We start from the raw sequence: 105,000 nt of genomic DNA on the forward strand, positions 1-105,000 counted from the left end.
CGCCCCCGAGTGGCTGTGGCTCCAAACAAGTGTTTATAATAAACAACAACGTTGCATATTTTACTAAGGTGCAGCAAGGCATGCTTGGAAGTCATAAGCACTCCCAGCCAGGTTAAAAGATTTTTTAAGAAGTTAAAGCCGAGGACAGACCTGGACCAAATTCGGGCCTGGAGGCCACATGCGGCCCGTTAAGCTTTCAATCTGGCCCGCCGGACATTCCCAAATTATTTTTTTTAGATCTTCAAGATGGAAAGTGTAGCTGCCATTATGATGTGCAGTGATGTTTTCTAATGGCCGTAAGTCTTCAACATACTAAAGATTTTTAATGGTTGGAATATGCACTTTTGGATAATATACTAGTTACTATGGTAATCTAATTATTTACTATGGTTATCTAATTAGTTACTTTGGTCATCTGCGTCACAGCAGCTTAGACGAGGCACCAAGCCGTGTGACCGGGAAGCGTTACCACAGACGCGGAAGGAGATTTTCACAATAAAGTTCTAAAGCTTAGTGATGTATCAAATGTATCAGATTGTATTTATTTTTTACCCTTTGTGTTCATATTTCACTGTGTTGCATTTTTGTTGTGTTTCACTTGATTGCAAAATGTGTCTATCAAAAGGGGGTGTAACGTTCATTTGTTATATGTCACACCGCGGTGAGGGATGTCTTGTCTTGGTTTTTCTGTCTTGTGATTTACATGTTTTATTTTGAAAAGCAATTCCTCTTGTTTCAGATCACGGGCCCTTCCTCTTGTGTCACCAGTCTGACGTCTTACCTGACCCTTGATTGTTTCCACCTGTTTCCCATTATCCTCATGTTCCATTTTAGCTCATGCCTCCCCTTGTTCTGTGCCAGATGTCAGGCTTGCCCCTGACAATTTGTCTATGTTTTAGTTTTTTCCTCTGCATTTTTCTGTTTCCTGTGTTTAGTATTTCCTGTCTTTTAGTTCCTGTCAAGTGCTCTTATTTTGTCAGCTTCCTGTCTTGTTCCCTGAGTGCTGTGTTCCTCCTCAGTGTGTTTAGTATTTCCTGTCCTTAGTTCCTGTCTAGTGCTCTTATTTTGTCAGCTTCCTGTCTTTTTCCCTGAGTGCTGTGCTCCCCTTCAGCTGCGGCTGATTGGCATCTGGCCACACCTGTGCCAATCAGCCGGCTCCTATTTGTACCTACTTTGTCTTGTGTCAGTTGGTGGATCATTGTATTGTCATTTTGTATTGTCGTTGCCTCATGTCGCTCTTGTCGTGTCGTTTTGATTTCAGCTATTACCTGTCGTGCTAAATCTTGTCCTGGTCGTCGTAGCGGTAAGCTCTTTTTGTTAGCCATAGCTATTTCCAGTTTTTCTGTTTTTTATCCTCTAGCTTCCATGCTGAAGTTCCTTTTTGTTTCTTGTTAGCTTCTATGCTAAGGCCTTTTGTTTTTTTATCAATCAATCAATCAATCAATGTTTATTTATATAGCCCCAAATCACAAATGTCTCAAAGGACTGTACAAATCATTACGACTACAACATCCTCAGAAGAACCCACAAAAGGGCAAGGAAAACTCACACCCAGTGGGCAGGGAGAATTCACATTCAGTGGGACGCCAGCGACAATGCTGACTATGAGAAACCTTGGAGAGGACCTCAGATGTGGGCAACCCCCCCCCTCTAGGGGACCGAAAGCAATGGATGTCGAGCGGTCCAACATGATACTGTGAAAGTTCAATCCATAGTGGCTCCAAGACAGCAGTGAGAGTCCCGTCCACAGGAAACCATCTCAAGCGGATCAGCAGCGTAGAGATGTCCCCAACCGATACAGGCGAGCGGTCCATCCTGGGTCCCGACGAGCGGTCCATCCTGGGTCTCGACTCTGGACAGTCAGTACTTCATCCATGGTCATCGGACCGGACCCCCTCCACAAGGGAGGGGGGGACATAGGAGAAAGAAAAGAAGCGGCAGATCAACTGGTCTAAAAAGGAGGTCTATTTAAAGGCTAGAGTATACAGATGAGTTTTAAGATGAGACTTAAATGCTTCTACTGAGGTAGCATCTCGAACTGTTACCGGGAGGGCATTCCAGAGTACTGGAGCCCGAACGGAAAACGCTCTATAGCCCACAGACTTTTTTTGAGCTTTTTTATCCGCCCACGTGCGCGCTTTTGGTTTGAACCCTTTGTTTGGTTATGTCTTAATATTTATATTAAAATCATGTTTGCTCACTCCATGCCTGCCTCCATCTCTGCATCTTGGGGTTCAACAACAAATAACTGTGACACCAGATCGTCTCGAGCATTCGTGTCAGTCTAGCCTCCAACGCCTCGAGCGTTCGTGTCAGTCTAGCCTCCAAGTCCATGTTCATGTTCGTATCCATGCCTTGCCTCTTCCCACGTCTATTTCCTTGGAACAAAGAATCCCATGCTATAATTTAGAATTTCATTTTTTCTCCTCCTTAGAGCGACCTTTGTTAATCTAGCCTTTGTTCAACCAAAGTGGTGAGTTTTGATTTTTTTCTAAATACCTTTTCCTACTCAAAGTTTTTCGAGTGATTTTTTTGTTTATTTTTTTAGAGTAGAAATATTTATAGCCATTTTTGTTCTTACTCCTGTTGGAGCGTTTTATGTAAATGTTTTCATAGCAGACACAACACAAATTATAGTTCGTCTTTTTTTAGTATTTTCCTCCTTTTTAGGAGTGATTTTCGGTTTATCCCTTTTTGGAACTTTTTCCGCTGACAGTTTTGTTTATTCATTAAATGCGTATTACTCTGGCTCTGGAGGTTTAAGAGTTTTTCAAAATAAAAGCTTTAATAGAACCTCATCTCTGCATCCGAGTCCACTCCTTATTCCAAGCCTGTCAGTTTTCAATATTCAGTGTTTTATCCTTAATAGAAAAATGTAAAATTCCATTAAGTTTTCAAGGCAGTCTGCCATAACGTTTTTAGCATTGAATCAGACATTATTGTGAGGTTTTGTATTAGTGTTTATAAAAATAGAAATACTGGACCCCAGACACATTTTTTTTCTCTAAATGTGCCCCCCGAGTCAAAATAATTGCCTAGGCCCGGCCAAGGAGGTCACACATCAGAAGGCTTAGATGTATCTTGTGGTGTACCCCAAGGGTCCGTCCTGGGACCAAAATTATTTAATTTATACAAACCTTGTTTCCATATGAGTTGGGAAATTGTGTTAGATGTAAATATAAACAGAATAGTATGATTTGCAAATCATTTTCAACCCATATTCAGTTTAATATGCTACAAACACAACATATCTGATGTTCAAACTAACAATCTTTTTTTTTTTTTTCCAAATAATCATTAACTGTAGAATTTGATGCCAGCAACACGTGATAAAGACGTTGGGAAAGATGGCAATAAATACTGATAAAGTTGAGAACTACTCATCAAACACTTTTTTGGAACAACCCACAGGTGGTGCAGGCTAATTGGGAACAGGTGGGTGCAATGATTGGGTGTAAAAGCAGCTTCTATGAAATGCTAAGTAATTCACAAACAAGGATGGGGCGAGGGTAAACACTTTGTAAGCAAATTGTCGAACAGTTTTAGAAAAACATTTCTCAACAAGCTATTGCAAGGAATTTAAGGATTTTACCATCTACGGTCCGTAAATTCATCAAAAGGTTCAGAGAATCCGGAGAAATCAATGCACGTAAGCGATGGTATTACAGAACCTTGATCCCTCAGGCGGTACTGCATCAAAAACCGACATTAGTGTGTAAAGGATATCACCACATTGGCTCAGGAACACTTTATAAAACCACTGTCAGTCAATACAGGTGGTTACTACATCTGTAAGTGCAAAGCAAAACCCATTTATCAACAACACCAAGGAACGCGCTAGTTTCGCTGGGCCCGAGCTCATCTAACATGGACTGATGCAAAGTGGAAAAGTGTTCTGTGGTCTGATGAGTCCACATTTCAAATTATATTTGGAAACTGTGGACGTGGTGTCCTCCGGAACAAAGAGGAAAATAACCATCTGGATTGTTATAAGTGCAAAGTTCAAAATCCAGCGTCTGTGGTGGTATGGGGGTGCATTAGTGCCCAAGGCATGGGTAACTTACGGATCTGTGAAGGCAACATTAATGCTGAATGGTCCATACAGGTTTTGGAGCAACATATGTTGTCATCCAAGCAACGTTATCATGGACGCCCCTGCTTATTTCAGCAAGACAATGCCAAGCCACATGTTACAACAGGGTGGTGTTTGTAGTAAAAGAGTGCGCGTACTTTCCTGGGCGGCCTGCAGTCCAGACCTGTCTCCCATCGATAATGTGTGGCGGATTATGAAGCGTAAAATACGACAGCGGAGAACCCGGACTGTTGAACGACTAAAGCGCTACATAAAACAAGAATGGGAAAGAATTCCACTTTCAAAGCTTCAACAATTAGTTTCCTCAGTTTCCAAACGTATATCGAGTGTTGTTAAAAGAAAATTTGATGTAACACAGTGGTGAACATGCCCTTTCCCAACTACTTTGGCACGTGTTGCAGCCATGAAATTCTAAGTTAATTGTTATTTGCAACAAAAAATAAATGTTTTGAGTTTGAACATCAAATATCTTGTCTTTGTGGTGCGTTCAACTGAATATGGGTTGAAAAGGATTTGCAAATCATTGTAATCCGTTTATATTTACATCTAACACAATTTCCCAACTAATATGGAAACAGGGTTGGGTATATCAATGCCATTTGTAAAGCCCTCGGAAGACTTCAAGCTAATAACATTTGCCGATGACAATAGCGCACTCTGCGCGTGAGAATTACAGTCGAAATCAGCAAACCAAAATGATGGCATGATGAAAACCAGATATTGCTTGAATTGAAGTAAAACCCACTATTATTCAGGAACACAAATATTAAAACGAGTTGTTCAACCTCAGGGGTGAGTTCGGGGTTGAAGGTTTGATTGCATTTCTGATGTCTCATTTGCTGCACGGCAAAAGGGTCGTGTATCAATTTGACCTTTTTCCTCCTTTACACGGTGACTGACGCCTCAGCCAAAAATGACCTTGCTTGTTTACACAGCAGCTAGGGCGCTGGGAATTAGGTCACCCCTGCGTGTGACTTAATAAAAGCATTCCGTTAACAAGGTGCACCTTTTTTTTTTGCTTTGTTATGCCATTGCAACGTGCGTTAGTTTGCCACTCACTGTTGCATACAGACTTTGCCATTTATTGTACTGTACAGTATGTGTTGTATATCTTTACATCATATGTGCGCTCCTCTCTTTGCAGTTGTTTTTTTAATAGGTAGAGAAAGGTAACAGTTCTACATGTGCACCCCAGTGAAGGTGTTTATATGTGCACTGTGCTTGTGCGGAGCCTAGAAGCATGCATTTTTAATGTTTACTTAGCAGTTGAAGGTATACTGAACAAAATATATTGGATACATCTATCTTCAAAGACCAGTTCTCCAACATGGGAAACCTAACAATGTGTTAGGCATGATGTGTGTGTGTGTTTTTTTTGTGTTATGTGAAGACACAATCACACTGGTACAACCCGTTTTGTGCTTTAGCAGAGTTCCCCGGCTGACTTGAATTTCCTGTTTAAAGCAAAGGCTTTGCATGTACGACTGGGATTAAAAAGCCAGCTGGAGAAAGGGAATCGAGGTTTTATGGGGTGAGTCACGTAAAGAACACAGGACCGGTTGTCATGTTTCAGGTGCATCAATATTCTGACTCACTGAACTGGCAAGAATGTGACAGAAAATGTTTGTTAGGTGTTTTTTTTTGTGCTTGCTGTGCTGACTTGTCGGCGGAAAAAAAAAATTATACTGAACGATATTAACAGCTGACTGTCTCATCACATGGACTTGCATGGGTATGTGGGTCTGGGGTTCTGTACTACCCTACCACTGAAACACACGGATGACTCAGTTTCTGTGGCTATTTTGTGGTTGGTAATACCTGCCGGTCATGCAAGGATGATGCTAACTTTGGCTGAAGTGGTTTTGAGCAATGTGAAGGTGCAAACAGAACAACACTGCTGTGGACGAAAGAAAATGATTGAAAAATATCTGTAAAATAAATGTATGGGTATTGATGGGTTAAGGATATATACATATATATATATATATATATATATATATATATATATATATATATATACATATATATATATATATATATATAGATAGATAGATAGATAGATAGATAGATAGATAGATAGATATATATATACATATATATATATATATATATATATATATATATATAGATATAGATATAGATATATAGATATATATATGTAACCGGTGGTCTTTTCCTCTGCGTTGTGTGTTTTTTATGTAAGACGACCGACACCATGGGTTTCTCCACTGCACTTTACTGATAACACAGAATACAATCATCATCAAAACTTTGTGCCATCGTCGAGCCCCTCTCCCGTTATCGTAGACAAAAAGGGAAGCATAGTTACATACACAGTAAAATAAAAACATACCTGATAACACAGGATACAATCGTCATCAAAACTTTGTGCCATCGTCGAGCCCCTACACAAATATATAATAATGAACAAGAAATGAATTAAAGTTCTTAACAAGACATTTTCTGTCGTCGCATGAACGCCTACCTCTCCCGTTATCGTAGACAAAAAGGGAAGTTGGAGGGCGTGTCTAACGCATATAAAAAGATAGGTGTCACAGTAATTATTGCAGTAGGAGGGACAACGAGACAATGCTTCCATATTGACAAAACATCAAACAATATTCAGGTATTTACATGTAACTTACATATTTTGTGTATAACAATAATAAAAAATTAGAAAATAAATGATTTACAAGACGTAATTGACCCTGTTCCATATATATATATATATATATATAATATATATTTGAGATGTTTGTTAATAATCAACCGTGTTCATAAGATGTTACTACATTACATATATAATCTGAACATGTATCTATAAACATCTAAATGTACCATTGGCAGTAATATATACACACACAAAACCTGTATGTACCTTTCAGCATTAATGGTGCCTTCACAGATGTGTAAGTTACCCATGCTTTGTTCCCTAATGCACCCCCATACCATCACAGATGCTGGCTTTTGAACTTTGCATTGATAACAGTCTGGATGGTTTGCTTCCTCTTTGTTCCGGATGACACAATGTCGAATATTTCCAAAAAATATTTGAAATGTGGACTAGTCAGACCACAGAACACTTTTCCACTTTGCATCAGTCCATTTTAGATGATCTCTGGCCTAGAGAAGCCGGCAGCATTTGTGTTTCTGGATGTTGTTGATAAATGGCTTTCGCTTTGTATAGTAGAGCTTTAACTTGCTGTTACAGATGTAGCAACAAACTGTATTTAGTGACAATGGTTTTCTGAAGTGTTCCTGAGCCCATGTGGTGATATCCTTTAGAGATTGATGTCAGTTTTTTGATACAGTGCCCTCTGAGAAATCAAAGGTCACGGTCATTCAATGTTGGTTTCCGGCCATGCCGCTTACGTGGAGTGATTTCTTTAGATTCTCTGAACCTTTGATGATATTATGGACCGTAGATATTGAAATCCCTAAATTTCTTGCAATTGCACTTTGAGAAACATGGTTCTCAAACTGTTTGATTATTTTCTCACGCAGTTGTGGACAAAGGGGTGTGCCTCGCTCCATCCTTTCTTGTGAAAGACTGAGCAATTTTTGGTAAGCTTTTTTTATACCCAATCATGGCACCCACCTGTTCCCAATTAAACTGCACACCTGGAGGATGTTCCAAATAAGTGTTTGATGAGCATTCCTCAACTTTCTCAGTATTTATTGCCACCTTTCCCAACGTCTTTGTCACGTGTTGCTGGCATCAAATTCTAAAGTTAATGATTATTTGCAAAAAAAAAGATGTTTATCAGTTTGAACATCAAATATGTTGTCTTGTTGTAGCATATTCAACTGAATATGGGTTGAAAATGATTTGCAAATGATTGTATTCCGTTTATATTTACATCTAACACAATCTCCCAACTCATATGGAAAGGTTTTTTTTGTATATATATATTTATATATCAATCAATGTTTATTTATACAGCCCTAAATCACAAATGTCTCAAAGAACTGTACGAACCACTACGACTACGACATCCTCGGAAGAACCCACATAAGGGCAAGGAAAACTCACACCCAGTGGGACGCCAGTGACAATGATGACTATGAGAAACCTTGGAGAGGACCTCAAATGTGGGCAACCCCCCCCCCCCCCCTCCCCTCCCCTCTACGGGACCGAAAGCAATGGATGTCGAGCGGGTCCAACATGATACTGCGAAAGTTCAATCCATAGTGGCTCCAACACAGCCGCGAGAGTATATATATATATATATATATATATATATATATATATATATATATATATATATAATGTTTGTATAGTCGAGGTTTCAATGGTCAATACCGCGGAATATACGTTATGTCAGGAAAAAAACACAAAGGCTATTTCATCCCTACAAGCCTGTGTCACAGGTTTCCCTGCTCTTCAGGGGATTTTATTTATATATTTATATATATATATATATATATATATATAAAATCCCCTGAAAAGGAGGGAAGCCTACGAAATAGATTTACAGAGGTTGAAATTGCATCTGTTTGCTGACCCAACGTGTATATGTATATATATATTAGTAATCATAGCAGGAACTAGAGTGCAGAGTTGTTTAATGACACTTCTAAATAAGTTAAACATAATAGCTATAAGCAGCTCAGAAATAAAGGAGAATTGTAATTGTGATAAAAAGTCACATTCGAAGCTTGGCAGATCATTCTAGCGAGCTTACAACACGCTGAGCAGAGTGACAGCAGCCAAGGCAATAAACACAAATAAATGCCAGAAAAGTTTAACTACAATGAGTTTGACAGGTGAGTGATCAGACCCGCTGGCATCGATTGGTTCAACCTTAGCCTGCGGCAAACTGTTGTCTAAGCTGTATTCGTTCGAATGTATGGATATTTTAGGGACTATTTTTTTACTCTTGTGGCTAAAATGCAGGACAGTGTAAGTCCCTTGACAGCTCAAAACGTAACGCATATTTTTGTTTGTAAAAGTCAATCATTCAATCAATCAATGTTTATTTATATAGCCCCAAATCACAAATGTCTCAAAGGACTGCACAAATCATTACGACTACAACATCCTCGGAAGAACCCACAAAAGTGCAAGGAAAACTCACACCCAGTGGGCAGGGAGAATTCACATCCAGTGGGACGCCAGTGACAATGCTGACTATGAGAAACCTTGGAGAGGACCTCAGATGTGGGCAACCCCCCCCCCCCCTCTAGGGGACCGAAAGCAATGGATGTCGAGCGGGTCTAACATGATGTTGCGAAAGTTCAATCCATAGTGGCTCCAACACAGCCGCGAGAGTTCAGTCCAAAGCGGATCCAAGACAGCAGCGAGAGTCCCGTCCACAGGAGACCATCTCAAGCAGAGGCGGATCAGCAGCGTAGAGATGTCCCCAATCGATACAGGCGAGCGGTCCATCCTGGGTCCCGACGAGCGGTCCATCCTGGGTCTGGGACAGCCAGTACTTCATCCATGGTCATCGGACCGGACCCCCTCCACAAGGGAGGGGGGGACATAGGAGAAAAAAGAAAAGAAGCGGCAGATCAACTGGTCTAAAAAGGAGGTCTATTTAAAGGCTAGAGTATACAGATGAGTTTTAAGGTGAGACTTAAATGCTTCTACTGAGGTAGCATCTCGAACTGTTAGTGGGACACTTTCATTTTTCAAGGGACTGTTGGCAACCCTAGAATGAGTACCGAATTTGGTACTTTCATAGGTATGGACCAAATTTTGTAGAACCGAAGACCGTTTCACAGAGAATCAAACAATACCAATTTTCCATACTTGAGTTGCACATGATGCTGGTGTTCAAGCACATAGTGGGCAAAGGGGTATCCATAGTGGATTTCCTGTGGTATATGCTATTTTCCTGCCAACAAAGCAAGGACGCCTGATGCATAGCGTTCAAAAGCAGGCCCCACTTTTCAAGCTAGCTCAATGCTAATTTACATTGTATATGCCATATACATGCTACTGATCAGCATCGTCAATTTTACATAGGGATTTCAAAAAGTCTCACCTTCAAAAATTTAACAATGATATACGTCTGTAAGTTATAGTTTTTTAGCCCGTGCCGTGTAATTGACTGGAGACGAGTCCAAGATATGGTGTTGGAAAAGCGGATGGATTGATGGACTTCACTGGTCTAGTGGTTGACTTGCTTGACTTCTGTGCAGGCAGCGTGGGTTCAATCCCTATTCGGTTGGTTGTCCCTCTTTTCTGTGGTTGACTAAGGACCCAATATGGATAATCTGGAATGGAGATGTATTTATCCCATGAAGGACCTGATTAAGGCCATGTCTACACTGAGTCTTTTAATCCCTTGAACAAATAATTATTTAGCCTAAGCCCCGTTTCAGCCACACTAACCAGCGTTTAAGGTCCCCCTCCTCGGACCAATTTTTATACGGGTAAGTCAGGCGTGTAATTCTTGAATCTCCGGCACTTAGCTTTGTATGGACTCATTGATCATTTACAAAGTGAGTTCGAAGAAGAAGTCATGCCAGAAAGACCTCGCTCCACACAAGAAATGATGTCAGAAAGAACACGCCACACCCATCTTCATAATAAAGCGGTTTTGTAGCTCGGAGTTAACCACTAGAAATATGAAAGCGAGTCATCCAGGCATGCCCGTGTTTCTCTTTCTACGTGTACAGACGCCTGTGGAAATCACTCGTGAATACCTTAAGAGAAAGCGATTGCAGCTATTTGGGATACAACACTTTTCAGACGCCAAGAAAACTTTGTCCATTTGTCGAAGGAGAGACAACGAGAATGCGAGCTCCCGTGGATGTGATAAAAAAGATAGCGTGTGCTTTGTATTACCTGGCCGTCGATGAAAGTATATAAAGTCACTAAAAATGAATAGACAATGAAGGTGAAGGCGAAAGAGTTAGGAGTTCTGTCAAGATATCTAGTTCCCTAGATCAGTGTTTTTCAACCAATGTGTCGTGGCACACTAGTGTGCTGTGAGATAGAGTCTGGTGTCCTGTGAGAGATTATGTAATTTCACCTAACTGGGTTAAAAATATTATATGCAAACCAGTAATTATAATCAGAGTAACCCTGTAATACTCTTCCATATCTGTAGGTGGCAGCCGGTACCTAATTCAATCAATCAATGTTTATTTATATAGCCCCAAATCACAAATGTCTCAAAGGACTGCACAAATCATTAGGACTACGACATCCTCGGAAGAACCCACAAAGGGGCAAGGAAAACTCACACCCAGTGGGCAGGGAGAATTCACATCCAGTGGGACGCCAGTGACAATGCTGACTATGAGAAACCTTGGAGAGGACCTCAGATGTGGGCAACCCTACCCGCTCTAGGGGACCGAAAGCAATGGATGTCGAGCGGGTCTAACATGATACTGTGAAAGTTCAATCCATAGTGGCTCCAACACAGCCGCGAGAGTTCAGTTCAAGCGGATCCAAGACAGCAGCGAGAGGAAACCATCCCAAGCGGAGGCGGATCAGCAGCATAGAGATGTCCCCAACCGATACAGACGAGCGGTCCATCCTGGGTCCCGACGAGCGGTCCATCCTGGGTCTCGACTCTGCACAGCCAGTACTTCATCCATGGTCATCGGACCGGACCCCCTCCACAAGGGAGGGGGGGACATAGGAGAAAGAAAAGAAGCAGCAGATCAACTGGTCTAAAAAGGAAGTCTATTTAAAGGCTAGAGTATACAGATGAGTTTTAAGGTGAGACTTAAATGCTTCTACTGAGGTAGCATCTCAAACTGTTACCGGGAGGGTATTCCAGAGTACTGGAGCCCGAACGGAAAACGCTCACAAAGAAGGATAGTGTCCGCACAACTGAAATAGTCTTGATTGCTAAAAGAAAGCAGGTGCGGATTGAATAGCGCTCAAAGGAAGACATGAAACTGCTACAGGAAAATACTAAGAAAACAGGAAAAGCCACTAAAATAGGAGGGTAACACACTACACGCAGGAAAACACCCAAAAACTTCAAATAAGTCCCGGCGTGATGTGACAGGTCGTGACAGTAGTTTGAGACAAGAGGTTAGGGTTTGAATTCAGATAAAAAACTTACTAGAATTATTTTTTACCGTCAATATCGACTACTGAGTTAATCTTTTAAATATTTTCTTCCAGTGGTCTGCCTCCGCATTTTTTCAATGAAAAAAAAGGGGCCTCGGCTCCAAAAAGGTTGAAAACACTGCCCTGGATTGATTAATGTTGAATGTTCTTTATCACATTGTTTACGTGTCGAATAAAGATTTGATTAATTTATGATGGTTCAGGTGTAATTCACTACAATAGGGCACACTGGATTCCAGTTAATTGAAATACCACAACACTAGATATGTCAAGACGGGGACTTTGGTGTGATTTGTTTTCCTGTGGTGCAAAGCGACTGGATCGGACATGGCGTGAAGGTAATGACATATTTTAATTATACTATAAATAAATAAATAAATGGGTTGTACTTGTATAGCGCTTTTCTACCTTCAAGGTACTCAAAGCGCTTTGACACTACTTCCACATTTACCCGTTGACACACACATTCACACACTGATGGAGGGAGCTGCCATGCAAGGCGCTAACCAACACCCATCAGGAGCAAGGGTGGAAGTGTCTTGCTCAAGGACACAACAGACGTGACGAGGTTGGTACCAGGTTGGGATTGAACCAGGAACCATTGGGTCGCGCACGGCCTCTCTCCCACTGTGCCACACGGTCCCTATAAACAGGAAAAAACTAAAGGCGCTCACAGAGGAGGTACAAAACTTGGCTAAGAAAACAAAAACTATTACAAAACTTGCAAACTATGGCATGAATAACGAAAACTTACTTGGAACGAGAAAAGAGCATGAAAAAGAGCAGCATGGATCATCACCATGGATAACAAGGGTGGGTAGAGGGTGATGTCGCCAGGCTGACTGCCTGGCAACTACAGGCTTAAATAGAGGTGACGTGATTAACAGGTGCGCGAGTCCAAATGAATCAGGTGCGTGACATGAACTAAACCAAACTAAACATGATCACCAAGACATGACAGGATATTGTTCAAATAAGTTCAATTGAAGAACTTGCACACAAAGCAACAGATGACTACGACGTGCGCGTTTTCCGCGAATGCCAATTAGGTCGCGTTGCGCCGGCGGACGGAGCGGGGCGGGGGTCTTTTAAACGGCTGAATTGTTGTGTGTTGACACGGATAAGGTTAGGTGTGATTTACCCTGGATAACATTATCCGGCCTAGTGTAAACTTGGATTTGGACCAACAGTTGGCTTGAACTTCGGTCATAGCACCAATCAGCCGTCATCGGCGACATCATTTTTGGACCATGCAGTTCATGCCTGCCCAATTCATAACATCTACCCTGTGATAACGTTTATAGGTGACGGGAGCCGCGCTAGATTTATAGCTTTCATCCAAAGTAATTTCAGGTAACACTGGGTTTTATTAGTGCCCCTCAAAATGTAGTTATCTCCAGGGTTTTACTGCTGGAATCATTCAAACGGTTGTAAAACGCCTTAGAAGACTTTCCCTGTCTCTGGCAGCCCCCCTCACCCCCCTCAGTTCACGGGTATGACGTTTCTGAACTCCGGCGAGTAAAGTTGGGGCGGCATAGCTCTGTTGGTAGAGTGGCCGTGAGGGTTCCAGGTTCAATTCCCGCGTCCGCCATCCTACACTGCAAAAAGTCAATGTTCAAAAACAAGGGGAAAAAATACAAAAATAAGGGGTATTTTACTTGAACTAAGCAAAATGATCTGCCAATAGAAGAAGAAAATTTGGCTTGTCAAGACTTTCCAAAACAAGTCAAATTAGCTAACCTTAATGAATCCCAAAATACCTTTAAAAAAGTACATTCTCACAAATGTTTTTGTTTGGTTTTTTGGGGGGGTTTTTTTGTCCTGTCCAGCTTCTCACGCAAATCATATAATTGATGTAGATGCCCATATCGGCTGTTCAGATTTACTTTACAAAAGAGAAGTGTAGGATACTTAAATGATAAACGGGTTGTACTTGTATAGCGCTTTTCTACCTTCAAGGCACTCAAAGCGCTTTGACACTACTTCCACATTTACCCATTCACACACACATTCACACACTGATGGAGGGAGCAGCCATGCAAGGCGCCAACCAGCACCCATCAGGAGCAAGGGTGAAGTGTCTTGCTCAGGACACAACGGACGTGGTACTAGGTGGGGATCTAACCAGGGAACCTCGAGATGCGCACGGCCACTCTCCCACTGCGCCACGCCGTCCCATTCTGTCCCGATCTCTTGTTGCCTTATTTGAATTTGACTTTATTAAATGTATTTATATTATCATTTGGTGCAGCCGGGCCGGAGCAGTAGGGGATAGAAAGAGAAAAAAAGGAAGACAGAGGGGGAAATTGTGGGGATAAGAGAGGGATTAGACAGAGGGATAAAAACAACAGCAAAAACAACAATAACAACAAAAACAACAACAAAAATAGAACAACACCAGCACATACGATATGTACAAATATGATCGTAAAAGTGATAGCAAAGAAACAGTTAGTGAAATAAATAATAATATAGAAATTACAAAGGACATTTTTACAATTGTGGGGCGGTATAGCTCGGTTGGTAGAGTGGCCGTGCCAGCAACTTGAGGGTTGCAGGTTCGATTCCCGCTTCCGCCATCATAGTCACTGCCGTTGTGTCCTTGGGCAAGACACTTTACCCACATGCTCTCAGTGCCACCCTCACTGGTTTAATTGTAACTTAGATATTGGGTTTCACTATGTAAAGCGCTTTGAGTCACTAGAGAAAAGCGCTATATAAATATAATCCATAATCCATAATACAATATAACTGGAGGAATACAAATACCACTAGAAAAAGCACTATTGATTATGAGCAGTACCAATAGTTTACCTCTATTATCAACAATACAGTTGATCAAATGCAACAATACGTATACAAAATGATAACTAGAAAGATTAAAAAATAATAATAATAATAAATAAAAAAAATAAAAAGGAATACCAAAAGATGGAGGGGAGGAGAAAGAGGCAACCTATATTAATCGTGTAGATTGAAGTGAAGTGAAGTGAATTATATTTATATAGCGCTTTTCTCTAGTGACTCAAAGCGCTTTACATAGTGAAACCCAATATCTAAGTTACATTTAAACCCGTGTAGGTGGCACTGGGAGCAGGTGGGTAAAGTGTCTTTCCCAAGGACACAACGGCAGTGACTAGGATGGCGGAAGCGGGAATCGAACCTGCAACCCTCAAGTTGCTGGCACGGCTGCTCTACCAACCGAGCTATACCGCCCCACCATTGTTATAGTAACAATAGGTTAAGCTTTGTCAGTATGCCATGTGTTACCCATTCTCACTAATAACAAGTGCACTTTTCTTGATAGATAAAACAAATATGAGACATTTTTTCTCAGTATGTTGAAAAATATTCTTAAAGTTATAATTTCAGCATAGCAGTGATTAAAAATCCCTCATTGACATAAACATTAGACGTTTATAAAAATAAAAAAAAGAAGAATAGTGTCACAGTGGCTTACACTTGCATCGCATCTCATAAGCTTGACAACACACTGTGTCCAATATTTTCACAAAGATAAAATAAGTGATATTTTTGGTTCGCTTAATAGTTTAAACAAATTTACATTGTTGCAATCAATTGATAAAACATTGTCCTTTACAATTATAAAAGTTTTATTTTTTTAAATGTACTACTCTTCTAGCATGTCAGCAGACTGGGGTAGATCCTGCTGAAATCCTATGTATTGATTGAATACAGAATCATTTTGAATCGGAAAAATATCGTTTTTGAATCGAGAATCGCGTTGAATCAAAAAAATTGATTTATAATCGAATCGCGACCCCAAAAATCAATATTGAATCGAATTGTGGGACACCCAAAGATTCGCAGCCCTATTACTTAGATTTCAGTTTTTGCAGTGTAGTCACTGCCGTTGTGTCCTTGGGCAAGACACTTCACCCACCTGCTCCCAGTGCCACCCACACTGGTTTAAATGTAACTTAGACATTGGGTTTCACTATGTAAAGCGCGTTCAGTCACTAGAGAAAAACGCTATATATAAATATACCGTATTTCCTTGAATTGCCGTAGGGCATGTAGTATGCGCATGCCTTGAATTACTGCCGGGTCGAACTCGCTTCGCAAAATAATTAGCGCATGCTTAGTATTAACGCCTAGTCAAACTCGTGACGTCACAAGTGACACTTCCTCTGTCATCATTTTCAAAATGGAGGAGGCTGATTTCAATACCGTTAATTTGAAATCGCATAAAGGCAAGAAGATTAAGAGCTATTCAGTAGGATTTAAGGTCCAAGCTTACATCACACTAAAAAATTTACCACATGCCTTTGGTAAGTGCCGGAGTGAGAAAAGGTTTTAAAATAAGCGCATGCTTACTTTTACCGCATGCCTTTGGTAAGCGCAGGAGTGAGAAGAGGTTTTAAATTAATTAGCGCCCCGGCGGCAATTCAAAGAAATACGGTAAATATAATTCACTTCACTAAATTGGATGTTCAGGAATTGTTTCCGATAATACTGCCCTTTAAAGCGGGAAGGGTTTTTTTTTTTCTGTTGGTTCTTTTTTTGGTCCCCATGGTTTCACGTGCGCTTGCGTAACAGTCAATACTTCCTCCACACGTGTTGAAGCCTGCAGGCGAAGACACAAAGCATGCTGGCCATTTTCACCCTGGCAGCTTGTTTGTGTGACAAGGTGGCAACCCCAGGAGGAGGCCATGTAAATGCATTCAGGGATGCACATGTGTGTGTGTTTGTGTGTGTGTGTGTGTGTGTGTGTGTGTGTGTGTGTGTGTGTGTGTGTTCCTCTTGGAGGAAGTTGCTGCTTATCAGAGTGCGTGCACACGGGTGTGAAAAAAGGGCGCTGCCCTCTTGACTGGCTTGTGCTAATACTGCAAGAACATAGTCAACTCCAGTTGCAGACTCAGTGCAGAGTAAGATGTTTACATTTAGAAATTGCTGTTTGCGTTTGGTGTCAAGATACCAATCTCGTGTTTGATGGCGGGCTTTCGTCGTCGGTTTCTAACAATTCCCTTTTTTCTCTCTTTCAGTCCGCAGAGTTCTTCGATATGCTGGAGAGAATGCAGGTATGTAGTAATCATGCTTCTTTATTTTACTGGAGTGTTTTTATTTTGGCCTCTCACGGACTTGAAAACCATGCAAAGTGGACAAATGTTGCAGCACAATTAGGTCTTGACATTTAATTTCAAACACCTCACAATGCAAAAGGCCAGTGTTCAAAACAAGAAAAAAAATACAAAAAATCGGGGTATTTTATTTGAACTAAGTAAATTTTTCTGCAAATAGAACAAGAAAATTTGGCTTGTCAAGACTTTCCAAAACAAGTAAAATTAGCTAACCTCAATGAACCCAAAAATACCTTAAAATAAGTATATTTTCACTAATAACAAGTGCACTTTTTGTGGTAGAAAAAAAAGAGACCTTTTTGCTCAATACGTGGAAAAATATTCTTAAATTAGGTAAATGCTAGTGCAATTATCTTGACATAATGATATGCGCTCGGCGTCATGATTTTTCGTGCATGCTTGAAGTAAATAATTATTACTTTAAAAAAGTAGTTTTATACAAAGCTTTGCAACAGTTGATATTCCAGTTTCAAGCATGTTTTATTCAATATATAAGTCATAAAATCTCAGCAACAAGCTGTAATATCTTACTGAGATACTTAAGGACCAAAACCCGTAAAACGAGTAAAACACTTAACATAAAATCTGCATGGTGAGAAGAATTATCTTATCAGACAGAAAAAAAAGCAAACATCACCCATTTTTAAGATATTTAATCTTACTTAGATTTCACTTTTTGCAGTGCATGCAATGGTAAGGACAACAATAGGATGAATATTTAAATGGGTATAAAACCATTAAAAATATATTATCAATGTATTTATTTTTTTCATTCAAAGTCCAGGTAAAAAATACCAAATGTTTATTATTTTGACCCCTTAAAGGCCCATATTTTTTTTTCTTTATTTTGTTTTTTTCATTTATTTCAGGCAATGACATAAAAAAAAAAAAAATACAAGGTAAACCAGTGTTTTTCAACCACTGTGAGATAGTCTGGTGGGCCGTGGGAGATTAGCTAATTTCACCTTTTTGGGTTAAAAATATAATTTGCAAACCAGTAATTATAGTCCGCAAATGATGTGTTTTTGTTGAGTGTCGGTGCTGTCTAGAGCGCGGCAGAGTAAACGTGTAATACTCTTCCATATCAGTAGGTGGCAGCAGGTAGCTAATTGCTATGTAGATGTCGGAAACAGCGGTAGGCAGCTTGCAGGTAAAAATGTATGTAATGCTTAAATCAAAAATAAACAAAAGGTCAGTGCCCATAATAAAAGGCATTGAAGCTTAGGGAAGGCTATGCAGAACGAAACTAAAACTGAACTGGCTACAAAGTAAACAAAAACAGAATGCTGGACGACAGCAAAGACTTACAGAGGAGCAAAGACTGTGTCCACAATGTACATCCGAACATGACATGACAATCAACAATGTCCCCACAAAGAAGGATAAAAACAACTGAAATATTATTGATTGCTAAAACAAAGCAGATGCGGAAAATATCGCTCAAAGGAAGACATGAAACTACTACAGGAAAATACCAACAAAAGAGAAAAAGCCACCAAAATTGGAGCGCAAGACCAGAACTAAAACACTATACACATGAAAACACCAAAAAACTCAAAATAAGTCACGGTGTGTAGTGACAAGTGGTGACAGTACACCTACTTTGAGACAAGAGCTATAGGGATGCATGCTTGGTTATGCTTTAAAGTTATATCCAGCAATTGCTACAACAACTTTTTACTGTCTACTGAGTTCTGTTTTTTTTAATGATTTCTGCTGGTGGTGTGCCTCCGGATTTTTTCAACGCAAAAAATGTGTCTTGGCTCAAAAAAGGTTGGAAAACACTGAGGTGGAAAACACACAATATTATTCATAATATAATGCAAAAGGTAATGTACAGTATGTAAGCATGATTGTCCAGTTTTGCCTGAAAGCGAGTGTGAATACCCCAGTTCTCCATACAGTGATTAATACATTGAGTTCCACTGTTACTTTGTTCAAAGATTATAATGCAAATTTTATATAAAGTTGGCATTACCACATGTAACAATAAGTTGTATCAAAAATGTAGGAAGAATGAACAATACCAACAATGGTAATAGACAACATAGCAATAACGGTAAGGAAACATTGAGCACATGTTAACACTTTGAGACAGAGTACAACAGCAAATCAAATTAAAGACCTCATATCTATGTTTGAACCAGACCCGATGTTATAATAGTAATTTATTAAATGTTGCTGTTTTTTCTTTTTAAACAAAACATAAAATGGGTTATTTTCCATACAATAAATGTAAGCTGAACTTAAATAGACAGTTATGATCCGTCCTGACCATCTTGGATTTGTGTTTGTTTCCTCAAGTTTCTGTATTTTTTCTTGTTAGTGCTCTTATTTTTCCTTCCGCTTCCTGTTTGTTTCATTTGCAACCACTTCTCTGGTCTGACTCCCTCACCTGGCTCTGATTGGCAATCAGGACACACTTGTCCCTGGATGCTAATCACAATTCTTTATATTCCGGCACCTTAATCATTGTTTTGCTTTGCTTGCCTTTGTGCGTTCCCTCGCTGAAGTGTTTATGCTTCTTGTGCACTTCCTTGCTGCACTATGTCTTTGTTGTTTGACATTAATTGTAATTTTACCTGTGCGACTTCGAGACCAACACTGACCGCAACATGCACAGCAAAATTTGGGGATGTTCTATCAAGGGTTTTATGCTGCCAATTCCAAAACCGATCATCCATGAGCATACTTGCCAACCAATTTTCCTGGGAGACTCACGAATTTCAGTGCCCTCCCAAAAATCTCCCGGGGCAACCATTCTTTGGAATTTCTCCCGATTTCTACCTGGACAACAATATTGGGGCCGTGCCTTAAAGGCACTGCCTTTAGCGTCCTCTCTCCTAAAAAGAATACTATTGTATATGTCTCCGTTATCCACAGGTTTATCTATAACCCCATAAAGGAGCAATTTCTCATCGTGTGTTTATTCCAGCCGGCACTTTAATACACTGACACACAACATCCGGATTCCAGTCATGCATTGCTTCAAAACGACGACAAGTAGTAATGTCCAAAAACATAACAGAGACGAAGCAGAAGAACGAAGAAGAGACATGGCGATGACTATTAAGAAGAAGTATGTTTGGAAGTTCCAAAATGATTGGAAAAAAAAAATACCGTTCATCCAGGACAGCTCGAAGGGGAAGGGGTATGCTGCCTGCAAATTTTGTAGATCAGACTTTTCTATTGAACACGGTGGCCGAACGGATATACTCATTCATGAACAGACTGTTTGTATATATATATATATATATATATATATATATATATATATATATATATATATATATATATATATATATATACATACTTGACAATATACACACACCCCGCTATTTTGGTACCGGTACCGGTAGTAAAATTATTTCAGTACTTATCTATATAAAGGGGACCCCAAAAAAATTGCATTATTGGCATTATTTTAACAAAAAATATTAGGCTACATTAAACATATGTTTCTTATTGCAGTTAAGTCCTTAAGTAAAATAGTGAACAAACTAGACAACTTATCTTTTAGGAGTACGTAAACAAACAAAGGCTCCTAATTAGTCTGCTGACGTATGCAGTTAAATTTTTAAGGACAAGTGGTAGAAAATTAATTATTAATCTACTTGTTCATTTACTGTTAATATCTGCTGACTTTCTCTTTTAACCTGTTATTTCTACACTACTGTTAAAATGGAATAATCACTTATTCTTCTGTTGTTTTATACTTTACAATAGTTTCGGATGATACCACAAATTTGGGTATCAATCCGATACCAAGTCGTTACAGGATCATACATTGGTCATATCCAAAGTCCTCATCTGTCCAGGTACATATTTCCTGAGTTTATAAACATAACATATATATTTTTTTAAAACAAAAGATGTTGTGATGCCAAAAAATATCAGCGTAATTACAGTAGTATTGACTAGATACGTGCCTGTACTTGATATCATTACAGTGGATGTTATGTGTAGATCCACCAATGGCGTCTGTGTACATTTTGATGCTGATGAGCTAGGGTGTGTAGTGAAGCGTGTTTAGCTATTCCTCGTCCTGCAGTGATAATGATACATGTAAAAAACGTACTTTATTTGTCGCCATGGAGACCAGGATTAGTGATGTAGAAGTAGCTAAAACACTGCCGATGGCGGATGGACATGAGTTGCTCGCCATGTCTTAAAGCATCTCTTCCTGAGGGCGTTTCAGTGTTATAACTTTACCTTTATCGTTATTTTTTAAGCCAAAATGCATCTGTTCTCCCATTTCTGTCTGCACACTCTGTCTGCTTGTAAGTACTCCGTGATTGTGTGCCGCCGAACATGCTCGTCTGCTCGTAAACCAGCAATGTCACGTCGGGGGGTTGCGGGACCGGTACGTTTCAGAGACGGTATTGTACCAAAAATGATTCATTAGTATCACGGTACTATATTAATACAGGTATACTGTACAACCCCAGTAGGAAGCATACAAAATCCTAAAAATGAGGGGGAAAAGACTCATATATGGGTGGAAATGGAGCAAAAATTCAAGACAGGTTACCTTCCAATCCATTGTTCTAATTGTAGTCCATTTTACCAGACTTCCAAATATGTTTGTCCATATATTGTATAGATCAGTGGTTCTCCAATGGGGGTACTTGAAGGTATGCCAAGGGGTACGTGAGATTTTTAAAACATATTCTAAAAATAGCAACAATTCAAAAATCCTTTATAAATATATTTATTGAATAATACTTCAACAAAATATGAATGTAAGTTCATAAACTGTGAAAAGAAATGCCACAATGCAATATTCAGTGTTGACAGCTAGATTTTTTTGTGGACATGTTCCATAAATATTGATGTTAAAGAGTTATTTTATTGTGAAGAAATGTTTAGAATTAAGTTCATGAATCCAGAGGGACCTCTATTACAATCCCCAAAAAGGGCACTTTAAGTTGATGATTACTTTAATGCAGGGGTAGGGAACCTATGGCTCGGGAGCCAGATGTGGCTCTTTTGATGACTGCATCTGGCTCTCGGATAAATCTGAGCTGGCATTGCTTAACACGATAAGTAATGAATAAATCCACTTGTAATCCCAGTGTTAAAAATAATGTTCAAAATATAGAACATTCTCATGCATTTTTAATCCATCCATCAGTTTTCTTCTGCACCTGTTCAAGAAGTTGCGTTAATGGTAAGAAGTTATTTATTTATTATTGGTTAGTGTGGAGCTTGCCCTCCTAGGGGTTCTGCAGACCACCAAGCATCGACATGAGTGCCTGTTTCAGGGTTACAAGATTGTTTTATTTTTCTATAAGTCTCTCAGTTGCTTTCCAGCAATTGTCTTTTTCTCTTTTGTTTTCGCTCGTGCTCTGGCTCCAGCCCCAACTCCATCTCTCTTCCTGGCTGCTGCTTATAACAGAGCGACAGGTGATTAAATACAAGGCCCAGGTGGGCCATCTACGCACCTGTCGCTTATTCAGAGGCCGGTCCTGGCACACCCCAGTTCACTGCAGGCCGGCAGGCCACGCCCCCTCCACAGTTACCTTCAGAATAACAATGTTATTACAAAGAATAAGAGACCTATTATACTCTAGGAATGTTGGTCTTACTTAAAAATGCACACGTTTAGTTGTGTTCAGTGTTAAAAAAAATATTATACGGCTCTTACGGAAATACATTTTTAAATATTTGGCTTTTTGGCTCTCTCAGCCAAAAAGGTTCCCGACCCCTGCTTTAATGTGTAGAAATCTTTATTCATAATTTAATCACTTGTTTATTTTTCAACAAGTTTTTAGTTTTTTTTCATATCTTTTTTTCCGAAATAGTTCAAGAAAGACCACTACAAATGAGCAATATTTTGCACTGTTATACAATGTATTAAATCAGAAACTGATGACATAGTGCTGTATTTTACTTATGTATCTCGTTTTTTTTTCAAACAAAAATGCTTTGCTATGATTAGGGGGTACTTGAATTAAAAAAAATGTGCACAGTGGGTACATCACTGAAAAAAGGTTGAGAACCACTGGTTAGATCACCATTGCCAGTTCATTCCTCAGTTCACCATAAATTCAATATGTGAGATGTCTGATTAACATACATAAGGATGAGACAGCCATTGTAGATTCAATTAGTGGATGTCAGCCAGATGGGCTCCGTCGCTTGCTCTTATTAGATAATAAGCATGCTGGAAGCTGAGGATGGCACGACTGGCATTACTCTCAGCATGGAATTGATTTTTTTTTCCCCCCCTTTCTCTGACCTCTTTGTTCCCGCCACGGGCTTCCAAGGGCACATGCTCTGAGAAGTGTGAACACAGAAGCAGGGCCGGCAGGGGGGGTCTTTAAGAAAAAAAAAAAAAGAAAGGAGTAAAAGAGAAGAAAAGGTGGGAGGAGACGTGGAAAGCACATACAATTGTGAAGGAGAGTGGCACAAGTGGTGCAAAGGCTATCTTGAGGAGAGAGAAAATAATGTTTTGCAGGTTCTTTTGTGGTGAAGAAAATGTCTGAGGAGACCGCGAGGATGCATGAATTAGTCGCTGCAAATGTGCAAATGATGCCGGCGCGGTGTGCTAGTGGTTAGAGGGTTTGTGGGTTCGAATCTCGGTTTGGACGTCTCTTTGTGGCGTTTACGCAGCAACATACAGTATATTCGGCTGATCGGAGTTTCCAAACCATGCATAGGTGTGAATGTGAGTGGTAATGTTTGTTTATTTGTGCTGTGTGATCTGGATTGCGGCCAGTCCAGGATGCACCCCGCCTCTCGCCTGAAGTCAGCTGGGACTGGCTCCAGCACACCCGTGGCCCTAATGAGGACAAGCCGTATGGAAAGTCATAAATAAATGGATGTATATTAGGAGGTGTAACGGTACACAAACATTTCGGTGCGGTACGTACCTCGGTTTAGAGGTCACGGTTCGGTTCATTTTCAGTACAGTAAGAAAACAACAAAATATAATTTTTGGGGTTATTTATGTACCAAATTTGTAAACAATGGTTTTATCCTTTTAACATTGGGAACACTATAATAATTCCGCTCACGTTAATCAACATTAAACTGCCTCAAATTGTTGCTCGGATTAAATAAAATGATAAAACTTTTCTTCTACATATAAAAAGTGCAACATTAAACTGTTTCAAGTCAACTCATCATGTTTAGTTTATTACAGTATTTGGGAAGCCTGTAGTTGATTATTATAATGTAAATGTTATGTTTTTATTAACATGTGATAGCAGGGACCCTGCCATTCAAGGCTTTTCTGTCCGTAAAACACACACACAGACACACACACACACACCGCAAAAATGAGCTAACGTTACGCTAAAATCTAATTAGCCTTCACCTCAAGCCAGAACTGCGAGCGAGCTGAGCTGCAGTTTAAGTTTCTAGAAGGTCAACAGGCTCATAGTGATGTTAGTAGTAGTTGACTGGGCGGTGTTTAGTATCATTTGGGGAGAGTGCGCTGCCTTATGCTCACCTGCTAAACACCTACCTGCTCGACGCTGAAGCATTTACTACATGCGCTCTGAATACGCACTGCTGATTGGCTGTTACCGCTATATATGTAACCAATCAGATGGTTGTGTGGATGGGACAATGCTGGGTGCTGAGACAGAGGCAGAAGAAGCAGAGCAGCTTGTTAAGACTTTAGCTTAGAAACTTGTTCGGTGCACCCCCGTACCAAAACGGTTTGATACAAATACACGTACCGTTACACCCTTAAAATATATACATCCATCTATCCATCCATTTTCAACCGCTTGTTCCTTTTGGGGTGGCGGGGGGTGCCGGAGCCTCTCTCAGCTGCATTCGGGCGGCAATATGAATATAATAATCTGCTAAACGGATGAGGCTGGAAATAAAAAACGGAAAATAAATTATTGTAATAATACAGCTGAGATAGGCTCCAGCACCCCCGGCCACCCCGAATGTGGAAAGCGGTAGAAGATTGATGGATGGATGGATGGATGGATGGATGGATGGATGGATGGATAGTGTAAAAAATATACTAATTTAAGAAGAAAGATCATTAACAAGCTGCAAAATAAACGAGCCATTTTACTCAAGGGATAATGCGGCACTGAAGTTGTCCCTAATCAGTTCTTCCTCCAGGATTGTCCACAAGGAATGGCAAAAAGACAAAAACAAAACAATTAAGAGTCTAATAACGATAATACAGTAATGGCAACCAGAAACACTTCGACCAGGCCTTATCTCCCGATAGTAAGGAATCGTTTTACAAATCCTGAATCCAGACGGGGATCCGGATCACCCCCAAAATCTAATCAGTTGGTCTCTAATCGCTCTCTTTGTCTCTGTGGGTGGAGGCAGGTCTACTAGCATCCATATATCTTAAAAATGTGTCCGAAGTCGAACTACTTATTCATGATCACATTTCTGACATTTGCTGGAGGTTTTATTTTAAGTCCACCCATAACTTTACGAGCGATGTTCTTAACAGACGGACAAACAGACCCCGGTACTCCATAACTTCCTAATTGAGGACGCACAACTTAATTTGCCATGTCCAAATTAGTGTTTGTTTTTTACGTCTGTCGCTTTCAAACGTGTCCGAAGAGAGTTCACTCTTTCGATGGGTCTCAGCAACCGGGCGTGTTGGTTTTATAGCAATTTTTTTAAAAACGAGTGAACCCTTTTGTCGGTCAATAATTTTATTTGTCTCTGTGGGGGGAGGCAGGGCCTCTAGCATACACACGTTGTGCAAATGATTTGGAACGCCCACAAAATCTAATCACTTGTTCCTTTTAACATTTTTTGGATGTTTCCTTCCATGAATTATCTGCCCATAACTTTTTTGAGTCACGTCGCTAACCAACTAACAGAAAAAACAACCCCTGCGATCACATGACCTCACGGCAGAGGTAATAGAACTATGGGATTTCTTCAGGACATATTATTAACATGGTGTGTATTTAAAAAAAAAAAAAATGTCAGAGATACAGTAGCAGCTTTTGCGGAAACTTGCACCCCTAACAGAATAACAGAAAGTACAGTAATCACAATAAAACGTTTAATTTATGACAAAAAGCAAATGCAATCCTCTCACTGCTACCCATGAAAACATAAACAAATGTGTAAAAAAATATATACATACCATACAGTATAGATTTTTACAGCTCGCATTATGAGAAATTGACATTAGTCCTCAATATGTTAGATGCAGGGTTTCCTACAAGATTAAAAACGGAAAGAGTGTTATTTTCCCTTTTCTAAACTCATGTGTGTGTCTACATAATCTTGTCAAAACAGTTTTATGGTTAATGAGATACCAAAACCAGTTATTATATTACAATATTAAACAAATAAGCGTGTCACTTAATATTTTGCAACAATACAGTTTAAGTGTAATTTTAATATTTCTAACGGCAAAAAAATCAATACAAAAAAAAAATCAAGGCACTTTCTTCATCAGTAAAAATGCCTTGTGGCATGACTTAATGGACCTTTTTAAGCATTTTAGTCATCTGGACTTTTTCAGGGGACAAACAGTTTGTTTGTTTTAGTCAGCATCAAAGACCGAATTATAAGGATTTTATAAATGGGTAAATCGAAATATCAAGGTTTCACTGGAATATAACCAAGAAAAAGTTGCTCGACACTACAGTTTTTACAAGATGAACAGGGTAATCTATCTGTTACTATTTTTAGAAAGCCAATAGAAAGTATAATTTCAAAAGTCAAACTGGTTATGTTTACACATTAAGGAATCCGTTAGGTGGCAAATTGTCACTCCATTGTGGATGGAGTACGAAACTTGGGTCAGTGACTATGATGTGTGTCAGTCGATCTCAAGCCAGGCATTAAAAAATAGACATAAGAATGAGCAATCATCAATCATACCAAGACTTCACTTTCATCAGTTGTTTGACATTCTCGGCACCCGAGGATCTTGTGAGATGACGCTGGCTGCTGCAAGCTCATATTTAAGAAAAAAATCACTAACAGGGCGGACGCAGAGAAACACATTTTATTTCTAGAGACTCCGTACCTGCTGTCAAAACTCCCGACAGCACAGTTCCTGTCTTCACCATAAAAGACCTGTTTCATCCTGCCTGTGCTAACAAAATAAGAGTCTCAGAAAGCTAGCGTGCACAAGCTAGCAAGCTACGGAGTTTGATGCCAATGTATTTCACCCCTCCCTCAGCGACCGCTTTCTCAATTGCTTGCCCACCCGCACAGTCACTGACGTCACTCACCTGCTGCCAGACATTAAAGGGCCACACACACATATGCTACTCTCATAACAAAGTGTTTAAAAACGAGTATGCAGGTTGGACAAATGAGATGCCAAATCCAACCACTTTCATGTGGTATTGGACAGAAAGGAGGACTTTTTTTTTCCTCCATTTGAAAATGCGGACGTTATCAGCACCACTGTCTAATTCCAATCAATGCAAGTCATCAGAATCAAATACACCAACTTATATTCTTGTCTTCATGAAAGAAAGGAATCTATGTGTGTTAAACATGCTTGTATTATCATTAAACACCATTAACTTGTTAAGAAAAATGTCTCTTTCATAAATAAATAAATATAAATTATAAATAGGAATGAGGTAGATCTCCTCGACTTGGTCAATTGAAAAGTAGCTCACCTGCAGAAAAAGTGTGAGCGCCCTTGGGTTAACCTCTTAGTGCCCCAAGACCCCATAGAAGAGCCTCCACTGCCGGATGCACTTTAATGTTGTGCCCAGGACCCAAAATACACCCTTAATAAAACCCTTATCCAAACAATGTCCGATCAGTCATTCGTTCTGTGACACAGCTCGCACATTAAAGAACTTGTATTGCAAAACACCAAAATGAATCAAAATTAAATTAATCGATGCTTGGCCCCCTCAAAACAGCACAATTGTTCCATGTAATGTGCCTATTTAAAATAAAAAACCTTTAGATACAAAATATTGTATGAAAACTACACATTAAAGCAGACCTGGGCAATTTAAGGCCCGGGAGCCACATGCGGCCCGTTGAGATTTTCAATCGGACCCGCCGGACATTCTCAGATCATTTTAGATGTTTAAGATGGAAAGTGTAGCTGCCATTATCATCAATCATCAATCAATGTTTATTTATATAGCCCTAAATCACAAATGTCTCAAAGGACTGTACAAACCATTACGACTACGTTATCCTCGGAAGAACCCACAAAAGGGCAAGGAAAACTCACACCCAGTGGGCAGGGAGAATTCACATCCAGTGGGACGCCAGTGACAATGCTGACTATGAGAAACCTTGGAGAGGACCTCAGAAGTGGGCAACCCCGCCCCTCTAGGGGACCGAAAGCAATGGATGTCGAGCGGGTCTAACATGATACTGTGAAAGTTCAATCCATAGTGGCTCCAGCACAGCCGCGAGAGTTCATTTCAAGCGGATCCAAGACAGCAGCTAGAGTCCCGTCCACAGGAAACCATCCCATTATGATGTGCAGTCATGTTTTCTAATGACTGGAAGTTTTCAACTATACTAAAGATTTCAATGCTTGGAATCTGCATCATATACTAGATACTTTGGTCATCTAATTAGTTACTATGGTCATCTATTTACTGACCATGGTCATCTAATTACTTACTATGGTCACTATGAGATATCTCAGATTGTAAGTGGGGTTTTTTTCACTGTTGCATTTTGGTTGCGTTTCGGTTGATTGTAAAATATGTTGTCAATATTCTGTGTTTTATCATTCATAGTTAATATTGTAAACCCAGCATTCTTTATTTTCATGTACATTCTGGGTGTTTCATTCAATAAAAAAAAATGTCAAATTCCATTCCGTTTTTTAAGGCGGTTTATCTTAGCGTTTTTAGCTTTCAATCATTATTGTGAGTTTTTGTATTAGTGTTCCTAAAAATAGATATACCAGCCCCCATACACACTTGTTTATCTAAATCTGGCCCCCCGAGTAAAATAATTGCCCAGGCCTGCAATAGAGTGTACTACAGTATAAACTACAAACGGTCTACAGACACTTTAGATCAGAGGTGTCCTAACTTTTTCCACTCTGGGCCGCAAAGTATGCCGGGGCCCCATCCATCCATCCATTTCCTACCGCTTATTCCCTTTCGGGGTCGCGGGGGGCGCTGGCACCTATCTCGGCTACAATCGGGCGGAAGGCAGGGTACACCCTGGACAAGTCGCCACCTCATCGCAGGGCCAACACAGATAGACAGACAGCATTCACACTCACATTCACACACTAGGGACAATTTAGTGTTGCCAATCAACCTATCCCCAGGTGCATGTCTTTGGAAGTGGGAGGAAGCCGGAGTACCCGGAGGGAACCCACGCATTCACGGGGAGAACATGCAAACTCCACACAGAAAGATCCCGAGCCTGGATTTGAACCCAGGACTGCAGGAACTTCGTATTGTGAGGCAGACGCACTAACCCCTCTGCCACCGTGAAGCCCTATGCCGGGGCCGTTTTGATATTTTTCTTTTTCAAAAGCAATACAATAGTTGTTGTTTTTTTACCTTTATGGCTTTCTTTAAGTTTGGTCCCCGGTCTACAGAAGTGTCTCAGTCATAAAAATGTTAGAAATAAGTCATAAATTATTATTTTTTTCATTTAACGCTTGAATCTCGAGATCAACTTCAGGTCTGTCTGTCGTTGTAACATTTGTTTTAATTTTGTTTTTTATGTTTATGGCCTTTATGTCAAAACCCTTATTTATACGGCAAATACACAAACTATGCATCATTTTTCCTCCAAAACATTTCTAAGTGGAATATTTGACGTGAAGTAATTGAAACCCTAAATAGGTCAATAATTCATAACAATAAAAAAAAGGAAGAAGTGTTGAAAATAAGCTAAATGTGTATTTATCTTCTTTTACCTTTCAAAGCGCTTTGAGTACCTTGAAGGTAGAAAAGCGCTATACAAGTACAACCCATTTATCATTTATTTATTTACTTTTAACGCTTAAAGTCTGTAGTCTGATTTTATCATTTTTTTCATACTTTTTTGTTTGTTTGATGCCCGTTTTGTGAAAGAAAACTTTGTTTCGAACAAAATATGCAATATTATCCCCCCAAAATATTTTAAAGTGAAATTGTTCCAGTGAAGTAATTGGAGCCTTCAGCAGATCAATAACAGTCCGCATGGCAGCTTTGTGTTATTAGTGTCAACACTGCAACTTTTTCTTGTTACATGTCACTGTTTACTCTTTTATTACACTCTTTTATGTTTAAAATGTTTATTATAGTATTTTTTAGAATGGACGGGGGCCATTAACAAATTAGCTGGGGGCCACACTTTGGACTCGCCTGCTCTCGATGTTTTCATTCATTCAGATCATTGTAATCTTAAGGCAGGGGTCGGCAACCCAAAACATTGAAAGAGCCGTATTGGACAAAAAATATTTAAAAAAATTATCTGTCTGGTGCCGCAAAAAATGAAAAGCCTTATATAAGTCTTATAATGAAGGCAACACATGACATAAGTGTCTCTGGTAACTATAATAGCCTACTATCAAAATGACTATGTGTCGCAGGCTGAAGGAAATTTTTGTTGAAATGTAAGATTTATTTTACATATTTTTTACAACATTAGAAACCATTGGTAGATCAGAGGCTACTTAGAAGGTGAGATAACTCCTGGAAATTACTGGCTTTTAATGGCCAAATGTATAGATATGTGTGTCTTCTTTCAACAGATTTATTACAATCTTTGGCAAGCTAGGTAATGTTTGCTGTGGTCTGGAACAACATGGTACACAAACAAATATCTGAAATGCAACCAATATTACATAGAGATAATGTGTCATGAGACATGCAAAACTAAATTATATACAAAGAGGATACAAGTAAAGGAAATTAAATAAGCTCAAATATACCTACAAATGAGGCATAATGATGCAATATGTACATACAGCTAGCCTAAATGGCCTAATTAGCACTCCAACAATTCAATAACATCAACAAAACGCACCTTAGTGCGATCGCGCACAGCATGAAACTTTTGGTGGACAAAATGAGACAAAGAAGGAATGGAATAATTTTTTAAGTTTAAGTAGCAATGATTGTCACACACACACTAGGTGTGGCAAACTTATTCTCTGCATTTGACCCATCACCCTTGATCACCCCCTGGGAGGTGAGGGGAGCAGTGAGCAGCACATGTAAACAAACTGTTGCGTCGCAGTCCACACTATGGTGAGTTCAAGAACCCCCGAAATTAGTAGGACAAAACGATGTGCACCAAATACTCTCCTCAGTGCAGCATACACACAAACATATTAAACAGTGGGCTTTCTAACAATTGGAAGGTGTGTGTCATGTTTGTCCTCAAATAAAAAAACATTTTCCACATTGGGAAAGTCGCTTCCTCGCAGCTCCACTGTGGACACGGTACAAGAGCCAAGCGTGCAGGTTTAACAAAGTTTTAATGTTTTTCACAAGATCCTTCCAAAATGTCTTTCAGCATGTCGCGACCTTGCCGTCACTTCCAATCCTCTCTCTTGCTCTGCTCCCGGCCGCTTACTGTTAAAGACAACAGATTATTATATTAACACGTACCACTTATGAAATCCAAACACCTGCCAGCTGTGTCTCGCCGTCAGCACATTATCCGCCCTTGCCCGCTGGTCCTCAGTCCCATAGACAGCGGCGGTGACTTTTGCTCCTGCAGGCGCGCTGATCGCACATTCCCTCCACACCCATCTTTTTCCATTATCAATTTATTTATTTTTTAATGATTCTGGAGTCACTAGAGAGCCGCAGGTTGCTGACTTTAGTCTTAAGGCATTTAATTGACTCTTCAGCTAGTCTTGGAAGACATTTTAAGCGGTCAGACGAATGTATTTTTTTTTCTACATCTGACCAATCTAAATCTCTGAGCGTGAACTGATGAAACCTGCTCGGTTGATAGGCGAAACGTCACCAAATTGGCATGATAACTTGGTGGTTACGACAAACTGAACAGTCCAGTGGCGATCGATTGAATGCTCTGAACAACTACAGTAGTTTAATAAAACAATGTAATCATAATGTCCACTGTTTACTTTGAACAGTGGATTAGTGGACTTCTATGGTATCTCCCATCAAATACACCATCAGCAGCTTCTCAATATTTTCATGGATAAATAATTTGCGTTTAGAAATGTTGCTATACTTGTCTGGAGTTATCGACTCATTCTGCATGGTGCAGACTTGGATTGCCCTTATATCAATATTTTGCTACCGGTGCCAAAATGTATTTCAACACTTCAAAAGAAAGACCTGCTCGGTGGTTAGAGTGTCCGTCCTGAGACTAGAAGGTCATGAGTTCAAACCCCAAACCGAGTCATGCCAAAGACTATAAAAAATGGGACCCATTGCCTCCCTGCTTGGCACTGAGTATCAAGGGTTGGAATTGGGTGGTTGAATCATCAAATGTTTCCCAAGCGCGGCCCCCCGCTGCTGCTCACTGCTCCCCTCACCTCCCAGGGGGTGAACATGAGGATGGATCTAGTGCAAAATGATCATTTCACCACACCTAGTGTGTGTGCGACTATTGTTGGGACTTTACTTTTAAAGGGGAACACATTTTAACAAAAATTCTTAAGATGCCTTAATCCTATGGTTCTTACTGCAATTCAAAGAATATTTCTAGAAAATTTTAATTAAAAGGCATTAAACACCATCCATCCATCTTCTTCCGCTTATCCGAGGTTGGGTCGCGGGGGTAGCAGCCTAAGCAGGGAAGCCCAGACTTCCCTCTCCCCAGCCACTTTGTCCAGCTCCTCCCGGGGGATCCCGAGGTGTTCCCAGGACAGCCGGGAGATATAGTCTTCCCAACGTGTCCTGGGTCTTCCCCGTGGCCTCCTACTGGTTGGACGTGCCCTAAACACCTACCTCAGGAGGCGTTCGGGTGGCATCCTGACCAGATGCCCGAACCACCTCATCTGGCTCCTCTCGATGTGGAGGAGCAGGGGCTTTACTTTGAGTTCCTCCCGGATGGCAGAGCTTCTCACCCTATCTCTAAGGGAGAGCCCCGCCACACGGCGGAGGAAACTCATTTCGGCCGCTTGTACCCGTGATCTTATCCTTTTGGTCATGACCCAAAGCTCAGGACCATAGGTGAGGATGGGAACGTAGATCGACCAGTAAATTGAGAGCTTTGCCTTCCGGCTCAGCTACTTCTTCACCACAATGGATCGGTACAACGTTCCGATTTCTATCCCGATTTCAAATTTCTAGGCGCAGTCAAGGCGTTGAGGGGTTCCGGTTTGGTGGCCGCGGGATCAGGTCTCTGCTTTTTGCAGATGATGTGGTCCTGATAGCTTCATCTGGCCGGGATCTTCAGCTCTCACTGGATCGGTTCGCAGCCGACTATGAAGCGGCCGGAATGAGAATCAGCACCTCCAAATCCGAGTCCATGGTTCTCTCCCGGAAAAGGGTGGAGTGCCATCTCCGTGTTGGGGAAGAGACCCTGCCCCAAGTGGAGGAGTTCAAGTACCTAATATTCTTGTTCACGAGTGGGGGAAGAGTGGATCGTGAGATCGACAGGCGGATCGGTGTGGCGTCTTCAGTAATGGCATTAAACACATTGGGCTTTTTTTGTTGCAGTTCCAGAACAATTTACAACTGTATATTAGGTTAGAATAAAATAGAAAGCTTCATTGACCACTGTATATGTATGTTGCTCTATATATGTAATGCCACAACCTAGTAATGAACAATTAATTTGCGAGATATCAAATATTAAGGGGATTATTATCATTTAATTAATATAACCCACTCTTGTATTGTTTCTTTTTGGGCTGATTGGTGAATTTATATTTTAGTGTGTCCTATTTGAACCATCAATCAATCAATCAATGTTTATTTATATAGCCCCAAATCACAAATGTCTCAAAGGACTGCACAAATCATTACGACTACAACATCCTCGGAAGAACCCACAAAAGGGCAAGGAAAATTCACACCCAGTGGGCAGGGAGAATTCACATCCAGTGGGACGCCAGTGACAATGCTGACTATGAGAAACCTTGGAGAGGACCCCCCCCCACCCCCCCCCCCACCCCCCTAGGGGACCGAAAGCAATGGATGTCGAGCAGGTCTAACATGATACTGTGAAAGTTCAATCCATAGTGGCTCCAACACAGCCGCGAGAGTTCAGTTCAAGCGGATCCAAGACAACAGCGAGAGTCCCGTTCACAGGAGACCATCTCAAGCGGAGGCGGATCAGCAGCGTAGAGATGTCCCCAACCGATACAGGCGAGCGGTCCATCCTGGGTCCCGACGAGCGGTCCATCCTGGGTCTCGACTCTGGACAGCCAGTACTTCATCCATGGTCATCGGACCGAACCCCCTCCACAAGGGAGGGGGGGACATAGGAGAAAGAAAAGAAGCGGCAGATCAACTGGTCTAAAAAGGAGGTCTATTTAAAGGCTAGAGTATACAGATGAGTTTTAAGGTGAGACTTAAATGCTTCTACTGAGGTAGCATCTCGAACTGTTACCGGGAGGGCATTCCAGAGTACTGGAGCCCGAACGGAAAACGCTCTATAGCCCGCAGACTTTTTTTGGGCTCTAGGAATCACTAATAAGCCGGAGTCTCTTGAACGCAGATTTCTTGCCGGGACATATGGTACAATACAATCGGCAAGATAGGCTGGAGCTAGACCGTGTAGTATTTTATACGTAAGTAGTAAAACCTTAAAGTCACATCTTAAGTGCACAGGAAGCCAGTGCAGGTGAGCCAGTACAGGCGTAATGTGATCAAACTTTATAGCAGCCGCATTTTGTACCAACTGTAATCTTTTAATGCTAAATATGGGGAGACCCGAAAATAATACGTTACAGTAATCGAGACGAGACGTAACAAACGCATGGATAATGATCTCGGCGTCTTTAGTGGACAAAATGGAGCGAATTTTAGTGATATTACGGAGATGAAAGTAGTCAGGCAAACAGTAGTAGTTGTTTGCCTGACTGCCTCCAAACCTCAATGCTAAAACTATGAGCACATCACCGAGATATTTTGGACCCATAATTGGTGGACGAGAGCTGGTCAGGGCAGCCAAGTGATGAAAGAATCTCCCACAGCAAGAACTGTGGTCCCTCATCCATCTTCTCTGAACCTCAGCTTGCATCGATCTGCTCTCTTGAGCTCTGCCGCCTACACCTCGGCGTTGGGAACTGAGTGTTCAAAGTCCTTTTCGATGTTGTAATAGGTGGCGCTGATGAAGGTCATCTCTTCTCATTTCTTTTTATATATATATATATATATATATACATATATTTTTTTTTTTTTTTTTTCTCCCCTTTCCACATTTTCTTTGTCCTCTTTGTCTCTGTCTGAGACAGAAAATTGAATCCCTTAAGAGCACCTTTTGTGATCAGTATTCCCATTGTCGACAATGACTCCCCCAGTGACTGTAACAGCTGCTCCGTCAATATGCACAGACACTCCATCACCGACCTGCAGGATATTGAAGTTACAGCATGGCCCTCGCTGAAGTGAAGTGCATGTTGCATTTTTAGCAGTACTCAATTTAGGCTTCTCGGGACAAAATGTTACTCTCAGCATCCTGCGAGATTAGCATTATTGTGTATTTGTCTATAAGCGTGAATCTTATCATACATTTAACATAGACCACCAAAACGTTCCACTATCTTCTTTTTTAAAAATGTTATTCTGATTCCCCCTATAACAGGGGTCGGCAACCCGCGGCTCTTTAGCGCCGCCCTAGTGGCTCGCTGGAGCTTTTTCAAAAATATATTAAAAATGGAAATGAGGGGAAAAAAAACATATTTTTTGTTTTAATTTGGTTTCTGTAGGAGGACAAACATGACACAAATCCCCCCTAATTGCTATAAAGCACACTTTTTATATTAAACATGCTTCACTGATTCGATAATTTGGCGAGCGCTGTTTTGTCCTACTAATTTTGACGGTCCTTGAACTCACCCTAGTTTGTTTACATGCATTATATTCTCCGACTTTCTAAGACGTGATTTATGCCACTTCTTTTTCTGTCTCATTTTGTCCGCCAAACTTACACCGTTGTGCATGAATGCACAAAGGTGAGTTTTGTTGATGTTATTGACTTATGTGGAGTGTGCTAATCAGACATATTTGGTCACAGCATGACTGTAAGCTAATTGATGCTAACATGCTATTTAGGCTAGCTATATGTACATATTGCATCACTATGCCTCATTTGTAGCTATATTTGTGTTATGATCTGCCGCCCAGATCATACATTATTTTGGTTTTTGAGTCCTTTTGTGTTTTTTCGATTGTTTTGGACTCTTGCTGTTCCCAGGTTTTGCACTTCCTGATTTATCTGGTTACCATGGTTTTCGTATTTGTTCCACCTGCTAATTTCGGTTGACGCGCACCTGTGTTTTGATTACTGCCTGTATTTAAGCCTGCCAGCTACCTCAGTTCAGCCTGGATCTTTTGTTTGGTATAGGCAACATTCACTTGGGTATTTTCTATATCTGTACTTGTGCTAAGTTTCACCTTAGCTTCTCGTGCGCTCGGCACGTCATTTTTGGACTCTTGACTGACTGCTAAGTTTAGCGTTAGCTTACCGTGCGTAGGCAGGCGCTTTTGTTTGCCTTTTTGTACCAGTGTCATTTTATTTTTGTACATTAAATCAAGCTCTTACCTGCTATTCCTGTCTGGCTGGTCCATATTGCATCTTGGGGTGACTAAACGTGCATCACCATGCACGCTCCATGTGACAATTTGAGCTCATTTGGTTTCCTTTAAGTCCTCATAATTCAATTTATATCTAATGACACACGATTTGTATGTAATATAGCTTTGAATTTTTTGCGGTTCCAGACAGATTTTTTTTTGTATTTTTGGTCAAATATGGCTCTTTCAACATTTTGGGTTGCCGACCCCTGCCCTACAAACTACCGTATGTTTCAGACTACCTCTTAAAATCCTTTGATTTTCAACAGTGCGCATTAAATGTGTATTAATTCTGGTTGTGCATATTTTGATTGCGGTACAAGTATAACCCATGTACCATATCTAATGACAGGTGTGACCCGTAGATTGCAGTCACACATAAGAGATATTTGTGGACTGCAGGTTGACGCCTGTTCTATAAATGACGCTAGGAAGTACAGTTTAGCAAGCAAACCCAAAACGTTGAAATGCAGTCAATGTTGCATACATATAATGTGGAAAGGGCAGCACGGTGGTAGAGAGGGGTTAGTGCGTCTGCCTCACAATACGAAGGTCCTGAGTAGTCCTGGGTTCAATCCCGAGCTCGGGATCTTTCTATGTGGAGTTTGGATGTTCTCCCCTTGACTGCGTGGGTTCCCTCCGGTTACTCCGGCTTCCTCCCACTTCCAAAGACATGCACCTGGGGATAGGTTGATTGGCAACACTAAATTGTCCCTAGTGTGTGAATGTGAGTGTGAATGTTGTCTGTCTATCTGTGTTGGCCCTGCGATGAGGTGGCGACTTGTCCAGGGTGTACGCCACCTTCCGCCCGATTGTAGCTGAGATAGGCACCAGCGCCCCCCCGCGACCCCAAAAAAAGGTAATAAGCGGTAGAAAATGGATGGATGGATAATGTGTCATGAGACATGCAAAACTAAATGTTATACAAAGAAAATAAAAGAAAAGGATATCAAATGAGCTCAAATATAGCTACAAACGAGGCATAACGATGCAATATGTACAAACATCGAGTCTTAACGGCATGATAGCACTGATTAGCTTGCAGTCAGGCACTGACCAAATATGCCTAATTAGCACTCCAACAAGTCAATAACATCAACAAAAGGTACCTTTTTGCATTCACGCACAGCATAAAACATTTGGTGGACAAAATGGGAAAAAAAAAAAGGAGTGGACGCTTTTACATGTAAACAAACTGTTGCGTCACAGTCCACACTGTGGTGAGTTCAAGAACCGCCAAAATTAGTAGGACAAAACGATGTTCACCAAATACTCTCATCAGTGAAGCATACACGCAAACATATTAAACAGTGGCTTACTAATAAGTGGGAAGGTTTGTGTCATGTTTGCCCTCAAACAAAACAAAAAAAATTTATTTTGTTTTTCCCTTTTTAAAAATGTTCCAGGGACTTACTACGGTGGCACTAAAGAGCTGTGGGTAGCTGACCCCCACTTTAGGTCAATAATTGCAGCAAGATAACCCTTACATTATTAGACAAAAATACTCTTGCACTTTGGCTATGGATTTATTTTACACTGTGGTTATATACTTTGTGGAATATAGTAAAACCATTCATCTCTCAGTAATGTACATGTCTTTGTTTACAAGTTTTTTTATTTCTAGATTATAAAAATGAGTTAAATCAAGTCCCGGACTCAACGTGTACAGCAGATCAAAAGCGAAAATTGCTTGACAAGTCGACTATTACCATAACCAATAGTTGCAGCACTACTGCACAAAGTACAATTTTTCTGTCAAAATTGAACCAACAATTACTTTCAAACTGAACAAGGTGAACTTTTTCATTGAGACACATTATTTTCAGGTTTTCGCGGGCTACGTAAAATGATGAGGTGGGCCGCGATAAACTATGTGGCGAGCCAGATCTGTTTGACACCCATGTTCTAACATCTTGTCAATAACAATGTTTTGGGTTCGTTGTTTTTTTTTTTTTGTAAAAGTCTACGCTACAAGGTGTGGGAATGGTTAATAAGATAATAAAATATTGGTAACACTTTAGAATAGGGAACATATTCTAAGTAACAAAGACTTAATTTAGAGTTATTTGGACACTAGGGGAACATATAAGGGTCAGGGATACAAATAAGCGACAATGCTGAGGTTATTGAAGGAAGACTCTTCGTTGTATAATAAGGCAATGCAGAATAAGGCATTAATAAGTACTTAACAATGACTCATTAAGAGCCAATATGTTATTAATTTGCATGTTACTGTCCACATGCGTGGACAGCACCTTTTAGCTCTTATTTCCAAAAGTTTGTACACTACTGAATTGGGGTCTTATGCCATATGGACACTTATACTGCCATCTGCTGGTGTCAGAGGAGTATTACATACAATTGAATTTGGGGAAAAAAAGTGTAAAAATAAAAATTTGCATGTCACACTACACATGAAGTACCGTATTTTTCGGAGTATAAGTCGCACCTGCCGAAAATGCTTAATAAAGAAAGAGAAAAACATATATAAGTCGCACTGGAGTATAAGTCGCATTTTTGGGGGAAATGTATTTGATAAAACCCAACACCAAGAATAAACATTTGAAAGGCAATTTAAAATAAATAAAGAATAGTGAACAACAGGCTGAATAAGTGTACGTTATATGACGCATAAATAACCAAATGAAAAGGTGCCTAGTATATTAACGTAACATATTATGGTAAGAGTCATTCAAATAACTATAACATATAGAACATGCTATACGTTTACCAAACAATCTGTCACTCCTAATCGCTAAATCCCATGAAATCTTATACGTCTAGTCTCTTACGTGAATGAGCTAAATAATATTATTAATCATATTTATTAATAATTTCACATATAAGTTGCTCCTGAGTACAAGTCGCACCCCTGGCCAAACTATGAAAAAAACTGTGACTTATAGTCGGAAAAATACGGTACACGTTTGTGTACTTATGGACTAAGTGCATCATATAAAAATATTATTTTTGGTTTTTATTCTAATTAGGGTCCAATAAGCCCAAATAGAAAAGAGAAATTAAAAAAAAGCATGTAAACAAACAGCGTGGGCCTTAAGAGGTTAATGATGAATATGTTCCCCATACTAAAGTGTTTCCAAAATATATTTTCCAAAAAATATACTGATGGAGATGTTCCGAAATAATTCAGAAAAAGGCAAGACCAATCACTTTGCAAACCTAATTCCACTTATGTGTGCAAGTAAGCTGCATATGAATGGGTTTTTCATAGAAAAAAAGAACTCCTGCTGATTGGGATAAACGAGCAGGAGCTTTCAGCCATCTCCGAAGTCTTAATCAAGGTTTTTGTTTTTTTAAGAATTGACTGGTTTTTAAGAACTGACTCGTGAGAACGAGGCCCAATGTTGGCGCCGTTGCATACTGACCTTTGATTGTTGACTCATGTGCTTTCCATCCCCATGCTGCGAATGGATTTCAGGTCCCCAAAGTCGAAGAGAGCAAAAAATGGAAGGTGTGGCCGGTCAACAGAAACACGCTCACGCATCCTGGCTTTGTGTCGTGATGTCTGTGTGCCTTCGTTGTCGTCTCTTAGTGCTTCCAAATGAAATCAGTAACCTCATGATTTAATAAATGGAAGGAACTCTGACTGCAAATTTGTCCTTGCTGCCTTGCGTTTGCGCTGGCTGCTGCTCTAGTCAAAATTATTGGCAGATGGGCTTCAGCAGCGTTTAGAGGTCACGCACCTGCTGTGTCATTACACTGTGCAAACGAATACAGGTGGTGTTTTTTGTGACACCATTTTGGTCTTTTAAAAACGACCAAAAGCTGTTAAATCACATCGGACCCCATTCAGCAACCGTTCTTAAGAACAAATGTTGTTCTCAGGCCCACTTACGGAGTTTTAAAGGAGATTTTTGTATTCACCAATGTTTTCTTAGCTGGGATTTGTTCGTAGGTAAGAACAAAATCTACGAGTGCTCCAGGGCACTCTTAGGGTGGCCTAGTTGTTCTTAAGTGTGACAAGTTCCCTTACTTCTATTGTCTGTTAGATTAATATCATAGGTAGATATATAGATAGATAGATAGATAGATAGAGATAAGACATACAGACATATAGCAAAATCAGTAATATATAGGCATTTCAAAATAAAGTGTGCATGCAGGCGTACACACACTGCAAGATGGCAAGATGCCGCAGATCGTGCCCTGGGGAGGGAGCGCATATTTCACGACCATGTACGAAAATGCCGAATATTTATTTGAATGCTTTAAGCTACAGAGAGCTGTCCCCCCTTTCTTAAACTTACGTTTTAACTTTATCTATTTTCCCCGCGGGATAATAGGAATTTCTCATCTGTAGTCTGTTTGTGTTTTCTACGTGTGTTTGATGTTTGGCTTTTCCGACGGAATTGTCCCCTTATATGGGGAGTTAAGGGCGTTTACCTATGCAAATTAAGAGATATAAGACAGACAGACATATAGCAAAATCAGCAATATATAGACATTTCAAAATAAAGTGTGCATGCAGGCGTACACACACACACAGCAAGATGGCAAGATGCCGCAGATCGTGCCCTGGGGAAGGAGCGCAAATTTCACGACCATGTACGAAAATGCCGATTATTTATTTGAACGCTTTAAGCTACAGAGAGCTGTCCCCCCTTTCTTAAACTTACGTTTTAACTTTATGTATTTCCCCCGCGAGATAATAGGAACTTCTCGTCTGTAGTCTGTTTACGTTTTCTACGTGTGTCCGATGGAATTCTGCCCTTATATGGGAAGTTAAGGGCGTTTACCTATGCAAATTAATAGATATAAGACAGACAGACATATAGCAAAATCAGTAATATATAGACATTTCAAAATAAAGTGTGCATGAAGGCGTACACACACTGCAAGATGGCAAGATGCCGCAGATCGTGCCCTGGGGAGGGAGCGCATATTTCACGACCATGTACGAAAATGCCGAATATTTATTTGAACGCTTTAAGCTACAGAGAGCTGTCCCCCCTTTCTTAAACTTACGTTTGAACTTCATGTATTTCCCCCGCGAGGTAATAGGAACTTCTCGTCTGTAGTCTGTTTACGTTTTCTACGTGTGTCTGATGTTCGGCTTTTCCGACGGAATTGTGCCCTTAAATGGGGGGTTAAGGGCGTTTACCTATGCAAATTACTGAATTAAGGGTGTTCACATATGCGTATTGGGAAAATAAGGGTGTGTTTATATGGAAATTACAATAGACACACACGCACTAACATTTGGCATTCAGCAACTTAAGAACAGCAGGTGGGAACAATTTGGCCGTTTAAGAACATGTCATGAATTTAAATGGACTCCTCTTATGAAATCACTTAGGAAGAAAAATAAGAGGAAAGCTTAGGAACTTATTGTTAAAGAAAAGTTAGAAACTTATTGCTGAATGGGGCCCATTGTCCTTAGTAAAGGAAAGTGTAAACTGTCTAAATTGATGGGAAGTCAGAGCCTTTCTAAAGAGCTAAATAAAGTGTTTATGCCATGAGGTTTGCCCTGGTTCCAGGGTTGTAACAGATCCAAATCGACAAGACCTGCATCATCATTAATGGATGCCTCACTTTGATTGGTGTTTGCATATTTCAGTGTATTACATCATAAATGAACCTTTCAAGTTGTATCCCTTTTAAAGCCACTACTTGATGTGTGATTACTGTCTGTCTACGTCTCTTCACAGGATGACTACATCCCCTACCCACGGATAGAAGATGTGAGTCACCTGCGGCTACAGAGTAGTGCACACTCACCAGATGATTTATCTTCACTGTTGATCTTTTTCTTGGGCTTCTATCCCCCGTCCCGCTCTCGTCTCCAAGGTCCTGGAGAAAGGTGGACCGTACCCCCAAGTTATCTTGCCACAGTTCGGTGGCTACTGGATCGAGGACGGGGAGGCAACAGCTGGGACGCCCTCCTCTTCAGAGTCCAGTTTCTTTGAAGAAGACGAGGACGGAGGAGAGGGAATGAGCCCCGGTGAGGGACACGGCTACCGTCTGGAGTGCAACAGCACCGCCCGGGCTTACCGCAAACACTTCCTGGGCAAGGTATGCGGTTATGTAATATAGCTGAAATTAAGCGTGAAATGCGCTCCGTTATTTCTGAAAAATGTGATTTCTTGCAGGAGCACATGAACTACTACTGCACAGGCAGCAGCATAGGGAACCTCATCATGTCCCTGAAACACGAGGAGGTGGAGGGTCAAGAGTTCTTACGGATCATGCTCAGGTACACGCTTGACATGTGTGACATGTAGTATGTGGAGTGCACTATGCATATGTGGAGTGCACTATGCATTATGCATGTCTTTAAGGTGGGACATGTCAGTATAATCCATATAATTATCTTGGCAGACTTAAAAAGTTGCACTAATGCCATACAAGCAATGTATCTGTAGACCAGGGGTCACCGTAAGGACCAGATGAGTCACCCGCTGGCCTGTTCTAAAAATAGCTCAAATAGCAGCACTTACCAGTGAGCTGCCTCTATTTTCTTAATTGTATTTATTTACTAGCAAGCTCGTCTCGCTTTGCTCGACATTTTTAATAATAAGAGAGACAAAACTCTAAAATAGAATTTGAAAATCCAAGAAAATATTTTGAATACTTGGTCTTCACTTGTTTAAATAAATTCATTTATTTTTTTACTTTGCTTCTTATAACTTTCAGATCGACAATTTTAGAGAAAAAATACAACCTTAAAAATTATTTTAGGATTTTTGAACCTTTTTACCTTTTAAATTCCTTCCTCTTCTTTCCTGACAATTTAAATCAATGTTCAAGTAAATTTATTTTTCTTATTGTAAAGAATAATAAATACATTTTAATTGAATTCCTCATTTTAACTTGTGTTTTTTCGACAAAAAATATTTGTGAAATATTTCTTCAAACTTATTATGATTAAAATGAAAAAAAATATGTTCTGGCAAATCTATAAAATCTAGAGAATCAAATGTAAATCTTATTTCAAAGTCTTTTGAATTTCTTTTAAAATTTTTGCTCTGGAAAATCTAGAAGAAATAATGATTTGTCTTTATTAGAAATATAGCTTGGTCCAATTTGTTATGTATTCTAACAAAGGGCAGATTGGATTTTAACCTATTTAAAATATGTCATTAAAAATATATATTCATTGTGAGAAATCATTAAGATGATCAGTGTTTCCACAAAGATAAATATCATTAATTATTAATAATAACATATAGTTAATGGTAAATTGAGCAAATTGAGTATTTCTAGCAATTTATTTAAGTTTGTATCAAACTGGTACCCCTTCGCATTAATCAGTACCCAAGAAGTAGCTCATGGTTTCAAAAAGGTTGGTGACCCCTGCTGTAGACCATCTCAATAGTCTCACTATTATACAGTATTTCTTCCTTTGTTTTGCAATTTGTTATGTATATATGTAATTATGTTGTTTTTTTTGTTTTTTTTAACTATCTAAGATTCTTCCTAAATCAAGAAAAATTGCAGAATGGTCTTTAGGTTACTTAATTAAGTGCTGACTACAAAGAAATTGCAGTCTTTTTTTTTTTTTTTTGACTGAAAAGGAAATACTTTACCTGTTAATGTATTTCCTATAGACCAAGGGTGTTCCAATCCGATATTGATCTTGGTCCAATATCAGCATCAGTTTATATTCCATTCATCCATTTCCTACCGCTTATTCCCTTTGGGGTTCGCGGGGGGCACTGGAGCCTATCTCAGCTGCACTCGGGCGGAAGGCGGCGTACACCCTGGACAAGTCACTATCTCATCTCAGGACCAACACAGATAGACACACAACATTCACACTCACATTCACACACTAGGGCCAATTTAGTGTTGCCAATCAACTTATCCCCAGGTGCATGTCTTTGGAAGTGGGAGGAAGCCGGAATACCCGGAGGGAACCCACGCAGTCACGGGGAGAACATGCAAACTCCACACAGAAAGATCCTGAGCCCGGGTTTGAACTCAGGACTACTCAGGACCTTTGTATTATGAGGCAGGGGCACTAACCCTTCTTCCACCACGCTGCCCCCAGTTTATATTGGCCTGCATCAAAAATCTCCAATACATTTATAAAAAGTGTCTTTAAATGAGGAATGTTGCATTCTAAAACATCACATTTCTCAATATAAACAGGCATAAATAATGAAAGTTGCATATTACAGATACAAAGTATCTGCATACCGGAAAGTTAAAGTCCCAACGATTGTCACACGCACACACACTAGGTGTGGTGAAATTATCCTCTGCATTTGACCCATCCCTATGTTCACCCCCTGCGAGGTGAGGGGAGCAGTGAGCAGCAGCGGGGGCCGCGCTCGGTAAATATTTGGTGATTCAACCCCCAATTCCAACCCTTGATGTTGAGTGCCAAGCAGGGAGGCATTTTTTTTATAGTCTTGGTATGACTCGGCCGGGGTTTGAACTCATGACCTTTAAGTCTCAGGACGGTCACTCTAACCACCAGGTTACTGAGTTGGTTAAAAAGTATCCAGTTACAAACGTGTCTGTATCATTCAACATACTAAATCACAAGTTTAACTGTGGGCCATAATCCACCATCTCCTTCATATTAAGCAAATGATGTGAATCACAGCGTATTAATTATCTATCCATGTGAACTTTGTTGATGTCTATTTTATTTGTTTATAGTGTGGCAGATTGGGACAGGAGGTGAAAAAAAATGTGTTGGAAATTGTTCTGACAGGAAAAGGGGGTAGGATTCCTTAGATTCAGGCTCAAAAATATAAGGTTCTGGATCATCATTAGTCCCAAAGTAGTATTTGTTGTCTCTCACAATGTTTGCTTTGAGTCGTAGTGTTGTTGTTGAAGGAAAATGGGGAAGTTGTATGGCATACCTGTGTTATGTGTTCGGTGTAAACAGGCTGCGGCTAATTTACTACATACGTTTTAGCTCACTTAGTCTATGGTCACTGGCGAAAGGATTGAACCAAATCCTCAAAGCGAACTTTTTGGTTTAGCACCTCAGCCATCGACCCTTAGCAAATCCAAAAAGAATCTTGTAGCAATCGCTACTTTCCTGGCTAGGAGACTCAGTGTGTTAAATTGGAAGGCAACAGCGTCTCCCTGCCACACCCAGATTAAAGAAGTTCTGTATTTTCTCCTGAATCCGAACCTCGGATTCAGGAGGAACAGTGTGGTTTTCGTCCTGGTCGTGGAGCTGTGGACCAGCTCTATACTCTCCGCAGGGTCCTTGAGGGTGCATGGGAGTTTGCCCAACCAGTCTACATGTGCTTCGTGGACTTGGAGAAGGCATTCGACCGTGTCCCTCGGGAAGTCCTGTGGGGAGTGCTCAGAGAGTATGGGGTATCGGACTGACTTATTGTGGCGGTCCGCTCCCTGTACGATCAGTGCCAGAGCTTGGTCCGCATTGCCGGCAGTAAGTCGAACACATTTCCAGTGAGGGTTGGACTCCGCCAAGGCTGTCCTTTGTCACCGATTCTGTTCATAACTTTTATGGACAGAATTTCTAGGCGCAGTCAATGCGTTGAGGGGTTCCGGTTTGGTGACCGCAGGATTAGGTCTCTGCTTTTTGCAGATGATGTGGTCCTGATGGCTTCATCTGACCGGGATCTTCAGCTCTCACTGGATCGGTTCGCAGCCGAGTGTGAAGCGACCGGAATGAGAATCAGCACCTCCAAGTCCGAGTCCATGGTTCTCGCCCGGAAAAGGGTGGAATGCCATTTCCGGGTTGGGGAGGAGACCCTGCCCCAAGTGGAGGAGTTCAAGTACCTAGGAGTCTTGTTCACGAGTGGGGGAAGAGTGGATCGTGAGATCGACAGGCGGATCGGTGCGGCGTCTTCAGTAATGTGGACGTTGTACCGATCCGTTGTGGTGAAGAAGGAGCTGAGCCGGAAGGCAAAGCTCTCAATTTACCGGTCGATCTACGTTCCCATCCTCACCTATGGTCATGAGCTTTGGGTCATGACCGAAAGGATAAGATCACGGGTACAAGCGGCCGAAATGAGTTTCCTCCGCCTCACCCTATCTCCTTTAGAGATAGGGTGAGAAGCTCTGCCATCCGGGAGGAACTCAAAGTAAAGCCGCTGCTCCTTCACATCGAGAGGAGCCAGATGAGGTGGTTCGGGCATCTGGTCAGGATGCCACCCGAACGCCTCCCTAGGGAGGTGTTTAGGGCACGTCCAACCGGTAGGAGGCCACGGGGAAGACCCAGGACACGTTGGGAAGACTATGTCTCCCGGCTGGCCTGGGAACGCCTCGGGATCCCCCGGGAAGAGCTAGACGAAATGGCTGGGGAGAAGGAAGTCTGGGTTTCCCTGCTTAGGCTGTTGCCCCCGCGACCCGACCCCGGATAAGCGGAAGAAGATGGATGGATGGATGGATGTATTTTCTCAAAACTTGAGAAGGTTTGGCTGACATTGAACGGTTGTTTTGTGAAGTTTCAGGAAATGGGAGGTGCTTTTGTACGATACGTAGGAGAAACTGATCTCCAAATTAACCCTGATTGAATCACAATTGAAATGTGGGTGGTTGATGAGACTTTTGTGGGCCTGTGGGTTGCTATATCTCTCTTAAGGCCATTCAGGAATGCAGCTGTATGTGGTTTTATGTTGACTTCTGTCTGTGGTGTCTTACTTGATTTATTATTATTATAACTATTATTATCATTATCATAATTATTCCTTCCATCCATCCATTTTCTATTGCTTGTCCCTTTTGGGGTAGCAGGGCCAACACAGATAGACCGACAACATTCACACTCACATTAATTATTGTTATTATTTTTTTTTTATGATAAATATTATTTTTGTATTTTAAAACGGCACATTTGATGTATGTTTGTAAAATTGTTCCAAGGATGTGTCTAAAAAACAATAATCAAATGTATAAAAAAAAAAAAAAGGCAAACGTGATGCATAAGTGAAATTGATACGACACTATATGCCAAAAATGAGCAAAATATGTAAATCCATCCATCCATCCATTTTCTACCGCTTGTCCCTTTTGGGGTTGCGGGGAGTGCTGGAGCCTATCTCAGCTGCATTCTGTCGGAAGGCGGGGTACACCCTGGACATGTAAATATTACATGTTATTATTATAAAGTGCCTGTTACTGCAATACATGTATACTTACAACTTGTAAATAAAAACGATAATGGATGTTTGTAGATGTTTATTACAGCGCTTTATCAGCGGAATAGAACAAATCCAATCATTTCTATTGTTAGCTGACTTTTGCTAGCCTTTATTTATAATTCAGAATACATATAAAATTGATAAAAACATATGTGTTCTTGGGCTTCACGGTGGCAGAAGGGTTAGTGCGTCTGCCTCACAATACAAAGGTCCTGCAGTCCTGGGTTCAAATCCAGGCTCGGGATCTTTCTGTGTGGAGTTTGCATGTTCTCCCCGTGAATGCGTGGGTTCCCTCCGGGTACTCCGGCTTCCTCCCACTTCCAAAGACATGCACCTGGGGATAGGTTGATTGGCGACACTAAATTGGCCCTAGTGTGTGAATGTTGTCTGTCTATCTGTGTTGGCCCTGCGATGAGGTGGCGACTTGTCCAGGGTGTACCCCGCCTTCCGCCCGATTGTAGCTGAGATAGGCGCCAGCGCCCCCCGCGACCCCGAAAGGGAATAAGCGGTAGAAAATGGATGGATGGATGGTGGATATGTGTTCTTTTCTCACATAAAGATTGTGAATGATGGATTAATTTTCGAAAAGAAGAAGAGCAATTTTACTTTTAAATAAGCTCTGCTTCTTACTACTAATTTTCAGACATGTTAAAATGTGAAATTGTAAACAGATTACAGAACTGTGTGCATGTTATACAACTGTAGGCATGTTCAAAATAAACTAATACCAATAACAACAAAAAAAATACATGAATTATGGCCACGAGAACAAATTACCACCCCACTTCAACTTAGTATAATTAGTACATTCCTTTACAATAAATAGAGGTCAGTGTTTTTCATACCTCCCTTTGTTCTCTGTTTTAATTCACCCAAATCAAACCTTTTTTGCAACATCACACACTACAAAATAATAAAAGTATGAATAATTTGTGCTCATATTGGTATCAGCCCATACTCAAGATTCCGATATCAGTATCGTATCATAATTGAAATAGTTGTCACATGAAAAAGTGTTTCTAACTCGTGCACGAATGTGTAACATTTATTTCAAGATTCTGTACATACTATATATTCGGTGCTCAATAGTTTTTTCTCTCATCTTTCTGTTGCAGGTCACGGATCAAAACAATTCACGATAGGATATCCTTAGCCGGCATCAACCAGCTGCCCAGTGTACATCAGATTGCGAAAGTAAGATACATAAAAGCCATCCCTCTATACCCCAGCGCCGTTTATCATACTTACATACTGTCCATACATCAAAGTGAAAGCCGATGTGCTTTATGATGTCTTATGTTGCAGCTTCTGTGTGAAGATGCCACAGGACTGAAGTTCAGCCCGGTTCTTTACCCTCGAGTAAGTTCACTGCAAAGTCACAGAATCCAGATCACATGAGTCAGCCGTCAATGTACTGTAAACCAGGGGTGTCCAAACTTTTCCCACTGAGTGTGTATATATATTAGGGCTGCGAATCTTTGGGTGTCCCACGATTCGTTTTAATATCGATTCTTGGGGTCACGATTCGATAATATATCGATTTTTTTTATTCGATTCTCGATTCAAAAACGATATTTTTCCGATTCAAAACGATTCTGTATTCATTCAATACATAAGATTTTAGCAGGATCTACCCCAGTCTGCTGACATGCAAGCAGAATAGTAGATTGTTTTAAAAAAGCTTTTATAATTGTAAAGGACAATGTTTTATCAACTGATTGCAATAATGAAAATTTGTTTTAACTATTAAACGAACCAAAAATATGACTTATTTTATCTTTGTGAAAATATTGGACACAGTGTGTTGTCAAGCTTATGAGATTCGATGCAAGTGTAAGCCACTGTGACTCTATTGTTCTTTTATTTTTTAATTTGTATAAATGTCTAATGATAATGTCAATGAGGGATTTTTGATCACTGCTATGCTGAAATTATAACTAATATTGATACTGTTGTTGATAATATTCATTTTTGTTTCACTACTTTTGGTTTGTTCTGTGTCGTGTTTGTGTCGTCTCTCAATTGCTCTGTTTATTGCAGTTCTGAGTGTTGCTGGGTCAGCTTTGGTTTTGGAATTGGATTGCATTGTTATGGTATTGCTGTGTAGTGGTTTGTTGGATTGATAAAAAAATAAATAATAAAATAAAAAAAAATAAAAAAATCAATTTAAAAAAAAAAAGATAATCGATTCTGAATCGCAAAACGTATTCGATTCGTATTCGAATCGATTTTTTCCCACACCCCTAATATATATATATATATATATATATATGTATGTATGTATGTATGTATGTATGTGTATGTCTGTATGTATGTATGTATGTATGTATGTATGTATGTGTATGTATCTATATAATATATATTTATATATATATATATATATATATGTGTGTAGATATAATATATATACATATGTGTGTAATATAAAACAATATGTATGTCTGTATGTATATATGTGTATGTATATATATATATATATATATATATATTTGTGTGTGTATATATATATATGTATACATGTATGCATGTATATATATACATTAAAATAAATGTGTGTATACATTTTATATATAAATTGATATTTTTATTTTTTTTCTTTACCCCTCAAAAAAATATATATTTTCTCTCCCCTCAGGTTTGGTCCCAGGGACCCGGAAGTGTCTGTCAAAAAATTGTTAAAAATAAGTGACGTGTACTTTTTTTAGTTCAACACTTTCTGTCGCCAATTTCTGTCAATAATTTCTGTCAATATGTTAATTTTTTGAATTGTTTATGTTTTATACCCTTCTTGTCAAAACTTTATGGCAAAAACACAAAATAAGCATTATTTTCCCCCAAAAAGATTTTTGGAGTAGAATATTCAATGTAAAGTAATTGGAGCCTCAAATAGGTCAATAATTCATAACACCATTGATTTGAATTCATTATTATTTTTTGAAACAATGGCAGTTTTAAAAAAAATCCTGCTAAAATGTGCCACTCATAAAAATGTTGAAAATATGTCAAACATTATTATGATTATTTTTATTATTACTACTATTTCCGCTTAACTCTCCAGTTCACCTTAAGATGAGTTGTTATTATTGTTGTCCTTTTTTTTCATATATCAAACATGCAAAATATAGATGTTCCTCAAAAAATATTTTAAAAACGAATATTTGCTGTGAAATGATTAGAGATTTGAATAGGTCAAAAATTCACCTAACATTGATTTTGAATCATTATATTTTTGGAGCAATGACAGTTTTTAAGAAGGAAAAAAAGAGCCTGCTTGGCAGCTTTCTGTTATCATTCACAACATTGCAACGTTTTCTCGCCAAAGAACACCTGTTTTCCACTTTTTTTTAATAGTGTTCATATTTTGTGCTGCGGGCCATTAAAACATCAGCTGCAGGCTGCAAATGGCCCCCGGCCCACACTTTAGCCACCCATGCTGTAAATTATATATGTTTCATACTTGCACTTTATTTATCATGTCATGATTGGAATGCTTAAATATTATAATTTAGAGTCTCCATGTACTAAATTATCTGTCTGATTTCCACCTCTCACTAAATCCAGCCCCGTCATTAACTTTTCAATTATTTCCGATTTGACATACATCACAGATATTTTGTATTATATCCCTCATGAACCTTCTACCTGGCTAACACTCTGCCAATCTCAATAGCTATGTGCACATGGACACATTTAATCGTATTAAAAGCCTTACCGGAATAAAAAGGCTTCATGTAAACACCCCATTCGGAATATTTGGACCCGATCACACACGCTCGGATCAAAATTTCATTCTGATTTATGCCGAATGTCATTCGGATTGCAGCGCATTAAAACACATCTTCAGAAATTCGGGTTGTAATTATACTTACTGAGCATGTCTCTGATGTCAGCTATACTTTGGTGACAGAGGTAGGATTAAATATAAAAATCTCGCAATGAAGCGATTGTCTTGCTGTTGTCTCCCCCTATTCAAAATGTACAGAAGTAGAGGTACTTACATTATTGTTGTGTGTGTTGCTTTAAAACGAGTGTAGCAAAAACTAAATTATGTTTTGGAGTGTCGTGTGTCGATGTAACAATAAAAGAAGGGATGCGGTTGTCGTCTCAACAAACTGTTTTAGTCACGACATTACAGCTACTCCAAGTGCGAACTGTTAGCCTCAAACACAGGGAATGTTGAAACATGAAGACGTGCGGCAACTTATACATATCACAACATAAATGGCGCAGATCGGCTACAATTCAAAAAGAGGGGTGAAACAAAAGTAGTGAACAGAAGCAAATGAGGGTAACCACATTTGGAGTCCTCTCCAAGGTTTCTCATAGTCATTCTCATCGACGCCCTACTGGGTTGTGAGTTTTTCTTGCCCTTATGTGGGCGCTGAACCGTGGATGTCTTTGTGGCTTGTGCAGCCCTTTGAGACACTTGTGATTTAGGGCCATATAAATAAACATTGATTGATTGATTGATAAATGGTAAAGAACAGCTACATTTCAAAAAGTGAGGTGAAACAAAAGTAGTGAATAGAAGGAAATATTTTTAACTAAATACCGTGATAACGTCGGACAAGCAAAAATTACTGTTGTGTTTGTTGCTTTAAAACAAGACAAGCAAAAACAAAATTGTTTTGGAATGCCATATGTCAATGTAACAATAAAAGAAGGGATGTGGTTTTCGTCTCAACGAGCTGTTTTAGTCACGAAATTACAGCTACTCCAAGTGCTAACTGTTAGCCTCAAACACACACACATAATGTTGAAACATGATGATGTGCGGCAACTTATACCTATCGCAACATAAATGGCACAGAACAGCTACATTTAAAAAAGAGCAGTGAAACAAAAGTAGTGAAAAAAAGGAAAACATTTGAACTATATACCGCGATAACGTTGGACTAACAGAAATTACTGTTGTGTTTGTTGCTTTAAGAACAAGTGTAGCAAAAATAAAATTATGTTATGGAGTGTCATGTGTCGATGTAACAATAAAAGAAGGGATGCAGTTGTCGTCTCAACGAGCTGTTTTAGTCTCGAAATTACAGCTACTCCAAGTGCTAACTGCTGGCCTCAAACACATACACAGAATGTTGAAACATGACAACATATGGCAACTTATACATATCGCAACATAAATGGCACAGAACAGCTAAATTTCAAAAAGAGAGGTGAAACAAAAGTAGTGAATAAAAGAAAAATATTTTTAACTATATACCGTGATAACGTCGGACAAGCAAAAATTGCTGTTTGTTGCTTTAAAACAAGACTAGCAAAAACAAAATGATGTTTTGGAATGCCATGTGTCGATGTAACAATAAAAGAAGGGATGTGGTTGTCGTCTCAACGAGCTGTTTTAGTCACCAAATTAAAGCTACTCCAAGTGCTAACTGTTAGCATCAAACACATACACATAATGTTGAAACATGACGACGTGCGGCAACTTATACCTATCGCAACATAAATGGCACAGAACAGCTACATTTAAAAAAGAGCAGTGAAACAAAAGTAGTGAAAAAAAGGAAAACATTTGAATTATATACCGCGATAACGTTGGACTAACAGAAATTACTGTTGTGTTTGTTGCTTTAAAAACAAGTGTAGCAAAAACAAAATTATGTTATGGAGTGTCATGTGTTGATGTAACAATAAAAGAAGGGATGCAGTTGTCGTCTCAACGAGCTGTTTTAGTCTCGACATTACAGCTACTCCAAGTGCTAACTGCTGGCCTCAAACACATACACAGAATGTTGAAACATGACAACGTATGGCAACTTATACATATCGCAACATAAATGGCACAGAACAGCTAAATTTCAAAAAGAGAGGTGAAACAAAAGTAGTGAATAAAAGAAAAATATTTTTAACTATATACTGTGAAAACGTCGGACAAGCAAAAATTGCTGTTGTTTGTTGCTTTAAAACAAGACTAGGAAAAACAAAATTATGTTTTGGAATGCCATGTGTCGATGTAACAATAAAAGAAGGGATGCAGTTGTCATTTCAACGAGCTGTTTTAATCACGACATTACAGCTACACCACAGAATGATGAAACATGACGACGTGTGGCAACTTATACATATCGCAACATAAATGACACAGAACAGATAAATTTCAAAAAGAGAGGTGAAACAAAAGTAGTGAATAAAAGAAAATTTTTTTTAACTATATCACGTGATAACGTCGGACAAGCAAAAATTACTGTTGTGTTTGTTGCTTTAAAACAAGACAAGCAAAAACAAAATTGTGTTTTGGAATGCCATGTGTCGATGTAACAATAAAAGAAGGGATGTGGTTGTCGTCTCAACAAGCTGTTTTAGTCTCGAAATTACAGCTACTCCAAGTGCTAACTGTTAGCCTCAAACACACACACATAATGTTGAAACATGACGACGTGCGGCAACTTATACCTAACGCAACATAAATGGCACAGAACAGCTACATTTCAAAAAGAGCAGTGAAACAAAAGTAGTGAACAAAAGGAAAACATTTGAACTATATACCGCGATAACGTTGGACTAACAGAAATTACTGTTGTGTTTGTTGCTTTAAAAACAAGTGTAGCAAAAACAAAATTATATAATGGAGTGTCATGTGTCAATGTAACAATAAAAGAAGGGATGCAGTTGTCGTCTCAACGAGTTGTTTTAGTCACGACATTACAGCTACTCCAAGTGCTAACTGCTGGCCTCAAACACATACACAGAATGTTGAAACATGACGACATATGGCAACTTATACATATCGCAACATAAATGGCACAGAACAGCTAAATTTCAAAAAGAGAGGTGAAACAAAAGTAGTGAATAAAAGAAAAATATTTTTAACTATATACCTTGATAACGTCGGACAAGCAAAAATTACTGTTGTTTGTTGCGTTTAAACAAGACTAGCAAAAACAAAATGATGTTTTGGAATGCCATGTGTCGGTGTAACAATAAAAGAAGGGATGTGGTTTTCGTCTCAATGAGCTGTTTTAGTCACGAAATTACAGCTACTTCAAGTGCTAACTGTTAGCCTCAAACACATACACATAATGTTGAAACATGACGACCTGCGGCAACTTATGCCTATTGCAACATAAATGGCACAGAACAGCTACATTTTGAAAAAGAGCAGTGAAACAAAAGTAGTGAACAAAAGGAAAACATTTGAACTATATACCGCGATACCGTTGGACTAACAGAAATTACTGTTGTGTTTGTTGCTTTAAAAACAAGTGTAGCAAAAACAAAATTATGTTATGGAGTGTCATGTGTCGATGTAACAATAAAAGAAGGGATGCGGTTGTCATCTCAACAAGCTGTTTTAATCACGACATTACAGCTACACCACAGAATGATGACACATGACGACGTGTGGCACCTTATACATATCGCAACATAAATTGACACAGAACAGCTACATTTCAAAAAGAGTGGTAAAACAAAAGCAGTGAACAGAAGGAAAAAAAATGTAACTATATACCGTGATAACGTCGGACAAGCAAAAATTACTGTTGTGTTTTTTGTTTTAAAAACAAGACTAGCAAAAACAAAATGACGTTATGGAGTGTAATGTGTCGATGTAACAATAAAAGAAGGGATGCGGTTGTTGTCTCAACAAGCTGTTTCAGTCACGACATTACAGCTACTCCAAGTGCTAACTGCTAGCCTCACACATATACACAGATTTCTAAAAGAGAGGTAAAACAAAAGTAGTGAACAGAAGGAAAACATTTTGACTATATACCGCGATAACGTCAGACAAGCAGAAATGCACAAAGCCATGTTTGTTTACAGTGGAAGTCGACTGCTTCTTCAGCACATGCAGTGAGCAATAACATACTTTTCCGTTCATGTTATGTTCTGCGCCTGTCAAAGTTAAGTATTCCGATTTAAGATGTGATACATGAAAATGCACGTCATAATCCGATCTGTTTTTCAGGGTCACATTCTAATCCGAATGATGATCAGATTAAATACATTGTTTCCATGTACACCTGGCTAAAGAGTGCATTGTTCCAAGGGATTGATGGTGGACATGGTGGATTTGCTTAGTTCATTCCTCGGCCGCCACCTTAGGCAGGGAAACGTATCATCTGTGTTACGGTGTGCAAGAGGTTTCGACAAGATCACTGGGCTCCCTGGGGGTTTTGAGAGTTGGTCACATGTCGGCCTGACGCAACGAGAGCCAACTAAATCTACCCTGGAGACACGTTGAAGCGGACAACAACATGTTTTCTACAGCTAAACACTTGATGCATGAGGAGTAACAGTTCTTCCTGTTGCACAGGGGTCTCAGTTGATTGTAGCTTACGACGAGCACGAGGTCAACAACACCTTCAAATTCGGTGTGATCTACCAAAAATTCGGACAGGTAAGCGTTTTGCACAAGCCAGCCCAGCGCTATTCGACCTTGTTTATAAACTGAAGTGTCACTGATACTCCCCTTTTCCCTGCAGACGTCAGAGGAAGAGTTGTTTGGGAACAGCGAAGAGACTCCAGCTTTCAAGGAGTTTCTCAGCATACTCGGTGACAACATTGAACTTCATGACTTTAAAGGGTGAGATGCGATAGAAAGCACTTGAATTAAATGAGGGTAAAGTTGGAAAATAGAGAGACCATATAAAACTCAAATACCACTTTAAAGAAGTAAAGAATGACTGAAGATTAAAAGAAATTAAGAGTGGTCCGGTGAAGCAAACTTTATTGGCCATAAACAACAGAGTTTTTCGTTTAACCTTCATGTTCAAATCCTACAAGAACCTTGAATAAGTACAGTAGTCAGAGCATTGCAATAATTCTCTGTTTTCATAAGCCTCAATTTTAGGGGAATATTTCTTAGTACACTTAAATGGTCACTTGGTCCCTATGCTTTTTTTCATTAGGTCTACAAAATAGAGCCAAATAAAGTTGTAGGATACAGTTACAGTCCTACTAAAGTCCACCAGAGTGTTAAGGCCTGATGTACTAAATATTGAACATATTAAACACTGATGCAAATATAAACATTAAACGCCTGCAAAGCGATTAATCAAACTTGGAAGTGTTTCGCTGAGGCTGTTTTGTGTCTATATTTAGATGGTTTGAAAGGTACGTTCAAACAGTTAATGAGAAGGAGGTAATCGTGCTGTAAAGACGGACAACGGAGAGAGAATACTCCATCCATATGTTTGACCAGTAAGAACTAGAAATTTTAGACGTATCGTCAATCCAGCGATGCAACTTTATAGCTGCTGGATGACTCAAGGCGTACATGCCAACCCTCTTCTATTTTTTCCGGGAGACTCCCAAAATTCCGCACCTCTCCCGAAAACCTCCCAAAACAAAATTTCTCCCGAAAATCTCCCGAAATTCAGGCGGAGCTGTAGGCCACGCCCCCCCCAGCTCCATGAGAACCTGACTCAGCAATGTTGTGACCCTCTTAAACAGGACAATACTGCTATCTACTGTACATAGAATATAATAGAATGTAAATATATTCTACTTATATTCTACATTTAAGTGCAGTCAAGAAACAAGCATTAGGGAGTCTGTTCTGAATCCCACAGTAAAGAGACGTAACTTCATCACATCGCCTGGTTATTTGACCCCAACCCAATATATTATACCGTCGATGAACAAAATGAAAAAAATACGCTTACAAGTTCCAGAACGATTGGAAAAAAGAATTTCAGTTTATCCAGGAGAGTTCAAAGGGTAAGGGGTATGTTTCCCTTAAATTTTGTATAACAGACTTCTCTATTGAACACGGCGGCCGAACCGATATACTCAGCCATGAATGGTCAGCGAAGCACAAAGCGTCCGCAGCGCAGCATCGTTCACAACCCAGTATTTTGGGCCACCTCGCAAAATGGAGACCCGTTGGTGTAACTTATGCTGGGACAAAGATGTCTATGCTGATAGCTGGAAGCAACATCCCGTTCTCATTTGCGGATGTCTACAACAAATCCGTGAAGGATATGTTCCCGGATTCGGAGATAGCTCGCCAATACGCAAATGGCAGAACAAAGATTACTCAAATAGTGAAAGGTAAGTGTTGTTGTTGTTTTTTGTAACCAGCAAGCACAGTACAGTTAGTAGAACAACTGTGTTTTTGGTAGGTGCCGTCGGAAATTCAACTATTTATTTTATTTATATATATATGATAAAATAAATATATATAGCTAGAATTTACTGAAAGTCAAGTATTTCATATATATATATATATATATATATATATATATATACAGTATATATATATATATATATATATATATATATATTGCGATGAGGTGGCGACTTGTCCAGGGTGTACCCTGCCTTTCGCCCGATTGTAGCTGAGATAGGCGCCAGCGCCCCCCGTGACCCCGAAAGGGAATAAGCGGTAGAAAATGAATGGATGGATGCATGTATATGAAAGACTCGAGTTGGTGAATTATACTCCTCCCATCTTAACCACGCCCCCGCCCCAACCAAGCCCCCAACCACGCCTCCGCCCCACCCCTGACCACGATCCCCCCCACCCCCCTCCACCTCCCGAAATCGGAGGTTTTAAGGTTGGAAATTATGACTCAAGAGGGCGCATTTGCAGCCAGGAGACACTGAAACTAATTAAATAGATTAAAGTTGGTGTCTGTTGTTGTTTTTTAATGTTGTTCGTTTTCCAATATAAAATATAAAACAACTTCTTGCAACAAGCATTTTCTTGCAGCTGGATCGTTCCATTGTATTTATCCCAAACTGCATCGTCAGCGAGCTAAAACGTGTGTTCCGTTGTCCAAAAAAGTGTTGTATAAGTAATTATAGTCGTGGGCTGCATGTTCCACAACATAAGAAAACACTACAGGTTAGGCCATGATGCCATTTATGCGCAACAGCAGATGGTAGTATATGTAAAAACTCTATTTTAAGGTTGGCATTCTGCACCATTTTTACATGTGTAAATCAATTGGATAGGATAGGACAGGATAGGTCTTTATTGTCATTGCACAAGTACAACAAAACTTGCACAAGCAGCCTTAGATCACCCATAACTCGCCTAAAAACAATACTTTTTTTCAGTTGCAAACTGTTTAGCATGTGTAACAGTACTTTTACAAATTGTATTTCGCGTGTGATATTTGGGATCTTAGTAGATGAGGTCCTGAGTATCCTTGTTTCATGAGTGTTACTGAACGCAGCACACTGCTATGTAAGTTTAACAAAACAATCAATGGTAATATAGCTGTTGTGCATTCATTGTTTTAAATCACAGACCTCATTAACTTTAACAGCCAGAACGCTACAATTATTAGGAACTAATTAAAAAAAATGTACTTTTAACTTCTTTGGTAATTTACTTGGCAGTGTCGACAACGCTGAATGTTTCAAACCATGTATCGCTTGTCCATAGCCTTCTTATGTACTCACATTGAGGAAGAAAAACGATGTTGTAAAAAGACTAAAAACATTTACAATGGCCCACAATGTAGGACTAAGCACAGTGGCTAAAAATAGCACTGCAGTGCTGACCAAAAAAGTATCATGGTTTCATAAACCCGCCCACAATGGATGTGCTCCCGGGCACAAAATAGCTGTGCTTCAAGGCTTGCAATGGGGTCATCGTAAATCGAATTTCCACTTTGATCATGCAGTGTACAGGAAATAAAAAATTTTTTGCTTTAGCAACCAAACTGAAAATGCCTTTTTGTGTCATTGCAGATTTCGCGGAGGGCTAGATGTGTCCCACGGACAGACAGGGACAGAATCTGTATACACGGTTTTCAGACAGAGAGAGATCATGTTCCACGTGTCAACCAAGCTCCCTTTCACCGATGGGGACATCCAGCAGGTTGTTGGCTCTGGTCTTGACCTTGTTATTCTTACCGCATCACCTCCGCACATCAATCTGTGTGAGAAGCAATATGCTCTCCTCTGCCCTCTCAGCTTCAGAGGAAAAGGCACATAGGAAATGACATTGTGGCAGCCGTTTTCCAGGAAGAACCGACGCCTTTTGTTCCTGACATAATTGCATCCAACTTTCTGCACGCTTATGTGCTAATCCAAGCTGAGAACCCGTGTACAGAAAACACAATATACAAGGTTGATAGTACTGTCTTCTCACGTTTCTGTCTTGATTTGTGTCTCCATTAGTGTGTGATTAGATGTCCTTTTTTTTTCAACAGGTATCTGTCACTGCGAGGGAAGATGTCCCTCCTTTTGGACCCCTTCTCCCGAACCCAGCTGTCTTCAAAAAGGTGAGATAAAGGTCAATACAAACTAGTGTTGTAACAATACCAATATTTTGGTACCGGTACTAAAAATATTTTGACACTTTTTTGTACTTTTCGGTACTTTTCTAAATAAAGGGGACCGCAAAAAAATCTGCATTATTGGCTTTATTTTAACAAAAAAAATCTTAGACTACATTAAACATATGTTTCTTATGGCAGTTAATTCTATAAATAAAATAGTGAACATACAAGACAACTTGTAGTAAGTAAACAAACAAAGGCTCCTAATGAGACTGCAGACATATCTCCCGTCCAAAGGCAAAACCCAGTAACTCAATTTTGGTCAAAACTGAGCTGGTAATAATTTTGGAGTTCCTAGGTGATGTGCTTTACATTAGTGTATGCGATATTGTAATTTTTCCGTAAGTAAGCTGTTACGCGCATGGCAGGACCTAGCAACTACCACATAACCGCGTGGATACAACAGAAAAAACTAGTATCTTAAGGGACCGATCGGAGCTTCTTTGTCAGTCCCCTTATTGTCTTTAATGAGACATTTGCACGAATGGAGGCCGACGGTCAACCTGATTATGTGATATTATGGCACGAGGGGATATTTGGAAGATTGGCCCAGGACGTTGCAAGCGCCTTCATTAAATGTATTGTTCTTGATTCTTCCCCTTGCACACTCTTTTGGGCAGATAACTGTGGAGGTCAAAATAAAAACTGGACGCTGTACACGGCTCTTGCCCAATGTACAAACGCAGAATGGGGCCCAACCGAGATTGTAATAAAATATCTGGAGAAAGGGCACACCACACGTTCATCAGAGCAGATTCAATCCATGGCTCAATCGGCAAGAAAATGAAAGCTCGAGAAAACATCTATACGTTTGATGACTTTGTAGATCTTTGTAAGACAGCATCAAGATAGATTGGTTTTCCTTTGTTTTCTCAAAATCAGCTACAAGTGAGTTACTAGGTTTTGCCTTTGGACGGGAGATATGCAGTAACATATTGTATTATTTATCATTCTATTATTGTGTCAACATTATTAAGGACAAGTGCTAGAAAATGAATTATTCATCTACTTGTACATTTACTGTTAATATTTGCTTACTTTCTCGTTTAACATGTTTTATCTACACTTCTGTTAAAATGCAATAATCACTTATTCTTCTTTTGTTAGATATTTAACATTAGTTATGGATGAAACCACAAATTTGGGTATCAATCCGATACCAAGTAGTTACAGGATCATACATTGGTCATATTCAAAGTCCCCATATGTCCAGGCACATATTTTCTGAGTTTATAAACATAATATACATTTAAAAAAAAAAAAAAAAAAGAAGATATTGTGATTCCAAAAGATATTGATGTAATCAGAGTAGTATGGACTAGATACGTGCCTGTACTTGGTATCATTACAGTGGATGTTGGGTGTAGATCCACCAGTGTCGTATGTTTACATTTTGACGCCGGTGAGCTACGGCAGTGGTCCCCAACCACTGGGCCGCGGCAACCGGGCCGCAGAAGAATTTTTAATTTATTTTTATTTAAAAAAAAATTTTTTTTTTTTTATTTATTTATTTTTTTTTTTTATTAAATCAACATTTTTCATGACAAAAACGTCCCTTTTTCATGACAAAAAAAAAAAAAGCCCCCCCACCCCCTGAGCCGCGGGACAAATTATTAAGCGTTGACCGGTCCCCGGATACAAAAAGGTTGGGGACCACTGAGCTACGGTGTGTAGTGAAAAATGTTTAGCTATTCTTCATCCTGCAGGGATGATATGTGTAAGAAACGTACTTTATTTGTCGCCATGGAGACCAGGAATAGGGATTTATAAGTCGCTAATAACTGCCGACGGCGGATGGACTTTAGCCGACAGCTAGCTAGCCATGACTTAAAGCACCTCTTCCTTAGGCCGTTTCAGTGTTATAACTTCACCTTTATCATTAGTTTTTAAGCCAAAATGTGTTTTTTCTCCCTTTTCTGTCTACACACTGTGTCTGCTTGTAAGTAGTTGATTGTGTGCTACCAAACGTGCGATATATATCCGAAAATGATTCATTAGTATCGCGGTACTATACTAATATCGGTATACCGTACAACCCTAATACAAACAAAAACGTTTTTCGTGTGAATTGATTAGGGTTTGGGCTGTCTTCAACCAAGGATTCGTTACATTCTTTTTATGTATGCTAGCATATCCACCAGCATAGGAGCCCTACAAGTGTAGATCTGGTTGATTGAAACGTTTATTAGTAGATTGCACAGTACAGTATAGACCTGGGCAAATTAAGGCCCAGGGGCCACATGCGGCCCGTTAAACTTTTCAATCTGGCCCTCCGGACATTCCCAAATAACTTTTTTAACGCTTTAAGATGGAAAGTGTAGCTGCCCTTATGATGTGCACTCATGTTTTCTAATGACAGTAAGTATTGAACTATACAAAGTATTTCAATGGTTGGAATATGCGCTTATGGATGATATACCAGGTAATATGGTAATCTAATTAGTTACTATGGTCATCTACGTCACTGCAGCTCAGACAAGGCACCAAGCAGTGTGGGCGGGAAGCGTTTCCACAGACGTGGTTGGAGCTTTTCACAACAGAGTTCTAAAACTTAATCATATATCAGATACTGTGTATCAGATTGTCGGTGGCTTTATTTTGTACCCTTCGCGTTCATATTTCACTGTGTGTTGCTTTTTTGTTGCGTTTCACTTGATTGTAAAAATGTCGATCGAAAGGGGGTGTGACATTCATATTTGGTCAATATTCAGTGTTTTATCGTTCATCGAAAAAATTAAAATTCCATTCCGTTTTTTAAGGCGGTCTGTCATAAAGGTTTTAGCTGTCAATCAGACATTATTGTGAAGTTAGGGACGGCGTGGCGCAGTGGGAGAGTGGCTGTGCGCAACCCGAGGGCCCCTGGTTCAAATCCCACCTAGTACCAACCTCGTCACGTCCGTTGTGTCCTGAGCAAGACACTTCACCCTTGCTCCTGATGGGTGCTGGTTGGCGCCTTGCATGGCAGCTCCCTCCATCAGTGTGTGAATGTTTGTGTGAATGGGTAAATGTGGAAGTAGTGTCAAAGCGCTTTGAGTACCTTGAAGGTAGAAAAGCGCTATACAAATATAACCCATTTATCATTTATTTATTTAAGTTTTGTATAAGTGTTCCTAAAAATAGATATACCGGCCCCCAGACACATTTCTTCTCTCTAAATGTGGCCCCCCGAGTCAAGATAATTGCCCAGGCCTGGTACAGCACATATTCCGTACAATTGACTACTAAATGGTAACACCCGAATAAGTTGAAAAACTTATTTGGGTGTTACCACTTAGTGGTCAATTAAGTCGGGGTCCACGTTAGGTACAAATATATACTATCAGCATAATACAGTCATCACACAGGTTAATCATCAGAGTATATACATTGAATTATTTATATTATTTACAATCCATGGGGTGGGATGTGGAGAGGATGGATCCGGGGGGGTTAGGTTTGGTTGATATCAGCACTTCAGTCATCAACAATTATATCATCTGAGAAATGGACATTGAAACAGTGTAGGTCTGACTTAGTAGGATATGTCCACCGAGCAGTGAACATAGTGAGCTCAGAAAGCTTAAGAACTGTCAGAAACTAGGACTTTGTTTTTTTTCCCATGGTGCAAAGCGACTGGACTGGACAAGGCGTGAAGGTAATGACGTGATTTAATTTTACTTAAAAAAGGAACAAACAAAAAGCGCGCACAAGGCGGAGAACAAACTTGGCTAAGAAAACAAAAACTAGCACAGAGGCAGAACTATGGACATAAAAATGTAAACACTTACTGTGATTTGAAAAAAAACAAGCATGGAACAATGTCAGGGGTATCAAGAGTGTATCTAGAGTGTATCAAGAGTGTATCAAGAGTGTATCAAGAGTGTATCAAGAGTGAATCAAGGGTGAATCAAGAGTGAATCAAGGGTGATGTCGCCCGGCCGACTACCTGGTAACTATGGCTTAAATATTAGTGAAGTGATTATTGACAGGTGCGTGAGCCCAAACACATGACAGGGGAAAACTAATGGTCGTCATGGTGAAGTGAAGTGAAATTATATTTATATAGCACTTTTCTCTAGTGACTCAAAGCGCTTTACATAGTGAAACCCGATATCTAAGTTACATTTAAACCAGTGTGGTTGGCACTGGGAGCAGGTGGGTAAAGTGTCTTGCCCAAGGACACAACGGCAGTGACTAGGATGGCGGCAATGGGAATCGAACCTGCAACCCCCAATTTGCTGGCATGGCCACTACCAACCGAGCTATACCGCCCCTGGTGACAAAACAGAAACTAAAAGACTCTAAAAGCCAACAGAACATAGCCAAACAAGACATGATCAAAAGACATGACAAGAACAAGTATAGACATTTGATTATTATTTGATTATTTACAATCCAGGGAGGTGGGATATGGTGGGGGGAGGATGTTAGTCGAGGGTTGGAGTTGCCTGGAGGTGTTCTTTTAGTGCGGTTTTGAATGAGGATAGAGATGCACTTTCTTTTACACCTGTTGGGAGTGCATTCCATAGAAGGAGAATGAGTTAAGACCTTTGTTAGATTGGAATCTGGGTTTAACGTGGTTTGTGGAGCTCCCCCAGGTGTGGTTATGGCGGTCATTTACGTTATGGAAGTAGTTTGACATGTACTTAGGTATCAAGAAGGTCTACCGAATTTTATAGACTAGGCTCAGTGCAAGTTGTTTGACTCTGTCCTCCACCCTGAGCCAGCCCACTTTGGAGAAGTGGGTAGGAGTGAGGTGTGATCTGGGTTGGAGGTCTAGATGTAACCTGACTAGCTTTTTCTGGGTTGTTTGGAGTCTAGATTTTACTTTTGCAACTCCTCAAATAGGCTAAAACCTTCAGATAAACACACGCAGTAGAGATTGGATGGTTAAGTAAGGTCCTCGGATCAAACCTTCTTGCGTAGTGCTGAGAAGACAATCGACCTTGGCTACCAAGAGGAGGTTAAAGGGGAACATTATCACAATTTCAGAAGGGTTAAAACCAATAAAAATCAGTTCCCAGTGGCTTATTTTATTTTTCAAAGTTTTTCTCAAAAATTTACCCATTACGCAATATCCCGAAAAACGACTTCCAAGTGCTTGATTTTAACCGTCGTTATAGTCACCCGTCTATTGTCCTGTGACGTCACTGCGTGAAGCCAACAAAAACAAATATGACGGATAGCACAGAAAGGTATAGCATAGTAGCTCTGATTCAGACTCGGATTTCAGCGCCGTAAGCGATTCAACAGATGACGCATGTATTGAAACGGATGGTTGGAGTGTGGAGGCAGATAGCGAAAATGAAATTGAAGAAGAGCCTGAAGCTATTGAGCCATATCACGACAGACAGCGGCAACGAGGACGAATTCGGCGATCGCCTTCCAACCAACGATTGCATCTTTTGACCACTGGTGCAACTTGAATCCGTCGATTGGTAAGCGTTTGTTTGGCATTACATGTGTGTGGAGGGAAAGGCTGGATGCAAATACAGCTACAAATGAGGCATAATGATGCAATATGTACATACAGCTAGCCTAAATAGCATGTTAGCATCGATTAGCTTGCAGTCCTGCCGTGACCAAATATGTCTGATTAGCACGTAAGTCAATAACTTCAACAAAACTCACCTTTGTGATTTCTTTGACTTTATCGTTGGAAATGCATCTGCTTTGAGTGTCGCAGGATATCCACAAATTCTTGCCATTTCTGTCGTTGCATAGCTGTCGTCGGTAAAATGTGCGTCCAATTTCTTGCCACTTTCGCATCTTTTGGCCACTGGTGCAACTCAAATCCGTCCCTGTTAGTGTTGTTAAACCCTCCGACAACACACCGACGAGGCATAATGTCTCCAAAGTACGGAAAACTGTCGAAAAAACGGAAAATAACAGAGCTGATTTGACTTGCTGCGTGTAATGTGTTTGAGAAAATGGCGGATTGCTTCACGTCGTTACGTCATCGCTCCGACAGCGAACAATTGAAAAGGCGTTTACATCGCCAAATTCACCCTTTTAGAGTTCGGAAATCGGTTAAAAAAACATACGGTCTTTTTTCTGCAACATCAAGGTATATATTGACGCTTACATAGGTCTGGTGATTATGTTCCCCTTTAAAATTGTAACAAGGATTCCGTAGATCAGAGCTGGGCAAATATTTAGACTCGGGGGTCACATTGAGAGAAACAATGTGTTTAGGGGCCAATGTGTACGTGTGTATAAATGATATATACACATTTAGCAGTAAAAATCTGCTGTACAGTATGTGTGTTCGGGTGCCTCTTTTTCAGGAACACTAACACCAAAAGTCGCAATGTCCGATAGAGTTCTAAAAACGTTAGATTAGAATAAATTAGATAGTACTTTATTTATTCCGTCAGGAGAGTTCCTTCAGGAAAATTACAATTTTCAGCACAATCCCATTCAAGATCAGACAAACATTACAGGGTGACAGAACAGGATCGCTGACGGGTCTGCCGGCTTCCAGCGCCCCTTACAAAAAAGATGACATACAGGTAAACATGGGGGGGGGGAGAAAAGAATAGAAGATTAAAATAAAATAAAAAAAATAAAAAAAAAAATAAAAAAAAATAAATAAAATAAAATAAAAAAAATCGGTCTTAGCCTGGGCCCTGGAGTGGGGGTGCAGACTGAGGCCAGAAAAAAATAAAAAATAAAAAAAAATTAAAACTCATAGCCATAGTACACATCCCTCTTACATGTGTGTAAGAGGGAAACATCAAACATCAAAGAACACAGAGGACATTAAAGACATTAAAGCAGCAGATACAACCAGACACTTCTACATACAGCTATGAATAAAAAGTAAAATAAACATATACACTGTGGTGGCCTCTGCGGTGTTCCACGCCATTGTCCGCTGGGGAGGAGGGAGCATGGCCAGAGACAGGAGCAGAACCAACAAAGCAACCAAGACAGCCGACTCCACTCTCGGCCAGTGTCCAGTCCGCATGGATGAGCGAGGATACGTCCAAGGTGACTGAAGTGTTCGACACCTGCTCACCCAGTCGAGACACCGCGAAGCCTCTCCGTCCCAGCGCTCAGTGCTAGCTCCGCAGCCCTGTCCCCTCATCCGCATCTCCTCCAGTCCCTCCAAACAGACTCCGGTGTAGCAGAGACCCAGCAGTTATGACAGACCATTTCAAATAAACAAAATGGAATTGATTTTTTTTTTTTTTAACGTTGATGTTCCAGGCAATCTAATCTTCTGTGAAGGTATAGGATAGGCAAATATAAGCTTTGGCTTCAGCCTACTCCTTTTTTGGTCATTCTTCTTATTTTCTTTCTTGTGTAAATGTGCATTATTGTATACATATAACATGTACTGTAAAACTGATAATACAAAATGGTTGATTGATTTGATTGATTATATGACCGAAATAAACTTATTTCATTCATTCAATTGTGCAATTTTGTACTGAATGGGACACCCAAATTCCAACTGGCTGTAATCATCACTTTAAGGTCATTTTCGTGAGTTCAAGGATTGCCTGTGTCCTTTAAAACTGTTTTTTTTTTTACTGTTCATGCATCAGGCGGCGCTATTTCTAGCACCTTATTACGTACGGTCCACTGTGCCCTGATTCTCCAGCCTGTTTGTTAAATTGCCAAACATGCCCTCACTTATCTTGGCTCCGGACGCCGTCATTCGTCCGAGCGTGGGCTGGCCACACTCGTTTATCCCTGCTTGCCGCAACATGTTTTGCATTACGGTGATACCGCAGCGAATTAAAATTCCTGCAACCCAATTTGCGCAGAACAGCTTTTCTCACTTCTGTCGGGCATGGGGCCATAATTATTTGGGGTAATGACTGCTGTCTTTCTTTTACTCTCCAGGGTCCAGAGTTTCGTGACTTCCTGCTGACAAAGCTGATCAATGCAGAAAATGCTTGCTACAAATCTGACAAGTTTGCCAAACTAGAGGTGACACGTGCAGACACACTTTATTTACCAAACTGGCCGTTGTTGAATATGTGTATGTACGTCTCGTATCAGGGTCGAACGCGAGCTGCTCTGCTGGACAACCTGCACGATGAGCTCCACAGACAAAGTCAGGCCACTCTGGGTCTCAGCCAGGCGGAGGAGGAGGACAAGCTGGAGAACGGAGGACACGGGGGTCTACTGGAGTCATTTAAGGTGAACATTGTGTGATCTTCTCGCATTTTGACTTTTATTTTGGCGCCGGAATTATGTCGTAGGACAAGTTGCTATTACAGGATGGGTGTTTTGTGCTGTGTAGGCCAAGTAAATGTCAACAACAAATTACAGTTGGTAGAAAAGATGCTCAGGTAGGCCTGCTATGATGATGCCCTTTTGATACTAAGGCAGGGGTGTCAAACTCATTTTAGCTCAGGGGGAAAAATACGTGCACACGCGGGCCGGACTATTAAAATACATCCATCCATCCATTTTTTACCGCTTGTCCCCAGTGACGTGCGGTGAGGTTCATGGCTGGTGAGGCACGGACTTCATCACAGTCAGATTTATAAACATATCAATCCATCAATCAATGTTTATTTATATAGCCCCAAATCACAAATGTCTCAAAGGACTGCACAAATCATTACGACTACAACATCCTCGGAAGAACCCACAAAAGGGCAAGGAAAACTCACACCCAGTGGGCAGGGAGAATTCACATCCAGTGACAATGCTGACTATGAGAAACCTTGGAGAGGACCTCAGATGTGGGCAACCCACCCCCCTCTAGGGGACCGAAAGCAATGGATGTCGAGCGGGTCTAACATGATACTGTGAAAGTTCAATCCATAGTGGCTCCAACACAGCCACGAAAGTTCAGTTCAAGCGGATCCAAGACAGCAGCAAGAGTCCCGTCCACAAGAGACCATCTCAAGCGGAGGCGGATCAGCAGCGTAGAGATGTCCCCAACCGATACAGGCGAGCGGTCCATCCTGGGTCCCGACGAGCGGCCCATCCTGGGTCTCGACTCTGGACAGCCAGTACTTAATCCATGGTCATCGGACCGGACCCCCTCCACAAGAGAGGGGGGGACATAGGAGAAAGAAAAGAAGCGGCAGATCAACTGGTCTAAAAAGGAGGTCTATTTAAAGGCTAGAGTATACAGATGAGTTTTAAGGTGAGACTTAAATGCTTCTACTGAGGTAGCATCTCGAACTGTTACCGGGAGGGAATTCCAGAGTACTGGAGCCCGAACGGAAAACGCTCTATAGCCCGCAGACTTTTTTTGGGCTCTAGGAATCACTAATAAGCCGGGGTCTTTTGAACGCAGATTTCTTGCCGGGACATATGGTACAATACAATCGGCAAGATAGGCTGGAGCTAGACCGTGTAGTATTTTATACGTAAGTAGTAAAACCTTAAAGTCACATCTTAAGTGCACAGGAAGCCAGTGCAGGTGAGCCAGTACAGGCGTAATATGATCAAACTTTCTTGTTCTTGTCAAAAGTCTAGCAGCCGCATTTTGTACCAACTGTAATCTTTTAATGCTAGACATGGGGAGACCCGAAAATAATACGTTACAGTAATCGAGACGAGACGTAACAAAAAATATGAACCCTATAGAGCATAGGTGTCAAACTCTGGCCCGCGGGCCAAATTTGGCCCGCCGTGTAATTTCATTTGGCCCTTGAGGCAATATCAATTTAACTTTAGAGCTGGCCCGCCGGTGTTATACAGCGGTGCCGCTGTAACACCCCATTCACCGATTTCCCGGGAGACTCTCGAATTTCAGTGTCCCTCCCGAAAATCTCCCGGTGCAACCATTCTCCCAAATTCCACCCGGACAACAATATTGGGGGTGTGCCTTAAAGGCACTGTCTTTAGTGTCCCCTACAGCCTGTCGTCAAGTCTGTTTTTCCTCCTCACAAAGTCACGTAATATATGTGGCCTCTACACACATGTAAGTAAATGCAAGGCATACTTGATCAACAGCATACAGGTCACACTGAGGGTGGCCATATAAACAACTTTAACATTGTTACAAATATGTGCCACACTGTGAACCCACACCAAACAAGAATGACCAAATATTTCGGGAGAACATCCACACGGTAACACGACATAAACACAACAGAACAAATACCCAGAACCCCTTGCAGCACTATCTCTTTCGGACCACTACAATATACACCCCCTGCCCCCCTGACCCCGCCCACCTGAGCCCCGACATTAATTGAGCAGTAAAAAGGCCTGAATGGTTGATTTATTCATTATTTTATTTTCAAATGTATTAGCCTCTGGAAAAAGTTAATGTTAATATTTACCTCAGTAGGCTGCAAATACAAAAGAGGCATTCTATTTTTATTTAAATTTGATTTGATATGTCATTGATATTTTTTTAATTATTATTATTAATATTATTTCAAACTCAATTTTGCATGTCACTATAAAGTTACATTAGCCATGCTTGTTCAATATTCAATGAAAAACTTGTTTGGGTCCCTATTAAAAGATTCATTTGTTCAACTTCGGCCCGCGGCTTTGTTCAGTTTTAAATTTTGGCCCACCCTGTATTTGAATTTGACACCCCTGATACAGAACATGCTATACGTTGACCAAACAATCTGTCACTACTAATCGATAAATCCCATGAAATCTTATACGTCTAGTCTCTTACGTGAATGAGCTAAATAATATTATTTGATATTTTATGGTAATGTCTTAATAATTTCACACATAAGTCCCTCCTGAGTATAAGTCGCACCCCCGGCCAAACTATGAAAAAAACTGTGATTTATAGTCCGAAAAATACGGCAATCAAATATCATCCCGGGGGCCCCAGATAATTAATTCCCGGGCCAGATCCGGCCCGCAGGCCTTGACTTTGACACCCCTGTACGAAGGGAACCAGAATACATCTCTCACATCATTACATCATAACTTCCATCCCAAAATCCGTCACATGAAGTCAGACGAGGCAACAGTTGTTCCACACTCTCAATTTCCTGTTTCTAAAGTGGCTGGTGTCACTGGGGTCTTCTCTTCAAGGTTCAACTTTACTGTTGCGATGCTTTCCTGCAACAAGTGCTTGTTTGTTTCACAAAATGTTCCAGTGAGTATCGGGATTGTTTCAATGTAACCGAGCCCAACCAGTGTGTCTGCAAGTGTGTGCGTTGGTATACCCATTGTCGACCTCCCTATACACAAATCATGCGTCGTGCATACGACACTGTGATCCGTGGGGGGCCCCGTTTTGGGCTAATACGCGCATGTAAAAAAATCAATTAATGAATGACAGGGCGCTTCATATGACATTTTAGCACAGACGTGTTCATAGCCAACCTGAGAAGATAATAACCCCCCCCCAAACTCCCTCATTGATACCTGTTGGTTGCTGACTTTGTTTTGGACTAATATCACGGTGGTCTCCATTGCAACCTGCTGTGTTATTGCGACAACGCTATGTAGAACGCGGCACCAAGATTGGGGTGCAAGCGACGTCTTAGGCCAGGGGTCGGCAACCCAAAATGTTGAAAGAGCCCTATTGGACTAAAAAAACAAAAAACAAATCCGTCTGGAGCTGCAAAAATTTGAAGTCTTATAAAAGTCTTATAATAAGCGCAACACACGACGTAAGCTGATGATTTTACGTTGTCCTGAAGAATTTGGAGGTACTCCTCCTTTTTAATTGTCCCATTTACTCTCTGTAAAGCACCAGTTCCATTGGCAGCAAAACAGGCCCAGAGCATAATACTACCACCACCATGCTTGATGGTAGGTTTGCTCTTCTTGGGATTAAAGGCCTCACCATTTCTCCTCCAAACATATTGCTGGGTTTTGTGGACAAACAGCTCAATATTTGTTTCATCTGACTCGAGAACTTTCCTCCATAAGGTCTTACCATGTGATGTCATAGATGTGATATATGATAGTTTACACTAGAGAAGCTCCTGGTGTATTTAGTTAGTTTAACCATTTTGTTTTCCAATGTGAAAGAGCAGTGAATTAATTAATATACTTAAAATTCATTCTGGACCTCTGATTTCACTTTGTTGTTGTATTTTTTTGTCTATATGGATGTGAAATGGTCTTAAATTATTTTCAAGATGGTCTGAAAAAGTCTTAAATTTGACATGTTGAAACCTGCAGGGAACTTGTCTTTGACTGCAAATTTCCGGACCAAACATATGGAAAAATACAATCATCAAGATTAGATAGTTCTAAACCGTTGAACATTTTGTACGTAAGTAATAAAACCTTAAAGGGGAACATTATCACAATTTCAAAACGGTTAAAAACAATAAAAATCAGTTCCCAGTGGCTTGTTGTATTTTTTGAAGTTTTTTTCAAAGTTTTACTGGTCCCGGAATATACCTAAATAAAGCTTTAAAGTACCTTATTTTCGCTATCTTCGAAACCACTATCCATTTCCCTGTGACGTCATACAGTGCTGCCAATGTAAACAACATGGCGGTTACCACAGCAAGATATAGCGACATTAGCTCGGATTCAGACTCGGATTTCAGCGGCTTAAGCGATTCAACAGATCACGCATGTATTGAAACGGATGGTCGGAGTATGGAGACAGATAGCAAAAACGAAATTGAAGAAGACATTGAAGCTATTGAGCGAATAGCTTTTGACGCTATTCGCCCATAGCATGGGTGTACCTAATGAAGTGGCCCATGGCATGGCTGCCTTATTAGCATCGCCGGTAAAATGTGCGGACCAAACGATCAGGACTTTCGCATCTTGTGACACTGGAGCAACTTCAATCCGTTGATTGGTAAGTGTTTGTTTCGCATTAAATGTGGGTATCTAGTTTCAAATGTACATACAGCTAGCGTAAATAGCATGTTAGCATCGATTTGTGGGTTCTTCCGAGGATGTTGTAGTCGTAATGATTTGTGCAGTCCTTAGAGACATTTGTGATTTGGGGCTATATAAATAAACATTGATTGATTGATTGATTAGCATAGCATGTTAGCATCGATTAGCTGGCAGTCATGCCATGACCAAATATGTCTGATTACCACATAAGTCAACAACATCAACAAAACTCACCTTTTTGATTTTGTTGACTTAATCGTTGCAAATGCATCTGCAGGTAACCATACATCTCTGTGCCATGTCTGTCTTAGCATCGCCGGTCAAATGTGCAGACACTCTGGCACATTCAATGGGGGTCTGGCGGCAGATTTCTTGCCAGTGTTGCAACTTGAATCCCTCCCTGTTAGTGTTGTTACACCCTCCGACAACACACCGACGAGGCATGATGTCTCCAAGGTTCCAAAAAATAGTTGAAAAAACGGAAAATAACAGAGCTGAGACTCGGTGTTTGTAATGTGAAAATGAATATGGCGGGTGTGTTACCTCGGTGACGTCACATTCTGACGTCATCGCTAAAAGACCGATAAACAGAAAGGCGTTTAATTTGCCAAAATTCACCCTTTTAGAGTTCGGAAATCGGTTAAAAAAATACATGGTCTTTTTTCTGCAACATCAAGGTATATATTGACGCTTGCATAGGTTTGGTGATAATGTTCCCCTTTAAAATCGCATCTGAAGTATCCCGGGAGCCAGTGCAGGTGGGCCAGTATAGGCGTGATATGATCCAACTTTAGTCCAGAAGCCGCATTTTGATTGATTGATTGATTGATACTTTTATTAGTAGATTGCACAGTACAGTACATATTCCGTACAATTGACCACTAAATGGTAACACCCAAATAAGTTTTTCAACTTGTTTAAGTCGGGGTCCACGTTAATCAATTCATTTGTACCAAATGCAGTCTTTTAACGCTGGACATTGGGAGACCCGCAAATAATATGTTACAGTAATCAAGCAAAGACGTAACGGCGTAGTGAGAAATTAACTATAAATTAAAAATAAATTAAAACTCACCCTTACAGACAGGCTTAAAAGGTGTAAAATGCTCAAATAAATAAGTATGGTTTTGTTTGAGCTCCAAATTGCATCACTTTTGCAGTATTTGATTCTAAATGATCCATGTCACTGTTTTTTTTTTTCGTGCTTGTGTTTTTTTCATGTTTTTGTTTGACGAGCATCACTCTCCTTCACAGGCACTGTGGACCGCCGCGTTGCGATTTTCGGAGACTTTTCCAGCGGCCGCTTTTCTCATTGCTTCACTGGCTATGGCAATTTGTATTCAGCTGATGCTTGACTCAAAATGAATAAATATGTTTAACATGCTTCTGTATGACTTTTGTGTCGTTTAAAACCTTTTTAATACATGAACATAATATATTCTACTGAAATTGGTTACAAATCATCCTGTTTTACGGTGGACCATTTTTTTCATCACCAAGAAATATAAATGTTTTAGATATTTTATGCAGTATTACAACCAACTACAATAAATATCTAAAATGAACAATTCCCAACCACGGGGCCGCAGCAGGAAACGTGACCCAAAATATATGTAGTTAATGTAATAATGGATTGGACTTGCACAATATCATGTTAGACCCGCTCGACATCCATTGCTTGCGGTCCTCTCCAAGGTGTCTCATAGTAATCATTGTCACTGTCACCGACGTCCCACTGGGTGAGAGTTTTTCCTTGCCCTTATGTGGGCTCTGTACCGAGGATGTCGTTTTGGTTTGTGCAGCCCTTTGAGACACTTGTGATTTAGGGTTATATAAATAAACATTGATTGATTGATAATATATCAATTGGTTGCAAATAGTACACACTGAACCATTCAAACAGTATATATACTTTTTGTGACATTTTTCTACTGTAAAAATATTTGCCCATACTGGGAAAAAAATTGGGAAACAATGAAAATCATAACACTGTGAATTTTGTGGGGAATACTGCCATCTAGTGGTCATTACTGGCTAATAAAATGTACCTGAGATCCATGTTGACCCAGTTGGTCCAGTATATACTAGTAACCTGCACGTCTTGTTCTTGTTTTTAGAGAGCCATGCGGGTGAGAAGTCACTCAATGGAGACAATGGTGGGGTCTCACCGCCTCAGGAGCCCCGGCGGTGGAGGCGGGGTCCCGGCCAGTTTGAGTGGCGGAGCAATGCCGCAGAGCACCAGTGAATGCACAAAGAGCACCTACAATGTGAGCTTAGGGATGCATGGCAGCATGTTTGGCATTATTTCCTCAATTTGAAACCCTTTATCGTCAGCCTCCTGCGTTGTCCACCAAATCTTCGCTAAAGAGCCCCGTGAAAAGGCGATCGGGACTTTTCCCTCGTCTCCACTCCAGCATCGAGAGTCCGTCAGACAAATGCGCTCGCAGGTTGGTGACCTCTGCCCAAACACCATTTAGTTTAATTACATCAAGCTTCAAATGTGTTCTTTTCTACAGTGATCAAAAGTCCACAGATACCTGCCCCTTGTCCCAAGAAGGGAGGTCAGAGACGTCGTCCAACCCCAGCTCACCTGAGATCTGTCCTAGCAAAGAGAGGTGAGAGACCACTGATGTTTTTCCGGCAAGATGAAAAGGAATGTATAGACTGTCAATGGATATGCTTCCTTTTACAGGCCTTTCATGAAACTCAAGGACGGAGGGAACGGCCGACCGAACATCTCTCGATCGTCGTCGAGCACCAGCAGCTTCAGCAGCATTACGGGAGATACGGAAGCTTTGGAAGAATTGGAGACGGTGGGTTTCAGTACAGCAGGGGTCACCAATGCGGTGCTCGCAAGGACCAGATGAGTTGCCCGCTGGCCTGTTTTAAAAATAGCTCAAATAGCAGCACTTACCAGTGCCTCTAATTTTTAAAGTGTATTTATTTATTAGCAAGCTGGACTCGCTTTGCTCGACATTTTTAATTCTAAGAGGGACAAAACTCAAATAGAATTTGAAAATCCAAGCAAATATTTTAAAGACTTGGTGTTCACTTGTTTAAATAAATTCATAGTTTTTTTTACTATGCTTCTTATAACTTTAAGAGAGACAATTTTATAGAAAAATACAACCTTAAAAATGATTTTAGGATTTTTAAACACATATACTTTTTTACCTTTTGAATTCCTTCCTCTTCTTTCCTGACAATTTAAATCAATGTTCAAGTTCGTTTTTTTTTTTTTTTATTGTAAATAAATAAAATAATAAATATATTTTAATTGAATTCTTAAGTTTAGCTTCTGTTTTTTTTTTTGACGAAGAATATTTGTGAAATATTTCTTCAAACTTATGATTAAAATTCAAAAAAATATTCTGGAAAATCTAGAAAATCTGTAGAATCAAATTTAAATCTTATTTCAAAGTCTTTTGAATTTCTTTTAACATTTTTGTTCTGGAAAATCTAGAAGAAATAATGTCTTTGTTAGAAATTTAGCTTGGTCCAATTTGTTATATATTCTAACAAAGTGTAGATTGGATTTTAACCTATTTAAAACATGTCATCAAAAATATATATTTATTGTGAGAAATCATTAAGATGATCAGTGTTTCCACAAAGATAAATATAATTAATTATTAATAATAACGTAGAGTTAAAGATAAATTGAGCAAATTGGCTATTTCTGGCAATTCATTTAAGTGTGTATCAAACTGGTAGCCCTTCGCATTAATCAGTACCCAAGTAGTAGCTTTTAGTTTCAAAAAGGTTGGTGACCCCTGCAGTACAGCATGTGGATAAACTGGCATGATGCAAGGCTTGTGGTAGTGACCCAGGCTTTTTCTGTGTGGAGTACGAATCCAATGATAAACGCAGTGGTGGGTCGTGCGTTTCTAACCTAGTCCTTAAAGGCCTACCGAAACCCACTACTACCGACCACCCAGTCTGATAGTTTATATATCAATGATGAAATATTAACATTGCAACAAATTCCAATACGGCCTTTTTAGTTGACTAAATTGCAATTTTAAATTTCCCTCAAAGTGTCCAGCCCAATCCAAGCTATAAGTAGTCTGCTTTAATCGCATAATTACACAGTATTCTGGACATCTGTGTTGCTGAATCTTTTGCAATGTGTTCAATTAATAATGGAGAAGTCAAAGTAGAAAGATGGAGGTGGGAAGCTTTTAGCCTTTAGCCACAAAAACACAGCCGGTGTTTCCTTGTTTAAAATTCCCGAAGATGAAGCTTTACTATGGATCAGAGCGTCAACCGGCAGTTTTCGGTGAGAAAATTGTGGTAATAAGTTGCCTCTTACCGGAGACGTCAGCGGAGCTTCCGTCCTGCTGCAGCTTTGTGACCCCCTCAGAGACTCTGGCGTCAACACACCCGTGGCCACACCCCTCTGACTTTCAGGTACTATTTAATCCTACTAAAACACAAGCAACAAAATAGCAGATAAGGGATTTTCCAGAATGATCCTAGTAAATGTGTCTAAGAACATTTGAATCGCTCCCACTGCAATCGTCATTTTTTTTTAACTTTTTTTCTTTTTTTTTTCTAGTCCTTCACTCTAAATTTCCTCATCCACGAATCTTTCATCCTTGCTCAAATTAATGGGGAAATCGTCGCTTTCTCGGTCCGAATAGCTCTAGCTGCAGCTGGCTATGACCATAAACAATGTTAGGATGTGAGGAGCCCAATAACATGTGACATCACGCGCACATTGTCTGCTACTTCCGGTAAAGGCAAGCCTTTTTTATTAGCGACCAAAAGTTGCAAACTTTATCGTCAATGTTCTCTACTAAGTCCTTTCAGCAAAAATATGGCAATATCGCGAAATGATCAAGTATGACACATAGAATTGACCTGCTATCCCAGTTTAAATAAGAAAATCTCATTTCAGTAGGCCTTTAAGTGATGCTCGACTTCAATGATTACCTCTCAAAATACCATACTTTGTCGTCACATGACCATTGCTGGAGAAATACTATACAGCATGAGTGTCAAACTCTGGCCCGTGGGCCAAATCTGGCCCGCCGTGTAATTTAATTTGGCCCTTGAGGCAATATCAATTTAGCATTAGAGCTGGCCCGCCGGTGTTATACAGCGTCGGTGGCGCTGTAACACCACATTCACCGCTAATACTCATACTTGCCAACCCTTCTAATTTTCCCGGTAGACTCCCGAAGTTCAGTGCCCCTCCCGAAAATCTCCCGGGGCAACCATTCTCCCGAATTTCTACCGATTTCCACCTGGACAACTATATTGGGGGCGTGCATTTAAGGCACTTCCTTTAGTGTTCTCTACAACCTGTCATCACGTCCGCTTTTCCTCCTTACTATCAGCGTGTCACATAATATTTTTGGCATTTAAACACACACACGCACAAGTAAATGCAAGGCATACTTGGTCAACAGCCATACAGGTCACACTGAGGGTGGCCGTATAAACAACTTTAGCACTTTTACAAATATGCGCCACACTGTGAACCCACACCAAACAAGAATGACAAACACATTTCGGGTGAACATCCGCACCGTAACACAACAGAACAAATACCCAAAACCCATTGCAGCACTAACTCTTCCGGGAAACTTCCAGCAAAGTGACCAATAATTAACGTTTTATTCATGCATTTTCTCTTGCTACTTCAAGGCTTGAATGTTTGGTTCATGCATTATTGTTATTTTATTTTGTAATTTAGTATTAGCCTGTGGAAAGAACTTGATATTTAACTCAGAAGATCGCAAATAGAAAAAAAGGCATAACATTTTTATTAAAATTTTATTTGATATGCCATTGATATTTTTTTAATTATTATTATTATTATTATTTGAAACTGGATTTTGCATGTCACTAAAGTTATATAAGCCTTGCTTGTTCAATATTTAATGCAAAACTTGTTTGGGTCCCTATTAAAAGGTTAATTTGTTCAACTTTGGCCCGCGGCTTTGTTCCGTTTAAAATTTTGGCCCACTCTGTATTTGAGTTTGACACCCCTGCTATACAGGAACACATTTACAGGGCATTGAACCACATCAACAGTGTACAAAACGGGTTATTTTCTGGCGCATTTAAAAATCTATTAAAACGCATCAGCAATTAAAACATATATTGTGTGGTACTGTCAAAATTAAAATTTCAAAAAATATATTAAAATGAAAATATCAAATACTTGAACTGACAATTCGTAGCATCCATTCGACGCCGTATAAGCCAGAGGTACTCCTCATCGTCGGCTCATTCGGGTGGAAATGGCGAACATTTCCATATTTCATCGCCAGAACAGCTGAGCTAGCTTCCGGGGTTGGCCGACATCGTCTCACAAGATGTACTTTCTCTTTAAATATCCTTCTTGAAAATGGCCTGGCAAATATATATCTTCCACCTAATCACCGTTTTGTTCTCCTTCTCTGCTATCCCGGTTTGGATACGGCGCAACACTTCCTGCTTTCTGCTAAATGGAAACTTGTGATTGGATACTCACAAGCGAGTATCCAATCACAGTCTCGTTAACATCAGGTACCTCGATAGGCTACTGTCAACCACTTGTGATGTGATTGGCTATCGCAACCGTCTATCAACTCTGTGTGTTCTCAAATCCATCCGCTAACGGTCCCGATGAGTATCCAATGACAGGACACGTAAATCACACTATGTAAAAGCACTTTGAGTCACTAGAGAAAAGCACTATATAAATATAATTCACAATATAATTGTACAAAATTTAGCTGGCCCTGGGGTCAAAAAGTTTAGGAACCCCTGATATAAACCGCAAGGAAGCGTGGAAAAGCCAAAACTCCCATTAATGTTGTATCAGTCCAAAAACTCTCTGCTTTATGTAAAAAAAAATATTTTGTATTATCTTAAGTCATATTCCTTTTCCACCCTTTTCTTTTGTAGGTCGGCCATCCCTCCATGGCCTCTTCTTCTGTCTTCAGTCCTTCGATCAGCATCGACAGTCCAGTGTCAGGAACCCCCATCATCATGTGTCGCAGTCCCACAGGTCATTTTTTTGCCACTAAAAAAGTCTAAAATGTTTCCATCCTATAAGTCATGTTTCTTTTTCTTCGTCTCCAGATGGGAAAAGTAAGACATCACCGAGGTCCAGCTTGAAGTTCAAATTTGACAAAATTAGTCACTCATCCACCAACGTATGCCCTTTATTTTTTGTCTTTTTAGTACCGAATATGTATTTTATAGTGCATGGACAAAAGTACTGGGACACCTAGCTATTTCACCTAACTATCCACAATGCAAAAACAGCCAAACTCGAAACAAGCTCACATTATCTTAAAATAACTTTCTTTATTTCAAGTAATAATCTCTGCCAATTGGTTAAGCAACATTTGCTTGGCTCAAACAATTAAAACATAACCTATTTTTCTTCTGATTTTAAGACTATAATGAGTTCTAAAATAAGAAAAAGGTCTCTATTATAGCACGTTACTCTCTTCACATAGCTAGATTTGAGTAAAATGTCCTAATATTAAGCCAAATGGTGTTTTTAAATTCATAAATTGAGATAAAATGTACTTTTATGTGTCTAGTTTTAAGCAAAATATAACTAAATATTCTAGATTTAGAATAGTTCTATTTTATTATGAAAAAATATGTGCTGGTAAACTTGCAAGTTGTTCTAATGTTATGCTTGTTTTAAGCAGAAGTACAATCATTCCTAGGAATATATCAATCAATCAATCAATGTCTACTTATATAGCCCTAAATCACTAGTGTCTCAAAGGGCTGCACAAACCACAACACAAACCACTACGACATCCTCGGTAGGCCCACATCAGGGCATAAAAGACACCAATCTAAAAAGTTGACATCTCATTAATAATCAATTAATTTTTTTCTATTTTTTTTTACCATATGCTAAAGGCCAATTAAAAACAAGTTCTGGGCCAAAAATGGCCGCCAAACGCTCCTCAATATTAATTTATTTATTTATTCCTTAAAATAAATGTAATAAATAGACATATTTATATTTTTTTAGATGTGTGAGTTTGGTCCAAAATTTAGAAATTCAGATATTGTTACTAGCCAGTGTTAGCTACACTATACAACTCTACTAGCTAGCCGTCCCACTAAATATTTCTAAATTACAGTTGTTGTTAAATAAGAAATATTATAAGAAGGAAGGACACGGATGTAATTGTTTGTCACAAATTACAGATGAGGGTTAAACTAGTGATGTTTATTAGCTAATAGGGATATGTGTGTGTATGTATGTACTGTGTATACATATATTTATATATGTATATACATATACATACAGTATATATACATATGTATACATACACATACATACATATATATATATATATATATATATATATATATATATATATATATATATATACATACAGTGGGGCAAATAAGTATTTAGTCAGCCACCGATTGTGCAAGTTCTCCCACTTAAAATGATGACAGAGGTCTGTAATTTTCATCATAGGTACACTTCAACTGTGAGAGACAGAATGTGGAAAAAAAATCAAGAAATTCACATTGTAGGAATTTTAAATAATTTATTTGTAAATTACGGTGGAAAATAATTATTTGGTCAACCATTCAAAGCTCTCACTGATGGAAGGATGTTTTGGCTCAAAATGTTACGATACATGGCCCCATTCATTCTTTCCTTAACACGGATCAATCGTCCTGTCCCCTTAGCAGAAAAACAGACCTAAAGCATGATGTTTCCACCCCCATGCTTCACAGTAGGTGTGGTGTTCTTGGGATGCAACTCAGTATTCTTCTTCCTCCAAACACGACAAGTTGAGTTTATACCAAAAAGTTCTATTTTGGTTTCATCTGACCACATGACATTCTTCCAATCCTCTGCTGTATCATCCATGTATCAATTTCGGTAGAAACTCAACTCGTCGTGTTTGGAGGAAGAAGAATACTGAGTTGCATCCCAAGAACACCATAACTACTGTGAAGCATGGAGGTGGAAACATCATGCTTTGGGGCTGTTTTTCTGCTAAGGGGACAGGACGATTGATCCGTGTTAAGAAAAGAATGAATGGGGCCATGTATCGTGAGATTTTGGGCCAAAACATCCTTCCATCAGTGAGAGCTTTTAATGGTTGACCAAATACTCATTTTCCACCATAATTTACAAATAAATTATTTAAAATTCCTACAATGTGAATTCCTGGATTTTCTTGTCACATTGTCTCTCACAGTTGAAGTGTACCTATGATGAAAATTACAGACCTCTGTCATCATTTTAAGTGGGAGAACTTGCACAATCGCTGGCTGACTAAATACTTTTTTGCCCAACTGTGTATATATATATATATATATATATATATATATATATATATATATATATATATATATATATATATATATATATATATATATATATATATATATAAAATCTCCTGAAGGAATCGATAAAGTAATATCTATCTACATATAATAAAATCCTCTGAAGAGCAGATACACCTACGAAACCTGCTTATATATATATATATATATATATATATATATATATATATATTTATTTTTTATTTATTTTTTCTGTCTTGTCCCACCTTGTCCCTACAATTTCCTATTCTGTCTTCCTTTTTTTCCCCTTCTTTTTATCTGTTCTTGCTCTCGTCTGGCTGTGCCAAACCGTAAAGCAAACATTTAATAAAGTCAAAGAATACAAATACGGCCACAAAAAAACATCCTTGTCTTGTGTAAAGTAAATATGAATAGTAGATATGGCCATCTACATCAACAAAATGATTCACAGGACATATTTTATTTTTCTTAAATGTCTTTTTTTAATTTGGGACGTCCCTACAGACGCCAGCGGGCCGGATCTGTAGTTTGGGGACACCTGGGCTTTTTTTGTAAAATCCCTTTTAAAAAGAACATGTATGCTATGAAGCATGATGTTGACGTAGCTGTAACCAGTCTTCTCTCTTTCAGTCGGAGTAGCTGCATTGCAAGACTTTCGCATCAAGTCCGGATGGAGCTGTGCAAAACACAATGTCAAAAAAACACGGAATCACCATAGAACCACTTTGCTACCGCTATGGACGGGACTAAGAACGACCCCACTACCCAAAGCAGCTGACAATACTGTGAAGTCTACAGCGTAGAGAGAATAGTGGATCTTTTTGACCGTCTTTTGGCAGACAAAGCGGTCCATAGTCGGGTAAATTCTGACCTAGCTGGGCACTATTATTTATTTGCTGAATAGCAACATGAGGCTTTATAGGGACTTGTTTTGGCTTGCTCCAAATAGCAGAGTACAGTAAAGTACAGTACTGGTAACAAACAACCGGCAATTGGAAGTGGAGTCGTCCGTAGGATTTGAGTTTGCTGTGTCCTTTTGGGAACATTTTTTTTTTGTATTTCAAACCTTTATGGTTACCTCGCTAGCTGCCGCACTACTGTATGAATGCTGCTGGGATCCCGCGGACATAGCGTTTGTGTATTTGCCATGCACGGGGAAAACTACGTTGCAGTACATGCTACTCCTGCAGGGACATTTCAACTGTGTCTAATTTTAGCCAAAGCTGCTTCTTACTCTCACTATGTGATAGGAATGAAAATCTTACAACGGCCGCATTTCTTAAAAAGAGACATTTCACTTCAGTGCGGTAAACATTTCACACGCCGATACCTCCCGTTGTGGCTTGCTAGCTGTGTTTGTGCGTAATTAAGCTTTTTTTTGTTGTTGTTGTTGTTACCGTTTCCTCTAACAACTTGATGACTTGATCGAACCTTTAAAAAAACACTTCTGGTAAAAACAACATTTATTTTGTTGTTGAAGTCTCTTACGTGCACACGAAGAGTAGTTTGAAATAGTTCACCTTCAGAATTAAAAAAAGATATCCAGCTATATCGCAGACGTGACCAAACACTTTCTTCGAAAGCGGGTTCATTTTCTATTTTTCTGCCAGTAATCATCGTTTTGGATGGAAAGGAAGCCGGGGACAGAAAAAAAATGTAGAGACACGCTTGAATAAATCGCATTGTCGTTATGTTTGCAGCAGCCTGAATGCCTCGCAGCCTTTTCACTTTTAATAAACTTAATTTATTTTTTTTTGGGCATTGTACAAAAGAAAAAAAAAACAACTGAAAGGTACTTAGGTAAATTAGGTTAAGAAATATATGAATTTCAAAGCCGTCTAAATATGTAAATGTATATTTCGTTATGTATTGTGCTGCTGGAAATTTATTCGACAAATAAAATGTTGTATTTTGTGTCAGTTTTGCAGTTCTCGTTTTTCTTTTTCCTTTTTTATGTATAAATGTGTGATGGATGGATCATTTTTGTCACTCATGTATGCGGGTACATTTTATTAACATTAGAATGCATTTGATAAGTTAATTTAAATACAGTGAGAGGGACACGCGGTATAAACATAATTATTCAATTGTCGAGGTTTCTGTGGTTTATCCGTTATACAGTGCTCAATACCAAGGTAGAGCAGAATATAAGTTAGGTAAGGAAAAAACACGGGCTATTTCTTGCCTACAAGTCTGTTTCGCAGGTTTCCCTGCTCTTCAGGGGATTTTATTTGAAAATACAATATTTTGTAGGCTATTTCATCCCTCCAAGCCGGTTTGGCAGGTTTCCCTGCTCTTCTGAAGATTTTATTTGAAAATAAAATCCCTCAAAGAGCAGGGAAACTTGCGAAACCCGTTTGGAGGGATGAAATAGCCTCTGTGTTTTTTCCTGACCTAATGTAATTCTATTGCATGGATACACTACACACGGTGAAAAGTTTAAAGAATCTATTTCACCATATTCAAAAAATGTTGATGAATATAGTTTAAAGCTAATAAAAAGCCCAAATTCCATCTAAAATTGAAAAAAAATAATGATAAAACGTCATTGACACTAATGCCTCTCTTTGTTATTCAACATTTTTTTTTATTTGTAATCAAATAAACCATGCCAAACACATAATTATCTAAAACACACATACATTTTTTTGGAGAGGTTTTAAATGAAGATGATAAAAAAAATATTCCAAGGAATTATTGACAAGGACTGATCTATAAACTTTAAATATTTAATATACAATATGTTTGGCACTGGCTATTCCCATTCAAATAGTGAATATTTCTAAAGTCATTAGAAACCCAATGGGTTTTTTTTACCTATTGTTACCCACAATTGTACAAACCCCAAAACCAGTTAAGTTTGCTTGTTGAGTAAATTGTAAATAAAAACAGACTACAATGATTTGCCAATCTTTTTCAACCTATATTCAATTGAATAGACTGCAAAGACAAGTTACTTAACATTCGAACTGGATAACGTTGTTACTTTTTGCAAATTTTAGCTCATTTGGAATATGATGTCTTTAACATGTTTTAAAAAAGCTGGCACAAGTGTAAAAAACAATGAAAAAGTTGGGGAATGCTCATCAAACACTTATTTGGAACATCCCACATGTGAACAGGCTAATTGGGAACAGGTGGGTGCCGTGATTGGGTATGAAAGCAGCTTCCATGAAATACTCAGTCTTTCACAAACAAGGATGGGACGAGGGTCACCACATTGTGAACAAATGCGTGAGCAAATTGTCGAACAGTTTAAGAACAACATTTATCAAACTATTGCAAGGAATTTAGGGATTTCGCCATCTACGGTCCGAATTATCATCAGAAGGTTCAGATAATCTGGAGAAATCCCTGCATGTAATATTGAATGCCCGTGAACTTGGATCCCTCAGGCGGTACTGCATCAAAAACTGACATCAGTTTGTAAAGGATATCACCACATGGGCTCAGGAACACTCCAGAAAACCACTGCCGGTAACTACAGTTCGCTGGTATTAGTAGGTCAAAACGGTGCTTGCCAAATAATCATCAGTGAAGCATGTATAACATAAACAGTGGAATTTATAACAATTAAGAAGGTTTGCGTTATGTTTGTTCTCCTACAGAAAATACATTAAAACAAAAAAAAAATGTTTCTTCATCTTTTTCCATTTTCACACATTCTGAAAAAGGTCCAGTGAGCCACACGGCTGCTGACCCCCGGACTAGTATAAAATTTAAAAACAAAGTATAGTCATAATATAAACAGTTGTTTTAATGTAAGTATGAATCCATGAAATAAGGTCCAGGGTTCCCCAAGGCTCACTTTTAGGTGCCATGTGTTTTTTTCCTGTGCATTTAAAGTGCTACTGTATATAAATACAGTTTGATTGATTTGATTAAAATTATTTATTGGTAGATTTTATTTAAACAAAGAAGTTCATGTTTCCACTCGCAGAAAGGTAAGTAATATAGGTTTAAGTCCACAACCCATCTATGCACTCATCCATAAACCCAGTGCTGGAGTCTACCCCAGCTGACTTCTGGGTTCAGTACGAAACGAAGTGCTGGGTTTGGGATTCACTCCAATACCACACACATCAAACAGACTTTTCCCTCTTCCTACTCCATCCATCCATGTTTGTACCCCTATTCAGTGCCACAAGTGAGCTGGAGCCTATCCCAGCTGACTTTGACAGTATACTGCAAGCTAGATACCTAAAGATCCACCTCACAGCAAATCGGTGTTACACTTAATCTGCTTGTTATACAGTAAATGTTTACAGCTTTGTAATATCAATAAATTTGAGTACCAATAAAACAAAACAAAAATACACTATTGATGCATTTGTGCATATTAATTGCACAATCAATCAAACTTTATTTATATAGCACTTTTCATGCACAGGCAAGTGGCAACGCAAACTGCTTCACAGAAAAAAAAAAGAGATGATGAAACGTAAAATATATGTACATCCATCCATCCATTTCCTACCGCTTGTCCCTTGGAGCCTATCTCAGCTGCATTGGGGTAAAAATAAATAATACATAAATTAATTATTAAAAACATAACTTTAAGGGAATAATCATAGTGATAATTGCAATGAATTCAATAAAAAAATAAAAATAAAGATAAAAAAATATAATAAAGAATAAAATACGTTTTTTTTTTAATGAACCTTTATTAATAATATGCAAAATAAAAGCAATTAAAATAATCAAAAAAAAAGTACAGAGCAGCGCCAATAAAGCAACTACAATAAAATGATATATATATACACATACATATATATATATGTTGCGATCCGTGACTCGGATTTTCAAATATTATTGTTTATTTTTCCATCTTTGTTCTCATTCTCCGTCTGATCTGTTTATTTCCCGTTTAGTCCATCACCATGGTTACTTATTAGTTTCAGCTGTTACTCCCAGTTCCTGCACACCTGTTCACTGCTAATTACCTTACCTTTATAAGCCAGCCTCTTCTGTTTATTCTTTCTGGGACTCTAATTTGCTCACATGCAACAAGTAACGTCAGGTATGGTTTTCTCGCTAGCTCATTAGCTAAGCCACTTTGTTGTCATCTTTAGCTCACATGCTAATCATCTTTGCTTTCATTTTTTGTGCCATCGTGCCAAATCTTAGTTCTTTATATTTCCTAGCTTTCACACTAGCGTCTTTTGTTTCCCTTTTTATTAGCTCCAGTGTTTTTGTTCAGAGCTCACTTTTTGTTAATAAATTTGTTAGATCTTACCTTTGTTGTGTTCTTCGTTTGACGCATCTTCGAGGGAATCGAACCCGGTACCACGATGCCGAACCGGCGTTATATATATATATATATATATATATATATATATATATATATATATATATATATATATATATATATATATATATATATATATATATATATATATATATATATATATATATATTTAGAGATAGAAATGGTTTTGAAGTAAAGTTATAATTGTTTTTTAAAGGCACAGAAAACAGGTCGAGTATTGAGAAACTTACATTTATGAATCTAATACTTAGCCAATAGTATTAAGGGGTTGCAAAGGTAAAATTCCTTTTAAAAGTGTTTTCATACTGTTTAAATCCAAATAGCACATCTTAGAAGGAGGGTTTAAAGGCCTACTGAAATTAGATTTTCTTATTCCATTGCCATATTTTTGCTGAAAGGATTTAGTAGAGAACATCGACAATAAAGTTCGCAACTTTTGGTCGCTAATAAAAAAGCCTTGCCTTTACCGGAAGTAGCAGACTCCTCACATCCTCACATTTTTTATAATGTGAAGACCAGCAGCAAGAGCTATTCGGACCGAGAAAGCGACAATTCCTCCATTAATTTGAGCGAGGATGAAAGATTTGTGGATGAGGAAATTTAGAGTGAAGGACTAGAACAAATAAATAAATAAATTTTTAAAAAAAAGGCGGTTGCATTGGGAACGATTCAGATGTTTTTAGACAGATTTACTAGGATAATTCTGGGAAATCCCTTATCTTTCTATTGTGTTGCTAGTGTTTTAGTGAGTTAAATAGTACCTGATAGTCGGAGGGGCGTGTCCACGGGTGTGTTGACGCCAGTCTCTGAGAGAAGTCAGGAAGCTGCAGCAGGACAGAAGCTCCGCTGATCTCCGGTAAGAGGCGACGTTTTACCACAATTTTCTCACCGAAACCTGCCGGTTGACAAGTGGTCGGGAACCATGTTCGCTTGACCGCTCTGATCCATAGTAAAGCTTCACCTCCGGGCATTTTAAACACGGAAACACTGTGTGTTTGTGTGGCTAAAGGCTAAAAGCTTCCCACCTCCATCTTTCTACTTTGAATTCTCCAATATTAATTGTTGAACAAATTGCAAAAGATTCAGCAACACAGATGTCCAAAATACTGTGTAATTATGCGATGAAAAGAGACGACATTTAGCCGCAAGTGGTGCTGGGCTAGTATGTCCCCTCCAACCAATAACGTCAAAAACACGCGTCATCATTCCACGACTTTTTCAACAGGAAACTCATCGGGAAATTTAGAATTGTAATTTAGTCAACTAAAAAGGCCGTATTGGCATGTGTTGCAATGTTAATATTTCATCATTGATATATAAACTATCAGACTGTGTGGTCAGTAGTAGTGGGTTTCAGTAGGCCTTTAATATAAGCCTGATTAAAAAGAAGTCTACTCTTTTTTTTTTCTTTTTTATATATATATTTTTTTAAATATCAACGTTCTCGGAGGTCCCAAAGCAATTTTTATTCATACGTCAATCCTGTTTTCAAGATGTACAAATGTAGCAAATAAAGTTTATATGGGCTGCTGTCGAAATATCAATTTACCATCGATATAGGCATAGAACCGGTTAACATTACTTTGGTAACTAAGAGTGGCGTGTCTGGTTCGGGCGGGAGCAACGCACTTGAAATAGTTCACTTTAAACTCCGCCCAGCTCCACGTCAAAGACAGGACTCTGGTGTGCAAACGAACGCACCCTTGCCTTTTCATTGACGAACAGTCGGTGTCTGACATCAACAAAGAGCCGGTAAAATCGTACCAAGTCGCTCTCCTTCACGTCTGAGAAGAAATGGAAACCGGTAAGTTTAACGTTGCCTTTTTTCTTGTTGTTGTCCTGATTGGTGTTTCTGTGCGCCGGCGGGCTGCTGGCGTGACAGATGGAGGATGACAACTGAGGAAGCTAATCGGCTAAAGTTAGCATTCCTCCAGCTAGCTTGTCCACCTTTTAAAAAACACGGCGTCTTTGTTGCAGGCGTATTAACACCTCCGGACTCTTCAGGACAAAATAAAACATTTTTATTATGTGACGTCATTAAAAAAGCTATGAATGGCGAGGACTGTGGAGATTATAACCGCAGTGGTTTACTAGTTCATAGAACCGTAATAAAGGACACAATGACTGCACATGCTGCACTACTACTGGGAAGTGAACCAGACAACTTATGTACATGCGTGATTATTAACAAACATCTCATATGTGTATATATATATATATATATATATATATATATATATATATATATATATATATATATATATATATATATATATATATATCTTCAGTGTTAATTTTTCTCAGATTATATATGTAATGTAGTAACATGATATGTACCACACTTGATTATTAACAAACATCTCACACATATACATACATATATATATATATATATATATATATATATGCTTGATTATTAACAAGAATCTCATATATATGTATATATATATTTATGACATGTTTATTAATAATCAAGCATGTACATAGGATGTTACTACATTACATATATAATCTGAGAAAAATTAAGGCTTTGAATATTTATCCATAAACATCTAAATTTACAATTGCCATTAATAATTCAGCTTATAAATCAAGTTGTTCTGTTGATTGCATATATATATATATATATATATATGTATATATATGTGTGTGTATCAATGTTTATTTATATAGCCTTAAATCACAAGTGTCTCAAAGGGCTGCATAAACCACAACGACATCCTCGGTAGAGTCCACATAAGGGTAAGGAAAACTAAACCCAATGGGACGTCGACAATGATGATTATGAGAAACCTTGGAGAGGACCGCATGACCACATGTGGGCAGCAACACCCCCCCCCCCCCATATATATATATGTATATGAGATGTTTGTTAATAATCAAGCGTGGTAAATGAAATGCTACTGCATTACATATATAATCTGAAAAAAATTAACGCTGAATATATATATATATATATACATATATATATATATGTATATAGGCAATCAACAGAACAACTTGATTTATAAGATGATTATTGCTGCCAATGGTAAATTAAGATGTGTATAGATAGATGTGTTATAGATAGATATTCAAAGACTTATTTTTTTCTCAGATCATATATATAATGTAGTTACAATTTATGTACACCTTTGAGTATTAACACAATTCTCATATATAAATATATATTAGAGTTGGCCGTTATGGCTTTATTTTAATATCTCGATATTTTTAGGCCATATCGCGATACACAATATATATCTCGATATTTTGCCTTGGACTTGAATTAACAATTGATACATATAATCCCAGCAATATGATGATTCTACGTGTCTACATTCTTGTTCATATTCATTAATATATGCTACTTTTAAACTTTCATGCAGAGAAGGAAATCACAACTAAGTCAATTTAGGGAAACTGTATTTATTAAACAGTTATTAAGCAATGGCACAAATGTTCATGTCATTTCCAAAACAGAAAGTGAAAGATTGTCAGAGACATCTTAACTGTCAAATAAAAATGAGCTACATAATTGGAAATCAAATACTGTTCATCCTTCGCAATGTGGTAGGTTACTACGGACGTTATCAAATTATATTTTTTTGATACGGTGTTGATGTGGAAATGTTTGCCTCGGTCTTGTTGGCTTCAATCGTGATCCGTAGGCCGTTCTCTTTGAAGATTTGGCATATGCGCTTCTTAGTATTCTCGCTGCTCCTTGGCGAGGCGTGGCACACTGCCAGTCCGTCATCACGGTAAATACCAAGGTTCAGGTTGAGGCTAGCAAGCTAGCAAGCAAACCGTCAACTTCCTCTATGTCACTTTCAACCTGAGAAATAACAGCTACCAACAATTCACAAAACCCAACACAACACTCCAATACGTGCACCATGACAGCAACCACCCACCCACCACCACGAAAAGAATACCTACCGGAATTAATAAAAGGCTCTCGTTGCTGTCATCTAGCAAAGCTGAATTCGACCAAGCAACCCCCCCGTACCAGAAAGCACTTGATGAAAGCGGATACAACTTCACCCTCACCTATGAACCCACACCAGGAAACCAACCAAAAATGAGCAGAAAACAAAACAACATCATCTGGTACAACCCCCCCATTCAGCAAAAAATCTCAACCACTATCGGCCACAAGTTCCTCACTCTGATCGACAAACACTCCCCCAAAGGCAACACCCTAAGAAAAATATTCAACAAGAACAACATTAAATTGAGCTACAGCTGTATGAATAACATACAACAAATAATTTCAAACCACAACAAAGCATTTGCAAAAGGACTGCCTGCCCCCAGACTAAACGACCCTGAAACCAATAAGGAATGTAATTGCTGCAAGAAACTTGATTGCCCTCTCAACGGGGGGTGCTTACAAACATCAGTCGTTTACCAAGCAAAGGTAACACGCAAGGACATTAGCACATCCGACACGTATGTAGGATTAACCGAAGGAGCGTTTGAAGCCAAATGGAATAATCACAAGGCCTCCTTTAGAAACCAGACCTTGCGGAATTCTACAGAACTCAGCAGGCACATTTGGAACCTCGAAGACAATAATGTTGAATAGTCAATAACATGGCAAATTCTTGCATCCAGCACACCTTACAACAGTGGTAATAAAAGATGCAACCTATGCTTAAAACAGAAACTGTTTATTATATATAATCCAGACCTGTTATCCCTCAACAAGCGCAGTGAAATAGTTTCAACATGCCGCCACAAACGGAAACACCTCCTAAGTAACACATGAGCCAATCACCACGCCCCTACGCCTGCCTGTACCCACCCACTCTGTGCCCTATATAAACCATTGTATGTGAATGCTTCCAATAAAATCTCCTGATGATTGAGGGAACCCCTCATGAAACAGTTCTGTAGAGATGAAGTAGTCTTGTGATTTTTCCCCACACATACATATTGCGCTCTACAACGGTATCGAGCACTATTCTCTGGATAATCCAATCAATATATATATATATATATATATATATATATATATATATATATGTGTGTATGTATATATATATATGTGTGTATGTATGTATGTACATATATATGTATGTATATGTATATATGTATGTATATATATATGTATATATGTATTTACATATATATATGTATATATATGTATGTATATATATATATATACATACACACAGTATATACATACATTTATATATATACATATATACACATATGTACATACATATATATATATGTATGTACATATGTGTATATATGTATATATATAAATGTATGTATATACTGTGTGTATGTATATATATATATATATATAATATATGTGTGTGTGTGTGTGTATATATATATATATATATATATATACATACACTTTTGTGCGCCACTCCCCCTCAATCAAGGTTTACCTCTACGGACCAATTAGCTCCTACAGCCACTAAAGTACTGCTATAATACTACCATGCAAACTTGCCAAGTCTGTCTTCCTATTTGTAATGTATGTACTTAAATCTTAATACATTTATTGCTACGTTTTTCAGTGAAAGTATACATGTAAAGATATTAATTTTTGAGCGATATTAAGTGAAATTGAAGTGAATGACAGCTGTACTGTAAACAGTTAGTGGCACGTTTATTAACCCAGTTGGTCAACAGCACAGAAAATTAACTGTTTAAGTAATACATAATTACATAATATAAATAATATAGAAAAATTATCTTTCTATGTAAAATAAATAACATAGCTGTGCAAATAATAAAAAATGCAGCAAACTCGGATAAAAAAAAATACATTTGCAGGAACGCACTTTTTAATTCCCAGTCGACGACGTAGTGGACTGTCACACATGTACGGTTCTGGTCAGCGCTTAGTAAGTGACTTGACTTTTTGTGCGGCTATGATCTTCCTCACTTCGGCACACATTTTTGGCGGCATTTCTCATGCAAAATATGCCCTGCTTGGCAACTCAAGAACAGTTTTGATTTGGGCTTACATGGTAATAAACTCAAATTAATGTTTTTTCCAGATGCATACATTTGTCCAAGTGTGGCTAACTACAGGCATTGTGGGTTTTGTAGACGTAGTCTACATCACTAAAAGAAACATCTAAGGAAGAGAATCCCTCTGCTATCTTTCCACTAGTTTTTTTATCATATAAATCTTGAAAATTCTTCCCTCAAGCCGTGAGATTGTTGAACGCATTAAAACAATCCTCTCAATTCCCCCCCAAAATGTATTAATTTACTGGAATATAAAGACAATATAACATATATCCATAAACGTGGATGCATATGCAAAAGTGCAGTATATTTGTCTGTACAGTAATCTATTTATTATATTTGCACCTTATTGCTTTTTTAATCCTGCACTACCATGAACTAATGCAACAAAATGTTGTTTTTATCTGTACTGTAAAGTTCAAATTTGAATGACCATAAAAAAAATTCTAAAGTTCCCTCTTCGACTCTCTCGTCGTCATTTGAGATGTCTGTTGTGATTTCCCTTCCTGGTTCGATGATATAAAAATATATCGGTACATTTTCAAAACTCGATATATCGCTCAGGCCTACTACGATTGCTGTGTTGCATCCATCCATGTTTTACCGCTTGTCTTCCTTTGGGGTCGCGGGGGTGACTGGAACCTATTTGTATTGATTAAGGAAGATAATCAGCAGTCACTTGTCATGTCTAATCAGACAGTACTGATGGTTTAAAGTTATTGACCGGACATTTCCCAAATACTATTGTGACACGAGGGCCCCAGTCATACAAAAAGAGCTCAAGTGGGTAGTGTTCGGTGACGATTCCTAAAACCTTGATTTCAATTGCCGTGTGTTGTTTTGGTCAGAGAGGATACATGGATGATACAGCAGAGGATTGGGAGAATGTCATGTGGTCAGATGAAACCAAAATAGAACTTTTTGGTATAAACTCAACTCGTCGTGTATGCAGGAAGAAGAATACTGAGTTGCATCCCAAGAACACCATACCTACTGTGAAGCATGGGGGTGGAAACATCATGCTTTGGGGCTGTTTGTCTGCTAAGGGGACAGTACGATTGATCCGTGTTAATGAAAGAATGAATGGGGCCATGTATCGTGAGATTTTGAGCCAAAACCTCCTTCCATCGGTGAGAGCTTTGAATGGTTGACCAAATACTTATTTTCCACCATAATTTGCAAATAAATTATTTAAAATTCCTACAATGTGAATTCCTGTTTTTTTTTACATTCTGTCTCTCACAGTAGACGTGTACCTATGATGAAAATTACAGACCTCTGTCATAATTTTAAGTGGGAGAACTTGCACAATCAGTGGCTGACTAAATACTTTTTTGCCCAACTGTATGTAATTGCAAGCATACTGTCTTCTATACTACAAAAAGGCAGTCTAGATCTTAACAGGAGTAAAATTATGAAAAACCAACTCCTCTTTCCTGTTGGCACCTGTTTTTGTGTACGTATTTAGGATTCCCATAACTGGTACTTTAAAGGTGCCTTACTATGCAGAACCTATTTTTCTAACCTGATGGTACCTGCTTATGTATATTTGGGATTCCCGTAAGTACTGAAAATATGAAGTCAAACTGTGGAGACATTGCAGAGGTATATATAAAATAGTCTTGCCTTCCTTCATACGTTGTCCAACAAGCCGTTGGAATTTACTCTGTCCTGTGACCTTTTCTGTCTTATTTCGTCAGCAAATATCTTCATATATGGTAAAGTGTTACTCAAAGAGCTTAGTGTGAGTCCACCATTTTAGTCTGCTCTGTACTCAATGAGCTCCTTCATTTTCTTTATCTTCTTGTTGTAGGGCTCTTACATGCATATGTGACGCTCTTGCCATTTTGTAATACAAATTAGGGTATAGTTAGAACTCATATGTGTCCGTAGACTCGCTATGGAAGTGCTAAAACTACAACAACGATGGCAGGAACAATACATAGTAGAACTGGAGCCACATAAATAAGACCACCTATAAAACTGCACTTTCTGAAGAGATGATCAGAAAGCAGCTTGAAAACGGTCCGTAAAACATAATCGATGCAACATTTTTGTCAGGCTTTCCCCTGACAGTTTGTCTATGTTTTAGTTTTTTCCTCTGCATTTGTCTGTTTCTTCTGTGGTTAGTATCTCCTGCCTTTAGTTCCTGTCTAGTGGTCTTATTTTGTCATCTTCCTGTCTTGTTCCCTGAGTGCTGTGTTCCTCCTCAGCTGCGGCTGATTGGCACCTGGCCACACATGTTGCCAATCAGCCCACTCCTGTTTGTACCTGCTTTGTCTTGTGTCAGTTGCTGGATCATTGTATTGTATTGTCGTTGCCACAGATCACTCTTGTCGTGCTACCTGTCGTGTCGTTTTGTTACAGCTACTACCTGTCATGCTACATTTTGTCCTGGTCGTCGTAGCGGTAAGCTGTGTCTGTTAGCATTAGTTATTTCCAGTTTTTCTGTTTGCTATCCACTAGCTTCCATGCTAAAGTTCCTTTTTGTTTTCTAGATTCCAGTGCTAGCTCCCTTAGTTTGTTATTCCGCCCACGTGCGTGCTTTTTGTTTGTTCTTGTTCTGTTATTTAAATTAAATCATGTTTTCCCATTCAATGCCTGCCTCCTTCTCTGCATCATGGGGTTCAACAACAACAAATACCTCTGACAATTTTGACCAAAACACCACCATTATATGTTATGTAGACCACAAAGACATGTTTTAAATTTAGAAAAACATACGGTAATATATTATATGACACCTTTTTAAGTGGTGAGTGTGAGACATTTAAAGAAGACCAATAATGATTTTAATCTACATTTAAAAGACTTCCTTGTGTTCAGGATAATATTTTTTTGTAATCGTCATGTAAATTTTGCTCCACTGTCACTTTCATTAACATTTTTTTTTAGTCTGTTTGCAACATGTTGGTTTGTGCTGGCGTTCCCAGATTGCAAGTGAAATGGCAACCCTCTCTTTCAAAAAGTATTGGAATTTATCGTTTGAAAATGTACACTGTTTAAATGTATATCTTGAAGTCGTCACCACTATTTTTATTCCCCCAGACACGGTGAAAAATAAACCGCATAAATATTCTATAGATTCACCCTATAATGATTTTCGGTACACTTGCACAATCTCCAATCAATTTGGATCAATGTCATTGCATGTCACATGTCTGTGTTTAGGCACATGCCAATATTACCTTTCTTTTGTGTTTTCTCATAGCCTGAAGCTCTGGTTAAGCATTTGACTTTGTCGAAATAAGTATGACCACTTCGCTGTGACATCACGACATAGCCAGACAGCAAAACCCTGCAAACTCAATGCAAGCTCACGCTAAAACCTTAAATTTTATGCTTTGACTTTGTTTAACATGCGCAGCCAACATTTTAACAACATTAATAAGACATATAAATATCATCATAGGTCCCTTTTAAGTGTAGCATATGAGTATTGCGATATTGGAAAAATCCTCATAGTTATGACTCCTTGTGTTCGTTTTTCTCCCTTCAGTTTTTAATCATGCCTTCTTTTTGCTGCGCCTCCAGGTCTGAGTCAGGAGAAGGTAGCCACCTTTCTGAAGCGCCTGCAGGCTGAGCCACGCTACTTGTTGGCCCAGAACGTTTCAACCTGCATCGACCCGCTGGAGGTTTGTCTCCACCGGCAGACTGTCCAGGATACAGTACACATCTTCCAGCATGCTATCCCCACAGAGGGCAAGCCTGTCACCAACCAAAAAAGCTCAGGTAGACCTTCTAGTCTATTCTTATCTCGGATGTATGTTTTTTTTAATGGTTTGCATAATAGCGTCTGTTAGGCCCGTGCACCAGCACTTTTGAATGCCAGTGGGATATTTTCTCCAATATGCTCATAAAGAAAAGTCAACGTTATATCTAAATATAGTGGTACCTCGTTTTTTGTTAGTACAGCAGTTTGTTCTAAAAGGTCCCACTAGACCGAATCGTACGAAAACCGAAACAATTTTCCATAAGCCGCTCAAGACACTCTGAATAAAATAAAAAAATGTTTTAATAAAGAATACTTGTAGTTTTACCGACTAAATCAGTGGAAAGTGCATAAAAAATACAGCTGAAATTAATAAATTAACATCTATGATCACTTTCACCTTTTATTGAAGACTTCTGTTGTTGAAGACTGCGAAGACAGAAGAGCACAAGTTCTTCCTTGAATGCAATTGTTTCTAACCTTTATCAAATGGCTGGCTTATTTTGCAATCATGGTTGAATGACTAATGCATTGAATTTTTTGACTGATTCATCGGAATGATTTGCGGGCAAACAGACTAGGTATTTATGAGAAGTGTTTGGTAGTACGATATCCGATACCGTACTTTAGTAGAAAATGTTGTATTTGTGCTTGTGACAACTGAAACTATTTCATCGACACTATTTGGTTTTAATTTGAATTATGCTTGTTTTTATGGTTTATTTTATGATTTTAATTTTAATTATGATTATTATGTATATATTCCTGTAATTTTTTTGTGAAGCACTTTGAATTGCCTGGTGTGCCAGTTGTGTTCTGTAAATAAACTTGTCTTGCCCTGCCTTGCCCTAGTACGGAATGTGCCAATGTAGGATTATAACAAACAAAACTTTTTTTTATTTTTTATTTCCTCTTTACAATTTTTGAAAAGTTATTTGTGTCCTATTTTATATTGTATCAACAAATGTTGTTATAAATGGTGGTCAAAATAAATTGCATGATTAATCTAAGTTTATATGTAACTAATGTGATGATATTTGTGTATGTATTAACTTTGACAGCTCTGCTTTTTGAGTAAATAAACTCTTGACTGGGAGTCCTGTCCAGCGTTCCCTCTAAGGTGCACGCTTGTGCAAATGCTCACTGCTCAGCTGTCCTCTACGCACAGTAAATTTATGCCGCGTACAAAATAAAATCCAATCTAAACTCTAAACATGATAAATACATTACAATTTATTCTATAGGATTTTGCAATGCAACTGAGTACAGGTGACAACAAGCAGCCTAACAGATAAAAAATGTTGCTCAACACTGTTCAATTGTTGTAACGTATGTCGAAACGCTTTAGAGGACAGAAATTCCGTCAATCACTTTATTGAGCAAAACTGTATATATTCGCCCATAACCACACCAAAAACATTTGTAAAAAGATTTCTATCTACAAAAACTGGTCATTTTCTGCTGCACAAACCATGTTTAACTTGTGGTCATCTGTCATATCAAAAGCTAACTTACTCCTTCTCACCTGCACCAACACAAGCAGTAATGGCACTGAGCCACTGACATGTTTATGGCCACACAAAAAGTTGGAAAACTCCAACACCACACAAAGAGTACATACCAGGTCGTTAACACTATGAAAACTCAATCAGATGTGTGCTTATTCTTTTGTCATTTATTAAGAGTGTTAATTCATGGATATTAATCATGATGACATGCTGTTACTAGATTACATAAATTCTTATAAAAAGATGTTTTACAGACAGAAAGTTACAGGAATGTACACTTTATCCCATTTTTACATCTCATTTTGCCACTTAAGAATGTTTGAAGAGGAATTAAATGTTATTTCTGAAAGTGGTACACATTCTAAAGTAGGACCCCACCCACACATATAATATTAGTACATAGCTCATGAAAAACAATATTTTTTTTTGTTATGTTCATCGTAAGTGGGCCAAATCACTTAAAATAAAAAAGATATTACATTAAAATTACTTGTCATTTGATTATTATAATAAAACATTTAACTTATTTTTAAGTCATGTTTGGGACAGGCTTGATGCTAGTATGACCACAGTGTGCACGTGTGATGTTTTTCACATGTGCTCCACTGAATGCTCAGGTAAGTTTTGCATTTGCTCAGACACATAAAACATTTGAGGGAACATTGGTCCTGTCTACTGATATGTTAGAGGGCTATTAAAGAAAAATAGGAATGTGTATATACTATAAATGCAGCCATTTGTAGTATATTATAACAATATAAATGGGAGAACTGTATAAAAGATGTTGTTTGCTGCTCATCGTGTTTAAAATAGGATAAAATTGCCGTAGAAGTCACAACCATTTATTTGACTATACATTACTGTACAAAACAGCCACGTCCGAGACACGTGTACTGCTTTTGTTCCAAAGAGTTCAATTTATGTTTCTGTGGTATCATCCTACTTTTCCTTTTTGACGTCACTGATTCCCTGTAAGCACAAAAGGAGATGCACACGTTTACTGAACTTTTGATCTCATACCTGTCAATTCTGTGCAACTACAGAGATGTATTTTGTCACACAGGTTAGATCAAATTCCAAATTGTTATTGCCAGATTTGACTCATTCCATAATCAAACTTGCCTTAATTTACAGGGTTAATTTAAAAAAAGTGTTTGGGTATTGCATTGGTATGCAGGAATTTCCTCCTAATCTATTTTCTTCTTCACCAGGGAGATGTTGGATCTTCTCATGTCTCAATGTCATGCGACTTCCCTTCATGAAAAAGTTCAATGTAGAGGAGTTTGAATTTAGTCAGTCCTATCTGTTCTTTTGGGACAAGGTAATATCTTAAGGTGCTTTTTTCCCCCTGTGTTGTAATGTTTTTGTCGTTTTTCCACCTTTTTTTCAGTACACACTGTTGTTAAATTATGAGAGGATGAGTCACCGCTCAGTTAAATGCTGTATTTTTACGTCTACAGATTGAGAGATGTTACTACTTCCTCCATGCCTTTGTGGAAACCGCTCAGTGCAAGGAGCCGGTAGATGGACGCCTCTTACAATTCCTTCTCTCCAACCCAGCAAATGATGGAGGACAGTGGGATATGCTGGTCAATCTCATTGGTTCGTAGTTTATATATTTTAGAATTTGCGGATAAGCAACACACATTACTGTACACATTTAAAAAATGGATGCAAGTCTTCTAATACATTTTTATTATTTGAAAAGAGAGACACATGAGCTGTAATATTTTGTTTGCAATGATTCCTCGAGAGCAATACAATATACTTAGTAGACACTTAATTAGGTACCACTTTGCAAAGGAGGCAATATCAAAAGTGGATGCCAAAAAAGAAAACCCTTCACAAAGATTATGTATACCTCAGTTGCATGTGACGTCATGTCCGGTTACATCCTGCGCATTAGCTCAAGCATTTGGCTGGCATACAGGTGTATTTATTGCGGACTGTCTTTAGCTAATGTTGCAAATTTTTTTATGCCAACAAAGCCTAAAAAATATACACACTTTTCAAAAAATGATACATGTTGTATATTGTCCACTCTAGAAAAGTATGGTGTCATCCCAAAGAAATGCTTCCCAGAGTCACACAGTTCAGAAGCCTCACGCAGAATGAATGGCATTCTCAATCATAAGGTGGGTAATTGTTTTTTATTGCAGACTTAAGCCACACAACAAAAATCATAGAATTTTCCTTTGAATGCCTGACATGTGTTTTGTTGAATTGTGTCTCACAGCTGAGAGAGTACTGCTTCAGACTGAGGAACATGGTGGCCAGTGACGCAACTAAATCGGAGATCTCTGAGGCCATCAACACCATGATCGAGGAGGTGAGTCTCAAAATGCTATTTGGTATGATATTCTGGTATTCTTTTGAGAAACAAAAAACAAAAAAGTACTCTAATTAGTCCTGATTGCAGTGATGATGAAAGAATAAGTTGTAAATCAACTAAAAGAAAAACAGCTATTTTAAAACTCATAACTGCAGCGGTACTTAGTTGTAGCCCAGTTTTCCACCCCTTGTGGCAGTAATGACAATATAAAACACAACAGATCAGGAGCTAAAAAAAAAAAAAGTCATATTATGTCCCCTTTAAAGACAAACATCATCGCTTTTTGTTTTTTAATACTATTTATACAGTAGATTCACTAGCCACTACACGAGGTACACGTCAGTGATAGTGTGAATGCAACCATTAGATGAAAATAATACTTTATACTACCTTCTCCTTTGTTTCTTCAAACCAAGTTGAAATGTCATAACATTGTCGTCCTTTTCAGTAGAGTTTAGCAGCTAATCTAACCTCGTAAATGGTAAATGGGTTGTACTTGTATAGCGCTTTTCTACCCCTTTTTAATGAGCCCAAATCGCTTTGACAGTATTTCCACATTCGCCCATTAGCACACACATTCACACACTGACAGCGGGAGCTGCCATGCAAGGCGCTCACCAGGCCCCATCAGGAGCAAGGGTGAAGTGTCTTGCCCAAGGACACAATGGATGTGAATCGGATTGTAGAAGGTGGGGATTGAACCAACAACCCTCAGATTGCTAGCACAGCCACTCTACCAACTTTGCCACGCCGTCCCATATTACTCACTGATCCATGCTGACACAACTGTCCTGTGTAAAAGGCTAGAGATACAAACCCCATTTCCATATGAGTTGGGAAAATGTGTTAGATGTAAATATAAACGGAATACAATGATTTGCAAATCCTTTTCAACCCATATTCATTTTACTACAAATACAAGATATTTGATGTTCAAACTCATAAACTTTTTTTTTTTTTGCAAATAATAACTAACTTAGAATTTCATGGCTGCAACACGTGCCAAAGTAGTTGGGAAAGGGCATGTTCGCCAATGTGTTACATCACCTTTTCTTTTAACAACACTCAATAAACGTTTGGGAACTGAGGAAACTTAATTGTTGAAGCTTTGAAAGTGGAATTCTTTCCCATTCTTGTTTTATGTAGAGCTTCAGTCGTTCTACAGTCCGGGGTTTCCGCTGTCGTATTTTACAGGTGGACTGCAGCCGGGCCAGGAAAGTACCCGCACTCTTTTTTTTTTACAAAGCCACGCTGTTGTAACACGTGCTGAATGTGTTTTGGCAATGTTTTGCTGAAATAAGCAGGGGCGTCCGTTAAAAAGACGACGCTTAGATGGCAGCATATGTTGTTCCAAAACCTGTATGTACCTTTCAGCATTAATGGTGCCTTCACAGATGTGTAAGTTACCCATGCCTTGGGCACTAATGCACCCCCATACCATCACAGATGCTGCCTTTTTTTAACTTTGCGTCGATAACCGTCTGGATGGTTCGCTTCCCCTTTAGTCCGGATGACACGATGTTGAATATTTCCAAAAACAATTTAAAATGTGGACTCGTCAGACCACAGAACACTTTTTTCCACTTTGCATCAGTCCATCTTAGATGATCTCGGGCCCAGAGATGCCGGCGGCGTTTTCTTGTTGATAAATGGCTTTCCCTTTGCATAGTAGAGCTTTAACTTGCACTTACAGATATAGCGACGAACTGTATTTAGTGACAGTGGTTTTCTGAAGTGTTCCTGAGCCCATGTGGTGATATCCTTTAGAGATTGATGTCGTTTTTTTTATACAGTGCCGTCTGAGGGATCAAAGGTCACGGTCATTCAATGTTGGTTTCCGGCCATGCCGCTTACGTGGAGTGATTTCTCCAGATTCTCTGAATCTTTTGATGATATTATAGACCGTAGATGTTGAAATTCCTAAGTTTCTTGCAATGGCTCTCTGAGAAACGTTGTTCTTAAACTGTTTGGCTATTTTCTCATGCACATGTGGACAAAAGGGTGTACCTGCCCCATCCTTTCTTGTGAAAGACTGAGCATTTTTCGGGAAGCTGTTTTTATACCCAATCATGGCACCCACCTGTTCCCAATTTGCTTGCACACCTGTGGGATGGTCCAAATAAGTGTTTGATGAGCATTCCTCAACTTTATCAGTATTTATTGCCACCTTTCCCAACCTCTTTGTCGCGTGTTGCTGGCATCAAATTCTGAAAGTAATGATTATTTGCAAAAAAAAAATGTTTATCAGTTTGAACATCAAATATGTTGTCTTTGTAGCATATTCAACTGAATATGGGTTGAAAATTATTTGCAAATCATTGTATTCCATTTATATTTACATCTAACTCAATTTCCCAACTCATATGGAAAAAGGGTTTGTAAATACTCCTGGAAATATTTATTTTATAGACATCAGAGCAGTTGGGAAGTCCTGAAATGAGAATGAATTATATCAAAGGGGAGGATGCTGGTCAATAACAGTTTCTAGGATGCCCACTACAGTACGTTCGTCAGTCTGTGACTTCACAAAAGGCCTAGTGTTGAAAAGATACTATAAAACACAGCGTTCAGAGGCATCCAAAACAGCATGCAAGCTTACATCCAAATGCATGAATGTTATGATGTAATACTTTGTCATGGTTTAACATGAGTATATAACATTTCTAAGTCAGAAAAGCAGAACATAATCACATATTCATTCCCCTTTTAAGCTGACAACACCACTATAACGATGTACCATTTTAACCAGAAGAGGGGGCTGTTAGATAATATTTCACTGACCGGATGGTGTACTTGTGTATACAAGAATTTGTGTGCCTTTCATGTATCTTTTGTATTTTACACATGCACTAAGGCCAACAATAGATTTCAATTTGTAATTATGAGATTGTTGACTATGGACGCAAGTGTGTGCACACTAATGCCTGTATACATCACTATAATAGAATAGAGTGATTGTAAAGCAAACTGGAATATACAATACCAATAAAGTATTGGGGGGGGGGGGTGTCAGCGGCGACAATGACCAAGAAGAACGCGGAGTTGGAATATAATTACAACACTTCATGTACATATTTATATACACATTTATATAATATTTACATACTTATATTATATGTAATTATAAGCTCCATTCACAGACAGAGTCCCATTGCTTTTATGAGAGGTCAGGCGAGTCAAAAGCCGAAAAAAAATATATATATATTATTTTTGTATTACTTCTTTATTTATTTTTTATTTGTGGCGGCCGTAATTCTTTCGTGGCGGGCCGCCACGAATAAATGAATGTGTGGGAAACCCTGGACTCCTACCATAATATGTTATGTTAACATATCAGGCACGTTCTCAGTTGGTTATTTATGTGTCATATAACAGCCTGTTGTTCACTATTCTTCATTTATTTTAAATTGCCTTTCAAATGTCTGTTCTTTTTGGATTTTATCTAATAAATTTCCCCCAAAAATGTGACTCATACTGCAGTGCGACGTGTATATGTTTTTTTCCTTCTTTTTTATGCATTTTTGGCAGGTGCGACTTATACTCCGTTGCGATTTATACTCCGAAAAATACGGTACTTCAAAGTGACAAACATTTATAACACCCTATAATCCTTCCAAACCTTTGGTCCTTTTTATATGAGGTGTTACCCATGTTTTTGTGCACACATTGCGTTTTCATGTCCGCCTAGTAGTCAATCAGTCTCCCATTGAGGTCTGGTTAAGTAGCCTTTGTTGTTGGCGGTTTTGTTGTATTCTACTGGTGGTCTGTTGCTTGTTTAAACAGTGGAATGTTTGTCACATGCACATACACACACACACACGTAAGAGCAAAAGTTGCAAACACAGCATTGCGTGTCTGGTTGGAGACGCTGATAGTAGTCGGTGTTTGTTTGTCCACCTGGAAGTGGTTTGTTTTGCAAAACACTCTCCAGTCACGGCCAGCTGTGAT

At 39.1% G+C, this 105,000-nt stretch overlaps 2 protein-coding genes across 6 annotated transcripts in view; both read left to right on the plus strand.

The window, feature by feature from the left end:
* The first annotated feature begins 5,535 nt into the window (after positions 1 to 5,535).
* On the plus strand, positions 5,536 to 84,169 carry LOC133564724 (rap1 GTPase-activating protein 2-like). 5 transcript variants are annotated; one of them, XM_061919203.1, is made up of 21 exons: positions 16,865 to 17,020; positions 17,138 to 17,173; positions 42,534 to 42,566; positions 42,673 to 42,897; positions 42,975 to 43,078; positions 49,073 to 49,151; positions 49,263 to 49,316; positions 56,227 to 56,310; positions 56,396 to 56,496; positions 59,616 to 59,745; positions 59,841 to 59,996; positions 60,080 to 60,151; positions 68,042 to 68,128; positions 68,201 to 68,341; positions 75,073 to 75,222; positions 75,323 to 75,402; positions 75,472 to 75,570; positions 75,648 to 75,768; positions 79,856 to 79,958; positions 80,033 to 80,106; positions 82,886 to 84,169. In XM_061919203.1, the coding sequence occupies exons 2-21, from the start codon at positions 17,156 to 17,158 to the stop codon at positions 82,892 to 82,894; spliced, it is 1,920 nt and encodes a 639-aa protein (XP_061775187.1). In that variant the 5' UTR covers positions 16,865 to 17,020; positions 17,138 to 17,155; the 3' UTR covers positions 82,895 to 84,169. The 5 variants fall into 5 exon arrangements, with proteins under 5 accessions (XP_061775188.1, XP_061775185.1, XP_061775187.1 ...); XM_061919202.1 differs by having other exon boundaries at positions 16,866 to 17,020; positions 75,290 to 75,402; XM_061919204.1 differs by lacking the exon at positions 16,865 to 17,020 and adding an exon at positions 5,536 to 5,624 and having other exon boundaries at positions 75,290 to 75,570.
* A 5,000-nt stretch (positions 84,170 to 89,169) lies between these two features.
* Positions 89,170 to 105,000, plus strand: part of LOC133564726 (bleomycin hydrolase-like) — a 35,972-nt gene continuing 20,141 nt past the window's right edge. The window contains exons 1-6 of the mRNA XM_061919206.1: positions 89,170 to 89,328; positions 97,035 to 97,232; positions 99,932 to 100,041; positions 100,181 to 100,322; positions 100,767 to 100,855; positions 100,957 to 101,049. Of these exons, the coding sequence (XP_061775190.1) occupies positions 89,319 to 89,328; positions 97,035 to 97,232; positions 99,932 to 100,041; positions 100,181 to 100,322; positions 100,767 to 100,855; positions 100,957 to 101,049 (642 nt within the window). The 5' untranslated portion in view covers positions 89,170 to 89,318. The remainder of the gene's footprint in view (positions 89,329 to 97,034; positions 97,233 to 99,931; positions 100,042 to 100,180; positions 100,323 to 100,766; positions 100,856 to 100,956; positions 101,050 to 105,000) is intronic.

This window comes from Nerophis ophidion, linkage group LG13 (genome assembly GCF_033978795.1).
Source record: "Nerophis ophidion isolate RoL-2023_Sa linkage group LG13, RoL_Noph_v1.0, whole genome shotgun sequence".
Taxonomy (NCBI): domain Eukaryota; kingdom Metazoa; phylum Chordata; class Actinopteri; order Syngnathiformes; family Syngnathidae; genus Nerophis; species Nerophis ophidion.

Coding starts and splice junctions, on each gene's coding strand:
- LOC133564724 (XM_061919204.1), top strand. Junction 42,898..42,974: donor GCAAACACTTCCTGGGCAAG/GTATGCGGTTAT, acceptor GATTTCTTGCAG/GAGCACATGAACTACTACTG. Junction 49,317..56,226: donor GCCCGGTTCTTTACCCTCGA/GTAAGTTCACTG, acceptor CCTGTTGCACAG/GGGTCTCAGTTGATTGTAGC.